Source organism: Phragmites australis, chromosome 16 (genome assembly GCF_958298935.1).
Source record: "Phragmites australis chromosome 16, lpPhrAust1.1, whole genome shotgun sequence".
Lineage (NCBI taxonomy): Eukaryota > Viridiplantae > Streptophyta > Magnoliopsida > Poales > Poaceae > Phragmites > Phragmites australis.
The window spans coordinates 27,128,176-27,268,280 of NC_084936.1; the positions used below are offsets into that span (position 1 = coordinate 27,128,176).

General features: G+C 42.5%; 11 protein-coding genes and 1 pseudogene across 19 annotated transcripts in view; 6 read left to right on the forward strand and 6 right to left on the reverse strand.

Moving 5' to 3' along the window:
- The first annotated feature begins 5,958 nt into the window (after positions 1-5,958).
- LOC133894930 (auxin response factor 21-like) lies at positions 5,959-14,327 on the forward strand. 2 transcript variants are annotated; one of them, XM_062335126.1, is made up of 13 exons: positions 5,959-6,405; positions 7,341-7,439; positions 7,546-7,602; positions 7,699-7,854; positions 7,939-8,023; positions 8,216-8,306; positions 8,445-8,609; positions 8,689-8,811; positions 9,044-9,119; positions 9,204-9,342; positions 9,455-11,241; positions 13,211-13,401; positions 13,801-14,327. In XM_062335126.1, exons 1-13 carry the CDS (start codon positions 6,238-6,240, stop codon positions 13,952-13,954), a joined length of 3,291 nt encoding a protein of 1,096 aa, XP_062191110.1. In that variant the 5' UTR covers positions 5,959-6,237; the 3' UTR covers positions 13,955-14,327. The 2 variants fall into 2 exon arrangements, with proteins under 2 accessions (XP_062191110.1, XP_062191109.1); XM_062335125.1 differs by having other exon boundaries at positions 5,961-6,405; positions 7,690-7,854.
- Positions 14,328-26,368: 12,041 nt separating this feature from the next.
- LOC133896304 (RNA-binding protein 208-like) lies at positions 26,369-32,577 on the forward strand. 2 transcript variants are annotated; one of them, XM_062336882.1, is made up of 12 exons: positions 26,369-26,767; positions 28,760-28,821; positions 29,117-29,219; positions 29,678-29,754; positions 29,840-29,901; positions 29,990-30,077; positions 30,334-30,409; positions 30,994-31,024; positions 31,138-31,260; positions 31,451-31,542; positions 31,724-31,897; positions 31,988-32,577. In XM_062336882.1, exons 1-12 carry the CDS (start codon positions 26,612-26,614, stop codon positions 32,267-32,269), a joined length of 1,326 nt encoding a protein of 441 aa, XP_062192866.1. In that variant the 5' UTR covers positions 26,369-26,611; the 3' UTR covers positions 32,270-32,577. The 2 variants fall into 2 exon arrangements, with proteins under 2 accessions (XP_062192866.1, XP_062192867.1); XM_062336883.1 differs by having other exon boundaries at positions 26,370-26,767; positions 31,138-31,251.
- Positions 32,578-33,449: 872 nt separating this feature from the next.
- Positions 33,450-34,506, reverse strand: LOC133896522 (uncharacterized). The gene is made up of 2 exons (XM_062337152.1): positions 34,273-34,506; positions 33,450-34,157 (listed from the first exon to the last, which is right to left on the reverse strand). Exons 1-2 carry the CDS (start codon positions 34,383-34,385, stop codon positions 33,545-33,547), a joined length of 726 nt encoding a protein of 241 aa, XP_062193136.1. The 5' UTR covers positions 34,386-34,506; the 3' UTR covers positions 33,450-33,544.
- Positions 34,507-40,494: 5,988 nt separating this feature from the next.
- LOC133896501 (RNA pseudouridine synthase 3, mitochondrial) lies at positions 40,495-43,759 on the reverse strand. Its single transcript, XM_062337130.1, has 8 exons — positions 43,406-43,759; positions 42,970-43,041; positions 42,720-42,878; positions 42,337-42,465; positions 42,119-42,235; positions 41,890-41,991; positions 41,550-41,708; positions 40,495-40,992 (listed from the first exon to the last, which is right to left on the reverse strand). Exons 1-8 carry the CDS (start codon positions 43,727-43,729, stop codon positions 40,618-40,620), a joined length of 1,437 nt encoding a protein of 478 aa, XP_062193114.1. The 5' UTR covers positions 43,730-43,759; the 3' UTR covers positions 40,495-40,617.
- Positions 43,760-45,713: 1,954 nt separating this feature from the next.
- Positions 45,714-50,663, forward strand: LOC133896306 (probable mitochondrial adenine nucleotide transporter BTL1). The gene is made up of 5 exons (XM_062336888.1): positions 45,714-46,167; positions 48,113-48,207; positions 49,083-49,416; positions 49,641-49,878; positions 50,034-50,663. The coding sequence occupies exons 1-5, from the start codon at positions 45,952-45,954 to the stop codon at positions 50,282-50,284; spliced, it is 1,134 nt and encodes a 377-aa protein (XP_062192872.1). The 5' UTR covers positions 45,714-45,951; the 3' UTR covers positions 50,285-50,663.
- Positions 50,664-51,224: 561 nt separating this feature from the next.
- LOC133895190 (exocyst complex component EXO70I-like) lies at positions 51,225-53,603 on the forward strand (annotated as a pseudogene).
- Positions 53,283-61,409, reverse strand: LOC133896305 (pumilio homolog 5-like). Of its 3 annotated transcripts, none has more exons than XM_062336887.1 (10): positions 61,152-61,409; positions 59,301-59,922; positions 56,434-57,842; positions 56,189-56,330; positions 55,932-56,039; positions 54,931-55,143; positions 54,743-54,853; positions 54,185-54,379; positions 53,712-53,883; positions 53,283-53,614 (listed from the first exon to the last, which is right to left on the reverse strand). In XM_062336887.1, exons 2-10 carry the CDS (start codon positions 59,916-59,918, stop codon positions 53,592-53,594), a joined length of 2,991 nt encoding a protein of 996 aa, XP_062192871.1. In that variant the 5' UTR covers positions 59,919-59,922; positions 61,152-61,409; the 3' UTR covers positions 53,283-53,591. The 3 variants fall into 3 exon arrangements, with proteins under 3 accessions (XP_062192871.1, XP_062192870.1, XP_062192868.1); XM_062336886.1 differs by having other exon boundaries at positions 60,856-61,409; XM_062336884.1 differs by lacking the exon at positions 61,152-61,409 and adding an exon at positions 60,608-60,779.
- A 17,992-nt stretch (positions 61,410-79,401) lies between these two features.
- Positions 79,402-84,802, reverse strand: LOC133895967 (protein ROLLING AND ERECT LEAF 2-like). Of its 4 annotated transcripts, none has more exons than XM_062336488.1 (6): positions 84,627-84,802; positions 82,942-82,968; positions 81,527-82,856; positions 81,221-81,438; positions 80,923-81,146; positions 79,402-80,151 (listed from the first exon to the last, which is right to left on the reverse strand). In XM_062336488.1, the coding sequence occupies exons 3-6, from the start codon at positions 82,788-82,790 to the stop codon at positions 79,545-79,547; spliced, it is 2,313 nt and encodes a 770-aa protein (XP_062192472.1). In that variant the 5' UTR covers positions 82,791-82,856; positions 82,942-82,968; positions 84,627-84,802; the 3' UTR covers positions 79,402-79,544. The 4 variants fall into 4 exon arrangements, with proteins under 4 accessions (XP_062192472.1, XP_062192471.1, XP_062192473.1 ...); XM_062336487.1 differs by having other exon boundaries at positions 82,942-82,971; XM_062336489.1 differs by lacking the exon at positions 84,627-84,802 and adding an exon at positions 84,361-84,618 and having other exon boundaries at positions 82,942-82,971.
- A 6,843-nt stretch (positions 84,803-91,645) lies between these two features.
- On the reverse strand, positions 91,646-96,911 carry LOC133894928 (uncharacterized). 2 transcript variants are annotated; one of them, XM_062335122.1, is made up of 5 exons: positions 96,525-96,911; positions 95,799-96,385; positions 94,688-95,095; positions 92,360-92,550; positions 91,646-92,101 (listed from the first exon to the last, which is right to left on the reverse strand). In XM_062335122.1, the coding sequence occupies exons 2-5, from the start codon at positions 96,277-96,279 to the stop codon at positions 91,856-91,858; spliced, it is 1,326 nt and encodes a 441-aa protein (XP_062191106.1). In that variant the 5' UTR covers positions 96,280-96,385; positions 96,525-96,911; the 3' UTR covers positions 91,646-91,855. The 2 variants fall into 2 exon arrangements, with proteins under 2 accessions (XP_062191106.1, XP_062191107.1); XM_062335123.1 differs by having other exon boundaries at positions 96,470-96,911.
- Positions 96,912-104,394: 7,483 nt separating this feature from the next.
- On the forward strand, positions 104,395-109,487 carry LOC133894755 (uncharacterized). Its single transcript, XM_062334918.1, has 14 exons — positions 104,395-104,706; positions 105,676-105,803; positions 105,891-105,962; positions 106,043-106,156; positions 106,526-106,594; positions 106,696-106,752; positions 107,449-107,502; positions 107,592-107,654; positions 107,748-107,810; positions 107,899-108,060; positions 108,181-108,336; positions 108,708-108,788; positions 108,865-108,926; positions 109,037-109,487. The coding sequence occupies exons 1-14, from the start codon at positions 104,526-104,528 to the stop codon at positions 109,116-109,118; spliced, it is 1,344 nt and encodes a 447-aa protein (XP_062190902.1). The 5' UTR covers positions 104,395-104,525; the 3' UTR covers positions 109,119-109,487.
- Positions 109,488-109,619: 132 nt separating this feature from the next.
- Positions 109,620-112,909, forward strand: LOC133894753 (transcription termination factor MTEF18, mitochondrial-like). The gene is made up of 2 exons (XM_062334917.1): positions 109,620-110,708; positions 110,785-112,909. The coding sequence occupies exon 2, from the start codon at positions 110,934-110,936 to the stop codon at positions 112,866-112,868; it is 1,935 nt and encodes a 644-aa protein (XP_062190901.1). The 5' UTR covers positions 109,620-110,708; positions 110,785-110,933; the 3' UTR covers positions 112,869-112,909.
- Positions 112,910-137,136: 24,227 nt separating this feature from the next.
- The window catches only part of LOC133895290 (uncharacterized), a 4,852-nt gene continuing 1,883 nt past the window's right edge, over positions 137,137-140,105 (reverse strand). The window contains exons 3-5 of the mRNA XM_062335508.1: positions 140,014-140,105; positions 137,665-139,589; positions 137,137-137,541 (exon numbers count right to left, since the gene is read on the reverse strand). The exon at positions 140,014-140,105 is cut by the window's right edge and continues 85 nt beyond it. Coding sequence (XP_062191492.1) covers positions 137,392-137,541; positions 137,665-139,589; positions 140,014-140,105 — 2,167 coding nt within the window. The 3' untranslated portion in view covers positions 137,137-137,391. The remainder of the gene's footprint in view (positions 137,542-137,664; positions 139,590-140,013) is intronic.

A 140,105-nucleotide genomic window follows, 5' to 3' on the forward strand; every position in this document is an offset into this window, starting at 1 on the left:
TTAAAACATTATTCTAGATTTTCTAAATTTTTCTCATAATTAAAATATTTATTTTATCATTGAAAAACATATATATATATAAGATTAATAGAATTAAAAACATTTCATTTTATTTATTTCACCAAAGGAATCATTTTTAAAACCTTTATCTAAATTATTAAAGAATTTACATATTTTTTATATTAAAGAAAACCTATTTTCTGGATTAAACAATTGCTGGGGGGGTTTTTGCAAATCTAAATTACTGTTGGGGGGGTTTTTGCAACAAAATGACTTATGGGGGTGAATCTCAAAAATGGAGTGACTTATGGGGGGGTTTGTGCATTTTTCCCATGATTCATTGGTGAGTGATGGGCAGCAGGAGGAGGAGCAGTGTCTGTCTGTTAGCTTGGCAAATAATTGAGCTGGCCTGGGACGCCATGTCCAAGAACTCTAGGTGCAGCGTCACTCGCCGCAGACAGTTGAGCATGGCCAGCGATGGACAACTAATCCCTCCTCTGTTGCAATCGACGCGTCGTAGGGCATTGTTGTCGACTCGTGTGCGTATGTGAGTCCGTATCTGAATGTTCGTTTCATACTTTCATGCATGCACATGTGGATGTAGCTGTAGGTGACTCCGGTCTAAGATCTGCAGAAGCAAATTATATAGGATATTGTCTAGAAAAATTCTTATAAAATCATGTTACATCATATATTCTTATGATCTAATGAATAGACTGAAAAAAAAGATAAAATAAACATATGTCATCATAAATAAAAGAGTCTTTCATAGAACAGTGTCTTATAAAACTTACTTCCAAGATCTACTAATCACTGATGGCATTCCTTATTACCTTACATGCATGGTCATTCTACTTATACCAACTCACAAATTAGCCGAGGAACCCACTGCATTCCACGTAGATTATCCACCATCTCCTCGATTTTACACACCTTTTAGTTTTTCTTCTTCTCAACAACATGGACCTTCATGTGGCTTATATCCAGGTCCTCCAAAAAGGATATGATTGGACAAATGAGATAAACTGTCAACTTTTGGACCTCCCAAACACCACTCCTGACGCGATTGTTCCCCTCCAATCTATCTCTGTGTGCCTGTTCTTCCGGCTCATCTGATGAGCATATGCGTTTTTTGGCCTCTAATTGTCCATCGCCGGAAATGACTGAACATGACTGATCCTCGTGTTGCTCCACAGGGGCGACTGAGGGAGGGGGAGTGACCGTGCCGCGACGTTCGAGCCTGAGCCACCGCACCTCGATGGGCCGCCACCGGCGCCATAGTGGTAGGTTTTCTCCGCACCGTTTGAGCTTCTCTCCCTCTCCCCCTGGTTTTGGATGTGCTCAGTTGGATCCGTCAACGGCTCATCGGATCGGTGCTTGTCCCAACCGGATCTATTGGCTTTGAGCCCAGATCTAATGGAGGAGGGTCGCTGCGGGCCACCCTCCTCATAACGGTGTTCTACGCGTGGCTGCCCGCGCTGCCCTAGCCCCAGTGGTGGTCTGGCGTGGTCGGCCACCCCATCTACTGCACCCAGTATGCGTCATCCATGTCGGCCTCCCACCGCACGGCTGCGAGCCCTCGGGTCTTTGTCGGCGATGTGTCGAGTTGTTCTTGGTTGCGATCTGTGTGAACGGTTCGTTCTGGCGTCAATGTTGGTAGGGGTGGGCGTCAGCTTGTTGCATGAGGCGGGGTACGCATGTGTGGCATCTTCGACGGTGTCCATCGCTCCTTCCTCTACTCTAACTAACGTTCGGTGGAGGTGGCACCGTGCCGGTCCCGGCTCCTGGAGTTTGCGTTGCTCCTCCCCTTGCCTGGCCTCCTCCTCTTCTACAGGTTGGACCCGTGGGGAGCTTCGTGATGCTAGGTGGGCCATGGGACAGTGCGTCTGTGAGGTGGTGGTGTTGCATCCGATGACGGTGGCACCGTGCCGGTCCTATCTCCTGGGTGGCACCGTGCCGGTCCCGGCTCCTGGAGTTTGCGTTGCTCCTCCCCTTGCCTGGACTCCTCCTCTTCTACAGGTTGGACCCGTGGGGAGCTTCGTGATGCTAGGTGGGCCATGGGACAGTGCGTCTGTGAGGTGGTGGTGTTGCATCCGATGACGGTGGCACCGTGCCGGTCCTAGCTCCTGGCGTTTATGTTGCTCCTCCCCTTACCCACATCTCTATTTTCTGCAAGTTGGACTCGTGTGGAGTTTCGTGACATTGGGATGGTCGTGAGATGGCACAACTATGAGGTGGCGACGTTGCTGTTGCTTGGGTCATGGCCCTTGTGCGGGCTGGCCGTGCACGAGGGGCAGGGAGTGAGAGCCGCTGGTGAAATCTTTGCCTTGTTTTTGGCCAGCTTTGATGATGGTGATGCCATCGGACGCCGTTCTCCTCATTTTTGTCTCTCCATCCCCTCCCCTAGAGCTCCTGGGTGAAAATCTGGTTTGTGCAATCGGATAGGCGATAATGGTGACTAAACTTCGTGTCCTCCTTAGAGGCGTTGCTCTGGAGGTTCAGTTCTCGCGCCACAGTGGTCGTTGGCTTAGTGGCGGCTTGTTCGGGTTCGGTTTGAACCACCAAATTCTTCTATAGGTTTACCCCTACATCCTCAATTCGCAATGACTCTTCATTGTTTTTGACACTTCTCGACAGTGATTTGTCCCAATGCACACTCTTTCGAAGCGACGCGCTACCGGCTTGTATGACAGAGAGGTGTCGTGTGCGAGCAAGGCTGCACCGACCAAGTTGAGTTGTGATGGCGTGGTAGCAGGGCCCCGCCGTCCGAGTTGTGAGGGAGTCAGTCATTTGGTTGGTTAGCGCGCGAGTTAAGTTGAGTTGAACTTATATGTTTGTCTAGTTGTGATTTTTGGTGTGAGCGTTTGTTTCGAGTTGAGGTTGCATTATCATATCGGAGTTGTCTGTCAGTTTCCTTTTAAATAGCGCAGCTATAAAATTTTCAGACCTAATTTCTCTTATGAACTAGATAAATTCTCTTCTTTGCGATGCTCCTACCATCCTTTTCGAAAAATTGTTTGTCGCCGACTACTGTAGACAAAGAAAGCTACAAAACTAGGGTTAAAAAAAAACCAACGGTAACCGAGCAAAAATCGCGATAACCGACCATCTCAGTTCGGTTCGGTTTCAGAAACAGAATGGTAACCGAATTTGAATTCAAAAAATTCAAAAAAATAAAAAAAATCCAAAAAATCTTTAAAAAAACTAGAGACAATTCTAAGACCTTCTATGAAAATATTTTTCAAAAATAATATCGTTTGCATCATATTCTATACGGAGAAAGTTTGAAAAAAAATGAAAAAAATTTAAGCGTGTGGTTCAATTATTAACTCATGTTAAGGAAAAGTTTAACATGTAAACACATATTTTTCTTGTGTAAAACGTATCTTAAGAGGATCTTTAAAATTGATTTCATTTTATTTAGAGTTTTATTGATTTCTCTATGATTTTTACAAAATTCACAAGCATAAAGTGAATATGTTAAGAAACAACACTGTAATTAACTTTTTCATGTCTACTATTATTTTTCTTACGTAAATCATAGTATAAATAAACTAATAAAAGTGGTTTCACTAATTTTTGAGGTGTGATGGGTCAGTTATGAATTAATCTAGTCGCAAACATTTACACAATCCTGCATGTTACAATAGCTAATTCATGAGTTCATGTATTTTTAAAAGACATAAGATCATGTAAGAAGACTAACAAAATTAGTTTCATGATTTTTGATTACCAAAGAGTAAACTGTGCATTTAACTTGGTTTAACAAATACATTTTCTCACAGAAAATTTTAAACTTTTTTATGAGTATAAATACTTTTATCATGTAGATCATATTACAAGAAAACCAACGAAATTTGTTGCACTTGATTTGAAACTCATATGAATTAGTTATTGATTTTACAAAATTGAGATAATTTTTGGATTTTTTTGTTGAACTTCACTCAAAATCGAGAAAACCGAGTGGTTACCAACAATGCGGAAAATCTGAGAAAACTGCTCGATAAATCACAAAAACCGCTCAGTAACTGGTCCAAACCGATCGGTTACCGAACGGCTCAAATCACGATTTTTTTCTCCAAATTTCAAATTTTGCCAAATAAATTTTGTCCGAATTTTTTTTTAATTTTCGATTGGTTACCGCGATAACCATAAATTTTCGATAACCGAGCTCCAATCGATAAGCCGAACCCTGTACAAAACACCAGCTGCATTTCGCTTCGCAGTTCCCACACATTCACGCATAATACCGAAGCAACACTGTCGTAGGTGAGTAGACTTACTATTTGTATCCATTGGATTCTTTGGACTGAAAGTTGTGCAGTCTTTGGTCTCGCCTTAACAAGTTTAACCGTAAACAACACCAGTTTCCCAAAATTTTCTAGCTTTGCCTGCGTTTCCCATACCCGGCCCCTACCAGTAGAATATAAAAAGGAGTAATACTGTATATGAACTATAGTATAATCACCTCTAGATATAGTCATCAATTAATACTCATCATCTTCAGGCGCTAAAAAGTTAAAGTTAGCATAACTAAGAAGTCATCCTTTTACCGTTTATATATATGTGCTATTTTTCAGATTAACCAGGAGCTTTGGATATCACTCATCAATAGGGTTAAAAATGGTTGTTGATAGAGATAATACTTCATTAGTTCAAAAATACAAAGCATGTTTTATTTTAGGAAAGCCAAACTTTGTATATTTTATTCGACCCTTAGTCAAATATAAGTATATTTAGTGTAGAAAATTATACGATAAGATTTATATTTTAAAATACTTTTACACTATAATAGTTTTTGTTAGAATATATGGTAAGGATCAAAAGCATTCAACTGTTATGGAAGAATTAGATTAGAGTATGACGATTAAACAAGATTCGATAGGATTTGTTAGATTACACTTCATGTTTCCACCTTATTTCTAAGACATTTTTCTCTCCGAATCTTGTAACTCTATATAATTCATCATCATAACTCAAGCAATATATTGACCATATTAAACCAAATTCCCCACTCTTTCAGTTTTAACTATAAATGATATATTTTTAAGAAAATAATAACCCAAAATATAATTTTAAATATTATAGCATAATAAAATGGATCTTATATTATTGAACGGATGGAGGATATCTTTTACGGGTACGAGTGGTTGATCTTCGCGGTGTTTGCCTCTCAACCCTTCTGTATCCCAGTGCTTAAATTCTACAGGGATAGTAGTTAAAGGCATTGCTTCGCAGCCTTTGGTCTCGCCTAACAGTTGGTAAGCTCTATCCTGTAGTTAACTTGGTTCCATCGACAACTCCAAACTAGCTAAAGAACATGCATATATAATTAACGACTAAGATAATAAATAAGTATCTTACATTTACATAATTATATATCATATTAGTATATTATTATATAGTTTATACATACAACATATTATTTCATAATTCAATAATATTTAATGTAACATAAACAAATATTGTTTAACATGATAATAAGTGTGAAGTGAGTACATAGACAAAACGGGTACAAATAAACTATTTTATACCCATCTTTCTATACTTGTTAGGTTTAACTTCAAACCAGCACTCATACCCACACCCGTTAGGATTTTATTCACCTCCATTATGATTTTTACAGTGAATGCACGAGTAATCTGTGCGCATTGCATCTATATAAAGGAAATACTATACAGTACCAGCCAACTCCTCCCTCCTCTTAATTAAAACGACAAAACTGCAAAAAGAATTAGAACCGAATACTACAATTATTTGGAGCGAATATTTTTCCAAACCACATGTAAGCAGTTTTCTGTATAATTTCTTTCAGACAAGCCTGGCTACTTGTTGAAGAAAGGGGATAAAAAAACACAGAAAGGTCACACGCTTGTGCGCGCGAGTCCTGACTCCTGCTCATAAAATTCTCGTGCGCCCGTGCTGCGTCCAGATGTGCCGATTAATCAATGAGCTAATGAACGAGGCCAGCAAGTAACCGTCAGTTAACAAGTGCATTAGCAGTACGGTAGCCAGTCGCCAGTAGGCTCGGCCGCAGCATGAGCAAAGCGACACTGCTCTAGTACTATCATATTGCTATTCTCTCCGCTGCTACCGGGTCTTTGCTTTCTTGGGAGCTGATCCTCAGAGCCGCCCTCCTCGCCAGTCACCCGGCGATGACTCGCGGGCAGCGGCGGCGGCGGTGGCGGAGGCGGAGGCAGGTCTAGGCTGTGTGACTGGCCGCGGGGGAGAGCAGGGATGGCGGCACCGGGAACGAGCTCCGGCGGGGCCGGAGGCGAGGGGGGCGGGGAGGGGAGGGGGGCGAAGGTGAACCAGGAGCTGTGGTACGCGTGCGCGGGGCCGCTCGTGGCGCTGCCGCCGGCGGGGAGCCTCGTCGTCTACTTCCCCCAGGGCCACAGCGAGCAGGTGCTGAGTGAGACGATTCTTGATCAAAGCTGCTGTTTTCCCTCCTCCGATGAGCAAAACTGCTCCTTTTTTTATTCTTTTGTTCTGTTCTTGCGTTTTTTCTTTTTGTGGCGTTCTTCCGCATGTCTCTTTCTTGTCGCCTCGCGTTCGCCGGCAAGAGAGAACTCAAACAAGTGGTGTATCGTTTCATGGTTGGTTGATTGGTTCAGCGCCCGGCGGCAATTGGTTCTTGAGCTTCGCCGGCAAATGCTTTGGTTTCCATTTGTCTCCTGAGAGAAAAAAAAAACCGTTTTTTCCCGGTGGCCTTTTGCGCAGCAGCCCAAGAAAAATTGGGAGTTGGAATTTCCCATCCAGTCATAATTAAGACTTGTTTTTATGATTGTTAATTTTGTTGCATTTTCACTAACTTCGAGTTCTTTTCGGGGTAGGTTTTTTGGGCGACGTATCAGCGCACAAATATAATGCTTTTTTTATGCCCCTTTATCAGATAAACCAAGTGTGGCCTTAATTTGTTTCAACTTTCTAATAAGAAGGAATAAATTTCTTTATTTTTTCACTAGTTGCGATTGTCTACTTGATGCTTAATGATTTGTTTTGCGAAGGTTGGTACTTCAATCCAGAGGATAATTCTATTGTCTGTGATGTTGAACTCTCGTTTGTCATCTGTACATCTTGCGTTCTCCTGTCTATTTTATCAAAGCTTAAGAAGCATCTTTTAAAGATTAGACAACAACTAGTGAACTTTTTCTCGTCTGCATAGCCTGTGTTCTCTTGTCTATTTTATCATGTTCTAGTGCAAACAAAATAATTAGGCGTTATATTGAAGTCACATAAAAGAGCGGCCAGTAAAAACCACTTGTATATTTCCTAATAATTGTGAAAGTTGTCTGGAGTTCCATGGTGAACAATTCTTATTCCTTGATACCCAATTTCAGGTAGCAGCATCATTGCGAAAGGATGCAGATGCCAAAATTCCGAGCTATCCAAATCTTCCATCTAGACTTATATGCATCCTCCACAGTGTCACTATGCATGTAAGCAATGCTTCTTTTAACACAAAATGGAAAATAACTGCGATTAAACTAGTGCTCTCTTATGCGGACGATTTTCAGTAATGTATCTCTCAACAATATTTGACAGGCTGATCCTGACACGGATGAGGTTTATGCTCGAATGACTCTCCAGCCGGTTAGCAATGTAGGTCATACTTCCCTATCGTCAATTATATCATATGTATTATAGGATGTACCCGAACCACCTTGATTTTGGAATTGGGACTGTTAGGTGACACAGTGTGACAAGGAGACATTGTTGGCATCAGAGCTTGCACTAAAACAAACCAGACCACAAACAGAATTCTTTTGTAAAACACTGACTGCAAGCGATACAAGCACTCATGGAGGTTTCTCTGTGCCACGGCGTGCTGCAGAGCGGATTTTCCCCCATCTTGTAAGAACACTTTACATCTTATGATGAAGATGAAGTGTTGATTGGTTAGTCCGTTCTAATTGGTTCACACTGCACTGTTTGTAGGACTTCTCAATGCAGCCTCCTGCTCAGGAACTGCAGGCCAGGGATTTGCATGATGCAATTTGGACATTCCGTCATATATATCGAGGTAAGTCAGAAAAACTATGAAATCAAAGTTCCCTTCTAGGCATGAAAGGAAGCTAATGAAAGTTCGTCTAGTCCATATTTAAATATCACTTATCTTGTTTGGTTTTATAATTTTAGGAACATGTTATCTTCCTTCATAATTAACCCATCCTGCTATTTGATAAGCACATCAAAGTTCCCTTCCTCTTCACAGGCCAGCCTAAAAGGCATTTGCTGACTACCGGCTGGAGCCTATTTATTAGTGGAAAGAGACTTCTTGCTGGTGATTCAGTCTTATTTATTAGGTAAAATGAGGGTGAAGGCCTTTTTTTCTGTGGATGGTCAGCTGATTCCTGTTTTGGTATTCCTTGAGAGTCAATATAGCAAATCAATCTACAGAGAGCATAACTAATGCCACTGACTTCCTGCCTTTGTGATTGTAGGAATGCAAGACAGCAACTCCTCTTGGGGATAAGGCGAGCAAATAGGCAACCTGTTAACCTCTCATCATCTGTTTTGTCCAGTGATAGTATGCATATTGGAATTCTTGCTGCTGCAGCCCATGCAGCAGCGAATAACAGCCAGTTCACAGTATTCTATAACCCAAGGTAAACAGAATCTTCTGCAAGGCTTAATATATAAAGAAGTGATGTATTAAAAGTTTCAATTGGACTTTTTTTCCTTCAGGGCTAGTCCTTCAGAATTTGTGATTCCTTTTGCCAAGCACCAGAAGGCTGTCTATACCAACCAAATATCTCTTGGCATGCGGTTTAGAATGATGTTTGAAACAGAAGAATCTGGAACAAGAAGGTATAAATTTCCAGCTTTATGCTAATATGTGGAATGCCTAGCGTCCTTATTACTTTGAAATCACTTTAGAAAAATATCCCTGGATTTTCTTGTGCACAATCGGCTCTCTAGAGCTTACCATTTTGTTGCATCTGGACTACTTGGTGTATCATGTTTTGAGCTGCATGCGGTTTTCTCTACCCAGCTTTACAATTCTTTCTGAAATGTAGGAACTTCTGACAACTGCCTGCAGGTACATGGGAACAATAACTGGTACAAGTGATCTGGATCCTGTAAGGTGGAAAAACTCCCAGTGGCGCAATATTCAGGTTCAGTCTGATCAATCAAACTAAATATGCAAACGTTGCCACATTTCCCTTTGTTTTTGATGAAAGAAGTATATTTGTATGCAGGTTGCATGGGATGAAGCAGCACCAACTGAGAGGCGCACCAGGGTTTCCCTCTGGGAGATTGAGCCTGTCATTGCTCCGTTCTTCATCTATCCCTCACCATTGTTCACTGCAAAACGTCCGAGACAACCTGGGATAACAGGTAAATAGAGAACTGCATGTATCATTGAAGATCTTAACGGATAACAATGTTTTCCTTGCCTGTATACAGTATACTTGATTATTTCTTGTAATAGTTAAAATCATATCTGTAGATGATGAGACCTCCGAAATGGAGAATCCTTTTAAGCGGACCATGCCATGGCTTGGTGAGGAGATTTACAAGAAAGATCTGAATACTCACAACAGTCTAGTTCCTGGATTAAGTTTAGTTCATTGGATGAACATGCAACAGAACCCCTCTCTCGCTAGCACAATTACGCAACCAGAATTGCTAAACACATTAGCTGGCAAACCTGTACAAAGTCTGGCTGCAGCTGATCTATCAAGGCAGATCAGCTTCCAGCCCCAGTTCCTGCAACAAAATGACATCCAGTTCAACACTTCTCTGCTTCCCCCACAAAACCAGCAGACCAAACAGTTAGCAAAAGTGACAGCTACACCAAACCAATTGGGAAATGTTATAGTACCACAGAAGGTAGTTCAAGATTGCAATTCCGATCAGAAGCAGCATGCGATTATTCAACCAGTGCAAGGAAGCCAACCAAAGATAAATATCGCACAACCTCAACTTGTTGTTCCAACTCAACTCCAGCAACCTCAAGTCATTCTCCAGGCTCAGCCTCAGCAACCTCAAGTCATTGCCCAGGCTCAACTCCAGCAACAGCAACCTCTGGTTCAAAATCACACCATTGTACAAGGAGGTCTTCAACAAATCCAGCTTCTGCAGCAACAGCAACCACATCTGCAGCAGCAGCCGCAGCAGGTTCAGCAGTTAGTGCAGGAACAGCAGCAAATAAAGATACAACCTGTTCACGTACCCAATGATACAAACATGACCACACAGCTATCTGATCATCAAATGAAAATACAAATATTGAAGGCTCTACAGCCACAGCAGCCTCTGATCATGGAGCAGCAGAAAATGATCTTGGATTTGCAGCAACAAATGGTAAACTCCCAGTCTACTGCTCAGCAGTGTGCACAGGTATCTAACCAAGTGGTTGGCATGCATAATAGTAGCACTATTCAATACCCGACGCAGCAAAAGACTCAACCTCACCAACCAATTCAATATTTTCCTGGGAATGACGTTTCTGTTGCAAAATCAGAAATTGTTACCTCCATGGGTGCTCGCTCTTTGCATGTGCCTAGTGGAGTGCAGTCATTGAAGAGAGATGATGTCCCCCCTTCTTCAACATCAGCATCCCCACAGAGTAATCCTGTTCTTTTGCAATCAATCCCAAGTAGCTCCAAGAACCAAAGTTTACTTACTGCAGCAAAGACACCTCAATCATCTGTTGTATTGGGCCCTACAATTGAACAGGAAACTAAGCCTTATCAGAGCACAAAGCAAACAGTGACGATTCCCAAGATGACTGAACAAAGACAAACTACCAGGCAAGACTACATGAACAACACTCCTCAGATGGATTATTTGGACACGTCCTCTTCAGCTACTTCAGTTTGCCTTTCTCAGGCTGATGGATCATTGCAACAGCCACCTTCATCCTTCAATCAGCATCAGCTGTTGAGAGACACAGTTCCAGATAGCGAGTTTGAGGTTTCAGATCCAGGAAATAACCTTCTATTTGGGGTAAACACTGATGGCCAACTGGAGTCTCTTAATGCAGATGCTTTGCTTGCAAATAACATTGAAACCGAGAAATACATGAATCATATGCCAGGAAATGGCATCTCTAACTATATTTCATCGAAGGATTCTCAACAAGAGTTATCATCTTCAATGCTTTCACATTCATTTGGTGTTGCTGATATGGCATTCAATTCTATAGATTCTTCAACCAATGATGCCCCATTCTTAAACAGAAATTCCTGGGCTCCAGCTCCTGCACATCAAAGAATGCGAACCTACACCAAGGTCTGCTATTTGGCTTAGCTCCAGTTTGTCATTTCACAACAATATGGAATATCTATCAAGTTGCTTTGTACTTTACAGTATCCCAAGGGAATACGTTAGTATGTAGTTCAAGTAAACTATTTAACCAACTAGAACATTACCGCTTCAGGATGGCCCAAAAATATACTTTAGTATGGAGTTCAAGTAAGTTATTTCTTCTTACCTGTGAAGGGGTTGCTAAAGCTAACTTCAACCGTGGTTGTTACGGCAGCGTGACGAGGCGTGGCGACCCACCACCTTTACAACTTGACAGCGCCATGGCGTGTGGCATGGCGACGCTATACACACGTGGCGAATACATACATTATAGTCTAGGATATTAGCAAATACAATGTAAATGTAGCTCAACAGTTGTAGTCTAAGATATTAGGAAATGTAAATATAGCACAAAAGACAAATAGCAATGTAAATGTAGCATAAAAGCATATAACTCAATGTCACTGTTGACACAATACACAATAAAGATACCTCAATGTCATAGATACGTAATAGATGTAAATGTAGAAACACACAATAGTTTTTACAATTATTAATACTCTAAGGGGTGTAAATACAAAAAATTGTAATATAATTGAGGCTATATTGAATCAGCCTCTAATATATTAGAAAACTAGGGGGCTTCTGCAAAATTTGCACCTCCCACCAGGTCTTTCAGCCCATGCCAACCTGCCAGCCCATCCCGGCCCACCCATCCGATGCATAAAGGCTAGGGAGGTTAGGGTTAGGGATTTCATCCCAACGCTCCGCCCTAGCGCGCGTCGCTCCTCTTGACACAGCACGTTGCCCCGCCCCGCGCGCCCCAGCGCATGTTGCTCCTCCCGTCCTAGCGCGCCACCCTTCGCCGCCCCACATCGCCGCGTCCCTCGCGCCGCTCCAGGCGGGCACCATACACTCTGGCATCGTGGTGACGCCGTAGCGAGGAGCAAAACACTGCCACGTCGCCATATCGTCGATACGGCGACGCCAAATGATGGCCCAAAAATATGTTTGATATCTCTTTGTTAATTAAATGAGTTCATGAAGGTAGACGTGGGTCATAGAAAATTTAAATTTTGTGTTGTTTTATTCTAGCTAGATGGATGAAATTTTGTGTTTAAAATTTAACTTCAACACCATATTGTTGTTTTAAATTTTATGTTAGTCATAGAATCAAAGCCGAATGGATGAAATAGCGCTAAGCTGCTGGCATCCTCTGTGACAAGAGGGTATCACAAAAGCTGAAAGTTGAGTTCTATAGGACAACGATTCGACCCGTGATGTTGTATGACGCCAAATGTTGGTCAACTAAAAGGTGACATGTTCAACAGTTATTTGTAGCAGAGATGCGTCTATTACGATTGGTTTGAGTCATACAAGAAAGGATTGGATCCGACATGATGATATATGTGATAGGGTAGGGGTAATGTCAATTGAAGAAAATCTTGTCCAACATCAGTTGAGATAGTTTGGACATATCTAGCAGAGACCTACAAAGTCACCTGTACACAGCGGGATACTAAGGCGCGCTGATAATGTGAAGAGAGGTAAGAGTCGATCAAACCTAATATGATAGGAGTCTGTAAAGAGAGATTTAAAGGAATAGAATATTCTAAAAAAACTATCCACGGATAGAAGCACGTGGAAGTTAGCAATCAGCATGCCAAAATAATAACTTATACTTCAGTCTCCTTATACTGTTATTACTTTATTTTTTACTATTACTAGTACCTTTATTATTATTATTTTTTATCATCTTTTTAGTTGGATCTTGTGTGTTTCATCTCTAGCTTACCCTAACTTGCTTGGGAAAAGCTTTGTTGTTGTTGTTGTTTTATTCTAGCATTGTTTAGAAGATTGGTGCAATACATTGTAAATAATGTTCGTGAAATAATTAGAGTGCACAGGCTCACTCTCGCATAAGTACTGTGCTGACAAAAGGATTTATATACAGGTGCACAAGCGTGGTGCTGTAGGAAGATCTATCGACATCAACCGATATTCTGGATATGACGAACTGAAACATGACATTGCCCGGATGTTTGGTATTGAGGGGCAACTCAGTGACCAAAATAGAGTTGGCTGGAAGCTAGTATACGAAGATCACGAGAAGGATGTTCTATTAGTTGGCGATGACCCATGGGAGTAAGTCATCTAAGCTTGTTTTTTCATTTCCCATACAAAAGTAACTGGCATGCAAAAAAGAACCCTAACTATCATGGATTTCTGCAATGGAAAGGCTAAATGCGACACCTTTAACGATTTTGGCATTTTGATTGATGCTTCAATCTTTACTTGTGAAATTCATTGGATGCTGTGAATAGATGATTTTTCTAATTTCAACTAAATACTTACTGATACAAAACAAATGTGGAGGAACCCTACAATCAACTGTTTTAACTCTGTAACTGCAAATTCTGCTTCTGTTGTTTCATCAGATTGAGACCAATTTGTCTTCACTTATTCATCCTTATTCATTTAGTTTCCAAATCTAACTGTTTGTGCCACTTAGGTAACTAAAGGTTGGTGGCTTTGCATTTGTAGGGACTTTGTGAACTGCGTGCGGTGCATCAGGATTCTTTCTCCACAAGAAGAAATGAAAATGAGATTGGTTGGTAACTTTGGAGACAGCTTTCTACACAACCAAGCATGCAGCAGTTCGGGTGGGGGTCAGCCCTGGAGGTTCACCGGTGACTAGAAAGTAGAAACTCATCAGCTTAGATTTACTTAAATGGCCAATATATCTACTGGTGCCACAAGATCGTCATTCTTATCTGTCAGTCTGACCATAATGTGAAGGATGAATGGCGATGATATTTTAGGCTCCGGAATTCTGAACCTTGAGTCCTTGAGTAAACTTATACACTATGAAGTTCATGCAAACAGTGAACATCAGATGAAGAACGAGTTGCAATGCAGCGGAAAAAGTTCCTCCAGAAAATGTACTTCTGTCTGTAACACTCTATGTTTTAGCATTTAGAGGATAACCCAAAATTCACTCTAATTTTATTTTTTTTATAAATTAATGTCAAACTAAAACCAATGTGTGCATATATACACACACATAGGTACATATATATGGGTACATATATATATAAGTAGGCAACATATCTTGTGAAACCGGTTACATCCCTGCATCCACTCACTGTGTCTGTTTTGATCAAAGTCCAACGATACATCAGCGCTTCATTGTTTCTCACTTGTGTGCATGCTCGAGCCTCACGCCGTCAGTGTCAAACGGAGCAGCGTTCCCAACTGACCCATCACGCGCTCAACTCTCTCGTGCTGTCCATCCCTTCCCTTCCTGACTGGCAATCGGCGCCGTGCTACTATTCCCTTCCCTTCTCTCCAGTGCCTAAGTACCTGCTCAAAACGACGAGATGCGGCGGCTGTTCGGGGATCCGACGGTAGCAGCGGCACTGCTGATCCTGCCTGCTCCGGTCACGAAGGCCCGAGGATCTGGCGGCGCCGCCTAGAGATCCGCCACCTCCTCCTCGAGCGTCGTGCTATTGACATCGCCTCTCGTGCCCTCGCCGCCTGGGCCGATATTGACGCCGCTCGCGCCCGCCGCCATGCCATGACCCACGAACTCACGCAAGCAACCTGTCTCCCTCTCTCTCTCCTCCCATCAAGAACTCGTATCCTCTCATTTTAGGTGAATTTCCACATATGCATGTTTGAATTGGGCGTGCAGTTGGATGAGGGTCGAGATCGAGGAGGTGGAGCGGAGGGAGGAGGACTGGGACCGCTTGTACGAGGCCAAGAGGAAGGAGATGGAGGAGTTCCAAGCGGTGTCACGACAGTTCGAGGCGGAGGCTCGTGAGGAAGTGAAGAGGCTAAGGGATATGGTATCTCAAGTATGGTCCCAATCCTTTGCATCCATAAACTATGAGCTTATTGCAGTTCATAGCTTGTTTAGGCTAATTGCAAGTGGTAGCATTAGCATCTGGGTGAACTGGTGAATTGTTCATTCAGTTCACTTCGTATCTACAGATTCCTTTGGACAACAGTGAAGCCCGGATGCAATTGAGCAGCTGAATGAGGATGTTCCACTTCTCCGCCTGAATCTGTTCTAGAGCTTCAGTAGTTTAGTTTGACTAGTTGGAAATACAAATTGCGTTGCTTGCTATGCTTCATGTCTGTAGATGAGTTTATTATCTATTTGTGTGCTGTCAAGAACCGCTTCTACGTTCAAGTTCCCTACAAATTCCTCTTGAAGCCTTGCCATTACCATTGCCTGTTGGGATTGCTACTAGTGGAATGTCAAAGTGGTGTGAAAGCTTGAGTGAACCAATACTACAGATTCTCTAATGCAATGAGTGGAGAAAAGTAATTATATAATGCAATGTAAGATTTTAAAATTAGGCTTCAAATTATCAAAACTAATGTATCAGTTTGTACAGATCCGACATTCATGTTTGTGAATAAAAGAGATGGGAATTTTCAGAAATACTCATTTAGCCTGATACATTGAGCTTTTGTAAATAAATTTCTCTATTTTGATGAAGATGAACATATTGATGTAAGAGTATCTCGGACAGACTCCCAAAAAGTCACTTCCAAAACCCCATATAAAGAGCCTTCCCAATAAGATTTCCTCCTAATATCGCTGTACTCTACAACAGACTCTCAGTATCTAACTCCCTATATCCCAACGACTATATTTTTAAATGGCTATAATTCAAATTGTGATATTTTTAACAATTATTTTTAAATATATAAATATCAACGACAATTACCATTCAAATCATGGTAACAATAGTTACAACTCGGGCATGAACAACGTAACTCTATTTACAACACTAGCAGGTGCACTGTGACTATAGTTACCATTTAAGTCATGATAACAATAGTTATAACTCGGGCATGAGCAACGTAACTCTAGTTACAACACTGGCATGTGCATCGTAACCGTAGTTACCATTCAAGTCATAGTAACAATAGTTACAACTAGGGCATATGCGGCGTAACTAGAGTAAATGGAATTACAACATCCGCAAGCTATAGTGAAAATATTTATGACCTATAGCAATCTATAGTATTTGCACCGAGGTATCATTCCAAAACCATCCAGATCTTACATATTAGAACTTTAGAAGATGATTCTTATAATATTTACACCATATCTATTACACAATCCACTTTAATTTTGCGAGATCGATATGATCTCTATGAGAAAGATCAAGCTGCTGTACATCCAGCATATCATGAAATTAATCAATTTTGAGGCTTAAAGTCTAATGCAGTCAGCTTAGGACTTCACTTGCCACAGCTTAGGCGGGTTGTTGAACTCAAGTTGCGGATTTACGGTCGCCCAGCTCTTGCCACCGCTACTTACTTAAAGAAGGTCATAAAAAAATCTATTAAACTATGGACAATGGAGACTTGTATGATTAGTTTTCTGTAGATCATGCGATGGCAAAGCTTTCCTCCAGCCACTCAAAATAGGAACAACCATCCACATCCTAGTCATGCAACAGCGAAAAGAAATGGACCTAGCTTCTAGTCATAATCATATGTATAAAGAGCCTGAAAGATATCATTATTTCATACAAAATCTTTCAAACACACTAGCAAAGACACTTCCACCACATCAAAATCAACCTAGCCAAAAGCGCAAAATGGTAGCACCCATATCAGAGCTGAATTGAAAAAGATTTGACTCTTCGTAGCCACATCTATCATTCTTGCTTTTCTTTGCTTGAACAGATGCGGCTATCATGAAACCCCACTTCCTTGCATATGTTGCATTGGTGTGCCACTTTTTTGTTAGCTTCTTTCTTCTTATTTCTTTGAACATCTTGATTCATCTCATTCATCCTCTTAATTCTCTTGCTCCCCCCCCCCCCTCGAATTAATATCATTTGGTGGTATATGTTGTATTCGGTTGGAATGTTGCATCCAATAAAAGCCTCATATTCCTCTTGCCTAGTCTGCTTAACAGTCGGAACCATATGTAGTAGTGATGACTTAAGGTTGAACACAGTCGAGGCTAAGAACTCAATTCCTTCAATTGAGTGTTTAGCCATTTGAATGAAATTTTTGAACTTATTGCGTACAGTCAAAATCTTCTTTCTCATTGATGCATCTGATGGATCAGTGGACTTCTCTTCTAGTGGATTGCCTGTCATCATAAATACTCTCTATACAAAGAAAATAAGTGCCATTGGTCATATTAATTTTAGATGTCTATGAAATAATTTGTAAAGCGTATTTCTACCTTTTACACCTTTTCCCCTATCTTTTCATAATGTAGTATGCGGGAAGCTCGTTTTGATTTTCACCTCTTAGTACTAGAATAATATGGCGATATGGGATACCTTTTGATTGGAATAACTTACGCGGACAATTAGCTATCATGGTTTTCGTTCGTAACGGACCTCCCTAACCTGTAGGGCTATCTCTAAGGGACACAACTTTTACATTGCCATCATGTGTAATGCCTTGAACACAACAGCTGTCTCTTGAGACACTAACTTCATACTGAAATTGCTCAAACACTGCATATGTGAATACTGCACTTTTTTGTTTCTCCATTGCCCACGGTGTCATAAGTTGAGGTGTCATGTGAATGCTAGTGTTGTTCGCCATAAGCTCCTCCTGTCACTGGCATTCTAAAGTTGTATCAAATCTAAGCCAGAACTCAACAAAAGCTAGCTTGCGATGAATGAAACAGTTAAAAAATGAATTTGCACTTTTCGACCTTGACGTGGTTCGGAGAATGCCTACCAAAGATATATCCATAAAATAAGCTAGTATCCATGACTCTCGAATGTCAAATTTGTTAGCAAACCACTCGTTCCCCTCCAGGCCAAATTCTGAAATGATAGAAGTTCATTGTGCCTCAAACTCAGCTGGGTTTCTGATCCCCAAACACACAAGTTTATCCTATTCCAAAACTTAGGGTCTTTTCTAATTATCGGACCAACCTTTTCGAGCACTTTTTCTATTATATGCCACATGCATAACCTATAAATTATGCTTGGAAGAACTACAACAATAGCATTTGTTATGCTCTTAGCTTCATCGATGATTATGAGTCTAGGTGCTACCCATCACATTGCTCTAAGGAATGTCTCAAATAACCAAATGTATGAATCAGTCTACTCATTTGCTAAGAATGCAGCACCAAAAAATACACTTTGCAAGTGGTGGTTGACTCCCGTAAATGGTGTAAAAATCATATCGTACTTATTAGTGGTGTATGTAGAATCAAAGAAAAATATATTACCGAAGTGACTGTAGTTTTTCCTCATGTAGCATCTGCCTAGAACACATGCACCAACTTACCCTGATCGTCCACAACAAAGTCATAGAAAAAATATGGATTGACTTCTTGCTTTCTAGCTAGCTGGGCCACAAACATTTGAGCGTTTGCGTTCCTAATTTTATACCTAAGTCATGGTAATAATTCTGTAAGTCTCTCTTTGTGCATTCGACATTCTCGAACCCACCCTCGCTGACTTGAAGGAGCATGTATGCCTGGGAGGTGCCTATGCTTGCTTTGTGGCATGTGTATAGTGTATTCTTAGCCCTCTCACTGACTTGACAATTTGATTTAATCAAATGAAGTTTATCGGGAGACACAAGACCATGGTTGTGTTGTTCAACCCATGAGTCTATCTTGTAGGTGTTATCACTGCATAGCCTGACGAAGATATGCACTTGACAACAACATCTACTGGACTTCATCTTATGTCTTTTCTTCGAGGGATCAACATTCTCATTGCCCATTTCTTTGAATCCTTCCCTGTTGCACAAGAAGCATTTGTTTCATACCACTGCATTATGTAACTTCTTTTGCTGCCCAACACGGACTCCAAAAGCCCACGCGGTGTGCATAGGACTTGTAGAATTCCTCCACAGCCTCGATACCTTCAAATGTCATACCTACTTTGGGCTTAAATTTCTCATCACATTCGGGTACATAAGATGAACACTGCAACATAACAAAAGAATCGCAATAAGCAAATCTTGCATAAATCACTAAATCAAACAACATATGAAAAATCATAACACTTACAGAAAGAGGAATGCTCAGTTTCTTTTCAGGCGTACTTAATCCATCCTCATTCATTAGATGCATTTGCAAGGGCTCGACTGATTCCATCACTGCACATTTAGGCACACGATAAGCGACTTAAAACGGCAACCACGGAATTGGATACGTGCAAATACCCTTTTTGAAAAATTGGATACGTAGAAACTATCATTGAATTAGGGCATGCCCTGAATTAGAATTACCTTCAATGGTTCACTGGATTAGAAACTTGGATGGGTAGAGACAAATAGCCTCCCTGTTGCCATCTAATCGCCAGCACTGTGAGGCGTCGCTGCTGTAGGGTTTCCTGCTTCGGGCTGCTAGCCGCCTTACCGCTGTGCTCCAAGGCCGCCTGCCAATCGCTACCTTGCCGCTGTGCTCCAAGGCTGCTAGGCACGTTCCAATCGTCATCTGCCAGTTACGTGCCAATCGCCACCGAACGACCAGCTCGAGGCCGGGTCTCCGTTTGGCGCACGTGACAGGGTCGCTTGGGGGCGCTGCTCCGTTTGACGCTAACGGTGTGAGGCTCGGGCGTGCGCATAGGCGAGAAACAACAATGTGTTGTTGTATCGTTGGATTTTGATCAAAGCAGCCACGAAGAGCGGATGCAGGGATGCAACAGCGTAATCGGTTTCACAGGATACATTGCCATATAAGTATATATAGGTATATATATATGTGTGTGTATACATATATAATATACACTTATATATACAAATATATGCATGTGTGTGTTTTTTTGGTAACTCGAACTCACCTTGAATTCAAACCATATATTTAAATTGATCATATGCATTTTAGTTTTTTTGGGGTTTTGGGCCTTTATGTATTGATTTGAATTTGAATCTAATCGAAATTCAAATCAAATCCCTATTGTGAAACCCCAACCAAAATCCCCATCTAAATTCCTATCTCTATTCCTCTTTGGGATGAAATACTCTCCCTAACCTAGTTAGGCCCATCATCTCTATCTCCATCTTCCTCTTCTTGCGCTACTGGTGGCCTAACCCACCAAGGCCTTAGACCTCTCCGCGCCAGCATTGGCTTGGCCTAGCCATCCTGATACAATCATCACTAGCTTGCCCTCGCGTCTCCTGCTCTGGCCTAAGGTCCATCTCCCGTGATGTCGCACCAACAGGAAGGCATCATCGCCATGTCCGCTTTCCCTCTCAGTCACTCTGAAACACGGGACCCGGCATCACACCCTCATCTTCAACCTTGCGACACCCCCAGATTAGCCATAGAGCCTTATCTAGCAAGCTGGTCATGGTCGTTGACGCGAGCGCACACACTTATGACCTCGTGACCACCTCAGGTTCCCTTCCTCTTTCATCATTGCACTTTGTTTGCCTCGGTATGGTACGATTCAAATCATGCTCGCCCTTGAGCCGCTGCTGAGTGCTCAAGTCAATCTTGCCCAAACCCTAGCTCACTCCTTCCTCTATAAATAGAACGCTTGCTCCTTTCCCTCCTCTTCCCCTCTCTTCCTCACCTCAGATACCTTGGATCCGCACCAGAGTGCCCTCTCCTTCTCCTTCACCTCAGTGAGTGCCGTTGTAGCGGTCCTCGCCAAGGGAAGCAAAGTGAGGGAGAGAAAGTCATTAGGGAGATCACCAGCCCAGTTCCTATCTGCCTTCCTCCATCTCTCTGCTTAGGGACAACCGTGGCATCTCGAGGCCAAAGCTCGAGGATAAGTCATCATCATTGCTCATCTTTTTCGTTTCCAACCACCTTCCTTTCCCCGTTGAGTACCAGTACAACTCCCCATCTTCCCTTCTACCCCATTCATGCGCCAGCTAGCTTCCTTTTCCTTTGATTCGCACTGAGCACTGTGTGGTTGCCTGCTCTATGTTGCTGATGGCCGTCCTCATTGGCTGTGTGCAGTCATAGAAGGCATGGTAGATTGCTTATGCGTGTCAACATCGATGGCTCATCGCAACACTACCAGATTAGTGGCGAAGGAGTCGGCGGCGGTGAAGATGGCTTAAAGCATAAGCAACACCAACCTAGCTCAATTTCAACATGAGATCTATTAGGAATACTCCTTTTCCTTTCTTTATTTGATTTCCCAATCAATATTTTAGAAGTCGTAACTTCATTGATTCAACTATGATTTTGGTGATTCTTTTGCCTAAATTCATCTCAAATCATGATCTATCTCCATGTACTAGTTTAGTAGTTAGTAGGGTTCATTTGGTTTTCCATTTGATGCAATTTTGGTTCTTCTTTAGTTTAGGTCCACTTATCGCTGTAAATTGTGCTTTGCATAAGAAGAAGAGTTTGTGGAGGAGCCCAATGACCTAGACTATGAGGAAGGACATGAGGACCTTGAGGAAGGAAAATCATAATTCCTTGACCATGTTGGACCTATATTTCATAATTTAAAACGTCGAATTTAAAATATGATATACTCATGCATGCTTTATACTAGCTTTACTTCAAATGTTTGTGATAGTTATGACCTATTTTGCTAAGCCATGCCTTGCATCCTTGTTCACTATATTCCATGATAACCCTAGCTTACTTCCATCATTAACTATAATGATGTTGGATGATGGATTGCCAACTAGTATGCTTTGGATGATTACTTCTACCTTTGAAGATGAACACACTTGATCAATATCTATTATATTTCATGAAATTGCAAATGCATGGAGTGAGGTGTGATGCTTGTTGGTGTGTGTTTGAGAAAGGTGGGATGGTGTGGTGAAAATTATGAAAAACCTGTTTTGGCAGGGGTAAGTAAGGTAGTCCTCAGGGGAGGGTGCATTTTGGGAGCAAGTCTGCCTTTGTGGTATTGGTGCTATTGAAGATGCTTGCTTTGACCATATAAGGAATAAATCATTACGCCGTCATGCTAAGCCATCATTGTGCAACTGCATGTCATGTCTCTGATTATGGTAAAAGGCTTGGATCATGCCTTCCTAACCTAACCAAAGAACCACCTGGAAAGCTGGGAGTAATGGGAGATCAAGAGAAGACTTGAGTGACCTATGTTATGCTTGAGGTTCGGCTGGAGAATACTATGAGATGAAACGAAAGTCATGAGCCCCTAAGGTGTTCTATAGGTGGGAATCTAGTGAAGAAGGTTAGGTGTTGGGACTCCACCCCACCACTTGCAATGGTTGGAGGCTGAGCATATCGTGTGAGTAAATTTATACATCTCTATAGAGCATTAATATATTTGAACAACGTCCGCGGTCATGCAGAGCTTTGTCACACTTCAGTTAAACTTGGGGTGTGAGTAATCCTTGATGGGTCAATGTGTGGGCCACGAGCCTGTGTTTTGGCGAAGGGCAGTTGTGAGCCGTAGTCTGGTTGGTAATGTGTGTCCACCATCCTAAAAGATGGTAACGTAGAGACTGAAATAGGTTCTTCTAGGACATAAAATCCTTAATTATGACTTAAAAGTTTAGGTTGATAGTCACATGCTTTTAACTAGATATCATACTTAGAGCATGCTTGGCAGGACTCCACTCCCAGCATCACTCAGATCTAGTGTTTGTATGTTAATATAGATGGTTTAAATATCTATTTTTAGTCTAAAATATAAATAAGATGACTCACTCAAACACTTCCTATATACCCTCAACTCTAGCTCCACAAATTTCTAGAGATATAGATACTTTGCTTCAAAAATTCTTGAACCTAGAGCTCTGCAAAACATGCCTTTAATAAACTACATCAAACCTACTTTATACTCAAAACTACACCTTATAGCTTTAACTCTTGTTAATTCCTTAAGCATTTATCAACCTTTTTAGTAATATTAGAGCTTGCTAAGTATCTTCCGTACTCATTATTACTTGTTTAGATGAGAAGCTAGAGTACTACTTCGTTAAAGATGGAGATGATGAGTAGTTGAGTCCGCATCTGTACTCAAGTTGCATGTGGCATTGAGCCATTATTTTAGTTTCTGTTGTTGTTCGCTTGGTCAATTGGCCACTGATGTAATGAATCATATGAATTAATATCTATGTATTGTAGATTTTTATGGTGTAATTTTTATTAAAGTATGATTATGATATTATTCTTTTGTAATCTATATATATCAACTATTGATTTAAAACTGATACATGAAGCATAAGGAACCCAAGATCAGAGTCCGACACCATCACTGTTGTAGTCTTGTAGAGTTGTAGAAGTAGTTATTCTGTTATGTTTTGACAGACTTACAATCCATATAGTATAGTTGTCCGCACCTATATATATCTTCCTTGTATATGCTTTTGTTGTAAGCTGTAACACGGAGGCTGTAAGGCATCATCATTTATTAAGTTGCTAAAGAATACAGATCCAAGCACATGTTTCATTGTTCACGAACTCTCTGCCTGCCCTGATGCCCTTTGTTCTCCCTCCCCAAACCCTTGGTGGAAGCACAAATCCCCAGACACAAGTTTGAATTTGAGCTGAAACTTCGAGCTGAAACTTTTTTATTCTTTAAGATGGAATTCGAAAATTTTGATTTGGATGTGTTTTAGTTGCAAGTAGTATATACATCAGAGCATTCCCAACGCATAGTGTCTATCTTTATTTCTTAGAGATGAGAGAGTATATAAATTAATGTATAGAAAGAATATCCCAATGTATTGTGTTTATGTCTGATGTTTATGCGACTTCTTATGACCCATTGTTAAATAGAAAAATACAATTCGACAAACACTAATTTTTACTGTTCATATTTGTTGGTCTCTAGCTCGTTCTCCCTCTTTCTTAGCTAACCTGCCAAATCATCTTTTGTCATGCGCGTCTAATTAATACTACATTCGTTTTTAAATAGATGTCTTCCTAAAATACGTGCAGTTAAACTTTAGAAACTTTAACCACTAATATACACAAAATTATTAGGATTTAACACATGAAAATGATAATAATGAATTTATTATAAAAATACTTTAATATTTTTTTAATTTTTATCAACTTTTATCAAGAGTTAGTTATCAAAAGTAATAGTTAAACATGTTTATTAGAGACTGTATTGATGTACTAAATGATAATTAAAAGAGAACAGAGGTAGTGCGAATCCAACTAGTGTTGTGGGAGAGTACTCACCGAGTGGTGGGTCCCATGACGCATCGATGAAGAAGGCATCGAAATTTAAGCATGTGGATGGGAGCAATTTGGTCGCTCCGCCGTGAACGCCAACCACTCGGCACCAGCAGCTTTGTTGCAGCCCCAGTCGTGTGCCCTTCCGCCGTCCCGATTCCTCCCCACCTCCTCCCTTGCCAACTCCTCCATCTACAGCCCCTCTCCCCACTTGCCCATCTCTCTCCCCCTCCGCCTCAAGGTCTATGTGAGCCGCACGCGCAAAAACCACCGGCCCCTCTCCCTTATCCTTTTGCCCCTCCTACTCTCATCGCCAGGTGGGCCCCACATCGGTCCACAAGCCTTTGAGTTGATCTTATGAGTATTTTTTACAAAACAACACTCACTTAGTCAAAACTATCACAAAAATAACACATTCAAATATTGGGTTTAAAAGAACCCTGCTTCTGTAAGTATATTTTTTTCACAAACTCACATATTAGAGTTAGAGAAGAGCAACTGCACATGATAGATGTCATATGGTCATGCGGCGCCGTAATGGCTGAAGATAGCGTTTGGTGCTACAGTTTAGTTCTTTCGAGTTTGAATTATCGATTCCTGATCAATACCGGCATGTTTCCATCCTAATAATACCGTTTCTGATTTTCTCGTATTATCGATATCTTATTCTTTTCTGGTATTATCGTTATCGAATTGATTTTCAAGCGAAAATGTAAAATTGAAAGTGATTTAGGCTTTTTTCGATCATTTTCGAACTCTTTTCATCCCTAATGAAATGCATTTGATCGGACCGTCGAATGTTGAGAAAATGAATGGTTGTGATTAAGGAAGGATGTGTTGCCACTATTTTTTTAAGTGAAATGTTGCCGCTACTGGCGATGGAACAATTACATTGCAATGAAGAAGGGAAGTGTTGTCAGTTTGTCACTGCTGTAAACGAAGAAGGGCAGAGTTGATGGCGATGATGGATTGCAAACAATTGCAACGAACGAAAGTAATGTTCGTAGAAGTAGCTGTTCAAGTGTTCAATATCTAGGAGTGACTACTGACATATGCGCTCCTTCAAAACTTCCATATCTGAAACCCATAATGTGCTAGGACAACCTACGTGACAATGAATAGACATATTACTCACTCCAATCATAAATACGACATTTTAGATAATATCCGGATAAACTTTTAAAAATTAACCATCAATAATTTGTTTGGTTTGGAAACATAGAAATTATATATATATATTATCTTGAAAAATATTTTCACAAGCTTATAAATTTATTGAGTTCTATAAATATATTCTAAAATAAAATAGTGTTCAAATATACGTATTGAAGATCCTGTCATGTCTAAAATATCATGTATTTTTTATTGGAGGGAGGAGTTGCTAAGCCAATGGATACAACTATTAGGAACGACATATCGTCTCACGAGTAAAAACCAATGTTAGTAGAAAACAACTGAAAATAGTAATACCATTTACTGAGAGAAATAAACTGATTGGATGGAACAGTTTTCAATCTTCATTCTCATTCATGAGACCATACGATTCAAATTTACAAATATTTATTAGTCGTGAGTTGTGATTGACAAGTTGAGTCATTGAAAAATGTTTATATTGATCGCTACCCGGCTCACACCGTTGCTCCTCGAATAACATAGCTTGTGGGTATACAATTGCCCACTCTAGTTGATAAAAGAAAATTTCTATTGTAACTAAGAAAGTAACTAACAAAATGAACTGAAGTAGAAATTAGATGAAGTAAAAATTTTAGTTCAAAAGAGTGGGTTTTGGATCGATAAAAAAATTAAACTGCATCCCTACTAACGTATGATCAAAGAGCCCAAAACATGCATAATATTTGGGCAAAACAGGCACACGCTCAGCAAAATCCTTATCCAAATTTGAAGCGGGTGCAGGCAAGAACACCCCGGGCCCACCTGCCATTGAGCCACGGCAGCCATACAGAAAGCTCCACGTCACCTCGTCCCGGGGTGCAAAATCCCCAACCTGCCCCTCCCTCTCTAATCTCGATAGGGAGCACGACGACGAAGAGAAAAACAGAGAGGGAAAAAATAGGGGGAAAACCAAGAAAAATATCACCTCCTCTTCCTCCGTTCCCCTTCTCGATCCCCACGAGAAATTATCCCCCAAATCTTTCGATCTGTTCTACCCAATCCACCGATCCGTCGATCGATCCGTTCGTGGATTCGGTTTGCTGGGGTTCCGATCTGGTCTTCGCCTCGCCAGAGGAGCCGGAGGAGGGGGAGGAAATGAACGGCGCCGGGGGCACCCACCAGCAGCAGCAGCAACGGCTCCGGCTGCAGCAGCAGCAGCAGGCGCTCCTGATGCAGCAGGCGCTGCAGCAGCAACAGCAGCAGTACCAGTCCGGCGTCCTTGCCGCCGCAGCAGCGGCGGCCATGACTCAGGTCGCCCCCCGGATCCTCGTTTCTTGATCTGTTGCTTTGCGTACACATTGGGCGGCGGTAATGCACGTTGATCTGCTTGTGAAGCTGGGAGAACGTTTCTTGCTTTGCGCATTTTTCGTAGGTTGCCTCGTTGGTTTACTGTACATTCTTACTGTCCCTTCTTGATGGGATAGCGTTAGAGGAAGCTTGATATGTAGATTTTCTTCAAGTTCTTTTTTCGGAGGAATTGGAGCGAGCGCTGTTGCATTGATGTTGCTGATTGCATGCTATTGCTCGTGATACATGTCTTGTGCACAAGGTGGTTGGATGCTATTTCCTCCATTGTTATTGCGGCTCCAAAGGAAGTTCGTTTTCACATAGGAATGTTTTTGGGCTAACGGGTGAAAACATGGCTAGGAAGGGTTGGGTTCTCACTCCCTTCACATTTTTAGCTAAAGGGATTCTTTTAGTTGTTGTTCCGTTTCTTGTCTTTGCTCCGTACCTCTACATCTTGTTTTCCCATTTATTATTGTACATACGGCTATGTGCATTGGGCATTGGGCAGCGGTAACGCACACGATCTTGTTATGAACCCAAAAGATTGCTGTTTGCTTTGAGTTTGAGCATTCTGTTTAGGTTGCCTCCTTGTCCTTGGTTATGCATATGCTTTTAGCGTACTGTTTCTTTTTTTTTTCTTTTATAGCAGTGCATTGCTCCTATTTTGTCTCTAAACAACTAGTTCGCTCCATATTCCGTAGTTGAAAAACCAAAAAAGGTGAAAAAGTCTCTAGAGCTTGTGTTGTTTCAGTCTCCAGTTGCATAAAAGCTTGATAATTGCATTCTATTACTCTTGATACATTATTGTTGCTCAGAAGTCTGTTAAACAAAGGAATGAAAGCTACTTGCTGCATATGCAAAGCACATAGTTCTAGCTGAGGGAAGATGTTTGGCTGTAATTGCACACAATCACAGCTTCTAATCATTGTTAATGATCAATGGGATAAAACATTGTTAGAAGCATATTCACCAGAAGCGGGGTCAATGCCGCGATCCACGACTCCAGATCACGGGCCCGGTTTGCCGTCGGGACACCGCCGGGAGAGGAGAGAAGACCTGAGATGTGTGATGAGTCAACGCCCTTCTTCCTGGTGAGCTTGGACGGCGCTGGCGCTAAGCACGCGTAGGAGGAGCTTGCTGGGCAGTCTGGGCCGGGCTGGGTGGGCGCCTAGCATCGGAAATCGCCGACTAGACTTGGGAGGGATGAATGGACTTTGCCTTCCGCACCAGCTACAACTCGATTTTGCCACCACTGCTACTCGTTTCACTCGTTGCTGGTCAATTTCGCTGGCGCTGCTACTCGATTCAGCCATGGATCTGTGATAGGATGAGGGAGAGGAGGCATTGGAAGACCATAGCTTGATGGAGAGGTGGAGGATTGAGGAAGAAATGGTAGATCAAGGGGGAATGTCGTGTGGCTGCCTCCTTTGATGGGTTTATCGATGGATGCTGTATATATTGATGGGATTAGGGCATGGATTGGCAAGGTGTAGTGTTTATATGGTCTACTAGGCTTTGGCTTGGATAGTGGGCCGAATGAGTTAGTAGCCCATTTCTCTTTGCTTTTCTTTTTTTCTTTGATGTATATGCCATATATGTCTTGATCGCCTAGAAAAAGCAAAAACCCGGATGGGGCATCGACCCGGGTCATCGACTTGGATGAATCGAGGTCGCGTTCCTCGCCATTAATTTGTCGTCCTGAAGAGGTATACCCCCTTCATACCACATTTTTGTTAAATGTCGACCCATGTCCCGCAACCCTGTTCCTCGACCCGATCGACTCGAATTTCTGGTGACTATGGTTAGAAGAACTTGGTTTCTATTCCCTTTACATTTTGGGTCATTATTTTCTTTCCCTACACGTTTTCTACTTTGCTTTGCTTCGCTTTGCACCTCATTAGCTTGTTTTGCGAGTATCTTCTTTTTTATTTTTTCCCAACATTTTATATTTTGCAGATGGAGCCTATTTCTAATGGCAATCTTCCACCTGGGTTTGATCCATCCACATGTCGCAGTGTGTGAGTGCTTTCGATGTTCTTTTCCGTTTTCACCTTCATATGTGTTTTACAGCGCGTACCTTTCCTTTCCCTTTTTATCAGCGCAACTGTGGTTATTTTTTTAAAATCAATGTGCAGTGTTACAAGTCACAAAACAGCAAACTTAGGTAATGCACAACTTCACAGTTACGTCGGTGCTAAGTTATAATTGATAGTAATTGCATCGCCTGAATACGGTTGTTTGATATTCTGAAGTTTTATTTAATAATATTCTTTTCCGAAATTTGATTCTAAGTCATGATTCTTTGCCAACTAGGTATGTGGGAAATGTAAACCCTAATGTCACTGAGAGCCTTCTGATTGAAGTTTTCCAGAGTGCCGGCCTTGTGGAAAGATGCAAGCTCATCCGAAAAGAGAAGGTGCACTTCTGCAGCCTATATTTGAGTTTTAGAATGCAATCCATATTACATCAGAAATGAATTTGTTTAAATACTTAAGCTTTATACTTGATTGAAGGCTCATGTACTTCAATGCTGAACCCAAGGTTTGATTTAAGTTAAAGAACATTAATATTCCAAAAATTCTTATTTCATAGTGATTTAGTACATAGCTGCCCTGAGCCCCAAAATACCACTAGTCACAAACATTTAGTTGGAACTTGATGATATTTTTGTTTTTTTGGGTATGCTCTTCACTACTGGCTAAATTTGTGAGAAGCTTGGATCATCTACCTTTATGTGTTTGTTCTCTGTATTATTTCAATATGATTGTATGATTTGGAAATCTCGTTATCTTTCCTCTGGGTGATAATTTGATGACACCTCTACTGTTTTCAGTCAATTTTCGTTTATCTGATGAGAACTCACTCTTTTCTTAGTCCTCCTTTGGGTTTGTTGACTACTATGATCGGAGATCTGCAGCTCTAGCAATCATGACCCTTCATGGCCGTCACATGTAAGTTCCACTGCTACACTAACTTTGAACACAAGTTTCATAGTCTTAATTTCTAGTGTTCTTCATTGTGGAACTTTTTACACAGATATGGACAAGCAATCAAGGTGAACTGGGCTTATGCAAGTACGCAGAGAGAGGATACATCCGGTAAGATATTCTTCAAAATCATTCCTGTCTCTTTCTTTTCATATTATAATCCTTGTTTGGTTAACCGTGCCCATTGAATTATTTCCAGGGCATTTCCATATTTTTGTTGGTGATTTAAGTTCTGAAGTGAATGATGCTACTCTTTATGCCTGTTTCTCAGCATATCCTTCTTGTTCGTAAGTCTTTAGTTCTTTGTAACATGATAGCATCTATGATGAGTTTGTATCTGCAGCCTATGCTTTGTGATGCTGACTTGTTGTGATGCTGACTTGTTATTCAAGTTTTTGTAATTTGTTATATCAAATCTATCTCTTATGCTATTAGAATTCAGAATGAGAGATTTTGGATATTATGCCTTCTCTCTTAGCTTCTACCATTTTTTGGTTGGCTGTAGCCTTTCATTTTTTTTCATTTTTTATCGTTTATGATCAGTGATGCTCGAGTCATGTGGGACAACAAAACCGGACGCTCCAGAGGTTATGGTTTTGTCTCCTTCCGTAATCAACAGGCATGAACAACTCAGACTTTGACTCATTGCATTTTGCAGAACTGTTACCATTTTCATTGTGTGGATCCAACACCACAGTTCATTTTTATTATCTATTATTCTGATGATTGAACTGTTTGATACTGGTGAATTTTGCAATGACCGAGTTCTGTTAGAGGCAGTGTTATAGTCTAAATTAGTGAATTGTTTGCAGAATACTGCTAGTTTAAGACAAGATGCAATGTTAATTTCTCATGATTGAATATTTAGTTTTTCTGTAGTCAAAATTCAAAGTGTAATGTGTATCAGCAGTTTGCTGTTGTACCAAGGCTACAGAAAAATTTGAAGTGTCAAATTTGTATTTAGTATCAGCCCTTTGCTGTTGTACCAATGCTACAGAAAATTTTTGTACCTTTATTATCACTATTGTTTTCTCATCATCTTTTTAGATTGATCTTGTGGGTTTGATCTCTAGCCTACCCCAACTTGCTTGGGACTTGTTGTATACCATGAACATGAAGTTTGGTCTCCCAATGAAGTTTGAGAATGAACTGGAATTTTCATCAATCCCACACTTGCTCACTTGAACTATTTTCTTGTTGCAGGAAGCTGAAAATGCTATAACTGAAATGACTGGTAAACATGCCATCAGAGCCTGTGATAATATTTAGTACATTTTTTCTGCCTGTAGTCTGCTGTCATTTTATTGCTGCAACTTCTGACTTTTGCAAGCTAATGTATTGCGATAGGAAAATGGCTTGGAAGCAGACAAATAAGGTGCAACTGGGCGACAAAGAACAATTCAGAAGAGAAACAAGAAACTGACAATCAGAATGCAGTTATACTAACAAATGGTAGCTCCGGTAATGCAGGTTATCTTTTTGAATGATTTCATGATCATAAACAGCAGTGATTTCCTTTAAGGCTGTCATTCATATCATGTTTAGCTGAATAAATGGCATTACATGAAGAACATGGCCATAATTAGTAATAATTGTTTGAGCCATTATTGTATCAATTCCTCAGTACTGATCTTGCCAATTTGTCTACTATATTCTGCAGCAACAGACTCAAGCCAGGATGCGGGAAGTAAAGAGAACCCAGAGAACAACCCTGATTGTACTACGGTATATGTTGGCAACCTCGGACATGAGGTAGAAACAAGTTGCTGCTTAGCCAGTTTTGTCTCCCCATTTCCTCATTGTTTTCCCAGGCCTTTTTCCCCTGTTACTAGTGTCAAGTGAAAATGAGAGTGAATTCATTTCTCATTCCTTTTTCCTAGCTCCTGTAGAAAGTTCGGGGCACCTATGATTCATCTTTCACTTAACTGGCCAGGTTAACCGAGATGAGCTTCACCGCCACTTCTATAACTTAGGGGTTGGGGCAATTGAGGAAATTCGTGTTCAACAGGATAAAGGGTTTGGATTTGTGAGATACAGCACCCACGGTGAAGCAGCATTAGCTATTCAGATGGCCGGTGGATTGGTAGTCCGTGGGAAACCAATTAAGGTAAGTTCCAAAGCATACAAATGTTCTGCTTCTGTTTACGTTATCCTTTACGGAATTGTTTTCATGGTTGTCTGCTTTGTTCTCTTCCAGTGCTCATGGGGTAATAAACCAACTCCACCTGGGACTACTTCCAAGCCACTGCCCCCTCCAGTTGCTCCATATCAGCCTGCTGTAGCGATGCCAGGTGTCCCGCAAGGCTTCACAGCAGCTGAGCTTCTGGCTTATCAGAGGCAGCTTGCAGCTGGGCAGATCGCTGGCCAACAAGGTCTCGCAGGTCAGGTATCTGCAGGGCTTCTTGCTGCTGGTTCTCAGGCCCTCTACGACGGCTACCCGAATCAGTCATCCGCCCAGCAGCTTATGTACTACAACTAGGGTTCCTTAAAGAGGAAGGCAATCTGTAGTGGTCAGCTTGTTTGATGCAAGCCTGGCCTTCCTCTTCATGTTACAAATTTCTGGTTCCTGTACTATGTGCTTGAGAGTTTTTCTTGTTCTCTGCTTGCCGCGGGATTGTGTTATTATCCTCTTACTGTACCATTGACCATTTTTCTTGTCAAATTTCGTTGAGTAGTTCACTTTAACAGAGTAAGAGATGTATTCGATGTGAATTTGCGATTAATTAATGTAATGCTCTTCTGATGCCCCCTGAGGATGGGCTTCGGTTGCTAGGCTGGTTCATGATCTGTTCTGGTCCAATTAGACATTGCAAGGTTTGTTTGAATCACGTGTAGTTTTCCGTTTATGGTCACTATCCTCTGTTCATCTGTGCTCTGTGGTCATTGTTCGAGTCGATGCAACATGCTAGAATTTGTTTTCTTCTCTGAGATGCCATGAGCAACAGGGAACTATGGAAGCTGAGAGCCTTTCCGGAGCGTAGGATTGCCAAATTGCATCGGAGTTGTGGAAGAAAGCAAGTGCGTACTTATCACTAGAATTTTCTTTCTCTAAACTTCAGAGTTCCAGATATGACTGAAATTTTAATGTTGGAACTAGTGGTGGATCCAGAATCGAAGTATTTTCTCTTCCAGCAGTACTGTTCACAGAGGTTGACAGTGGGTTTGGAGGGAGGAAAATAGTAGTAGAAGATAGGAAATAGGGTAGCTGTTGGAGATGAAAAAATAAGGGATATTGTAATAATGATAGGGGATGCTGTAATACTATTTTTGAGATAAAAATTTAAAGTAACTGCTGGAAATGACCATACTCTTTTATGAAAAAAAAAAAAATGAAGGAAGGCTCAAGCCTCCTCTATACCGGGCGCACTTGAAAGCCCCCAAGCTGGTTGCAACATGATTGTTATTACTTCACCGGCAGAATTAATAGGTAAGAATGTTTGATGCTGAAGCAGGTTTATGGTCTTATTCCTCGGTAGGTTTTTTTATGCGCGCGCGTAGGACTGGGATTATAAACCTTTTGTGACATGAGACTGAGATTGTATCTGGGATCATGGTCGATTGCATCTCTCAAAATCGCGATGGATTATATATGGGATCATGGTTGACTGCATCTCTCAAAATCGCGATGGATTATATATGGGATCATGGTTGACTGCATCTCTCAAAACCGGGGTGGTCTTATTTATCGTGATTGCATCATGGTATTCATTAAAGAGGGAGATGAGCACTGGAGCTGATCTTGAAATCCAAGTTCTCAAGATGGGTGGACAGCGAGGTCACCACCAAGGCAGGCCCTTTGCCTATTCCGATGAGATGCGTTCGCTCCTGCTTCCACCATGGCGGCCGCTGCCTCGGACCGCCTCTCCCGCTCTCCCCTCCGCTCGCCGTCGTCTTCCAAGGCTCCACCCCGCGCCGCTCGCCTTGCCATCCTCCTCGGTTCTTCAGGTCTGCCTGCTCCCTCGCTTCCTCGTATCTGTGCAGCGACCTTCGTTTCGTGGACTGACCTCAGCCTTGTCTCGACGCACGCGCAGACGCCTCGGCGGTGCGCCGCTGCCGTGCCCCGTCTATGAGCCACCGCACCGGATGCCGACGCCGCGGCCCTCACGGTCGCGCGCGCCGAGGCCGGGGACTTCGCGGAGGCGCAGTCCATTTGGGCGCAGCTCGTGCACAGTTCCACCGCGCCGTGCCTCCCCGCGCTGCGCCGCGCCTCCTCCCGGCGTACGCACGCCTCGGCCGCTTCAACGAGATCCTCCTCGCCGCGCGGGAGCTCTCTGCGCGCGACCAGCTGGACGGCATCGCCGAGCCAGTCGTGGCCACGGACGGCATCATGTTCGAGGCATTCGGTAAGGGCAGCTTCCACGCTAGCTCTGATATACAGATATCGGATCACAAAGATTAGCAAGTGGAGATCAATCAGATTCATTTAGCAAGAACAAATTAATCTATGCCAAATGCCAAAGACGTTATCGTAGAACACTGAACGCGTCCATAAGTATCTCGACGAGATTGTCACACGTCATGATCACGACAGCGCCGTCACGAGACGCCTTCGGCCCGAGTCCGTACTGCCTCGGCCCGAGCTCGCCCTGGAACATCCGACTGTACTCCTCATCATCCAGATGCGCCCCCGCCGTGCTCGCTCCCCACAGCGGCGCGTTGAGAGAGGTTGGGAGAGAGAGCTCCAATGAGAAGAGATATTATGTCTTGTGTGGTGCGAATAGCACCGGTGGGGAAATGTTGAGAAGAGATAAGAATAGCTAGACGCGAGAATTGATCGAGAAAAAAAATTGTATTGAATGGTGGTTTCGAATCCGGCTACGCTTTAATACCGGTTAGAGGTTACAACCAGTACTAATGATCAGTATTAATATCAGTTCGTGGTCAGAACTAACATTGATATGAGTCGCTAAGAACCGACGCTCTCTCCCAACATCAATGTCGGTTCCAACGGCTCACTCATTGTTCGCGCGTGGGAGATTAAGAATCAGCATTGATATATTTTCTGTGACGTTTATTGTTCAACCGACACTAATAAGACACTACTTTTGACCTGTTCTATAGTAGAGTTATCAAAAAATGTGTCACTGCTAAACTTAGAAAAAATAACAATGTTAATTATGAACTAAACATACTAGTACTTTATTTAGTACAACTGATCGTGTCAGAATTTTTTATATTGCATTTTTCTGTTACTAGTACTTATTTGTTTTAACGATCTATCAATGATGGTATTAGATAATGGTAGAGCTTAGAATTTTGTATGTTACATTTTTTGATACTAGTACTTATATGTTTTGACAATCTACCAGTAATGGTATTAGCTGCACTATATACTTATCTACCTCAGCACCAAGCACATGCGTTGCGGCGGACCTCTTCATGCACAACTGCTTCGTCGACGTGTACATGGAGCACCGACTTGCGCAGAACCTCACGTAGCCCGTCGTGGCCGCAGACGACAACATCTTCAAGGCGTTAGGCAGTAGTGGCTTCTATGTGAGCCAACGGTGGATCCGGAATAAAAATAATTAAATATCCTATTTATTAAACTAAAGATATATGACTTATTTATTAGACTAAGATGTATCATATAAGTCTGATACATATAATATGTAATTAAAAAATGAAAAATTATCCGATATTTTGTGCACCTCTAGTCTCAACATGAGTCCACTCGTGACTTGAGTTATGAGACGTTGCTGGAAGCGCGTCATAGGTGGGAAGCGACGGTAGATATACCACGAGCTGCTAGATGTGTCTACTTCAAGAACTAATATAGGAGAAACCATGTCTTCTGGAACTACTGATACTAATCAGTTCAATAGCACTAGTGGACTAGCAATAATCGTAGTCTAGTGTGAAATATACGTTGTAAAGTGATTAAAATGTGCATGCAAGCTTATGTAAGATCAACTATGTCCAATAAGGGGGAGGCTTGTGAATTGGGTTATAATTTTTTTCTCTTTGAACTAAAATAAAGAGTAAATAAAACAACCTTAGCCTAAATATGCTCTAGGTTTCTCGTTTGCACAAAGTTTTGTGACCTTGTTCCAATCGAGTCTAGCATGGCAATTCTAAGAAAGTAGATGCATAAGCTTAAATTGTGGAGATTATATACTAGAAAGGAAATGCTCAAATATACAGAGAGGGATTAGGAAAGCTTATTTCTTCCAAGGTATCAGAGAGTTGGTGCTCCTCATTAGTCCTCATTGGAGCACTGCACTGTGGCCTAGCTCCCTCTTGATCCTCACAAGAATCAAGTGCTCTTTAGGTGATAGTCTTTCTTCACTCTGGATCGGTGGACTCCAAACCGGTACATCTTCATCTTGTGGTCTCTGACAAGCAATCTCCATAAAGACTCATCAAGAACACACCGCCAACCTGTCTAGTTGACGCCAATCACCAAGATTAATAGGTCAAGAACCTCACTACTAATCAAAGCTAATGAGGCGGTAGTGATACACACTAGCTACTCTCGCACTAATGATGTTCTTAATATTTAATTAAGGATCTTGAAAATCACTTAAGTATTTCATCTTCCTCTTTTACTCTTCAATGAAGTGTATGAGCTCACCAACCAACCAAGAGAGACATAATGGAGCATTGTATAGGGTATTTATAGCCCCAAGGAAAACTAGCCATTACTGCTCAGCTATTGCAGTAATCTAGATCACCATATGATACAATAATTACAACTTCCAATGTCCAGTTACTGTTCTGCACCACTTACCGTAACATACGATGACCTACCACATCAAACGGTGATTGTGTTGATTGTATCATATGGTGACTTAAATTTTCCCGACTCCAATCTACAGACTCCCTATTCGACACTATAAGAAGCCACCATATTTTCCGGTGGCCATCGTAACATACAGTGACCGTGGGACCGTATCGTATGGTGACCAATTCTTCAGCTGCCCAAACTTGCAACCTTTCTATTTGACACCATAAGATACCACCATATCATATGGGCACTTTGGGACCGCATTTGTCATGTCTCAAATCAATAATCACGTAAGTAAGTTTAACCATGCATTATTAGTGTCATGATTAATTTCAGGGCAATTTATTTAGGCACACTAGAGCTCTTTGTTTTGAGTCAATCAGATGAGAGAAGGAAATTCAGGAGAGAAAGGAATATAATTCACAGCTAAAATGGATTGTTTTTCCCAACATGTGGGCCCCACCTGGTGGGCCAACCACCCAATCTCTCAAGGGGCAGCAACCCACCTTTTCGCTCTCTCTCTCTCTCTCTCTCTCACTCACTCAGCTCACTCTCTCCCTCACTCGTGCTCCAACCGGCCAAGGAGCAGGAGCTCCCCTTCTCTCAAGCTCCCTCTCTCTTTCTCCCTCAAATACGCACTCTAGAAGCCAAATCGAGGTACGTATGTGGTACTCACGCGATCACTAGCTCCTGAGCTTCCCATCCATCCAATTCATTTTCATTTTCCCAGAAGATTCGAGCTGGTTTTGACTTGTTTTGGTGTTCTTGGTTGAAGAACGACGAGCACCGATGTTCTTCCTCTTCCCAAGCGTTTCCTCCATCTTCCAACAATCACCCACCTCCACAAGCACTGTGAGTAAGTCCCTTAGGCTTCCCCCAGCGTGAATGCGTGATTTGGTTGGTCGATTTCGAGTTGGAGCGGAGTTCTTGAGCTTTGGAGCTAAAATGAGGATTTGGATGAGATTTGAGTTAGAAATCATGTTGCTAGGTTGGTGAGTGAGTTCTAGATGCTATGAACTATCTCAAATATATCCCTATTTTGGTTTGGAGAGGCTCGCAAATCAAATCGGCCGAGATTTCCCCCTTGAAGCAGTCTCCCTGGACAACCCGGATAATCCAGATTGACCCGGATAGTCCGGGTAAACTTGGAGAAACCCCATTGAATTGTCTTTATAAATTATTAGGGTTTAGGGTGTAATTTAAGTCTAGAACCCTTTGGATAGGACATATACATGTTGATGTAGCATAGATTTAGTATGTGAGTTGAATCGGCTAGGAAAAATACTTTAGAACTTAACTCAGCCAGAACCCGGATAGTCCGAATTAACCCGGAGGGTCCGGGTAAATTCAATCTAGATTTAGCCGAGAGCCCCACTCGAAGCCTCGTCCGGAGTGTCCGGCCTAATCCGGAGTATCTAGACTCGACCCGAAAGTTCCGAGTTATTTCAAAAATAGCTAACCAAGAGCCCTCACCCGGAGGTTCACCCGGAAGTTCCAGAACCCAGATACTCTGAGTTCAACCTGAAGTCTCCAGCCTCCTGTTACTTTTTCGGCATTGTTTAGATCGTAAGTTTCATTATTCCTCCGCATGTCTTACACATTTAGCTTGTTGGTATGCATATTGTAGCATATATTGTGCACTTTATTTATGCTCATCATTGCACAAGTTCTTCTTTAGTGAACGAAGAAACGAAGCGTGTTGCAATCGTGGTTGAAAGCGACGCCAATCTACCTGAGTTTTGCGAGTGTTACACGGGTAGCATAAGGCAAACCCCAGAGCAGTAAGGTAAGCATCTAAGCATACTTCTCATATTAATTTAGATTATATGTGTCTAATATGATAAATATGCTTTATGTATGTTATGCATGTGTTCGAGTCGATGTCGGATTTATGATGGGTAGAACATATGTTAATGCACAAATTCTCCTATCATGAATAATTATTGATTCGTATCCTTGTAGCCTAGGTTTAATATGATGCTATCTAACTTAAAATATTATTCGTGATGCTTAGAAAGTGCTCAGATCCTCGGTAGAAGTCGAGCGGTGAAATATTTCATCGTTCACGAGTATAGGTTGTAATTACTTGTACAATAATCACAATGATGGGTTGATGATGTTGGTTGGATGAGTGGTGGGGATGAGACGAGATGTGGGTGGTGTTAGTGGTGTTTCTCCTACCCGGATGTGGAGTTTCCCTAGGTAGGTTGGGAGAGGCACCCCGACACTATAGACGGTCTGCTTCACTTAAGCACCGACCATTGTTGTAATTGGCTCTAGCACTTACCGTACTTACCACATGTCGATCTAATGGTAAGACAAGTTGGATACCTCTGTAGCTATGATTATTTGGGCTTGAATATTGACGGTGTGAGCGGGCAGACTTGTAGAAACACTTGTGGTTGCTCTGGGAGTTAACCAAAGTGGGCTCCACACCGAGCGATGCACGATTCAAAAGGTTAGGGTTTATTGGAAAAGGTTGACATGAGTATCCCCTTTGTATGGACCTGTGTGGTCGTGCAAGCCATATGGTCATCAAGTTTTATGGGTAAAGTTGTACTCCTACAGGGTATAAAAATATTTCGAAATGTCACGCTCTTGATCATGAGCATGCTTCTGTCCATTTGCAGCAGTCATAGAGTTACGAATGTGGATTGAGGTGGTTGATGGGTTGAGATGGTGCTTTACAGATATTATTCATATGATTCCTTTTACATTATGTTCAGTTGATGTTTATGAGCTAGTTTGTTACTTTGGTCAAGTATAGATGCTCACACATGTTTATGTCAAATTTGCTTTCGTATATAAATTTACTTAACCATGTGGCCGTATTCTTGCTAACATCCTAATGCATAATCCTTGGAGTCGGACTATTTATAAGTGTCCATTATGGATTAAGTCTTGCGAGTACCTTCGTACTCACGCTGCTATTTTAGGTGCTACCCGCGAGGAGGAGTTGGTCTTTAGCTACTTCACGTCCGCCGAGGGTGGTGGCGAGCATGAGTACGCAACTACTCAGAGGTCGTGCTTTTGTGATGGAGTCTAAGGGTATATGGCTCCATCCTTCTTTTGTTGTATAGTCTTTAACCTTCTGCTACATAGTTTCTTTTGTTGTTTAGGAGTTGAATCGGTTTTTATCTCCTCCTAGCTCTCTTTTGCTGTAAATTGTAATAACTTGTTAAATGCTTAAGAACTTATAATATAACTTTAACTACTTGTTCTTTCTTAAACTGCGTTGTGATGTTATATGTTAGATAGGCATATGTTTCGATCTTGAACACAAAACACGTACCGAGACTACCGGAATGATATTTTGGTTAATCATTTTAGTCGTGATTATACAGATGATTGATTAATGATTAATTAGAATACTATCTGGTTACAGTATCATACCAACTTTCAAGCTCTCTGTTTAGCACTGTACCATGCCACTGTATTATATGGTAACTTGAAAAAAAAAATAGGAACTTATCCAATTCAATGCAAACTTGCTCCTGGCTTCAGTTCTTCCATTTCTTAGGTTTCAACTGAGCTACTTGGTACTAGATCCCTGAGTGTGCATAACAACTACCAGTCTAGCTCCAATTAGGTAAAGCTACTATTGTCAACCCCTTAATAATACATCCAGAGAAATAAAAAACTATATAGTCCTAAATGTCACTCCCAACTTTTTTTTGACACTTAAAACTAAATAGTCCTTAATCTTTGCACATATCCTTTCGCTAATAACCATGAAAACCAATACGAGAGAACAAGAATACCCAATATCCATCATCGTGACCTAACTTCGATTTTCTTTGATAAAACAAGTTAGTCACAATAAGTATGTTACCATTAATTGCCAAAATTTGAACTAAGGGTCTAAGATGCTTGCGGCTTTTATCCGGCAAAATATGTCCTTGTAAGCAAATTCAAGTGTGCGAGAGTTTGCTAGGATCATATAACAAGACTGATTCTCATTCTCTCAAGAAATTTATTTATATTCACATGAACGATTCTGATATGGTGGCTACAATCTCACGATACCGAAGAAACAGCAGCCCAAGTAACTTAGAATTGACATGAGGAAGCTAAAGAAGCTGGAAAGCAAGGGTACACGATTACACCAAGTATGAAGACATGATATTCCAACTAATTTTCATGTGTGGAGGCATTGGTGCGATGAATCTTAGAAGGCTGGGCTTCTCCTTGGCCCATGGGGTGCCACCTTCGTGCCACTCTCCAGTGCTACTCAGGAACTTAGCCATGTTGGGGACGACCATCTCCCGGCAATGCAGGTGGAGCAAAGGGACTTTTGAGAGAACACTGCCCTTCTGAACCTCCAATCCTTCTGGCCTTCTCAGCTTGTATGGCTCTCCAGTGAACGGTTCAAAGTCTGGCTGGGGATTCTGCTTCCACCTTTGGTGCACAAACCACCCATATTTGTAATCTCCGACGATGGGAGTGCCTAGGGCTTCAGCACAATGCACTCGAAGCTGCAGCGCAGAGGGAGCAGAATAAACTGATGCTAACGATTGAAAATGACAATTTCATATGCAAGACACGTGAGCGTGTTGTCTGTATCTATCAAATAACACGGCCATGTAAGAACAAATGAAAGGACCAATAGGATGTGACCCAAATTCGAAGTAAGAAACATCTTCATACATCTAGCAGAAATATTTTGAGATAACTCCTTGTATGCCATCGATATTTTTTGGAATCCTCGATTTGCTACCAAAAAATTCTTGTCCCTCATGTGCCACTACTTGAAATTTTCCTTCCCCTGTGTGCCACTGTCATCAGCTCCGTTATGATAGCACCGCCATCAAGAGGGAAATTTAGTTTTTTCATCCCTTGTGTGCCTTAGAATTAACACCGTTATGACAGCAGTAGCATACAGGGTAAGGACAATTTCAAGTAGTGGCACATGAGGGACTAGAACTTTTATGGTGGTAGATCGAGGATTTTGATAATTTTCAATGCATACAGAGAATTATCTCAAATATTTTAAGCAATAAGTGTGAACAAAGTCCTATTATCATGAGGGTACCTGGTGCTTCCGCCCTGTCAATGGATGTAGTTCGATCCATGAACACCCGTTAATGGTTGGTCCCATTACCCGATACTCTGTTACCGCCTCTTGCGCACCATCTATGCCAGAAGGATGTGCCAGAATGACCCTCTCAGCTTTCCCGTCATCAAGAAGTACCTAAATCAGAAAATCCAATTTGATTTAAGTTTTTTTTGAAGCAGAAGGTAGAGAGCAATTTGATTTAAGCTAAGAGATTGGAACTTAAGATGTTAAGCTACAGGGAACCATTTATTGTTTTATGTTACATACTTGGTTTATTTCTGAAAGTAATACTAGCTACATATGAATCAGAAAATACCTTTGAAATAGGAGCAGATATAACTCCTTCCCTTTCTTTAGGAGTCCCAATGACTAGTGCCCAGTACTTCTGCATGTATGCTTCACAGGCCTTATTCCATGTCTGCAAGATATGCCAATAATGCAAGGCATTAGTATGCAGCTATTAAAAAGGTAAAATTATCATGATCATTTAGATGGAACATGGCATGCTAAGTCAAAGGCTCAGTAATCAATGAATTGATGACTACCTGAGAAGTTGTTCTCGCTAAATTTACACTGGTGAAAAGCCAGTGCAGTCTAGTAAAGCTTTCTTTTGTTCTACCCATCAAAATCAAACCGCTACTTTCTCTGTCCAGTCGATGGACCTGTGCTCACAAGTCACAAAAGCCATAGGGAAAAGTTATCCTCAAAGAGGTAAATATTACATGGTGACTGAAATTCAAAGAGAAACAACTCGTATGCTCACCAATTTTGGACCCTCTTCATTTCCATATGATAGTGCTGCTGCTGCAAGCACATCCATGCTGTTATGCACTGGCAAATGTCCTTTCATGGGCACTTTGGGGGGCTTGTTAAGCACCAGTATAGCAGAGTCCTGTAATTCCAAAGCTTTAGCTTACCGTGTTGAATCTGAATAATGTAAAATAAAAGTCGTCAAATCTGAAACAATGAAATGATGCCAAGGTGAGACCTTCATCAAGAGACATGCTTCAAGTTGAAGAATACTGAGTACAGACTACAGATGTCAATTATCCACAGAAAAAAAAAACTTTCTTTGTTAACGCAGGAATCCTGTAGGCTACTGACTATGGATCAACAATGGCAATACAACCGACAATGAAAAATTACCTTGTAGATGACAAGCCTCTTGAGGTACTCAATCTCGTCTTTATTAGGATGCAATGTGGCTGTTGGAATGGTCTCATAACGCTTCTTTATCTCGCCCTCAACAACTGACACGGGAAGGTGAATTTTCATGCCAGGCTCCATAATGTCATTATGCTTAACCTGCAACAAACTGCTGAGCATATTTACTTTTTTCACATGGTACAACAACATCATACAAAAACAATTACAGGACAAAGCCTTCATTGTACACCTTTTTCAGATGATGCTTCTGAGTCTGAATACTTTCAGCTGAAACCTCATGATCTGAGCACTCAGAGAAAACCTGATCAATGGATAGAAGCTAGATTTATCTCAGATAGCCAAAGAAAAAAAAGTGCCTACAAGTAGTGCAAACTGCTATGACATCAGATTAGGAAAGTTATGTGTGATCATCTGATCATATGCTACTGCACGCCAGAATACCAAGCATGAAGAAGCTCCGTTGCAAACAATGCCACACTACAGAAATAGCTTTTGAGCACTAGAGTCCACACTCCAAACAAGCAACTCACATGGTAATATCAGAAACCTGTCCCTTCTTGCAATTTTCTTAATGAATACTAACTACACAAAAAAAAATTGCCACCTTTGCATCAAAGTTGCAACCAATAAGAATGGCAGTAAAAAGAAAATGGGGGCGCAAATACCATCCTCCTGTTGAAGTGTGCCTGCACGACCTCCTGCGGCACGTCGGCGAAGTAGTGCTTCAACCAGCTGACTGCCGTCACGCGCTGCGGCGCCACCTTCCTCCCTGGGAGCGGGTCGGCCCCCGCGGGGAACGGCGGCAGCGAGAGCAGCTGCCGCGGCCTCGGCCCAGGCTTGGGCGCACCGAGTCGCGCCACGTTGTTGCTGTCCACGCGAACCACCGGATCGGCGGCCGCGGGCGTCGGCGGCGCCAGCCGTGACAGCCGCCGCAGCGCCGCCGGCCGCCGCCACAGCACGAGACGTCGGCGGCCTCCGCGGCACAGCATTCTCCTCGAGTCGTCAGCTTTTTTCTTTCTTCTTTTTTCTTTTTCGGGCCACTCTCGTGTACTAATAGTAAAGACGTGCAAACGGGTCGGAATGGGCCTTGGCCCAAATATCTGAAGCCCAAATAAAGCACAGAACAAACTGAGTTTGCTCGTACTGGTGGGCCCACATGACCTAACTATGGGCTGAGCTGGCCCGTCCGTGATCAGCCTACATGACCAGACTATGAGCTGGCCATATGTTTCACTCTCTATTTTTTTTATTTTTTTATTTCGAAAATAAAAAAATATATAAAAATAGACGTATATTTGAAAAAATTGAAAAACTAAGATACTGTTGCCCATAGAAACGAGACAATCATAGGTTGCCCTTCCAACAGATGACAAGTTTAAAAAATATATATTGCCTTTCCAACAGGTGGCATGTTAAAATAAATAAAAAACACAACATTTCAATGCTCAAAATTCAAAAACTATTTAAATAGTCATGAATTTTTTAAAAAAAATATACAGTGTAGAGAATGCTATAATCTAGCTTAAAAAATTCAACTCAAATAATTATTTGTACAGTGAGAAAAAAAGATAAGTTTTATTGTATGAGTATGACAAACTGTGTATAATAAAATTTAATTTTTTTCTCATTGTATATATCATTTTTGTCTTTTTTTTTTGGATCAGATCATAGCATCCTCTACACAACTAATATTTTCAGAATTTTTTATAACTATTTTGATAGTATTTTGAATTTTAAAGTAATAGAATGCATAATTTTTTATTTTTAAATCTGTCGTCTATTGGAATGGTCTTTACCGTCCTTTCAACAGGCGATAATAGTCTAGTTATCCAATTTTTACAATTTTTTATTTTAAGATATAAAAATAGAAAAGGTCTTTCACTCTCTATTCATATGGGGCTGCGTATTTGGGCTAGCCTAAATGTTGGATCTGTTCTAGGTCACATATTCGATGTGGGTCATATCTCATTTAACACTAGATCCTACTATATGGTAGAGATGTTTGAATAGGCTACTCAGATCTGACTCGGTACGGTTCGGCTACTGTAATGAGTTATATTGTGCTGGCCCGCGTGCCTCTCTATCGGTCTACAGTACTGCCTGTCGGTCACTGTGCCATGTCAAGTCGATCAGGATACGATTGCGGCACGATGGGCATGACAGGTGCAGCGAGCATGACAGGCACGGGTGACCTAACGGCACATAGACGGCCTATCGGCACAGCCACCTAATAAAATAAAAAAATAGCTATAAAATTAAAAAATATATAGAAAATAGATAAAATTATGATAAAAATATAGAAAATAGATAAAAATAGCTACAAAATTAAAAAATATAGAAACTAGAAAATAACCAGGCCCACGTGTGCCGGACCGAATCGTGCCTGGTTGGGTCGTGCCTGCGCCGGCCCGTCATGCCACGCGCTCGGCCCAGGTATGACCCGTGGCCTCGTGCCGTGTCGGTCTGGTCCGTCTTGGCTCGGCTCATACCGTGCCTATAATATCATACCTCAGATCGGTCAAGTAGACACCCATTTAGATATCTTTACTCCATGGTATAATTTGTGGGCCCAAAAGGTCATCACCTCGGAAAAAGGTCATGCGTATTTTGTACACTAGCCTATTACCTACTTTTGCATTTTTCTTGCCTATTCCTCATGTCTCTATAGCCAAAAGCCAATGTGAGAAACCACGCCAGTCTCTTTCGAGAAAAAGGCCAGAAAGAATCCTAGTGAAAAAAATACACGACAATACGATTTCACAAACGTGCAAAACACACACAGAAGCTCCCAAAATCCAGGAAAATATCAGACATCGGTACCTATCCCGCAAGAACAGGCACACCAAAAGCATGCGAAAATCCAAGAGAAAAACCCAAAAACTGACGCGTAAATCTTGCGCGTGTTTGAAAAGGCCAGAAAAATGCAAAATGAGATAAGGAAAGGAGAAAATACCGAATAAATACACGATTCCCTCTACATGTATACACGGCGTACATCGGTGAAGGCGTACTGAAGCCGTAGACGTCTCGCACTTCACGCAAATTCCTTCTCCTTCCGCGCCACCACCCTTTCTTTCTTTCTTTCTTCCTCCCCTCCTCTTCCTCCCTGCGAAAGCCGCGAGAAGCGGCGGACACGAGGACAGGGAGCCCTTTTGCGCCCAGGCCCCTCCCGTTCCGCTGCATTCGAGTTCCCCGCCCTCGAGGAGGAGCCATGGGCGTGCACGCGGGGCGCGCCGGCGGCGGCAAGAAGCTCGCGCTCGCCAGCATCGGCTTCGCGGACGTCCGCGTGGGCGCCGCCGGGGGTGGTGTCTACAAGGAGGACCTGCTCGTGGTGGGGCTGCCAGTGCCCAAAGACGACGGCCTGGACGCCGCCGGCTCCCTCGGGGACTTGGCCGTCAGGCTGCCGGACGTCGGCGCCGCCGTCAGGGTGAGAAGCTGCAGATCCCGATGTCTCGTTTAGCTTTTTTTTTCCTTATGCTCTGGATGCGTGTGCTCCTGGTGTGAGATGGTAACTCTGTTCTGACTTCTGAGCATATGGTTGAGATTGGGACGCTTGGGGACTTGTTTGGGCGGCAAAGGCGCGAGCTTGCTTTTTTTTTCGAAGTGTTCATATCAGAATAGGATTTGTATGTAATCAAATCTTTTGACGAGTCTTGGGTAGAGGCCACTCCTTTTTCTGATTCATGGTGGGTTTTGTTATGTCTATTCTGCGACCGATTCAACTAGCAAACAGCTTCTTTTTCGGTTTATGCTTTTCTCTTCTCGGCTTCAGACTGTTACTCCAGTTTCTTGCTGGATGTTTCTAATTGTGATAAGCTTTTACGCCTTCCGTTTTGCTGTGCTTTGAACTGTTTTATGTAGAAGATCCCAACTACTTGTTTGATTTGTTCAAAATATTGTGACAATGCTGTTGGTAGCTTACTTTGAATCTTGATCCAGGAATCTTCTGATAAAGATATAAAGTTTCGTCGTTACCCATTCCAATAGTTGATTAGTTAATGCTTAAAATTGGTGATTTGTTGGTAAGTTTTTTCCTTGGTTGTGATCTAGGCGGGCATCCCAAATTCTTGCTGGTGGCTCACTGTAATGAGGCGTAATTGTTAATTCGGGTCGGTACTTTATTTCTATTTTATATTAGGATTACATTTCCTACATTTTTGTCCACGGAAGTGATGAAGTTGAGGCACCTGTTAGTATACGTCTTCTAATTTTAGGGTTAATTTGACGTATGCATTGGGTCTCATTGCCATGTGCCCATGTCCCATGCTTGCTGAATGTTTTCTGTACTTATCTTAGGTAGATATTTTTCAGAAGATGACCTGGAGCTGATCAGTTGAAAGGTATACATGTACATATCGCCTGTTTTTTTAGTAGAATTGTGCCTTCCATTTGGAATTTCGTTGTAGTTATCTTTGTCTTTGAACACGAGAATTTGTGGAAAGATAGATAAGCTTCCAACAGGCGCTGCCATTTATATCATTAGCTAAATTTTTAATATGTATAGAGCAAGTAGTGACAGAATATCTGTTTGTATGCCTCGGTGAATAAATTTGATTGCTTCCATAATATTCTTCCTGGTTTGTGTGACGTGTTCCTTTCAAAAGTGACCAATTTTGTCGTCTGGAACCCAAGAATTTTCTTGATCTTTATGCATATACCGCATGTAGAATATAACTGTCTTTTAGTTGTGTTCCGTTGTTTTTCTTTTCCCTGTCCACTTCCAACATCCAAGTTGAACCGAGTCCTGTTGAACAACTACAATCCAACTTTCCCAGCTATTTGTGATGTCACTTCTGCCTAGGAACTTTCACGCCAATCACTAGGCAAACACAACCCATTGAGCTGCAGTGTAGAGATTCACAGCTTTGGTCAGAGTTCCAGACTGATGGTGTTTCCTAAAGAAATGGAAATGCTGCAATGGGTTAGTTTTTTGACAAAATGCATGAAGTAACAGGCTAATAATAGCTATAAACAGCACATGTCCAGTTACCTGAATAGTTGATACACATGATACCTTTCTTAGCAAAGATTCCCCTCTTTTTACACAGATTCATTGGCTTGCATATCAACAAATGCAGCAGATAATGCTGTAGTGAATATGCAAAGTATATTTATCACTACCTTATCTGCTGTCATTCAAAAGGAAAAGGAAGTAATAATAGCTTTAAATTATATGAGAAATTTTTTTGCAGCATCTCCATTGCAATTTCTACCACATTAAACACTTGCAGGCGCTTTAGGATTGTTGCAGAGTGGGAACTTCCTGAAAGAGTGTTTGCAGTGATCTGTTCAAAGTTGGACATGAGTTTTTAAATCTTGCTAAATGCTGATGGAGTTATGAATCATTAAACTTAGAATTGTATCTAATGCAGATTTTTCTGAGGAACAGAGAAGTCGCAGAATTCGTGAGTGGAGCATTGGCTGGTGCTATGACTAAGGCTGTTCTTGCTCCTCTAGAAACTATCAGGTATTCATTATACTTTCCTCGCTACATTCATTTGTTCACTATACTAAGATTGGCTTCTTGCTAGTTATGACAAGTTATTCACATGTTTGTTTGGTGGGATGAGTAAATTTGGCTCTTAACACACTAGGGATGCTGATTTTTCTTTCTTGCTTTTCTTAGTCTGTTTGATGCAGTTCAGGGAATCAAGAGTGTTTTCAAAATTTAATGGTTTCGTGACTATAGTATGACACTAATATATTTTTGGGTGATACGACACCACTCATTAGTCTTTTGAAAGTAATTTACAATGCCAAACCCTATCATATTCCTGTAAAGCGTGCTCTTGCGTGATAGCAGGATTTATTATCCCAAGAAGCTGAAGAATCAGCCTTTTTGTTAGATTTTCTGCCTTTTAAGAACAGAAGCTTGGTTTGATGGAAACAATGCCTGCACTTGTCTTTAGAATCATATTTTGCCATATTAGATTATGTCACAGGAGTGAACTTACAGTTTGTACTTTCTTGAAAGCACTAGATTTTTCTAAACCACAGCTGTAGCTTGGTTCTTTATCATTTTTTCCTCCTAGCTTTGTTAAAGAGTAGTGGTGAACTGGTGATGTGTTCTTATTGACATATTGTGCATAAATCCAGATGAAGGTTGTAATCTTTACTTTAAACTATTACATTGTTTAAATTTATGAAAAATTATTTCCAAGGTGCTTCAGTTGATGTATGTTGTTCTGATTCAACTAGCTCATACCCTGGCTATATACTGAACATTCCCCCGATTAATTAATTGGTTTCCAGTTGTCATTGATTTAGAGAAATATTCAAAGTGCTCTTTCTAGCTGGAAACAAAGTAGTGTACTAATAATATGAGTGTTTGATCAATTTCAGGACAAGAATGGTTGTTGGGGTAGGATCAAAACAGATTTTTGGTAGTTTTGTGGAGATCATCGAACGGAATGGTTGGCAAGGACTTTGGGCAGGTAATACGATAAATATGCTCCGGATTATTCCAACTCAAGCGATTGAGCTCGGCACATTTGAGTGTGTCAAAAGAAGTATGACATCAGCCCAAGAGAAATGGAAAGAGGATGGGTGCCCAAAGATACAACTTGGTAATTTGAAAATCGAGCTGCCATTGCACTTATTATCACCAATTGCCATTGGAGGTGCAGCTGCTGGAATAGTTAGCACTTTAGTGTGCCATCCTCTAGAGGTTCTTAAGGTACTTCAGAGCTGAATCTGCATTTTGAATTTCTGTGGATGCTATTCATGATTTTATTTATTTTTTGTTTTCTAGAATTGACTGGTTTGTACTTGTACCATCTATTCAAATCAATTGCAAACACTGACTCTTCATATAGCTTCGTTATCCTCTTAGTATAATTTGATGATTTTAGATCCTTATGCTAACAAATTATTTGTACTTTTACTAATTTTCTGTCACAGGATCGCTTGACTGTCAATCGTGAGGCTTATCCTACTATCGCCATTGCCTTCAACAAGATCTATCAGACTGATGGCATTGGTGGTCTTTATGCTGGCCTCTGCCCAACATTAGTTGGCATGCTTCCTTATAGTACATGCTACTATTTCATGTACGAGACGATCAAGACTTCTTACTGCTGTGCACATAAAAAGAAATCTTTGAGCCGCCCTGAGCTACTAGTTATTGGAGCTATTTCAGGTCAGGATTCAGTGCCACCTAAAGTGTTATCGTGTTGCCTGTTGTTTTATCCCCAAATTTTTTTGAAAAAGAAATGGGAAATGTGATATTCCAGATTTTCATAAAAATTGGCATTTGCCGATCTTTTCATATGTGCTGTTGAATCTTCTATATAGGTCTAACTGCAAGCACAATCAGCTTCCCTCTGGAAGTGGCAAGAAAGCGGCTCATGGTGGGAGCCCTACAAGGGAAGTGTCCGCCCCACATGATCGCGGCATTAGCTGAGGTGTTCCAAGAGGAGGGCTTCAAGGGGCTTTACCGAGGATGGGTGGCGAACTCCCTGAGGGTCATGCCGACGTCCGGCATTACCTGGATGTTTTATGAGGCATGGAAGGATCTCCTTTTGGCTCCCCGGCTTCATACCTAGCAAGAGCAATACCATGCCTGAGATTGTTCAACAACGCAGGCGTTACCGTTGCTGCAGAATAAGGCCTCTTTTGAATTGCGGGATTTTTTCTCGAATCTTGTGTTTTTCCTGTGAAATTTCTGTACCATTCTTGTGAAATTTGTGCGTTCGAAAGAAGCCCTAAATTTGCTTGCTGTGTGGGATTTCTAATCCTTTTTTCTTGCAAATCCCACACATGCTAGTTATCTATATAAGAGAGGCCATCTTGTGCCATTGTGCCGATGATTAGAAGCATTAGTTAATTGGCCCGGCTAACCTGGATTGTCTAATTACCAGCAACTGTTAACAGACAGGCTCTGGGCTGGGTATGCATTAGCCCCCAAGCAATGTTGTTGTGAAATTGTCTCACTAATGAAAGAAAAAAAAAGTTATTCATTACTTCTGAGATGAGCCTTGTAATTATCACAGAATTGTTGCATGTTTTTTGTTGTGGATCAATGCATCCAATGCTTAATAAAGTAAGGAGTAACCGAACTAACTGTCCGTGACGTCACTCAGGCGAGGTACAGGAGAGCTGCAAAGGCGATGATGCGGCTCAGGCCAACTTCAGCTGATCCTCAAAATCGATCGGTATTCCTGTTTGTGTACTGTACTGACACCAGCAGCTACCGTATCTAGTGATACAGTGATGCTAGTACTTTATATTTGAGGGCCAGTACTCTATATTTAAGTACCCTCTCTTCTCCCCTCATCACTGTGCAAAAGACTATGTGGACATAGAGGGAATAAAAAAGTAACAGAAGTTAAAAAATAAAGTAGCTGTTAGAAATGTAAAAAAAAGAAGATATTGTAATAGTGTCAAATGATGCTGTAATAGTGTTATAGGGAATAATTTTTTAGAGTGTCTACTGGAGAGGGCTTGACGTACCTCAAGTCGTACACGTCGGAGGCCATCGATGCCATGGAGTGGGAGTCGCTGGAGTCTGCCATGGCCCTGTGGAGCCCACATTTCCATGTAGCCATCGCCTCCGTGCTCACGGCAGAGTGCCGACTCTGCACACGCGTGCTGAAGCCCCTGTCGTCGGCAGTCTAGCCCGAGTGCTTCGTCAATATCGCCACCCACATTGTCACGACTAGGGATGGCAACGGGGTTGATCCCCGCCAGCGAGTACTTCTCCATCCCGTCCTTATTTAGTTATCACGAGAAAGTTTTCTCCTATCTCTATCCTCATGAGAAATTTTGTAGAGATCAAATTTCTAATAAGGATGTGAAATTGAATTATACTTGATTATTTCTATATATTAACAATATATTTGTAATATAAATAATTAATTTATTGATATATATGAGTAATTAATACAAGATAAGTTAAATATTGTAGGTTAGATTAAAAAAAAATATGATTAATTTATTATTTCCGTTACCTAAAGTAATATTTGTACGTTTATAGACTAAGACATGTATATGTGTAATATCGAGGATATAGCGGGGAGCAAAACATCTTACTGTTTCTATCCTCGTATAAATTCGCAAGGATTAAATTTTTTCATATTTATTTCCTAATAGAGAAATTTTAAGCAACAGAGCCCTATTGTCATCCCTCGTCGCGGCGTGGCCACCGCGGCGCGAGAGCCGCAGAGGCTGTTCAAGCTGCTGGGCATGCTGGACGCCTTGGTCCGGGAGAGGGAGCGCCTCAAAGAGCTCTTCTCCAGCGAGTCGGCCACGCTGGCCACCATCCGCGAGTGCACGCGCGAGGTGGAGCGTGCCCTGGAGCGCCCCGCGGCCGGCGTGTTCTTTGAGTTCGGCCTCCGCATCGGGACGCAGTACGTCACCGGCGTCGGCGCCGACATCGAGCACGTGCCCAAGATCGTGCGGTACGCCGTGAACTACTTGAAATGCCTCGCGTCCCACGACTACCGTGCCCTCATGGACACAGCGTTGTGCTCCGAGCGGGAGCGCGGCGACGAAGACGACGGGAGCGAGAGCGGTGACCAGGCACCGCTCGCCGAGAAGGCGTTGAACGTGCTGGAGGCGCTGCACCGGCACGTCGAGGCGGCGCGCCGGATGTGCGCGGACGCGGTGGCGTCGCACGTCATGGCCACGAACGCGTACTGGTACATATACATGCGCGCCCGGGGCTCGGAGCTGGCGAAGCTGGTCGGCGAGGACACCATGCGGCGCCGGTACAAGGCGGCGGCCGAGGAGGCGGCGTGGGAGTACCAGGACGCGGCGTGGAACCCGCTCGTCCGGCTCGTCGGCGGCAGCAGCTCCGGGGCGCCGAAGACCTGGCCACCAGACGAGGCGCGGGAGAAGGCAGCGGCGTTCGCCGACATGCTCGAGGGGCTAGTGAGGAGGCACGGAGCCCAGTACAAGATACCGGACGGCGACCTCCAGGAGCAGATCAAGGCCGCAACGGCCAAGGCGGTGCGCGGCGCGTACGCCGACTTCTTGAAGGCTAACGACAAGGCGGTGGTCAGCGGGCGGAGGGAGCTCCTGCCGGTGGACGTCATCGAGGGGATGGTTTAGCTAGTGTTCGACAAGATGGGCGATGGCGTCACCGGCGGCATGGCCCGGGCGAGGAGCAGCCGGAGCCGGCGGGAGTCGAGAGAGAGCGGCAATCTGGAGGGGTTTGACGGCTAGACGAGCACCACAGGCGCTAATGCTGTATCAAGCCTCCAAAGAGTGTTATGTAATCTGTCAATGGCTACTTTAATATGTACCTGAAAACTAATAAAATCAGAATATTTTGTAACAAAAGTTTTAGTACGTGTACCACTGCTTCAAGTAAATATACTTACGAGGAGAAATCTACTTATACTATTTTCAAGAGAGATTGTTAAAACTTCTCAATTCCAGCGAAAATCTGATAAAATTCTACCGTTCCATGCAGGGCTAGTAAGATGGTGGACAGTTTATTCATCACAACCCATACAAGAACTGAAGGCTCGAACTGAACAAGAGATCATCTCACGAACACGGCGATCAAGATATGAACACGACTTTATCCCACAACTGCGATGCAAGCAAGGAAATACATTACCAGGCATTCGATATGTATATCACGTACAAACCATAAGACTAAACTCCTTTTGCACACAGCTACCAACTACTATTATTCTATAAATAAGCACACCCTAACATAGATACACTATTCTTGTGTCTAGAACCTCAACACTACCCTGAAGAAAGTCACACCTATACACTATTTGGCGACGGTTTTGTTAGGCCTTCGGAAAGTACTGAAGTTTTGACTTGTTTTGCTTTCTTCCCCACTGATGGATAGCAAACAGCAAGTCACCCCTCCAGTGAAGAATTTGCAGGTTGGATTTAAGAATCCAACTCGGCAGCTCCTGAAACATCACAGAATCAAACATATTATCCATGATACTGCATCCGAAACAATCTTGGAGAAGCTTAGTGTTAGTACTAGTGGACAATGAAACTTACCGTCACCACAGAGCTGCTCAACTCGGCTGGCGATATGCTTGCCATAGGTGTACTTCCTCAATGCTTGCAGATGACCCTTTACACGGCTGAGCAGGAGTTCCCGCTGACTCTCACTGCATATTTCAAGTATCTTCTGAACCACATAATTAGCATACTGATCCTTCATCATCGCCTAATTGACCATAATAAGTATTAGCAAATATAACTTAACATCAAGACAAAAGGGAAACAAAGTTACAGAAGAAAAGTTGGTTCCTCCATATGATTCACAGCTCTAAGAAGCTGGAAGCACGGAACTGAAAGGCAGACACTGATGGCATTATCCGATTTATGGGATGCTACCACATACAGGTTACCTTGCTACATGCTACCTCAGACTCGCTCCCCATGCCTTGTATTTCGTAACCTCTTTGGGTTCCGAAAAAAGGGAAGGGATAATGGAGGAAACATCAAGTTACAGCTATCATACATACCAGTAAATTGTCATTGCCCTCTGTCTGCTCTATGATCTGCCTGATCAGAAGATCCCTCTCCGCAATATCCCCATGCTGAAAACACTTCTCTATCACATTTGATGCAAATTTATTTTGGCTCATGGTAACAACCTGCCCAGCCAATTTATTGATAATTTGGCTCCTTTCATGAGTTTTTCCTCTTTCTAGAACATGCTGCAAAAGAACCAGAGAAAACATAAGCTGGCAAGCAAGACGACAAAATATCAAACATTGGTAGGAAGAAAACTGTCTAAGGATCTAAAGTTTCAAATTATTAGCATTTCATTCATGGCATCATCCGCTATCATAGTGCCGATTCATGCAGATACCTGACCCAACATATGAACTGCTCAGGTAATACCTGGCATGTGGTGTTTCTTACAAGCAGTTCACCAAGCAAAGCACAATTTGCAACTACAATATATTCAACTTTGCAAAACTGGAGTATATCAATGGATAATGTTGTAAAGCTAATTGCCCAGGGTAGAATTAGGCAATTGGCAACAAGCACTGTATCAAATTAGAAACAAAATTTACCTGTGTAACATAGTTACCGTACTGATCTTGCGCAAGGGTGCATGCCGACTGCAATATCTCATCTATTATGCACTGGCCTAGTGAATCACCACCACAATGCTCCAAAACTCTCTGTCAAGCATGATAAAGATTAAATAGCACACCAGACTCTAGCACCAAATTTGTATACAGCGTTACTGTAAAGTCACCTGAATTACACGGCAACCATATGGGTGCGTTGAAAGGCTAGCAACTTGTCCTTGAAAAGCAGATACCACGAAACCAATATGTTCCATGGGAACACATTCAATGCACTTCTGTATAACATGATTTCCATTCTGATCACGAACACATCGCATAACATGTCCATCAAGCTCACGAACTAGATCTATTTTCTGGTCAAGTTCCATAACTTCAAGAGCCTACATGTTTCCGGAGAGAAGTTACAGGAAGAATAAATGATGATATCAGGTCACAATCACATGAGAAGCTAAGCTGCAAGGTGCTTGCGTCCAAATACATAAGTGTCATGCTAATAAAGAGTCACATTAGCAGACTACACAGTAATTTCTAGGTATACAAAACATCCTGTCAATTTGCATATCCTAGATATCCCCCCCCCCCCTTCTTCTTCTCAGAATACCATAGTGATTACAAAAAGGTACCCCGCTATCAATGGCATACAATGGATGCTGTGATAGAACCCTGCTGCTTTTTGCAAAAAGAAAAGGAAAGAAAGAAAGAAAAAGAATTTATGTATAGATACAGGAATTAATAAGGAAACCCCTTATCGGTAGAACAAAAACTAAAAAGAATTGATCCCACAGATACTCGTAATAGTATATTAGACCCTACATTTTTCAGATGCTCACTCCACTTCTTCTATGCTCAACTAACACTTCATTCAGGATCAGAAGCATAGCTAACAAGGTCACACGGTTTTACCAAGACTGAAGCCTACCACTGATTCATGTAATCAGCATCATCCAAAATATCTAAACCCTAAAACTCACCAGCTAATATTAAAGGCAGACAGCTTTTGAAGTGGTTAGAGACTTAAGAGTATCACAAGTTGATAAAAAATGCTACATACAAGGAGAAAATTGAGACATCATAAGAAAGATTTGGACAACCACAGTCTGTATTTCTATAGTTACCACAAAATAAAGTCACATTTGATTTAAAATATTAAACAAATGTTAAAGAGCACCTTTTGAATTACTCGGCAGCCATACATCTGAAGACTCAAAGGCAAAACATGACCAACAAGCTTAGTGGCAAGATCCCTCCTTTGCTCACGGGTTCCATGTTCAAAGAACTGCAGAGATTGCATGTCATTTCTTCTCATACAAATTTTGTTTGGTGGTTACAAAAGGCATGGCCGTGTGAGATGAAGTGACTAGGCCACGGCAAGCAATTTAAAAACAATTTACGCAGGTAAGGAGATTGACTCTTACAACAGCATACCTTTTGGATCACATAATTCCCAAAAACGTCAGTCATTAATGATGGAGCATGAGGAAGAACTTCTGCAAACACAGATGCCTTCTCTTCAGCAGTGCAGTTTTCCAACTTCTGCTGGATGAATCGGCTACCATGTTGGTCAGCACTGAGAACACATTCGCGATTAAGTGTAAAAAAAAACCATTGTTTTTAGTATGCATGTCTAGACAAGATATTAACTAATCAATAATCAACACCAGACAACTAACCTGTATTCTACTATACGACCTGTGATATCAGATAGCTCGACCCTACGAGCTCTGTTGGACTTTAACTCGTCTAGGAAAGAGCAGGCCTTTGGTTCATCAAACTTCTGCCTTTCTCGCTGCCCTTGGATCCCAGGATTAGCAATCATGTTTCTTGAGGGGGATTGGAATCCAACAGAGTCGTTTCTCCTACCAGGAGGTAGTACTCCAGGCAAAGTTTGTCCCTGAAACACTGGACTTGTAGGATATGTCATTGGTACTCCAACGTAGGGTGAAATGCCTTGATAATTTGGAACAGCCCCTCCTCTTCTGGCTGTAGGAGAATTAGAAAATCCAGTTCTTGGAAGTTGAAGCCTCTGATCAGATGGATATGCAGCTTGAGGTATCATCTTTCGTGGATCAAAGCTTTCAGCGAGATTTCCAGCAACAGTAAACCTTGGTCCCATTGTATTGTAATGATTTCCACCAGCATACTGAAGCAAAGATGGATGCTGGAAGAAAGGAATGAAGTTTGGATCGGGAATGGGTGGCTGCATAGCAACCCCGAGTTGCCCGTACAATTTATATGACTGCATAAAATCTGCTCCCCCGGTAAGATTCCCTGCTACAGGAAAACCAGATGGCCTGCCACTAAAGCTTGGGGTCATAGGACTGTCAAGAGGTGTAGCAAGAGAGCCTTGGGGAGCATAACTAGCCATAACAGGTGGCAAAACTGAACCACTTAAAGCATACCCAGCAGTTCCAAATGAAGTTGGTAAAACACTAGTGGGGTGCAAATTCTGGTAATAAGGGCTTCCAAAAGAATTTGATGAATAAAAAGGTGTTGTCATACCAGGTTGCGGTAAAAATTGATGCATGTCACCAGCAGGTAACTTAAGCTGACTATGAGACAAGTTGTCAACAAAAGGAACATGGGAAAGATGTGTTCCTTGAGGAGTCATTTGAATAGGATCACCTTGGACTGGAAGCAAGGAGCCATACTGCTGTAAGGTATTGTCCTGCCACTTCTGGTTAACAGATGAGGATGTATGGACATCCAAGCTTAACTTCAAATTCTTCATATTGGAGTCCACGGTATCAAGTTCAGTAACAACCGCACCAGTGCCAGGCACAAAATTTCCAGGTTTGGTGTCTACGGTAGGCTTTTCTTGCTGAGAAGTTTGCACGCTAGTTTTGCTGCCAGAATATGATGAACTGGAAAGGGGTGGCAATGAAAGGTCATTTCTAACAGTACTTTCCAGTGGGCTTTTAGGTGTCCAAGAGTTGAAATCTGATTGCTTGAGAGCATCAACTGATAAACTCCTCGAAAAATTTATGTCAGAATGGACAGCCATAGCATTGCCGGTGTTGCTATTTGAAGGATGAGAAGATGAACTGTCAGGCAAAGAAGCAACACTTTGCTGAAAGCTCTCCTAAGGAAAAATAAATAAACAGATGAGGAAGATCATTTGTGACATAGTCAAGAGAAAATCAAAGCATTAATTCAAACTTCATTTGCAAGTGCAAAAACGAAAAAGAAAGCACTTCTATTTTACTGTTTCATATAGGCTAACTAATTAAGAACTGTTGTAGTAGAACATGAAACCAACCATCTAGTTCACTATATCACATTAGGAACGCACCCCACCCCCCACCCCCCAAAAAAGAAAAGAATAGAAAGAAAAGGAAAAGGAAAACCTCTTCAGGACTCTAGATGGTAGGTTTCATGTTGTACCCTTCTACTACAACAGTAGTACTGCAATGGAACTGGAAGGGTGCAAATGCACTAGCTTTTGGAAATTGTGCAAATTCACTATAAACCATACTTAGAAGTTCTGAATTACGAAAAACTCCTGAGTTGTTGGTGAGGTTATGTTCTACATCCATTGAAAATTTCTAGTTCAAATTCAATCCCATTTGTGAGATACAAAAAAGACAAATTTCAGCTGCAATAGCATACAAGACATAGTGCTATTGCAGCTGAAATTTGTCATATTTTAAGCTCACAAATGGGATCGAGTTTGCACCTTAAATTTTGAATGGATGTAGATCATAACCTCAACCGTGGATGATGAATTTTTCATAAATTTAAAGAACTTCCAAGTATGGTTTATAGTGATTTTTCATAATTTCCAAAAACTAGTGCATTTGCACCTGAGATGCACCCATGGAAGAAATATCAGCTTGTACTCTATGTTCATTTATGGAAATGACCATTCAAGAGCATATTCCCTGCAGTTTTGTTAACTTTATACAATTCCAAAGTGAACTAGTGATCTGGATAGACTTTTATTGTTGGTATTGTCTGTCACATCTACCTTGTCTTGGTAAGATATTGAGTAAGATTAGAGCAATCACTTTAATTGTTCAAAAGGAACCTTACTTTTTACCTATTGAAAAGAACGTTAAATATCAGCTAAAGTGATGCTGAAATATTGGTTGACTATGCCATATGAGCAATAAAGTTCATTAGCAGTTTTTTATTACAACAAACTTGGCGGCCTCATAACAAAGAAAACCATTGCATGAGTACTTTGATGCCACACTAATATCATATTCCTATTTCAAGCAAGTAAAAGGCCACAGCATCCCTGTTCAGTGCTCAATAATTAACCCTAAAGCAAATCATAAGTTGGAGACAATCAAAGCCGATTCCAGATTTTCATGTAACCATGGTGGGGTCACATGATCTGTATAGTAGTATCAAACATATCAAGTAACTAGCATATTTCATAGCAGTAATAGCATAATGACTTTTCTTCAGCACATTTAACTACAGACTGAATTCATGTGACAGCTCAAACCAAAAAGGGCACATAAAAGTATAAAGGCTAAACTCATGCAACAGCCCTAACAAAAAAAAGAGTATTTGATCCATGTCCAGCACTCACCAGTATATAATCCTGGCTCTCAAAATTGGATGCATTTTGACTGGAGACAATATGTGCGTCTTCCACTGAACTAGAATCCAATCTTGGAGATTTATCATCCTCAGGTTCTTCTCTGTGAGTTGATAGAGTAGATCGAGGGACAAATAAGGAGCCTTTGCTGCTGTTATCTTGGGAGACCACCCTCCATTCTTTAACCTTGCCAACCCGATTCATCATACGGCGGCTCTCCCTTGAAATAAGTGGTGGAGGAAGCCTTGGGTTCAGATTAACCTTGGAGCCATAATACTCAAAATATGCTGGATCAGCACAGAGTTGCTCCTCAGACTTGGAATTGTCAGTCACGTTATCCAAGTTCGCCAAACTAGCTTCGAAGCTCCCACTCTGCTGACCTATGAGATGACCAAGAGCAACAAGAGATCCTTCCATACTAGGCGGTGCACTTCCACTGCGATTCGGGACAGATTCCCTCCAGCCCCCATAAGCCCCAGTGCCATTATCCACAAATCCCAGATCTTCTCCTGAAAGATTACCCACTGGAGAGTCAAATGCACCAAAGTCCTTACTCCAGCCCCTAGCCCCTGTCCCACCAATTAAACGGACGGCACTCTCAGTAGCCATTAGACTGCAGAGAAAGAAAATGGTCAATTAGTGCTCATCCAGACTATATATTCGAGTGACATACCCTTTATTACTTTGCCAGGTTCTTGAAAACTAAATGTTTGGTAGTGTAACAAGTAACAAGATAAGTTTGTCAAGGAAATGCATTCTGGATTTAATTCATAGTGGATTATATTGGATAAAGAAATATGCATACAGAAAAAAAAAATCATACAAGAAGGGCAACTAAGCATGGTACTCAGGCCAGGTGAAAAGTTTTTATGGCTCGGGGCCTCAGAACAATTCAAAGAAGGAACACAGCAGTAGAACCTCACTTGGCATAAGTGATAAATCAACAAGTTGCCAAAGTGAACCGGGCATTTGGTTACACGTTTGCTAGCATCTAGCGTCCTATTTCAGTTGCATCATCAAGGGGTGGATAAGGCACCAAAAGACGAGACCTTTGGGGTGTAAATCATGCACGTATCCATTGAATTGCACACCAATCAAGGTCCCTCCCAGCCACACCAATTCGACACCTCCAATTCACAACAACATCGAGAAAAGAACAAATTTTCATACGGGGTCAAACTCGAGCCAGCTAATCGACTAATTCCCCGAGAGAAAGCACACCTTTTTTTTCACACCTAAGCCTACAGAGCACTTCAAAAACCAGATGAAACACCGGAAGAGTGGCCGAATTTAGGTACCCCAACAAACCCTCGTAGATAGCCGGAACACATTTTAGCGATTCCATCAAAGGAAGCACTTCACCACCGCCAGAATCACACAGAAGCACGCATTTCCCCCCGCGCAAAACCGATCTCACCAACACCCAAGCACCGTCCACAACACAAAACATCCCCCCGAAAACTCAACAACGACAAGCAAGCTACCGTCACGCCACCGCACCAGCCAACAAGAGAGATAAAGAAACATGGAGAGGGAAAGGCCCGACCTTTGCCTCCTGTAGGCCGGCCGGACAGCAGCCCGAAACCCTAGGCGACCAAGCACCACCACCACCAACTTCCCCTCCTCCGCCTCGCCTCGCGACAAGCCTCCCCGCTCTCCGGAGACACCAACCACCTAGACTTTATCCGTTCCTTTCAACTTTCTCTCACTCTCTCTCGAGCCTCGAAGCTCCTCCTCCTCCTCCTACTGACCCCCTCCGCTTTTCTCTTTTTCTTTTGCGATTCGGTGGAGAAGACGATGGACGGAGGGGTTGGATTCAATGGGTGAAGCAAGCAGCCGTACCGCTCGGTCCGGTCGCTTCTAAAACCCTCGAACCGATTGCGCCCTGACTGCGCGGCTGCGGCCGAGGCGGTCGCGGGGGAGGGGGGGGGGGGTGCGTGCCGGTGGTGATGTGCGGCGAGGATGAGGTGGCGGAAACGGCCGGGGGGGCGGTATGGTGCCGTGCCGTGCCGTGCCGTGCCGTGCGTCGTTAGCGTACGGGGGACCTAGGACGGCAAGGCAAGGATTCTGCGAGAGGACATCGCTACGCGCGTCCACGGAAACTGGGGATTCGGCTGTGCAGTGCTTTGAACTTTGGTTTCTACTCCCTTAAGTACGAAATGAGGGTTGTTTTGAATATTGGAAATGCTCCTTTCACATATCCAATGTATCGGACGGAGGATCTGTTTAGTCTACAGTATTATTGGATCGGTTAAAAATATTTTTGTATCTCTAATATTTTAGACGTTTAAATTTAATGTTTCAGACGTTATGAAAAATTGTTGCTGTATTTATTTCCGTATGTTGCATCCTAGGAATATCTCGTGTATAGATCTGGATTCAAAATATTATCCATTCGAGTTAATTTCTATATATCTTTAATATTTCAGACGTTTAAATTTAATGTTTCAGATGTTATGAAAATTTGTTGCATAAGTTCTTCGAGAATGTTGCATCATGTAATCTTTTGTGTACAGATCTGGACCCGAAAAATTATCCATTCGAGTTAATTCCTATATTTTCACATCTCTAATATTTCAGATGTTATGGAATTTTATTGCAGAAGTTATTTTCGTATGTTACATCTCGAAATATAGGAATTAACTTAAATTTTTTGGTCAATATCTGTGTGCTTTTTTGGTGCATTTTTTTATATTGCGAACTTTGATTTCAAATGTTACAGACGTTAGTCTTCGATATTGCGACGAGCAGTTGCAACATCCGATATATCGGACGTCCGGCGCTAGCTTTTCTGTTTGAATATTGACATGATTTTTTAAAATATAACTTCCATTACTATTTTTATTATAATATATTGATAAAATATGCAAAAGTATTTTATTACGAAAGTATTTTTCGAGATAAATCTATTCGTGTCATTTTAAAGCTCAATACATAAAAAACAAATTGTAGCCCAAATTTAAAATAGTTAAATGCACGTAACAAAAATGACATTTATTTTGGATCAGAGGGAGTACTCACTTTGTCATAAATACATGTCAGTTTTGAAAATAAAGGTTTTGTCAAATTTTTAAAATTTTGGCTAACAATAGCTTTTAAAATATTTTATTTAGAAAACTTAAAATCATATATATATATATATATATTTGTCTTGAAAAATATTTTCATAATATCACAAATTGAAAGTGCATCTAGGCCTCCTAAGTGGGTTTTGGCTTATTGATGACAAAACGATTAAAGAACTAACGTGCTTTGTAAGTATTGAACAGGTATGAGCATTAGTTGTGAAGGCAAGTAACGTTTGTCGCCCGTCGAAACAATTAAAGAATCATCGAAGGATATTAAATAGGACTTAAATTCTTTTTACTTTTGCAATTGAGTCTAGGATAGATTTTTTCCTAGATGGATGAATTTATTTTGCTTGATTAGTGTCTCAATGCTCAAGAGATCCTTTAGAATCACCAAATTGAGAGACACATTCACTCACGCACACGAAACTCTTTCTGAAAATTCTCTGAGTCCGGAGTCTCCGGTGTTCACCGGATACTCCGGTACTCAGCGCTCAGCCGGAGTCTCCGTGCTAGCCTCCGGCAGAGAGTCTCGGCTTCGGGTTAATCTTTCCAAGAAAAAGACCGGAGTCTCCGGTGTTCACCGGATACTCCGGTAAAATGTTTTGTTTGCAGTCGGAGTCTCCGAGGTAGACTCCGGCAGAGGCTCTCGGTTAGCTTTTAATCTTTTTGATTTTTAATAGAAAAGACCGGAGTCTCCGGTGTTCACCGGATACTCCGGTACCTGAAGTTGCCGGAGGGTCCGGCTAGTCTCCGGACTTAATCTTTTTGGAAAGACTGTCAGGACCGGAGACTCCGGTGTTCACCGGAGACTCCGGCAATTAAACAGAACCGTAACGGCTAGTTCTGACACGTTCGGTGACCGTTCTGACGCCGTTTTTGGATTTAGGACCGGAGACTCCGGTGTACACCGGATACTCCGGTAAGCTCTGACAAAAACAGTAACGGCTAGTCTGTGAGAGAGTGCTATAAATGCCCCCTCTCTCCATAGCATTTAGAGCTTGCTGTGGCTGGTTTCCTTGAGACCTCTTGAGCACTTTAAGAGCATTCAAAGCCTCTCCAATCATCTCTAGAGCCAAATTTGCAAAAAATTTGAGAGTGTGGTTTTGGAGAGAGTTCAAGCCACTTGAGCATTGAGTTCTTCATCGAGCAATTTTCTGCGATCATTTCCTTTGAAGCTTTGGGTTTCTAAAAGGAAAGGAGTTGCCTGAAGAGCACCCAAAACTTGTGGTGTGCCTCGAGAAGTTTGTAAGCACCTTCATATTGAGTAAGAATTTCTAGCTTGATCTTTGTGGTCGCTAGAAGAGGATAGGGTTGGAGAAGACCCGGCTCTTTGTGAGCTCCTCAACGGAGACGTAGGCACTTCTTTGTGAGGTGGCCGAACTCCGGGATATATTCTCGTGTTCTATTTTGTGAAACTCACTTGATCGTGCACATTTAATCATTTGTCATTTAAATTGCTATAGTATCAATCTTGCTAGTTTTATTTGTTGTTCTAGCTCAGTAACATCTTCTTGACCTAGTGCATCTCATAGAATCTAGCTGTGATCCTCAGTGCAAATTTATTCTAAGTTTTCCTGTCAGGCCGGAGACTCCGGACTAGACTGGATACTCCGGACCATACCGGAGTATCCGGACTTCACCGGAGTATCCGGCAGTTTAATCCACTGTTTTTAGTTTTAAATTTCAGAAAAGCCTATTCACCCCCCCCCCCTCTAGGCACTTTCAATTGGTATCAGAGCCTAACCTCCTACAAGGCTTCACCGCTTGGAGGGAATTATCATGTCGACATCCGGAAGTCCGAGGGGTCCGAAAGATGATCCATCAAGAAGTGATGATGGTAATGGTAAAGGAAAGGGAAGTGAAGTTCCTTTCAATTATGATCTTTTGAATTCTTCTAGCAATTACATTTCCGTGCCTTCCGGACGTGCACCATTCTTCGATGGTACACATTATGCCGCTTGGAGGCACAAAATGAAAATGCACTTAATTTCTCTTCATCCAAGTATTTGGAAGATTGTTTGCACAGGTTTTGAGCTGCCGGAGGAAGACCAAGAGCTCACCTCAAGTGAAGAACAAAATATGCATCGCAATGCTCAAGCTACAAGTGTGTTGCTTAGTGCCTTGAGTCCGGAGGAATTCAACAAAGTAGATGGACTTAAGGAAGCTAAGCAAATTTGGGACACACTTCAAGTTGCTCATGAAGGGACTACAAGTGTGAGAGAATCTAAAATAGAATTGCTTGAGGGAAAGCTAGGAAGATTTGTGATGGAGGATCATGAAACTCCTCAAGCAATGTATGATCGGATGATGGTGCTTGTGAATAAGCTAAGAGGACTTGGAAGCGAGGACATTGATGATCACAAAGTGGTCAAGAGACTTCTTAGGGCATTCGCTCCTAGAAATCCCACTTTGGTGACTCTCCTCCGCGAGAGAAGAGATTACAAGAGACTCACACCAAGTGATGTGCTTGGAAGGATTCTTGCTCATGAGCTTATGGAGGAAGAAGCAAATGAAGTGAAGATTCATGCTAGACAAAGCTCAACCTCAAGGCATAAAGAAATTGCACTCAAGGCAAGCAAGAGCAAGCAAGTTCAAGAATCAAGCACAAGTGATGATGAAAGCTCCGAAGATGAAGAAATGGCATTCTTTGTGAAGAGGTTCAAGAAATTCATGAGAAAAGGAGGCTATTCAAAGTACAAGAGAGACATGCCCAAGAAAAGAACATCAAGAAGGGCATGCTATGAATGTGGCGAAATTGGTCACTTTATAGCCGATTGTCCAAACAAGAAGAAGGGAAAGGACAAAGAAGACAATAAAGTCAAGTCATACAAGAAAGACAAGAACAAGATGTACAAGAAGAAATATTCGGGTCAAGCATATATTGGAGAAGAGTGGGATTCCAACTCCGACTCGGACTCCGATAATGAAGGAGTCGCCACCATTGCTATTCATGAGCTTACACCAAGAAAATCACTCTTAATGAGTGATGATGATGATGATGACGATGATGGAGACTCCCCAAAATGCTTCATGGCCAAGAACCGTAAGGTAAAATCTCAATCCAAACTCCTAGATAGTGATAGTGAGTATGATAGTGATTGTGACAATTTGTTCAAAGGTTTGAATAAAAATGTCATGGCTAAAATAAAGGAGCTAATGGATACAATAGATAGTCATGAAGAGACCCTTGAGAGGCAAGAAGACTTGCTCATCCTTGAAAAGGAGAGAAACCTTGAACTCGAGGAGCTCTTTGCTAAAGAGAAAGAAAAAGTTGAGAAATTGTCTAAAGATTGTGATTTAGCCAATTCTTCAATTGCCGATCTTAAGAGTAACAATTTCGTGCTTCTAGAGAAATTATCTTGTTTAGATGAAAATTATAGAACTCTTGAAACACAAATTGATATTCTTAAGAAAGGCTCTTCTAACTCTAGTGAAGCAATTTTACTATCTAATGCATCTACTAGCAATGGATGTTCTCGTTGTTCTAACCTTGAAATAAATGCTTGTACAACTAATATTGAATCCTTGCAAGCATTACAAAAGGAAAATGAGAGGCTAAATGCTTTGGTCAAATATGGGTGCATCAAAACTTATAAGTAAAAGGATGCACTTTACAAGACTATCCAAGCCAAAGACAATAAGCAAAAGAGAGGTCTTGGTTTTGACCAATATACAAGCAAGCCAAATGATCGTGTGGTATTGAATGGAGTGGAATGCCTCAAGTTTGTCAAAGGAGGCAAACAAGTTGATCAACCTACTCAAACAAGGCAACCGAAGGCTTATGCCCCCCAATGTTCTTTTTATGCTTCATACATGCTAAAGAGAGACCACCATGGTAAAGTGGTTGCTCTCTATGTTGGTCCCCGCACAAGAGATAGAATTGTAAAAAGGAATGTGTGGGTGCCAAAAGTGCTTGTGACTAACGCTAAAGGACCCAAACAAATTTGGGTACCTAAAATAAAGGCATAACTTTGTTTTGTAGGCATACTCCTCCGGCGGATCAAGTTGGGTCATTGATAGCGGTTGTACCAATCATATGACCGGAGAAAAGAGTATGTTCTTCTCCTTTGAAGAAAATGGAGGACCTCATGAAAACATCATTTTTGGTGATAATGGAAAAGGAGAGGTAATGGGACTAGGTAAAATTGCTATCTCAAATGATACTTCCATTTCAAATGTCTTGCTAGTAAAATCACTCAATTACAACTTATTATCCGTATCTCAATTATGTGAAATTGGTTACAATTGTCTTTTTACAAATGAGGGTGTGGTCGTCTCTAGAAGGGAGGACGCCTCTATAGTCTTCACGGGCAAGTTGAAGGGTAAACTCTATCTTGTTGATTTTTCAACGGATGGAGTGATGCCTAAAACTTGCTTGATGGCTAAGTCTAGCATGGGTTGGCTTTGGCATCGCCGACTTGCTCATGTTGGCATGAGGAATTTGTCCAAACTTCAAAGGGGTGAACACATTCTAGGACTAACAAATGTGACCTTTGAGAAAAATAGAGTTTGTAGTGCATGCCAAGCGGGAAAGCAAGTTGGAGCATCTCATCCCTTGAAAAATGTGATGACCACTTCAAGACCATTGGAACTTCTTCACATGGACTTATTTGGGCCAATCACTTATATAAGCATCGAAGGTAACAAATATGGCTTAGTTATTGTTGATGATTTTTCACGTTTCACTTGGGTATTCTTCTTGCATGATAAAAGCGAAACTCAAGCCATTCTCAAGAAGTTTGTGAGAAGAGCACAAAATGAATTCGAAGTAAAGATCAAGAGAGTTAGAAGCGACAATGGAAGCGAATTCAAGAACATACAAGTTGAAGAGTTTCTTGATGAAGAAGGAATCAAGCATGAGTTCTCGGCTCCATACTCCCCTCAACAAAATGGAGTGGTCGAAAGGAAGAATAGGACTCTAATTGAATCCGCAAGAACAATGCTTGATGAATACAAAGTATCGGATCAATTTTGGGCGGAAGCAATCAACACCGCATGCCATGCCATCAACCGGTTATATTTACACAAGTTGTTGAACAAAACCTCATACGAGCTTCTAACCGGTAACAAGCCAAATGTTTCCTATTTTAAAGTCTTTGGTAGCAAATGCTTTATTCTAAACAAGAAATCTAGAAGTTCTAAATTTGCTCCAAAAGTAGATGAAGGGTTTATGCTTGGTTATGGTTCAAATGCTTACGCCTACCGCATTTTCAACAAAACCACCGGATGTGTTGAAATTGTGAGAGACGTAACATTTGATGAATCTAATGGCTCCCAAGTGGAGCAAGTCGATACAAATGTCTTAGGTGATGAAGAAATACCAAGCGAAGCAATCAAGAAGATGGCAATTGGCGAAATCAAGCCCCTAGAACAAGAAAAGACTCAAGAAGCTCAAATAGATAGGGATCAACCATCTTCTTCAATGCAAGTTGAACCATCAATGTCAACCCAAGATCAAGACGACAAGAGATCACAAGATCAACATCAAGACCATGAAGATCCGAACAATTTCTTGAATAATGAAGTGGAAGACATCCAACATCAATCTCAAGTGCCACATCCACGTGTTCATCAAAGTATCCAAAGAGATCACCCCGTGGACAACATCCTTGGTGACATACAAAAGGGGGTAACTACTCGTTCAAGAATTGCAAACTTTTGTGAATTTTACTCTTTTGTTTCCTCTTTGGAACCTTTGAAGGTAGAAGAAGCGCTTGAAGATCCGGATTGGATAATGGCTATGCAAGAAGAATTGAACAACTTTAAAAGAAATGAAGTTTGGTCTTTGGTGGAAAGGCCAAAACAAAATGTGATTGGGACAAAATGGGTCTTCCGCAACAAACAAGATGAAAATGGGATAGTAACAAGGAACAAAGCTCGTTTGGTTGCTCAAGGATTCACTCAAATCGAAGGTTTGGATTTTGGTGAGACATACGCTCCCGTAGCTAGGCTAGAGTCAATTCGTATTTTATTAGCCTATGCTACTCACCATGATTTCAAGTTATATCAAATGGACGTGAAGAGTGCATTTCTAAATGGACCAATCTCCGAATTGGTATATGTGGAGCAACCGCCCGGCTTTGAAGATCCCAAACATCCCGAGTATGTCTTTAAACTCCATAAGGCGCTTTATGGGCTAAAACAAGCCCCTAGAGCATGGTATGAATGCCTTAGGGATTTTCTTGTCAAAAAGGGCTTTGAAATAGGCAAAGCCGACTCCACTCTCTTTACTAAGAATATTGATAATGATTTATTTGTTTGTCAAATATATGTCGATGACATTATATTTGGTTCTACTAATCAACAATTTTGTGAAGACTTTAGTAGGATCATGACAAGAAGGTTTGAGATGTCCATGATGGGAGAATTGAAGTTCTTTCTCGGTTTTCAAATCAAGCAACTCAAGGAAGGAACCTTCATTTGCCAAACCAAGTACATCAAAGATATGCTCAAGAAATTTGACATGGAGAATGCCAAACCAATCAAAACGCCCATGCAAGCTAATGGACATCTTGACCTCAATGGAGAAGGCAAAAGTGTGGATCAAAAGGTATATCGTTCCATGATTGAATCTTTGCTTTATTTATGTGCATCTAGGCCCGATATTATGCTTAGTGTGTGCATGTGTGCAAGATTTCAAGCCGCTCCCAAAGAGTGCCATTTGATGGCCGTTAAGAGGATTCTTCGATATTTAGTTCATACTCCATACCTTGGGCTTTGGTATCCAAAAGGGTCATCCTTTGACCTTATCGGCTATTCGGACTCCGATTATGCCGGTTGTAAGGTGGATAGGAAGAGTACTTCGGGTACTTGCCAATTCTTGGGTAGGTCCTTAGTGTCATGGTCATCCAAGAAACAAAACTCCGTAGCTCTATCCACTGCCGAAGCTGAATATGTTGCCGCGGGAGCATGTTGTGCTCAACTCCTATGGATGAAGCAAACTCTAAGAGACTATGGCCACAAAACTCCCAAAATTCCACTTTTATGTGATAATGAGAGTGCCATCAAAATAGCTAACAATCCCGTACAACACTCAAGAACCAAGCACATAGATATTAGACATCATTTCTTGAGAGATCATGCAACAAAAGGGGATATTGACATTCGCCATGTGAGAACCGAAAAACAATTAGCCGATATCCTCACTAAACCACTTGATGAGCAAAGGTTTTGTGAGTTGAGAAGTGAATTAAATGTCCTAGATTCTCGGAACGTGGCTTGAACTGTTGCATACACTTGCTTGTTGTAGATTTATAGCTTTTCTAGTTAAGAGTTTGCGAAAACTGCATTTTGAGTGTTTTTCTCAAAACTATTTGGATTTTTTGATCTTCCGGTCATAATTTGTAACTTGTGATCATAGTTATGTAATGATGCTTGATTGGCTGATCACATTTGACAAATTAATCCTCTTGTCCAACTTTTTTTTCCTTCCAGTAAATCCCTTTAAATGTTATTCAGCTCTAAAATCTGCTGTGACAGTTCCAGGTCCCGGAATGTCCAGTGTTCACCGGAGTATCCGGACCTGACACTGTTCACAGACTCAGCGTTATTTCGTTCTGTTTCCAGTTACCGGACAGTCCGGTGTTCACCGGAGTCTCCGGTACTTGTGTCAGGACCGGAGTCTCCGGTCTACACCGGAGTCTCCGGTGTCTCCAGAATTCTATATATTTCCCCAGCCCGAACAGTTACCTCTTCTCATCTATTCTCTTGTCCTCTCTCCAAACGACCTTCTCTCCGGCGATTTTGAGAGGAACTCAAGGATCTTCAAGTCCTGCTACGATTCTCTCTTGGATTCAAGGTCGGAATCTCCGGAAATCTCTATTTCTCAAAAATCCCCGGAGGATTTGAGCTCAAAGGTACCGTTTTCATCAATCTTCCCGATCTCTCAATGCTCTTGTCTAGAGTTATTTTCCTTTGGTAGAATAGTTTCTAGTTCCCTATAGAACCCATTCCCAAACTTGTTTCATCTCTAGTTGGCCATATCTTCAAAACCCTAGCCTGTTAGGACTTCTGTCGGGGCAGACCGGAGTCTCCGGTGTACACCGGATACTCCGGTGTCCGCCCGAAAGTTCAGCTTTTCCTGTCCAATCTTTTATTCCTCAAATTGTTTATTCATTCCATTGCTTCTAGGTGCTCTTGCAATGGCCGGAGACCGTTTTGAGAAGGGTCGCACTTTTGAGAGGAAGAAGAAACAAAGAAGTGATCCCCGCGCTCAAGAATCAACTGCTCCTGCCCAATCAGAAGATAGTGGAAGCGGCCATGCTAGTGGTGAAAGAGTTCGCAAAATAGCCGCAAGTGGTGGTATTCACATCGAGGAAGGCATAGCTGCTGGAAGTGGTGACAGGGACGATGTGACCATCTGCCGAACCAAATCTCAAGCTATGCGAGGCCGAGAGTCTGCAAGGGGAAAGGGGCTAGCCAAAGTAACTGCAGGAAGAGGTCGAGGAACGATGCCTTCTACTGAAGAAAGAGGCAAAGGTGTTGCACAAGATAGCCCATCTGAATCCGAGGATAATGAAGAAGAACAAGCTGATGAAGTCATTGGTCCCTTAAAGCTTCACAGACCTCGGAGAACAGCTTCTGTTGTTGATGCTCCAAAAAGGACAGTAAACTACATGAAGAATGTATCAAGGGTTGTTAGTGAAAGGTTAAACAACCCATATGATTTTGAGAAGAATGTTGCCGATTATCGTTTCTGGAATGACTTTCAGGCAGACTTTTATGAAACGGTAATTTTGGCCAAGAAGAAGCCTATTACTCCCATGCAATGGATTGACTGGGATTATATGGCCAGGAAGCACAACCCAGTGTTCACTGAAGTGATTGCAGCCTGTGAGAGCAAAAGGGTGAAAGATATCATGGCTTTCAGATATGATTGGTGCGAGGAGGTTATTGCACAATTCTATGCCACAGTGTGGTTTGAGGGATGTGAAAATCCCATTATGCACTGGATGACAGAGGGAGTCAAATACAGGATCAGTTTCAGAGGCTTCGCTCACTGCTTCCATCTAGATGTCAGAGATACTTCCAGGGATCAGATTCACAATGAGAATCAACTGACACTCGAAGAAATTGGGTTCATGTATCTAAATCATGGACGAGTTGAGTTTGGGAAACTCACAGGGATGAGGCCTTTCTATCGATGTTTGAACTCCCTATTCCGGCTCACCTTGGCACCCAAGAGTGGGGATGCAACTTCAGTTCAAAGTATCTCCAGAAATCTCCTTGCAGCCATGTCAAATGATCATGCTCCGTTCAGCGTGGCTCACTTTCTATGGGAGGAAATTGTTTTTACATCCAAGTCGCCTATAAAAAGTTGTGGATATGCCCCTTATCTCATGTTTATCATTGAAAGGATATCCAAAAAGACTTTTGTCAAAGAGATCAAGCATGAACCATACAGAATGAGGCCTTTGAACATTCAAGCTCCATCTCCTTCTCCATCTCCTCCTCATGCTCCTCCTAGCTCAAGACCGTTTGCCTCGAGACGTGCTCCTCCTCGAGGGTCTTCCTTCATCAAGAGTGCTCTCAAAGCAATTTTCAAGATTTGCACTCACAATGCCACTGAAATCAAGAATCAAGCTTCTCGCTTAAAGAAAATGGAGAATCGTCAGAAACAAATGTACACATCCATGAATCTCCAACCCCCTTGCTCTCCTATTGAGTCAGATGAAGCGGAGAGTGCACCTTTTGAGGTTGAGAACCCTTGGGCATGGTATGATGAAGCTCAAGCAGCAGCCGAAAGTTCTCAACAACAAGCTCAAGACGTTTCCTCTGACGGCAACGCAGGAAGTGAAGACGAGGAAGACGATGATGAGGAAGATGGTAGCAGCGAGTAGGCTCTTTCTCTCTCCTTTTGGTGCTTGATGCCAAAGGGGGAGAGATAGTTATCCTTTATCTTAGTTTCTTTAGTTTTGGTCTCCTTTAAATCTCTTTCGCTGTTGGACAATTGGATTCTGGTTTGTGATGAACCTTGTGCTATTTAATTTCATAAGACCTTTATGTTAGTATGATGATTGTTGCTCTTTCATTAGTTTTGTGTGCTCTATGTCTTTTCATAACCTTTTGCTTCCCACGGATTCTAGGATATAGGGGGAGCTCTTGTGTTCCACTTCCTAAATAAATGCATTGTTGCTTAACTTTGCTTAGAACAATGCATACATTTAGGGGGAGCTTACCATATCTTCTAGAATTTAAAACCTTTTCATATATCCTTGTGTATCCTTTAATAGGGTTGTCATCAATCACCAAAAAGGGGGAGATTGAAAGTGCATCTAGGCCTCCTAAGTGGGTTTTGGCTTATTGATGACAAAACGATTAAAGAACTAACGTGCTTTGTAAGTATTGAACAGGTATGAGCATTAGTTGTGAAGGCAAGTAACGTTTGTCACCCGTCGAAACAATTGAAGAATCATCGAAGGATATTAAATAGGGCTTAAATTCTTTTTACTTTTGCAATTGAGTCTAGGATAGATTTTTTCCTAGATGGATGAATTTATTTTGCTTGATTAGTGTCTCAATGCTCAAGAGATCCTTTAGAATCACCAAATTGAGAGACACATTCACTCACGCACACGAAACTCTTTCTGAAAATTCTCTGAGTCCGGAGTCTCCGGTGTTCACCGGATACTCCGGTACTCAGCGCTCAGCCGGAGTCTCCGTGCTAGCCTCCGGCAGAGAGTCTCGGCTTCGGGTTAATCTTTCCAAGAAAAAGACCGGAGTCTCCGGTGTTCACCGGATACTCCGGTAAAATGTTTTGTTTGCAGTCGGAGTCTCCGAGGTAGACTCCGGCAGAGGCTCTCGGTTAGCTTTTAATCTTTTTGATTTTTAATAGAAAAGACCGGAGTCTCCGGTGTTCACCGGATACTCCGGTACCTGAAGTTGCCGGAGGGTCCGGCTAGTCTCCGGACTTAATCTTTTTGGAAAGACTGTCAGGACCGGAGACTCCGGTGTTCACCGGAGACTCCGGCAATTAAACAGAACCGTAACGGCTAGTTCTGACACGTTCGGTGACCGTTCTGACGCCGTTTTTGGATTTAGGACCGGAGACTCCGGTGTACACCGGATACTCCGGTAAGCTCTGACAAAAACAGTAACGGCTAGTCTGTGAGAGAGTGCTATAAATGCCCCCTCTCTCCATAGCATTTAGAGCTTGCTGTGGCTGGTTTCCTTGAGACCTCTTGAGCACTTTAAGAGCATTCAAAGCCTCTCCAATCATCTCTAGAGCCAAATTTGCAAAAAATTTGAGAGTGTGGTTTTGGAGAGAGTTCAAGCCACTTGAGCATTGAGTTCTTCATCGAGCAATTTTCTGCGATCATTTCCTTTGAAGCTTTGGGTTTCTAAAAGGAAAGGAGTTGCCCGAAGAGCACCCAAAACTTGTGGTGTGCCTCGGGAAGTTTGTAAGCACCTTCATATTGAGTAAGAATTTCTAGCTTGATCTTTGTGGTCGCTAGAAGAGGATAGGGTTGGAGAAGACCCGGCTCTTTGTGAGCTCCTCAACGGAGACGTAGGCACTTCTTTGTGAGGTGGCCGAACTCCGGGATATATTCTCGTGTTCTATTTTGTGAAACTCACTTGATCGTGCACATTTAATCATTTGTCATTTAAATTGCTATAGTATCAATCTTGCTAGTTTTATTTGTTGTTCTAGCTCAGTAACATCTTCTTGACCTAGTGCATCTCATAGAATCTAGCTGTGATCCTCAGTGCAAATTTATTCTAAGTTTTCCTGTCAGGCCGGAGACTCCGGACTAGACCGGATACTCCGGACCATACCGGAGTATCCGGACTTCACCGGAGTATCCGGCAGTTTAATCCACTGTTTTTAGTTTTAAATTTCAGAAAAGCCTATTCACCCCCCCTCTAGGCACTTTCACAAATTCGATGACTTTTATAAAAAATATTTTAATAGAAAATAGTGGTCAAAGTTATGTATTAGAGATTGTGTATTATTAAAAATAATATGTATTTATGACCGGATGGGAAAACCAATCATTGACTTGGATGGTTAGTAGATGCGGTTATACCTCTTACACACCATGGATCAAATCCTAGATTTGTTTCTTGTTAGTCTCAACAAGGCGGAATTTTTAAGCTTTACATCTTCGGCCTTCAATAAATATTATGTGTGTCTATAAGTTGTACTGGTTTTTCTAAGAAGATAAAAGGGAGTAAAGGTAATCATAGATCATATATTGATATATTAAGAGGTGTGTTTATATATATATATATATATATATATATATATATATATATATATATATATATATATATATATGTATGAAGTGAATTAATACTATCTTTATCCTTTCATCTAGACGTGTTCTTTAAGTGTTGTGGATAATTATGTTCGTTACGAGAAAATTAGTGTTTCTCCTCATTTTTGGTAGAGACGAGTATGTTTACTCTACGTATGGCTTTGTTTGTTTCACGCGACAGGTCATATCCTTCCAATAGTGGTTTAATTATTTTATGAATTTTCATTAAAGAATGCATTTCGTTTGGAAACGTAGGGTAATCAATACATTTTCCACCGGGAGTTCATAGAACCGTCTCTTTTTCTTTCTTTCTTTTTCTTTTTTGAGGTAATGACAAATTTCCAGTTGCTTGCTTATCATTGTTCCCTCTGCTTGTTCTTTCAACAAAATATAACCACAAGTTGATCCAACAAAACTGTTGTTCATTATGCATGGTTAGGGATGATAATTTAACCTGATTACTTATTTACCCACAGGTAAATATCCTAATAGAGTATGATATGGACCATATTTGATACTCACAGGTGCATTTATGGGTGAAGAATACTACACAACAGGTATATAGATACGAGTATAGGTAAAACATATCCGTACACGTGGCACCCATTTACCTATCTATTCTCCGTAACTTGTGGGCCTAGTCCAAGACTCCAAATGCTCTAATCCCCACCTCTAGCAGTCCAATCCCTCCCAATCCTCTTCTCCCCACCTCTAGCGCCCTCCTAATCCCCTTCTCCCCACTACCACCCCAGCATCCCAACTTATATCCGGCACCATCACCCACCTCTATGGCTCCTTGTTGCCCGCCCAGCTCCCGGCCACCTGCCACCCAACCCCAAAACTCATGGGCTCCCTCGCCCTCAGACCTCGATGTGAGTCGACCATTGTGCGCAGGAACAAATCTGCAACGGAGAGAGGTGATCACTGATGCGTAGCTGGCGGAGGCACTCGCAGAACTAGAGAGGGTGCGGTCCCATGCCGTAGAACTGTAACGCCACCTCGAGCACATCTATGGCAAGTGGCATTGGGAGCCGACTCATGAAAGAGGAGCATGACCGGATCCATGAGATCCACTCGTGCCTCCACAAGGGAGGAGAGCAGGAGCACAAGGGTACCGGTTCCATTGTTTCATGTACAATTTGTGCATCTGTATGATGGGTAAACGGGTATATCCACAGGCGACAGGTATCCATGTTGATAGATTTGGTATCTGTTCTTCACCCGTGAGTGTTCGCGAGTAAACCTGTGGGCAGATAAAATTAACAGGTATAAGCATGGGTGGCACTACCGCGTACTTACCACACCCGATTATCATCCCTATACATAGTATGTTAAGACCATGTGTAGATGTAAGGCGGAATCAGCCATGGGCCAACTCCTCCAAACTAACTCATTCAAGTTTGGACTTAATCTTAAAAATCTATCATTTATATACTAAAAATTTAATAAAAATTTGAGTTCAAACCCAGGCTAAAAATCCAGGCTACCATGGGCCTGGCTTCCGCCCCTGGATGTAGCTCAGCAGGTCAGTAGTACATGCTTGTTTTAAGATGATGCTTGCCTAAGTTGTATTCTTGTGGTACATTGTGTGTCTCCTTGTAGCAAATGTTTCTTTTAGTTTTGTTGACTTCGTCTAGTCCTGCTGGTAGACGCTAGAGTCTTGAAAGAAACGTAGTCCACTCTTGGATAGAAATTGCTTGACTATATCCTACTGCTTCTATCAAAAGCACAGCGTGCTTCAAGATTCTAACAATTTTATGAGCAGCGAGTGAGTGATTAGTAACATAGACTTCTGATTTTCTCACATATGTACAGGCAACCAGAATAGCACAACATACAAGTACTTGTTACATCTTTTGCAGAAGAGAGGGGAAACAGGGAGAGTGCACTGGTTCTCTGAACAATTCTGGTGAGTACTGAACTTATTATATCTCAAACCAGCTAAAGTCATCAATTCCTAACAAAACTACTAAGAACTAGCAACTCCCTAAAGAAAATACTTAATTACCTCATGAAAAAGGTTCTTCATATCAAGTTCATGATCAAACATTGCCGTTTGAAAGCCAAATTTCTGCAAGAAAGGAAACATAGGAGGTGACATTGTGCTATTGATAAATCCAGAAAGACAAAATCCATCCCGTCCAAGACTTCAAATGCACCTTAACACACCGATCCTCATGCAGTATCTTCCCATTGGTGTCAGACAAGAAAGTGCTCTGCAAGAAAATGCATATTAGATCACTTACTAATTTTACTGGGACATTAAGAAAATCGATAAAATCAGGATAAACTTCATTTGGAGAGGGGTGGACACGGTAAATATCAGTGTGGACATTGTTTGGTAAACCTGCGAACGGTTTGCCGCCCAAAAGAACGGCCTCCATGGTGATGCACCTAGCAAACGGCCAAGAGGCACCGCTCTCGGGTCCGATCATGAGATTTTAGTGACGTAAGACGAAACTAAAAACAAGACCTTATTATATGAAAACATCAAAAAATCAATTAATATATAGATTGTAAAAATAATATTTGGTGCATTAAAAATTATTTTTGATAAGCATTTAAAATATGAGGACGGAATCTGTCACGTAGCACCCGAAGGAGGTGAGGGTCGCGGCCGAGGGCTCTTTGAGGAAGTCGAGCAGATGCTCTAGCATGACACCGCACTGCGCGCAGCCACCAGCGCCAGTGCCGTGTACACGAACATTGGCGATAACGTGATGTTGTCAGCAGGGGTGGAGGAGGTGGTAGCGGTAACCATCAGGGAAGGCGCGAGGTGCTTGGCAAGGTGGAGCGCAGGGCCATCTGCTTGTCCAGGGAGGCGGCATAGGAGGCAGATCAGGATTGTACGAGCGGAAGCGATCTCATCGACTATTCGACTTCTCTGCGCATAAGAGAATTGCTAATTTGGGCCATTGCTAACCTGCTGCAAAAGGAACCAAAACAGCAAATCTGTTTCTTTTGGGCTGACCAAAGGTTAAAACCCATGCATTATCATGTAACTATGCCCATCAATCAATTAGAATTTAGATTTTGTGTTTTGTTAGGTCACAAGTAATATATATAGGAGAAGGCCTCTGGGTTCTAGAGGCCTGGGGTGGCCGCCCGCTCCCCCTCCCCCCCTCAGGGCCAACCCTGACATTTCTGGCATGATAGATGGTTACATGACATAGCAACACAGGAACTGTCTATTTGGAGTTGCCAAGTTCAAAACAGAACTATGAGCAAACAGAACTATAGTTTATGTCATTCATATTTTGGTTGTTGTCTTCCGGATCCTGATTCTTCATTAGGGTCCAGATTCGTATCTCGTTTTTTCCTTCTAATTGAAAGTCCGCACTCCTACCATGCTCTGAAAAGAGTATCGGAGAAACTACTAAAACCCTAATGCAATTTGGGGGGTTTATAAAAAATCTCCTGAAATGGAGCAAAACAACCAGATCAATCAGCCCCAAGTTGACCAAATCAACCCAATCATAGTTGGCTCTGCAGTGATGGTGGACGTTGGGACGACGAGCTGGCGAGGAAGTCACCGAGCATGGGTGACTTTGGATCACTGGATACAAAGGGATGGGGCGGACGACGGTGATGCCGAGTTAGCACGGCATGGGTGGAGGGTAGAAAACGGTTGTGTCATTAATGAAAAACAAGTCGACAGTAAATATGTAATGGCAAACTTATTTCCATCATGTACTCATCATATATGAATATGATATGCCACAAGCTTAGGAATTTTTTAGTCACTCTATGTCATTTGGGGTCCACATGTCATTCACTACTGATACACGGGAGGAATAGCTTGAGGAGTTCCTAACGTTGTGGTTGTCCCAGGTTCTCCTCCTTCCACGCTCCAGCGCGCGCAGTGGCTATCACGGATGCGATTGCCGCGTCATAGCTGTCCGCTGATGCCGCAGCGAACTTGGCCATGGCGCGCGGTAACAGCGGCCATGCTAGCGTAGAGCATGTGCCCCGCCATGCACTCCATGCCGGTGGCCGCGCCGGAGCACACCGACCCGACACTGGCCACGAAGAAGTCCAGCTCGTCCATCACGCGCGCCTCGGACGCTGTGTCAACCGCGCGCACCCACTCCATGCACACCAGGAATGCCGATGGAAGCGTAGCGGCGTGGGTGGGGCGCGCCCCGCCTCCGATGCCAAGGCACTTGCACACCCACACGGCTAGTGCGTGCGCGTAGGCGCGCTGCGCCGATAGCCAGGTCTCCAGGGCTCCCCGCCAGGCCCGGATCTCGCACTCAAGCGCGACGGCGGCCGGTGGGGGCATCGCTGCCTCCGTGGGGCCAAGGGAGATGGCAGTGGCGGCCGAAGGGTGGTGTTGGTGGAAGAGAGGGAGGTGGTGCAGGTGAGGGAGAGGGGTGGTACGATGCAGATGAGGGAGAAGGAAATAGCACTATGCATATTTATAGGAGGGGCGACGACGGCTGCGCGGGGCATGAGGAGGCAGCGCGGGGCACGAGGTCTGCCTGCAACGCGCGATGACAGGACGGCACAACGTAGAGCAAGAGTGGCGCCAGGTCACGGGGGAGAGAAGGAGAGTGAGAGGGATATTATTTTCTGAGTTTTTTTTTAAATCCTTCTGAGAGAACACGGGCGTGACAGACGACGAGCTGGTGGGGAAGTCACCAAGCATGGATGACTTAGGATCACTGGATACAAAGGGATAGAGTGAGAGACGGTGAGCCGAGTTAGCACGGCGTGGGTCGAGGATAGAAAACGGTTGGATCACAGCCGTCGACAGTAAACATGTAATGGCAAACTTAATCACATCATGTATTCATCATATATGAATATGATATGCCACAAGCTGAGGAATTTTTTAGTCACTCTATGTATTTGGGGTCCACATGTCATTCACTGTGGATACATGGGAGAAACAGCTTGAGGAGTTTCTAACGTTGTGGTTGTCCCAGGTTCTCCTCCTTCCACGCTCCGGCGCGCGCGGCGGTTATCAAGGATGCGACTGCCGCGTCGTAGCTGTCCGCCAATGCCGCGGCGAACTCGGCCATGGCGCCGGTAACCGCGGCCATGCCGGCGCAGAGCACGCGCCCCGCCATGCACTCCATGCCGGTGGCTGCGCCCGAGCACACCGATCCGACGCCGGCCACGAAGAAGTCCAGCCCGTCCATCACGCGCGCCTCGGACGCCGCGTCCACCGCGCGCGCCCACTCCATGCACACCAGGAACGCCGGCGGCAGTGCAGCGGCGTGGGCGGGGTGCGCCCCGCCTCCGATGCCGAGGCACCTGCACGCCCACGCGGCTAGTGCGCGCGTGTAGGCGCGCTGCGCCGATAGCCAGGTCTCCAGGGCTCCCCGCCAGGCCCGGATCTCGTACTCGAGCGCGACGGCGGCTGGTGGGGGTGTCGTTGCCTCCATGGGGCCAAGGGAGATGGCGGTGGCGGCCGAAGGATGGTGTTGGTGGAAGAGAAGCTTGGCATCTTCGATGGTGCGCTTCTGAGCCTTGTGACGTTCAGCCATGGCGCGCCACATTCGCGAAAGCCTGCACAATACAAGGACAGATCCATCACTCATGATATCAATCTTGAAGAATTCTTGGTCATTTTCAGTTCTTGATGCTGCATTATTCTATAAGCTGAAATCTCGATGGTTATTACACAATTTGCATATGGTATACCACGCCAAGATCATATGTATACTGCCTGATCAACAGCTAATCAGTTATGACGGTTTCATACCAATGTAAAGTCGATATGATCAAAATATCAGCAGCTAATCAGTTAAAATATGCTTGTTGTATGATTGAAGTATGCTGGTGGAAAGCATATGTTCTGTATTCTGCTACTGTTGTGTTTCATTAATGAGGAATATGATGATGTTGCAACGCAAACCTGTTGGGAATGAGTATGTGATATTTCCTCCTTTCTATGCTTTACGCTCATTGTTCATTTCTGCTTCAGTTTATCCTCTTAGCAAAGATCTTAAAGCTTCTGTCGAATAGTTAGTTCTTGTCAAATATCAATCATTCATTGAAGATTGTTAGATGTTCTTGTCATATAGTTAGTTCTTGTCAAATATCGAATAGTTTGTTCTTGTCAAATAAACCCTGAAGTTGGATGCTCTTAGCTCGTCTTTGTTTACTCATATTTGATTTGTGACTCCTTTCAATAATCAACATTTATTTCCTAACCTTGCAGGTTTATTGTGTGACTCACTGACTCCAAGAAAAACGGATGGAGTAATTCACAAGTGGTAAATATATAGAAAGTTCTCACTACACAAGACAGACTCCATATAATGAACAGAAGCATACCCGTGGATCAACTCCATAAGCTGAGGGTGCAGCTCCTCATCTCTTAGAATTTCGATCCTCCTTGATATTGACTGAACTGTGTGTATTGACACCTTCAACCGAGTATGCAGGCTTCTCAATGCCGCACGAGTCTTATCAACAGAGGAGGGTTCCTCACCTTTCACATCCTGGTTCCTCAAATGTGTCAATCTCTTCTCATACTCGATTCTTAACCGCTCACCCGCCTACAAGTGAAAAAAAACAATCATGAATTTCCCTTGCATTCATCTACTGGTGTAAGTTCCTGACAAAGATATACCTTTACTTCCTTGAATAACTTCTTCTCCCATGTATACAGTCTATCTAAGGTAGAGTGATGACTTCCAGACATCGAACTACAAGATTCTTCAGAGTAACAGCTGCCTGTGTCATTGTCATAGAGATCCTCTATTGAGCTAGAGGGAGCAAGAAGGAATCGGGAAGATGATGACCGGGATGATGCCGAGCGCAAAAGTGCAACTGGGTTTAGCATCTTTACTGCATCATGTAATTCATGAGTAAGTTCAGTGAGTCTTAAAATCTGAAATCTTTAAGTAACTTCAGTATTGGTTTGTAAAAGAGGTACCGGAAAGATCATTTGGGGTTGAGTATTGAGCTCTACTTGCCTCCAACATCACTGAGACTTCCCGAGCAGCATCGCATATCCCCAAGAACTGACTATCGATATCCTTCATGGCCTCGACTAGACTCGCTGGCCTTCGGTTCAGATATACTGTGAAACCAGGAGTTTCTTCTGCATGTGCAACTTTGTTCCTCATCAGTTCTTTCTTATGTGCCTTGATTTCAAGTTCTACAGTTTTACGAGTTTCTGGTGCTTCAGCACACTGAACACCTTTGGATTCAAATCCTTTTGTTTCTTGTTTGGCATTGACCTCAAAATTCACAGGGCAGGCACCCTCATTAGAAGCCATACATCTCTCATCTGAATGCTCACATTCCTCATCCTCACCCTCATCTTCATCTTCATCCTCACCATCATGTTCTTCAGTTTCCTCTTTGTTGTGCATTTGTACATGTTCTTGACACTCGTCGTCTTCCTCTTCGAGTTCTGGGATTCCTTCCTCCTCTCTTACTCGTTGCAACCGTGCCAATTCATCATCAGTGACAACGTTGTCATAGCTACTCCGAGGGCGCGGATATGCATAGCTGTCCAGCGACAAGAATGGGTTCCAGAAGAAGTCCCATGGTGATGATTCCTGGTCCTGGGGTGATGGAGGTGGGTAGCTTGGCCTGTCATACGACGTGTAATAAGATGTCCTCACTGGCTCCTCCTGGGGTGATGGAGGTTCATAGCTTGGCCTGTCATAAGGCATGTGATAGGAAGAGTTCCTCACTGGTTCCTGGGCTGATGGAGGTGGATAGCTTGGCCTGCTATAAGGTGGTTGGTAGTAAGAAGACGACCTCATCGGCGAGGAATGCGTCCGACCATCCATGCCGCTGTAGTTGTCCATGGGGTAATGTGACTCGACACGGACTGTTTCCACCGGTCGTGGGCGCTCCTCAACTGACACTGATGGGTTTGGTCCTGACCTCAAGTACTTTGCAACATGAACAGTCCTCTTCTCATATGAGCCATAAGGAAGGCCAAGCATCTCTGGCTTCTGTTGCTTGACAGGGGAGATGAATGGATCGAATATGAGCTCATGGTGATCATCTCCAGCAACAAACCGCTGGAGAGCCATCGAAACATGCTTCAAGGACTCAATGTAGGCAATGTGAGACGACGCAAAGCGGTTGCGCTGCTCCAGTGCCTGCTTGATGAAGTCCCTTCTGTCCCGGCACATCTTGACAGCCTCCTCATCTTCTAACCTGGAAGCAGCACATCCCATCTCTCCAGAGCCTTGTGATGTTCAAGAATCCGTCATGCTTGGATCATAACTTCTGAGTTTTGTCATCTGAAAATAAACAAACAAAATGTTGCGGATAAGTTTCGGCTTCAGAAAACCAGGTACATTGCTTCATCCATCACTGCAAAATTACCTGACAAATGGGAAGATGACCTGAAGCCTGCTACAATTTGGCAAGTTTCAGAGAGTTCAGAAACGAGAGTGATGATGTGCAATGATAATATGCAATAGATTTACTACATGTATCAACACGGAACTCAAGCATAGGTTATCCAGCTGCAAGCTGAAAACCATGATAACATGAAGTTCATCTACTTAACTACTTACCAAGCTCTGAAATTGTCTTTCCCAAAAGTGGAATGAAAGCTACAAGACATCTGAAAGATGCTCCTTTGCAAATGAAATACCCCACTGCACTACACATTTGTTCGGTGGCAACAACATTCTGTCTCCTATAAGAGGACTAAGGGAGAACAAAAGTAAAGAATATCATCCTTGCCCCAGCAAGAAATGAAGGGTCCTACCTTCTGCAACTTGCATAATGATGGTTACAGTAAACGGACTCGACAACCAAACTAAATTCAGTTCAGAGTATTATGAAGGTAGAGAGTGAGTACAGTGTCTCGAAAATCAGAGGTGCTAGTACATTGTATTTCCAAAAAAATTCTCTAAAAAATATTTTTTTTCAGGGAGATCAGTACAGATAAGAGCATTCTTAATGTCTTCAAATTATAACCGGACACATAAGCATTAGGCAATAAAAAATCATAGAGGTGAAATGAGGGATCAGCTGCTGGAGATTTAACAGTAAAAGGAGCGCACGATTGTAAGTCTTGGGCATTGCAAAACTGATGGAATTGGATGAACTAATCATTTCCATGTGTTTTAGCAGTTAGGCAAAAGTAAAAAAACATACAAATATACAAAATTGCAGGTAAAGCCAAAAGTTTTGGTGATAATTATAGATAATAATAACTTTATCTCTCTGTACATTCGAGAGAAAAACAGGTCTTGGCAGGACAGAAATGCAGAGAAGTGAAACTGCTACATATGAGGGGGATCCAATGTTCAGTTTTTCTTGCTAGCCTGAGAAGAAGATGAAGTGAAATGGGCATATCTATAAAACTGCTGCTACCACTTAAAATTGATCTTTAACAAATTAAGTAAGTGCTCATGGTATGCCAAGATGTGAAATAAACGGTGAAATCATGAACCCAGATAAAAAAAATAGAAGGCCACACATGTTCTCAGGCTGAACATAATCCATGCTGAAACAAGGAAAATCGAAATCTTGGACCAAACACTGAAAACAGGGGTGCCTTGCTTCAAAATAACTCCACCATCTTCTGAGAAACTAAAGAACAATCCTGACTCCTGGGGGTACGAGGATTGAGGAACCAGGCAAAGGAAAGGGAGAAAATCTTAGACGAGACGCCAACAGGAAAAAAGAAAAATGAAGACAGGGTGAACAGGAACACATCATTCTGAAGTGCGAAGGAAGCAAAGGCGAAGAACGGAACATATAGAGAGGCAGGAGGTCTCGGGGGCATACCAAGGAACCAGGGACATGGATGTTCTTGAAGCGCTCAAAAGGAAGCACGAAATTCTAAACATCGAGAACAGGTAGGTCTGCAAGAAGCCTCCATTTCTTTCACCTCATACCCACACACTCTCTTTCTCTCTCTACTTTGGCCCCACAAACTTCTCATCCAACCGCATCGATTCCGAACATTAAACAAAACGAAAGCACAGGCGAGAACGAAAGGAGGAGCGATGCAACCTATATGCATTCGTATTAGAATAAGATCAGAGCTATACCTGAGACCACCACCTCTTTTTTGGGTGGCTGCGTGTGTGTGAGAACTAGAACAAGGAGTGGTAGAAGAACAGGGCTTTGTGCAATCTGCGGAGAAAGACAGAGAGAGAAGAAGGGGAGAGTGCGGGTGGCAGAGAAAGGGGGAGGGAGAGAGGCTACAACGGTAAGGCTTCAAAGGAGGAAAAATCAGCCGGGGGAATGGGAGGAGAGAGAAAAATAGGAAATATTTAACTTTTGCTATTTTATTAGAGTGATAATTACCGGTTAAGACTGATATATAGGATCCTCTTATTCTATAAACTGTGAACCGGATAGTAAATCTATCACTCTATCAAATAACAAAGTGGTAAAAAATTAAATGTCCCGAAAAGCAAAGTAAGAGTAATCCGTCATATGCTCGACTGAATTGAGGTGTGATCCTACATTTACTTGTTATTTCCCAATAATACCCCACTCATCTAATTCCTTGCCATTTTGCTGAAATGGATCTCTGGCTCTGCATATTTGTTCGTGCATTTCAGGCAACTTCTGCCTTGGGATCCGGAATTCCTTTGCATCGTAATTTATCTTTTCTTTTCTTTTTGCGAATCCGAATTTCGAGATACTGCAAATTGCAATGGAGAGGAACAAGAAACTGTACACGGTCTTTGGTATTTACTGTGAACTGTTTGATAGGATTAAGTTTCTTTTTTTGTCGGCATGCAATACGACAACACTTCTTACGCTACATGATAAGAAGATGAGGTGTGGCCATAACAGTGAAGCTTGGACCGTTCGGAGAAAGTCACAAAAGTTTTTGGAAAATTGACATTTTAATCACCAAATCGGGTTTACAATTTGTTAAAAAAAATTGGCCCATGCCATTCCATCCTACTGGATGGAGAAGGACAAATCCCTCATGACATGAAGCTCGCTCCATCTTTCTCATCTAAAAAATGTCCTTTTTTTGTTCATTTCTTGCTCACTTTTTGCACAAACTTCTGAATTCTGTTTAGCCAGTTAGTTAAGCATGCCTTCATGCATGCCGCTCTGGGCGCTTCACACTTCTCTCATTTCCTCTAGGGGACAAATCAGTTGCACCAAGAAACGCTTTTAAACAAGCCAAAAGCTTTTCCTACCCAAAAAAACATTTTTTTTCTGATCAGATTCAGACAGGGCTTTGGATCTGGAGAAGAATGTGATCGACAATCATATGAACGCACTAACTGCATGCTGCACCTGGTTGCCTGCCATGCACAAGGTGTGGGCTGTCCCACTAGTTTTTTTTTTTTTTTTCTCTTTTAGCTGATATGCAAGGGTTACTACGGCTTGTGTACGCTCGAGTGGCCAGCCAGTTTTTTACCCGATTTGAATGACAATTTAGATCGTGGATCTAAGCGTAAGTGTAATAAGCTCATATGAGGAGTTCTACTACTAGCTTGTTTGGCTATTTTCTTTAGTTGTAATGTCTCAATTTTGTTTTGTTTTTTCATTTGGTTTGTGTGCATCTTATATATAAAAGTCGAGAGTACGGTTGTATCATCTTAATATAATGATGAGAGTTAATAAAGATTTTTTTAAAAAAAAGAAGAATACAAGGGTCCCAAAAAGATTAGGAGAATAGATGCCCCTCATTCTTTTAAGGTGTTGCTCAATTCAGATGAAGGTTCGTCAGATGCCTTCTTGCATTATAAGTGGTGGCTAGGATCAATTTTGGCGAGGGGAATTCATGTAGCATTTCGTTTCATATACGAAGTTCTTTTATCTTCTCTTTTTCTTTCTAGACGCAATGCAACGTGTCTGGATTAGGTTTATATGTTTATCTACAACGCAAATCTTATGATATGATGAGTTAATCTGGTGCAGATATATTGCATGACATATCGGTACTGGTCCTATCTGTAACACAATTCTTTTTTAGATAAAGGAAGAAACATCCGGCCACTGCATCGTGAGTAAATGTGTAACATTACTGTGGATGTTAGTTCTAAGCTGGGCAACGACTTGAATTAGACGCTGAAATGAATGCAACTTATTGTGTTCCCTAACTTGTTATGAACTTTAATTTTTGCAATCTCCAAAAGGGTGTATGCCTTGCGGTAATCATTCCTCTGCCATTACCATATTTACCATAATGGTGCTGTTAACCGAGGATCTGGTCGTCGGCTTTCCGGTCATTTTGGATTTGTATGAACTACTAAGTAGTACGTGCATTTGGTAATTTCAGGGGCGAAACCAGCAGCCAAACCAGAGGTTCACGGATCTTACTGTTCATTATGTGAACAGTAAATTACTGTGCGCCCACACTTTATAATGGGTAATTCTACAAATTTTGACAAAAAAGAGAGGAAGTCACTCCAAAGCAGTCTGAAAGGGGCCTCTTGTATGGACGGAGAGGAGCGTGTCTGGGAATTTTCGAAAGGATAAAGCACGATTTGTTAACCTGCCTTCCTCTCGGTCTCAAGAGATGAAAAAAGCAAAAGAGACTGAAAGATTCGTCCCAGTGTCCATGCTCCTGATTTTTTTTAGACACCTTTTTTTTTCTCACGCCTTTAGCTGCTTGGTACTCTGATAGCACGCCTATGTACGGCAAATGCCCTAGCCCCTTGGTTGAAAAACTTTCAAGTCTTTAGGTCCTCTTTGGATAGACAATGATTCGACAGAAAAAATAGTTTATTTTCACTTCCACTTCATTGTAACTGAACTTAATCTTCTTCTATCAAACAAGGCGATCATACAACAATTGAGAATTTGCGAATGATATATTTTCCAAACACAGATTGACCAGGGAAGATATCAAATTTTTAACCAAAAAATTGTCAGCAGAGGTTCTGTTAACAACCAAAACTTTTGACTGAAGTTCTGAAACTGAAGATTGTAAGATCGTAGAAGGGACGAATTGCACATGTTACAACAAGGCAAACAAGGTCTTTCCACAGGTCAAGCACTAACAACAATTTTTATCCTTGTGCCCATCTCCTGCCAGAAAGAAAACAAATTCAGACGATTTCTACTTCCTTCTCATCGGATGCCACACAAACCTAGATCCTCCAGTTGCTGCCTGCAAAGGTTTTTTTTATACAAAAAAGACTCTGCAAACGGTTTGACGCTGTCAAAACCTGACAAATGACTAGCACAACAAACACTGTTTTTCAATGTCCCATCAGTCAGAAGAAGACATGCATGATTGGCAAGCATGGTCATTTTTGTCTTAGTTTGCTGCTGCTAGTGCTAGATCCACAGTACAGGGCTAACCTTAAATCAACTGCCCAGCTCTTAGGACACAGCAAGAATCTTAACTTGCTCTTTCCATCAATACCATGTGGACCACCACCAAGAAAAAAAGACAAGGAAAAATGACACTAGTATATGTGAGAATGAAGCAGCTGCACTGAGCAGTGACCAATGAAAGGCATGCATGCATTCAGTCCGGTCAATTGCTTATCCATTCAGCTCCTCTTTTCTAACAGCACTTTTCTTGTAAATATGAATACTACTATAGTAGTACAGTGTTAAACACGTTTTTTTCTCTCTGGATCAGTTAATTCAATTGAACTGCAAACTCTGCAAGAAAAGCTGACATCAAAATTTCTTTTAGGGAGAGCTAGCTTCATTTGGATGTTACAACTGCATGGGTTTATAATAGTGCATCTCCTGTGTCTGCAACTTGCAAGAGCAAAATGCATGGAACCAGTAAATGGATGGATGTGCTCATCGGTTGTACATTGATATAGTAGACTGCAAGTGCCAAGTGCGAGATTGGGGGTGACACACACAGCTCACCCACTGCATAAGAGTCCAAAGCTTCTAGTACGGCTGCAAGAATCAAGATCCCAACGCTAGGTATTTATTTGTGTTGCTGTTGCAGGATCTGCATCTGTATGCTCATTTTCTGTCCATGTTTGGTTGATAGTTTTCCATGCATGTAAAGTACATGACCCACCTAAACCACCATCTTAAATCAAATGACCTGTTCTTTCTTCAACATTACAAACTGTATATATACTTTTGTTTAAAGGAACTAAGCAAGAACTTCAATATGGATTTCTGCTATTTCAGACTCATTGAAGCATGCAGCTGTATATGGCAAGGCTTCTGCACCAAAGAGAGGCCACATCAGTTACTCTGCACCCGCTTTGCTGGCGATGACGGATGCTGGATACACCTAGGAATTCCAGTAGGGTTGTTGGCAGACGCTATCGCCATCAGCATCTCGTGGATCTCGAGACGTGAGAAGATGAGGAAAGTCTACACGAAGTTTCCAAATCGTCAGGGAAGCAGTAGTCTTGTATATCCAGCGACTGTCATCCTAAAAGGTGTGCGGTTTAACATTCAAAACTTGAACGTTGTTATAGGTGAAAGAATGTAACTTGTTGTATGAAAAAATCGTTCCTAATCAAAAGTGCTTCAATGTCACGATAATTTATTTACTACTTTTGATCCCTCCAGTCACAAATACTTAAAATTTTAATAAGATCTAGTTAAACTTAGGAAACTTTAATTGTCATAGAGTAAATTTAAAAACATATAGCTATTTTAATACATATTGCAAAAAATTACAACTTCTAATACTCATTTAAAAACTCGACAACTATCTTGACATATGTTTTAAAAAAACTACAACTTTCTTATCGTGAACCCACCTATTATCCTCTAGCAATATGTGGATCCACACTTAACTGAGCCATTGCGTTGCTGCCTCGCCGTGCCCCACCAGACCGCCACCTCGCCGTGCCGCAATTGTGCCCGAGTCGACCCATCACGGCACAATTAGCCATGGGCTGTGCCATAGGCCGCACCTCCATCCACTACTACAAAACCGGTCTTATATGTCGGCTTATCACTGCCGTTTACTAATGGATCGACAGTGATGGGGCATCCCTGCCGATTCATAAGCCGTGCGTAAAAATCAGTCATCGCAGCCTGTGAACAAGCAGTGATGATAGTATCGGACTTGAGTTTTTACTTCGATCCATTAACTCTCGCGTCCGCTCGTCCAACCAACCAAAAAAATCTATGTTATCTCTCCCACCCCGTACTCTCTCTCCCCCTTATCTTTTCTCCGGTCTCTCCATGCTCAACCTTATCTCTCAGCTCGCTCTCTCATCTCTCTCCACGTAGAAGCTGCTACACCAAGCAGCCACCACAGGGCACCACCACCACAAGCCCCAGCTAGCGCTTCCGCAGCACCACCCGCAACCAACGTCAGCGAGGTGGACCCACGGGCACGTGTGCGGACAATCTAAACCAGCTCGTCGCCTGCTTCGACGGTGCCCTCGGCTCCCTCCTTGCCGGACTCGCCCCCAAGCTACCAGGTCTTGCATACTCCCTCACTGACTCCCTGGCCCTCATGCAGGCCACCTTTACCAATCCACCGCACTCAGTAAGAGCTGGAGCTATAGCTAGAGAGGAGCTCAGATTCGATGATGGTGAGATCGATCAATGAGGTGACATGATTTGGTGGTGTCATTTGTGTTGTAGGGTTTGTGAGGTGAAATTTATCTATGTGGTTTGGTGAAATCTGAATCGTTGATACATATAGCTGTAGCTCGTGATTTGGTGAAATCTATCTATTTTGGAGGTGAAGTTTTATGTGAATCAGAATTTTGATTTCTTTATGTGGATGTGGATCAGGTTATTGATTTCTTTATGTGGATGTGAATATTTCTCTGTGGATGTGAATATGAATGTTTGATGCGCGCTGAGCTCGATGATATGAATGTTTGATCTTGCTACACTCATGGATGAAACCGGCAGCGGTGGTGGCGCAGTGGTGGTTGCCGAACGCGCGGTGGCGGAGCGGGCGTGGGGCCAGCGAGCAGGATTTGTTATTTTATTTTTCTAAAAAATGACAATACTGTCGGTGGACAACATCTAACAGTGATAATAATCAAACTATCAATGTCTGTTACATACTGCTGATTCTAAAATTGATAGTGAAAGTCAGTTTAGAACCAGCAGTGAAGATCTATTTTGTAATAGTGATCACGGCTCGTTAACTTAACAGGTCTGATGGCTGTCATATACTGTGCTCATGGGCTTTGGTTCACGCTAGTGGACGCGGCACATCATCGGACCTCACTTGCGAACAAATTGGCCAGGCCCACCGGTCAGAGACTGGGACTGAGAAGCTGCCTTGCAGAGACTAGAGAGGCACACCACAGCACTAACAGGAGCAACCAAGCCAGGCAAAGCCTTGTTCACCATCAATCTCTGTAAGCTAGCGTGAGCTACTGCATTTCTCTCATGCTCACTGTAAACAATAGGTAAATTGCCGATCTTACGAATACATGATAAATATAAAAATAGTATATAAGTTTAAATCTCCCTAAGAATAATAATTTTACATAATGTGTTCTTGTCATTTCCATAAAGAATGTGGTGACAATACGTGACACGAAGTCACTGCAATTTTCGCCGTCAGAAAAAAAAAATCACTGAAATTTTATTGTTTGTAAAGCTTCCGGATAAGGCACTTGTACACTCTGCAAGAAGCTTTGGCGGACTCTGCGTGTTCTGAAAGGAAGACTCGACATGGCAGCAGCTTCTTCTAAAGCCGCATCATGATCTTTCAGCAGAGCTGCTTGCATGCTCGTACGAGCTGCATGACTACGTCTAACCCATCCTTGACGGAAGCACAGTGCCCCGGGTTTGCATGCATTGCAATCATCGGAGGAACAGGATGGTACAGCAGCTGCCTAAAGATTCAGAGATTGCAGCAGTGAAGTGGGAGTGAAGCTGCTTGCAAGTCGCAACCAACGCAGTACAACTCCTCACATGGCAAGATCGATGAGTAGTAGATGTCAGAGCTGCCCCACAGGTTAAGGGGGAGGAAGCGACGGGCACCGCTGACCGACGGTGATGGCAACCGGAGTCGACGGCTGAAGCAAGCGGCGGCACAGCAAGGCGTGGGCACGGGTGGCAGGCAGAGGAAGGGGGCTGCCGAGTGCCGACCCGGAGGAAGAAAGGGATGAGCAATACATCACTGTTCGTCGCCCAGTGCGATGGGCAATAGTTTATCGCCATGCTACCTACATCAACTCTCAGCTGAACGCACAACAAACATGAACTCGGAGCTGCAACAAGAATCTCTTTTCAAGTTCTACTTTTAGTATAGACATCTCAGCCTAAAGCCTAAAGGCATGTACATATCATAAGCTAGGCAAATGGTGTGAGCTTCATAGAGCAGCTATTTTCGACAAGTAGCAGATGCCACACATGGCAAGGCATGCCACAAAACGGAGGCCCTGCGTCAACAGGGGAAAAGGATGGGGGATCCATCACGGCGCAGCCGGTTGTCGGAGAGGTCCAGCTTGCTCATCTTCTCCTCGCACCACAGCAACTGCTCCTTGCTGAGATTCGCCATCCTCAGGACCCGTGACACGACCTTGATATCGATCAGGGTGAACAGCAGCTGGACTTCCTCCATTGTGGCTGGCCAGGTCTTGTTCTTCCACCCTTTCTTCTTCTTGAACAGCTCCTTCACCTTTGTCTCCTTCTACAGGTTTTGGATACTTTTGCATTAACAAGATTCAAGAAAGAGTATCACACAACACAAAACTGAATCTAAACATAAATATATTTGGAAGGCACGCAGACTCAACAACCAAGCGATCAACATCAGATGTTAGGAGAAATGAATTCTATTATTAGCTGTTTTTAGAGTGACAAATAACACGGGAACAAAGGAAATGAAAGATCATATACATTATCAAGGAGATAATTATTATCAGGTTTGTGTCAGAACAAAAACTACCTTGTCGATAGAGGATTGAACTTGCTGAATCGAGCTTCCTGTATGACCATGAACACTGGCACTACTCTTTTTCTTGTCCTTCTTCAGAAAAAGACGGAAAGTTAAGATAGATTCCTCTAATAATTTGATGAGATCAGATGCGAAAATCGATGGTTCCATTTGTTCTTCAGTCTTTTCTTTCCTATCTGCAACTGAATTGAGAGAACAGAGATGAAAAACAAGATAACATATCAAGCACAAGTATGGCATGAATCATTTAAGTACACCAAAAAGCATGCAATACAAACAGCAGTTTACGTTCAATAACTTATCAAAGTTTATCCTCCCCCCACCCCAAAAAAAGACATTAACATGATACCAATTTAGAAAACTAGTAAAAGAAAGGTAGCTTGTTCTATGCAATGCCTTATTGTAGATCATAGTACAATCTGATGCAAGGAGTAACTAGAAAGAATTCATCAGTAATGTAGCCAAGCATTGTGGGAGCACAAAGCTAAGGTTCAACAAACCAGTTAGCTGTATGCCGTTTCTAGAACTTCAAAATCTATAGCCTTACCGAGTCTTACTGACAATACAGGACTGACAAAAAAAATATTGGCAAATGCCCATGCCCTACAGAAATAATTGAGAAAGTTCCTGTGCATGGCATACTTATCCGTGTAAAATTTGCAAATAAAAAGCTCTACAACCACTTTGATTGTAGCTTGGGTACATATTATGGAACTTAATTGTAGAACAATGAAGCATGCAGCTCTTAATTCTAAACATATATTGGGTTCAGATATTATTTTACCATCTCCTTGAAAACACTTGAGTTATGCACTTATGCTACAAAACTAACCACTGCTAATATTTTTCATAGTGCTAGATTGAGAATGGAATAGACAAGAACCCAGATTCAACATAGTACATCACTGCCCATTAATACTGCCAGTGTACAGCAGATTGAATTGGATTGTACCATGTGAAATATTAGACTATACAGCATTGTTCTTAAGGCGGTAAGGCGAGGCGCGGCGACCCACCCCCTTCCTATAGCCTAGGCGCTCAAGGCGAGGCAAGGCGATGCCATACACAGAGCCATACATGCAGCAGAGTGTATTTTTTAGAGGAAAAATAGAAATGAAAAGGGGAAAAGAAGATAGATGGACCAGCTCAAGGCACAGCCCACTCAACCAAGTCAGCCCAATTCATTCCCAATCCACCCCAACAGGCAACTAAACCTAATTCCACCCCTTCTCTCTGTCCTCCTCACCACTTTCCCTCTCCAGCCGCCGCCGTCTCTCTTCCTCTTCTCCCTCCCGTCCTGCCCCTCCCACTTCCTCAGCCTCCAAGGTCCAAGCTTCTCGTCACTGCCCGACTGTACCTCGTTGCTGCCCCATCCATCTCTATCTCCCAGGGATCCACCCCACGATCTAGACGAGGATATGGCGGTTGGAGAGGGACGGATGGCGCTGGAATCAGGACAGAGAGGGGCGGGTGAGGCCAAAATCGAGCCGGAGGGGTGTGGGCGACAGTGGAATCGACTGGGTAAGGATGGGCGATGGCGAGCATCAGTGAAATCAAGGCATGCACATAAGGTGGAGGCGACGCCTTGCCACTGCACCTCACCTGGACGCCTAGGCGACGCCTTAAAAGCATGCTATACAGTAGCTACTATTTGCTGTAGTACTAGCCTCGTACAGGCCATAAAGCATACTGCACTTGAATAACCTAAGAAGGCGTAATCTGCATTACATTTAATACGACAAAAAATGTCCCACGTGTACAAGCAATATTTAACTCCTATTTTTCGCCAGCATAATGATCCTCAACCGTTTCCACAATGATTGGGAATGTACAAGATTTGAATCCAATATTAAGCCATTATCAAACAGGTTGAACCTCTGGGAGCACCTTTTTCATGTATAGAAACAGCGTTAACTTAAGTGCCAAGCAAATAGCAATTATCAAAATACCTAGGAGACCAACAATAAGCATGCAAGAGTCACAATCCATGACATCTCACAATAGCATAATCTATTCCATCATTCCTTCTATGACATTGCTAAGAGAAAAAATTCTAAACAATTATAAGTGGCATTTGAACTGGGAAGTATTAAGTATTTGCTGAACCACATAAACTGTAACTGAAATCTCAAGAGTACAAATGAATCACGGACGGACATTATAGATGTAAGCGTTGTTTGAATTGTTAAGGATGCAATAATTATAACCCAAAGGAGAATTCGGAAAAAAGTCTACAACCCACATGAACACATTTCAATGGTCACATGGTAGGTTTCATTTGTGTTAAAAATGCAATAACTATAACCCAAATAATCTTACCTTGAAAAGTGGGCACCTGAAGCAACTTAGAAAACGAGCTCCGAGACCGTGCATATATCTCGACCCGGGAACCATGCTCAAATGGCTCATTCTCAATAAATCTCTGCAACAGAACCTGGAATTGCTGGAATGCTTGAGCAGCGCAGCTATAGGTTGTAGGATTATCAGGTTGTGCTGCAACTATAAGGCTCAGGTGCACGTATGTACAATGCAGAGCCTCCCAGCTTAATGAAACCTGAGCAACATATGCAGTCTCAAGTGTTTGATAAGGATCATCCTCGCTTTGCTGTTGCTGAAGTTGCTCACAATCCTCTTGGAGCTCATCTCTTCTTTTGAATGAGAGGCTGCGCAGGGTGGATGCCAATTTGGATGCTGATCTTGGAGACTTTTTTGAGATGTTCAATGATCCTAGCAAGGTTTTTCCCAACCATTAGAATGGTGAAAGAGTCAAAAGGATTATTCAGATATTTCAAAATAATTGGCACTCTAGAGAACGGCAGGTGAAACGAATTCATTAAATCTATTAAGTAATTGCACATGCAGAAGAAGCAGTCCATCTAAAGTGAAGATGGAATCGTCAAGCCAAAAGAGAACATTAAACATAAAATATTGGGCTGTTTTGGTCTTTCGAAGAAGAGATTCAGTGAAACAAGAGAAGTTCCATGGATTTCAGCAGCAAAAAGTGAAATTCGTAAATTGTCCATACAACAGAAGACAACAACAGTAGCGGACATTGTGTTTGTCCTGCCCTTGAATGATGCTACAGTTTCATTTTAAATAAAAATGGGACTAGGATTTTACCCTATGTTTTGAAAGAAAATAGAAGAGGTAACTATTGTCCTACGGTCATACCAGATGTCAGTATTCATTAAGCATCTATATAATAGTGGTGCTGTATATTTTACCATGCTAGCAACACAAGAAGATGGTCATAATTTAGGTCACTAGAATAGCACAAACAAGTGAGCAACTGAACAATGGTAACTAGGAAGTTATTAAGAGAAATATTATAGCATCAGATGAGCAAAATGAATCATGTTACAGTCGACTCCATGTTTAGAAATTATAGGCAAGCATATGAGAAAGATCCACAATTGGCTATATCTTTTACCTGGATCCTTCAAGAGCTGCATCATCATCTTATCAAACACCAGCATCCTCTCGCAGTATTTATCATACAGCGAATCAAACCTGCACAACGGGAACCCGTCGCCGGCGTCCAACTCCATCCACTCCCTAGAGCTACTCCCTTCCTCCTCCCCCCCATCCTCCTCAACCTCGGCGCATTCCTCCTCGGGGATGAGCACCATGAAGCTGTTCTTCCTCAACTCCCTGAGCCTCCGCTTCACTTCATTCGTGATGAAATCATCGTCATCGTCATCGTCCTCCTCCTCCTCCCCTTCCTTGTCCACCCCATTGCCCTCACCCGCACTCTTTGCCGCTCCGGCATTCCCCTCCAAGATGCCAGCTTTCTGATCCTCCTCTGGGGCTACATTCCCGGCGTTCGCATCATCGTCGGATTCTACTATCTCTCCCCGACACCCGGCGCTCTTCTTGCCCTTCCCAAGCTTCTTGATCTTGAAGAAATCCATCGGGCAGAAGTTTCTAAACCCCAAAACCGAAGCAGCGACAAAACGATTCCTCTTTCCTTACCCCCCTATCCTTGATCCAAAAGTTGCTCGCTCCCTTTCGCTTTCCCTGCAAAGATCACACGAATCACCGAATGAATAAAAGATCGAGCGGGACCAGAAGGGGAGAAAATAGTAGACACGAAAAGGAGACCCTAACAAATCGGCAACTTGGCTGCCTCGCTCCACGCTACACGGCCAAAAAATACCTCGAGGGACGATCCCCAAGCCTGCCACGGCTCGAATGCAGGACCAGTCCGCCACGAGACCAGCGAGAAGCCTTCAAGATCCGCCGAATCCGAGCCCCCGGTTGCTCGCCGGGCTCACGGGCGCGGCGACGGCCGGGAGGCGGCGGCGAGGAGCAGCTCCATGGATCGCGAGGCTTAGCGTTTCGAGAACGGTTTTGCGCTGATGGGGCTCGTCGCCTCGGGGCGGCGGGGGTTTAGGGAGTCGGGCGAGGTCCTGAGGCTCGCGGTGCGGCGGCGGCTCGCCGTGTCTCGTTTGGTTTGGCTCGTCGGGGTGGGTGCTCGAAATTTTACCCGCGGGTTTGAGGTTTAAGCTGGGAGCGCCCAGTGCTTAAGCTGCGATTAGGAGAAGTAAAGTGTGGTCAAAGCCAGGGCGCAGGGAGAAGGGACGAGGGAGTGGAGTGGAGACTGGAGTGCATGGGAGACCGCGCGGGGCGTACGACGCCTGTCGCAGTCGAATTGGGCCCAGTTGAGGCCCAATGAACCTCTTGCAAAATCAAGCTTCGGAAGTCCCTCCTCGCCCACCAAGCTGATCGACCCGACCCAGTGGCCCGGCCCGTGGCGATGGAGTTGCCAGGTTCAGGGTGGAAGTCTTAGATTTTGGGCTTTTTTAAAACACAATTCCTACATTTCGGCGGCCGACGGCGGGTTAGGTTTAGCAGTTTTGGAATTTGGGTTCTTCTATGGCTATCCTACTTAGAGAAGGTTGGGGGAATTAGGTTGGTCTAGCGGAGGAGACGGGAGCAGGGTGAGGGTGAGCAGAGACGAGAGGTTAGCGAGGGAGGAGCGGTGACGGAGGAGTGAACTGGGTCAGGCACGGATAGCACGAGGTTGAAGACTGCTATGAGCGGTTGGATAAAAAAAAATTAGGTATTTGAAAAAAAACATCTCCTTTTTTAAAAAACTTTTTTTAATGTATGAACCTATAAGAAAATAAAGTCAAAAATAGATCATTTTCACGGCGCAGTGATTATCGATAAAGATGTCTAAATAGGCCGTACCTACTGGGCTGGCCTGAGGCACGACACTGTAAGCACGGTTCAGGCACGACACGCCCTGACACGATCCGGTCTGGTACGCATGTAACCGATTATTTTCTATTTTCTATATATTTTTTAATTTTGTAGCTATTTTTTATTTTTTTGGCTGGCTGTGCCGACAGGCCGACCGTGGTATTATGCCCGTCGGGTCGAAATTGTGTCCAAATCGGTCCGGCCCGGCACGATGACCAACGGACCATATCGTGGATCGAGAGGGAGACACACGGGCCGGCACGACACGGCCCGTTACAGTAGTCGGGCCGGTCCGAATGGCCCATTTAGCCATCTCTAATTATTGGCGTCGTTGTTAGACAGTATAGCACCATGATAATTGACATTAGCTACCACAGTGCTTGCTATTCAACCACGACGCTACATATTATGACACCATGCAAAATGGTTTGTTTTTTAAAAATATTTTTGCAGAGATCTATTGTCAAAATATGTTTTAAAAAGATAAAAATATAAAAAAAATCCACCAGGTTCAGGTGAGGTCAGGTCGTTGATCACTTGTTCCCTGGCAGTGTGATATTTCAAGGGGGGAAAAAAAACAATGCGCGGCGATTTATATAGCCAACACGGTTATACTTGACTGAACGCGTCCGTCGACGTCCGGTGTGTGAACCCGGTTCCGCGACGGTGTGAGTGCTCAGTTTCTGAATTCCGGTAGCCATGGACACCATCCTGACCAAGACGAGAAGAACTGAAATTTCCGATAGCTTCTCTGATTATGCATTATCCTTTTTCTGCGCTTCGATCGTAACATTGAGGTTGTGTTTGGTTGTGTTTAGGTTTTTGTTTTTTAGCTGAAAAGTTGATTTCTGACTGATGGTTTTTTACTATTAATTTTTTAATAAATATTTAGCTTCTCAACACGTCAAAAGGCAAAAAAAACTTTTTCGACCAGCTTATTAGCTTTTAATTTATTTTCTCATAAACTAGTTTTTTAGTTTTTTAAAAGACAGCTTTTCAACAGGCTTGTTTAGTTGGGTCTAAGTTCAATTCAATATGTAACAAAGCATGCGTGTACATAGCGCACCAAACGCAGATATGGTCGCATGTATTTACGGACATTGCTGGTACCTAGGCTGGGAGTTATATTTTCATTATTAAAATATGTGTATATATATATAGTATAATAGACGTATTAAACATACTTTGCATAGGTTAATTGTACATGTAGGTAAGTCAAAAGGCGCGCGTGCCCTGTACCACAAACACGGCTGGCTCGAGCATGGAAGGATCCAAAACCAAAAGGCAGTGCAGTGCAGTGCATGCACTAGGTAGGCATGCCGCATGCAAGATTTACTGCCTAGCTAGCTGCTGCATCACTCGAGAATATAGAGAACTAGGATTTGTCCCATTACAAAATCAGAAATTAAAAAGGAAATGACGGCCCTAAATCAAAAAAAGACAATGTGCTCACCTTTTAGACCTTATATATATATTCTCCACCATAAAACGAGCGTGTTTAGGAAACAATGTCAAACCTCTACTCGCAGCGTAAAGTACTGCTGGTAGAAAATTACAGAAGAAAATTAAAGGCAGGAGAAGTCGGTGCCTGGCCTGTCTGAAAGTCCAAAAGTTAGTAGACACATTTGAGGTGGTTGAGGGCATCGGCTGGCTAGTGCTCTTAATGGCATGTACGCCACCTTTCCCGTCGTCCTTTCCGCAAATTCTTGCATGCAGAATACTTTAGATACTTTTATCTTGCATGTAAAAGCTCGACTCTACCTATTAGGCTACTTTGAATGTCTTATTTCTTAGATAAGATCTACGAGTATTCGAGTAGCGAACGTGAAATTACCGTTAAAATACAAACTTTTAATATATACATATGTGCTACTAGTTTTTTAAAGTCTCTTAAATAATTAATTGTCTCATAAAGATACATCTTCCATCTAATATTGCTCAAAATATTAGTGCCTTATATAGAAAATAAGCTTGTTCCCTTTCCTCTTTAAATTGCTTATCACGTTTTTTTCTAGGTGTATAACTAATTAATACTTAAAAAATCAGCCATATTGGAGCAAAAAAAACCTTATAGGTCCCATCACCATCATAGTCATGGAATTATATCGAGCCTTTCTTAGGAAATTTCTCCAAAGCGTTATCATCAACATCACATATTTTCTCGCCTATATGACGAAATTCATGTGAATGGAGCAGCTTCATGTGCTGTACGCGGGCAGTACTTTTTTTTTTAGCCAGTACTGTTCGTCCTCATAGAGAATCTGCCCGGTGGTCCCATCAGATCCTAGATTCCTAAATGACCATCACGTCTCGCCAGCCGCCTGCCAACCCCTCTTTGTACGGCCACAACGACCCCGATCCTGCCTTTACTACCTTCTGCGCGCCCCCACCACTGTCCGATTTCCATCAAATGGTAGAGACGCCATTTATGAGGTGGGGGTTGGTAAGTTCTCAGTTGTTTGGTGATGCGCATGCCTGTTTTGCAATTGTTTTTCTCATCTCCACTACTTACAACGTTTGTAAAACTTCTTTCGTTGTGGGTTGTCAGCATTCTGACTCCCTCATACTACCAAGCACCGACATGTGGGCCCAACATCACCCCATCGCAGTCTGTATTCTTGTAGTGAAAATGTTCCTATTAAATTATAATTATAGTTTTAGTGATTAATAATAATATAATTAATAGGACTAATATTTTATAAAGTATATATTTTAGTATGTCTCATGTATATAAAAAAAAAAGTCACCAAAACCAAAATAAAGAGAGAAGTGAATTAGACTTGTTTCATGAATTTTGATGTCATCAAATGTGATGGATTTATATATAATCTTGTAGAGCTCTTAACAAGTTTTATATAAAGCTCAAGATCATCAAAATCAGAGTTTGGAGCGAAAAGTTATGTCCAAAATACATAATATTGTTCTACTAAAATTTGCCTAACTGGATAATCCGGTGCTCACGTCAAAATTAGTCTGGTGCTACACCGGATAATCCGGTGAGAACAATGAAAAACAGTTGGTGTCCACAGAAAGTTTGAAGTAGAGTCTTTTGCTTCATCGGATGATCCGGTGTTCACAAAATGAACACACCAGACTATTATTTTCAGATAACTCCAAAATGAATATATACACATAGGATAATTCGGTATTCGCAGAGGCTTGAGTGGGGTTCCAACGGCTAGTTTGTGAGAGTGTACTCACCGGATGATCCGGTGTTAGCACTACTGTTTTCATGGATCATCTGGTGTTAACAGCTTTTAGAGTCATTAGATTAACGGCTAGTGCACGAGTTTGATGCTATAAATACCTCTCCACTCAGTCATTTGAGTGTGCTGGAGTTCAGAAAAGTTCATATACACCCGAGAAGACATCCAAGCGACTAAAGTGCCTAAAGTGATCATCCAAGACAATTAAGCACAAAATTAGTGAGTGATTAGTGCTTATAGGTCTAGAGAATGAGTTGCTAGGTGATTGCTGCCTAGAGAGTGGATCAAGGAGTGATCCAACAGTATACATCTTGGTACTCCGGTACCTTGAAGTCTTGGTGACTCGTCGGCAAGCTTGTTGACCCTCCGACTTGGTGTGAAGCGACGGTAAGGCGATTATGCGAGGACGCGGAGATCCTTGCCTTTGTGGATCAAGCTCTGAAGTGATCACGACGGTGAGGAACTGGAAGAGAAGCTAGTGGTGAGACCTTGACTTGGTGGCTCATCCGGGTGGAAGCATTGTTTTTGTGACTCAGTGGCTCAAAGGTCGTGACTGGGTGCCGACCGGAAGCATATCCTTTGTGGAGCTCTAACGTATATTAGGGGTGGCATTCATGTCATCGATACCACGGGAAAAAAATCCTTTTGTCGAGTTTGCTCTCTCTACCTTATTTACATTTTTGAATTTACTTACTTACAATTTACCTTCTTAGATAGGTTACAAGTGCTTTGATCGGTAGAGTAGACACACTAGATAAACCTAGAGCACATTTATATAGAAATTGATATAGATTTATCTTGTGTCATTTTTTGAGCCGAAATAATTTTAATTGTCCTAATTCACCTCCCTCTTAGGACGTCACCGATCCCTACAATTCCCTTCCCCATTGCCCCTCTCCTCCCCCTCGCGCGATTGGGTCGCCCTCAACCTCCCGCGCTACCTCTGTCTCGCTCCAACTCGCCGATGCGCTGATCTTCCATCGACCTCGCCGCACACGCGGATGAGTTGCCCCACCCTGATTCACCGTTGCAGCCCTTCTCTTGACCCACTGCAACACGCGATTCCCTAAGCCCAAGGTGGAAGTAGAAGCAGCAGTAGCATCCTCGCCGCCACTGATGGTGTCACTGTCACCGGCGCGGCCGTACCGCATACCTGATGAGGTGGAGGACATCATCCTCCGCAAGATCCTCCTTCTCTCCATCACGCCCCCGACCAACCCTAGCCCTACCGTCGCCTACCTCAATCTCATCACCCACCGTGTCCCCGTCCCCCTTCGTTTTTCGCACCTACCTCCTCCACCGGCCGCCGCTGTCATCACCACCGCAAGAGCAGCGCCTCCGTCTCCCAACCTCGTCGATGCACGAGGGCCACCATTGCGGAAGACCCCTTCCTCAAGGACGCGCTCCCCATCGATCCGGCGACCAATCGCCTTATCCAATGACGAAGGATGTCGTGCTCCTATGGTGCGTTCCTGAATCCTGATTGAGATTTTGCTTTAGATCAAGTGGTTTTACTACAGCCTGATCTGGTTGGTTTTTTATTGTTTTGTTCAGCAAGCTCATCAACTTGGTCGTGTCAGCACCATCAACGAGTGTGCCATCAACACCAAGAGGGTGCTCAATCTGTGGGAGAAGAACGAGAACTACACGCTCTGCCTCAACTCCGCCAAGGCGATCGGCTGCATCGTCGTCAACATCGGAACATAAGACCTCGCTGAGGGGAGGGTAAGAATCTCCCCTTTAGTTCTACATTACGTTCTTCATCCGCTTTTTTTTTACTATAGTTTGTTGCTGATAAATTTGGAGAGGATAGGCAGACTTTCTATCTACGGTATAACGGTAAACGTGGTTAGCAATCACTCATATTCGGTGCTATGAATCATCTTAGGTAAGAAATGTACGTTGTTGTTTCTTGTTTTTTTTTTTGCAAGGTTCCAATTGAACGTCTGGTACGGAGTAATTTATTTAATCGTTTGCTTAATTTAAGTGTTGAACCGTTCGCTCATTAAAGTCGCGGACGCGTATCTCCTATGCGCGCTTAGAATGAATCTTTCTAGGTTGGCTTTCTCGAAAGCTACTGAAGCTACAGTCGCAGGAAGCATTGTTTCTAGCCGGTTTTCTGTTCTAAAGTGGTGTAGTTTATTACTACATCTGTTCCTTTTTATTTGTCTTTATTGACTTTTCACAGTTTTTAAAATATAATTTTAACTATTAGTTTTTATTACTTAATATTAATATATACTAATAAATTTGTACTTTTGTTAAAACATTTTTAAAGACAAATCCAATAATACAATTTTCATATAACCAATCTTAATAGTTTTAAAATATCATTGGTCAAATTTTTGAGAGTTTGACCAAATATATTCTAAAAGGATAGATAGAAAAGAACGGAGGAAGTAATTTTGTTTTTGGCAAAATTGCAAACCCCACATGTAAGTATGTGAGTCATGTATCACTTAGATCATGCCCAAGGGAATCTCTTCACGGGCAGATTCCCGTCGTGAAGGGATTCCCGTTTCCTTCAGCGCTCCTAACGGTTTCCCTTCACGGTTCCCTTCACGACGGGATTCCCAGGGTCATTCCCTTCAGGACGGGATTCTCTCTCCGTTCCCTTCGCGATTCCCCTCGAAGGGAAGCTGTTGGAGATGAGAGAAAATAAAGGGAATATGAACGGGGAAGGGAATCGGGAAGGGAACGAAATGAAGGGAATATGGTTAGAGATAGTCTTATAGTTTGATTTCCTCCTATAAGCCATTGTTGACTATAAACCTACTGCAAATTTCACCGTGGTTTGATATCCTCCAAACATTGAGCGATGATAGTGTACATGATGAGATGTGCAAGCACAATGACCGAGCATGAAATGGTGAGTTGCGCCCCGGGAGTGGAGGTGGGGGAACAAACTAGGGAAAAATCATGGTGAGTTTCTCTCTCTCAAAATTAGCTTACATAAAAAATCAAATTAGAGTGACTTTCATATACGTTTTTGCACATTTGCTTTAAAAGCTATCATCATCAATCTGAAAAAGGTTGAGCATTGAGATAAAATCTACAAATAAACCCATTTAAGTCTACAAACCCATATAAATCTGAGAGTCCTATAATACTTTATTAACTAAAAGATTATCATAAATTTCACCGTGGTTTGATGTCACCGAACACCGCATGAATATAATATGTAACTAGAGTAATTTTATTTGATGTGATACAATCGGAAGACAAAAAATATATAATAATTTTATAAATATAAGTACTCATATGAAGTCTAAAACTCAAACTTGAATAAATAAATTACACATGAGACCATAACCAATTGAGCTGTAGAAAAAAAGAAAACAACAACCACAAATCGGATCGCCTTTCCCAACCCATCTTGGAATGGAAAACCACGTCGATGAGTAGTCGCGGCCGACACTGGCACGCCATCTGTCCTGGACAGCAGCCATGTCTGACAGCGACGCCTCGCGGCCCCACCGCGCAGCGAACGGAGCACATCACGAGCCTCACGTGTCGGACCCAACCGCTGGCCGCCACGTGTGTCCTTCCCCTGCCACGTGCCAGGTCACGTGCCCGGCGCGTCATCAAAAAGATCTGCGCCGCGCAGCGCCCGAGCCCTAACGACACGCACGAGTTCGCTGTCGCGGCGGCGTCAGAACCAAGGGCGCGGCCGCGCGGGCTGGGGTTGGGATTGGATTGGACTCCGAGGAGGTGGAGGAGGAGGAGGAGGCGAGAGGCTTGTGGGGATGGGGGTCTCGAGGCTCTTCGCGGTGGCGCTGGCGCTGCTGGTCGCCGCCGCGGCCGTTGCTGGGGCGGCCGCCGAGGAGCCGGTGGTTGTGGACTCCGTGGCCGGCGCGGTGGAGGTCGCGGCGGCGGCGGCGCTCAAGGCGGAGCTGGAGCAGCTCAGGGCGAAGATCTCCACCTTAGGTCAGTGGCGACGGTTTGATTCAGTTTTGGGGGGTTTGGTTGGGGATGGGGTTGATTGAGACGTCAAATCTGTGCTCTGGAGCTAGGTTAGTCTGTACTGTTTCACTGGATTGATGGCGCTCTGGCGAGCTGCGGGGTTTAGGGGGCCGATTCGAGGTGGCGAAGTGGGATTTCGCGATGTTTGAAGGAGCTTCGGGATCTGCCTGTCAGGGGTTTAGCGACTACGTGTTGAATTGGTATTTGCTTTTGAGTGGTCTGCGCCATGGTTATTAATTGATCAAGTAGCTCGGCGCTGCAAAATTTTATCTGTTGCTTTGGTGCTGATTTCGATCATCGTAAAATTGGGAGATGAATGCAAACTGTTATGATTCTCTCCTTTTTTGTTGCAAAATCCAATTATCTTTAAGCAGAAAAAGAAACCCAAATGTGTTGCTTTTGTCTCTGAATGCTGTTTTACTTTACAGAAGTTGCCTTTTTTGACGACTCTTTTTATTTACTATAGTGGGCCAGTGTGTAATATTGATTCTGTTGCTCTTTTGCTATCGATAGTGAACCCTGAAGTTATTCTTTTAAGATTTGCCATAATTTCCCGGGCCCTAGTTGTGTACTGAATTCCAGCCAAATAGACCTCACCCAAACCATTTAGACCCTTAGTCTAACTTGAATTTAGTACATTGGGGAAAGCGAGCAATTTGGGTTGGAGTAAAACTGTAAACTTATATAGGTCTGAAGAAGCTCGTACTACTAAAGAATAACAACTTAAATTTTGCCCCAACTCGGAAGTAACATCTTTGGTTGTGTTGCTGCTTCTGTCGCAAGCAAAGCAAATTGCATAACTTTGGCTTGCTATATTAGCTTATTCGACTAAATTTGTGCCTATTTCTGGTTATACAAATTGAATTTGCATGTCACGATCCTTCCAGAAACCCTTGCCTAAGTAGTTGCGAGTCTGATTGTTTCGTCCTACAGAGTCAGGCATAGCAGAGCGATCCCAGGAACTGAAGAGCAAGGATGATGGCATCGCAAAGCTGGAGAAGGCAATTGAGGAGAAGTCAAAAAAGATTGCTTCTCTGCAGGGCGAGATTGCTTCCCTCCAGGTATGCAATCTAATATGCAGAGGTTACTCCTAAACATTATTTTGTGTCCTTAGAAGTAATTATGCTCTTTTGCTTATCCTTGTGCAGGCAAAGGGGTCTGTTGCTGCCGAGGAGCAGAGAGGCAAGGCCAATGCCCGGGCTGTTGAGCTTGAGAAGCAGGTATGGAAGATAAAAGTTCATGAACAGTTAGAACGTGTCTACCATGAGCTTGTGGTTTCTCATGTTTTCTTCTATTCTAGATTGACAAGCTCGAGAAGGATATTGAAGCACAAAGTAGCCAGAGAACAACATTTGAATCTAGGGCTAACGTTGCTGAGAAGAAGGTGGAAGAGCTGAATGCAAAGCTTAAGGCAGTAAGTGCATAATCCTTGTCTATTGTACAGTTGAGTGAAGATTTTGTTTGTTTTATTTTTTGTAACTGTGGAGTATGTGGACAACTTGATTGTTTTTTTTTTGTGACTAACTATATCTGATTCTCAAAAAAAAAAAAAAACTATATCTGTTAAATGGTTATGAGCTATGACATCTGTTTTCCCCCTGTTCATGAACAGTAGTTACAGATTTATCAAGTGATTCATAGATCCTATTTATATACCACAGAGTCTAAAGTCTACCTAAAATTTCAAACCATATTGAAGGCCTCTGTGATGAAAAATGATTCAACAGAATAGACACTTTATATGTTGGTCTAAGTTCTTATTTATCAATTTTATCCTTGCTAGGTCCAAAAGGAAAGTGATGAGCAAAAGCGCAGAATCCAGAAGACAGAACGTGCTCTTAAAGTTGCTGAGGTTTGCAATGTGTTTGTTCACTATTAAAGCAATTCTCGCCTAGTGGTTGTGTAATACATGTTGTATACATGTTGTTCTGTATTTGTTCTTTCACATTATAGGAGGAATTGATGAGGCTGCAGTTAGAAGCAACAACTAAGTCAAAACAGCTGACAGAGGTAAATATATATCATGTCGCTATCATCTCATCCGTTGTACTTAATGCACATTTAGAAATTTCATCAATGTAATAACATCCTCTGAGTATAGTCACAAACTAATAAGACAAAAACTTAGTAATGTTACTGCAAAGCACATTTGCTTTATTTTCTGGGGTGGGGGATGGGGGTCAGTGTCTCAGTGTAGGATTCCTGGTGCAGAAATGTCTATTTATGTTAAACAGTTCACTAGATCAAGCACAATGAAGCCTGCATGATTACTGATCTATTCCATCTTTTCTACTCTTTATTGCTGTTCAAAGGTAATCACGAAGTAGTGCAGGAACAACTGAGTTTAACCCGCAGATATTCTTATGGTTCCCTAAATGGTATTTTCTGTTCATCTATAAAGACATTGCTTTCTGACTGTTGGGTGGTTCTGTTGTTGTGCTATCAATTTTAGAGATAAGTTTGAACAGATGTTTTGTTCCACAATAGATACATGCCTTGAAATGCACTTTGGGTGTTATTTGTTATGTGGCACTTCACTAGTGTGTTGAAACTTCTTATGGTTACCTGAAACTAGGCTAAGTAGAGTGTACCTATTGTGATTTAAATGCCCTGAAAAGCATATGCTTGTCTTTGATCATGTCTTTTTCTTTATTGTGCACATCGACAACAAACTTATGATTCCTTGTTCACTCTTTTTTTTTTAAGGTTCATGGAGCATGGTTGCCACCTTGGTTAGCGGCGCAATATGCTCACTATGTGGTAAGAGTGGAACCACAAAATATGTATCTCTGCCATTTATTTGCTTATGTTCTCTCACCACTATCGTTCATCATCATCATTGTGTGTAGGAGGTGGTCTCAGGTCACTGGAATGAACATGGAAAACCTGCCATGCAGAGTTTTCTGAAGAAGGTGCCTCTTCATAGTACCGCTCTTGATTTCAGTTTCAAAATGCATTCCACAAATAAAACCATCATTTATATGTCTGCATATCAAATGTTTCAGGCATCAGAAAAATCAGCACATGCAAAGAAATGGGCTGAACCTCATATTGAGACTGCTAAGACGGTAGTATCTCATTGCCCATGAACTTCAGTTCCTTTTGGTTTATCTTGCACTGACAGTATGCTAACCATATCATTTTTCATGGTTGAAGAAATGGATTCCTGTTAAAGAAAAAATGGTTGTCCTCAAGAAAAACGCAGAACCTTACGTACAAAAGGTGTCAACAAGATCAGTGGAGTTTTACGAGTCATTAAAGGATGCTGTTACACCTCATGTTGTCAAAGTTAAAGAGTTTGCTCATCCCTACTTCCAGGTACTTTTAGCAGTTTCTGTTTTACTTTGAAGGCGGCAGTTGGTTGATTATGGTAATCTTGTGCTTTATGATAGCTGTATGAAGTTATTGATGTGCATTCATTTGACTATGTTGATCCAGGAAGCCAAGAAGTTCTCCAAACCTTACATTGATCAAGTTGCTGAGGTCACGAAGCCACATGTTGAGAAAGTTAGAACTACTCTTAAGCCGTATACTAAAAGAGCAGTTCATGCATATGGGTCATTTCTTGAGTCAGCAACCACATACCACCGGCAGGTTTGTGGCTCTTTTCCAGTTATACAACAATTCCTGTTACACAGCTTTCAATCAGTGCTACTGCCCTAGATAGTAGCTCCCAGTCACACTTGGATCTGGTAGGCCCTACTGCTACTCCCCACAGCCTTCCCTCTAGCTGTATCATGCTGAGCTGTGCTGGGGGATTAGTTCTGCCTTGTATAAATGTTTCTGCATAATGGTCTAGAGATGGTGACCCACTGGTTTGGTTAATTTGTGTTCTCTTCTATTTTTAGCTACTTCATTAAGTTCATTCTACTTTTAGCTTATTGTTATATATGCTTAGTTTTTTCCATCATGTGAACTCTTTTTTTCCCCCCTGTACTGATGTTAGATTTTCTTCCCCTTTCTAGGCTCAAGCAACCATCTTGGATTATCTTCACCAGCATGAGATAACAAAATCACTTGCGACGAAGGAGTTGGTTTGGTTCCTGGTAAGCATTCATGAAAAATCCACTAAGAAACTGTAGCTTAGTGGCCATCTAATTAACATAAAATCTTTGTGCACAGGCTTCTGCGTTGCTGGCTCTGCCTGTTTTCATCATATACAAGCTTCTACTAGAAACTTTCTGGTTAGTTTCTTGTATTTTAACAGCTAATTTTAATTCTAATCATCGGTAGCGTGACCTGAAGTGAACTGACATTATCTGTCATTGCTTCAAAAACTTCCTGGTTCACGCAGCACCAAAAAGCAGAAAAGATCTCGTGGTGGTAATGGTAATCATGGCCACAGGAGACACAAGCGCCGGCACGCTGATAAGTAGATCGGTATTGGGCACTTTGGGGTTTATTTGCAATGTAGGGTTGCGGATCTTCAAGCAGGATCACTTTGCTCTCCTTCCAGAGGCTGTCCTACTGAGCCATCGAGGAAGGAGACCTGTGTCATGGGTAACCCTAACCGCGAAAGCGCCGTACACCAAAATTTCTCTTTTTTTTCCACCCCAGGTGTATTATGGACATCTGTTGCAGCAGCCTTTTTTATCTGCACATTTGCTGAGGTTCAGGGGTTAAGCCTCAGCCCTTGTTTTATTTGTTGTTGTTTATTGTAACTTGATAATGCGATTGAGTCTGCGTGCTTGTTTTTGTTGGTGACCTACACCCTGACTATCATGTATACAGTGGTTGTTTAGCAACCCTCTCGTTGCTCGTCTCATGTTCAGTTCATTGATCTATGCTTGGTCGACACCATGGTTTGGTAGGGTGATTGTTGACTTTCAGCTGGTGAAGTATTATGGAAAGGTAAACAAATATCTATAAAATAGCTTAAAAGTCATTTGGTACGAAAATTAGATCAAATATGTATGGTTAATTCTAAGGAAAATTTGGTTTTGTCAACAAAATTTGACCAATTTGGTTTACGAAAGTTTGGCTTAGCCACGGTCCAAACATGATTCTTTCTGCCTCCGCCTCGATCTTCTGTCCCAGTTCCATCTCCGGCGCCAAACTCCGCCGTCTCCCGCCGCGGTAGCAATCAGTGATACGTTTGCCATGTGACCTTTTTTATTTTTAATTTACAAAATTACACGGCTGTTTTAAAATATTGCACATCAAATATCACATATCTAACAAGCAAAACCTTTAAAAATTATTTTTTAAAAACACTACATTCTATTGCTCTTAAAATTTAAAATAATATTAAAAAGTTATAAAAAATTCTGAAAAATATAGGTTGGAGAGAATACTATGATATAGCTCTTTAAAAAAAATTTAGACAAAAATCACCTGTTGAATAGATAACATATTTATTTTTTAAAAGATGTTACTCGTTGGAAGGACCACATCTTACTGTTGCCCACCCGACCTCAGGGCTGACGGTAGACTAGATATACAATATTTTGAAACAGGTGTGTAATTTTACAAATATTAAAAAATAAAAAAAATCTTCGCCATGCCATGCTGTATCCTGGGCCGGTGAACGCTGGTTCGGGCGGCCAGCGTGCTTACGGGCTCGTGACGTGTCTAAACCCACCTTGCGAGCCCGCTCCCCGGCCCAGAAATGGTGCTCACCAATCCATCGACCTCTCTGGGCTTTGACCGCTCGCGGCGACCGAGTTGAGCTGAGCTTCCATTCCCCGCCGCCGCAGCGCACCAAAACCCCCGGTCCCGGTCCCCACACCACAACTCCTCAGCCGCCGCGCGCAGCCTCGACGCCGGCCGCTCTCCGTTCGCCCTCCCCCCCCACACCTGCCTCCTCCCCTTCGCGCAGGATCCACCCCCCTTCACCGCCGCTCCACCTGCCGCGCCCCGGCCCTTCGAGTAGCTCCGGCACCGTCTGCTTCTGCTGCGCGACCCTACCCCTTCGGACCGTTCGCCGCCGGTACTCTGCACCGTCATGTTGATACGCGCCCTTTGTGGTATGAAACATTTTTCCCTCGCCGGAAATAACGATCTTGCGGTTTGGCTTATTCCGCGTTTGGTTTCTGCGTGCAGATTGGGCACCGAGGAGGAGAAGCTAAAGGCGAAGGGTGCAGCCGTCTATGGCCGCCGTGGTGTAGCATCCCGCAGCTGGCGCCTTGTCTGTGCTGCCCGCTCCTTGCCGTTCCTTGCTCCCTTGTCTGTGCTGCCCGCTCGGTTTCCTCATGAACAACTACCTCAGCAGCGCATTGAGGGCCGCCCGCCTCAGGTGGGTTGCTCGGATTCAACTCGTAGTGGAGCTCAGTGAGCCGTGCAGAGCACCACATTGGTGTGCTGCCCGTTCTTGGCTTGTTCAAGAATCGTCATCCACGTCGAGTTGGGGGGTCACTCCAATTGGTCATAGGTATCATCTGCGTCCTTATTCCGCTGCTCCTGCACGTTGTGTGTATAAACCCTTGGAGGAGGAGGAAGAGGAGGAGGAGGAGGTGGTGGATAAGAGGCTCAGACAAATGGAGAAGAGACGGGTGTTTCGTGCCGCGCAGCAGACTTTCCTGGAGTACCTCCATGTCACGCGTGGGTTGTGCTTCAGCGACGCCGAGCATATAAGCAAGCACTCACCCATCTTCGTGAGCAAGCTGCTGGAGATGGTGAAGGATGCTATTAAGGATCCTGTGGAGGGGGGTGAGGAGATAGTGTTCAGGTCAAAGGAGAAGAAGAAGGAGATGAGGGATCAGAGGGTCAGTAAGGCATTGGTGCGTCTATTCCATTACCACCCTATCAATGAATTTGAGCCGTTCATGGAGAGCATTGGCCTCAAGCCGAGCAAGTATGATTCCTTGTTGCCTCGGGATCTCATGTTTCTTGCGGATGACGAGACGTTGCTGGAGAACTATCGTGTTCTTTGCAATTATGGGGTTATGCGAACTAAGATAGGGAGGATATACAGGGATGCTGCAGACGTTTTTAGTTTTGGTGAGAATGTGCTTGTATCTAAGCTGCGGGCTCTTGAGGATCTAGGGTTCAGTAAAACCAGTGTGATAAAACTTGTGATCTCTAGCCCTGTCATATTGGTGCGTGACCTAAGTGCTGAATTCAAGATTCTGCAGTGGCTAGATGACGTTGGCATTGAGCGAGACTGGATAGGTCAATTTGTATCTGTAAGGAAGTCATACAATTGGAGAAAGACAGTCGATGTTCCTCAATTCTTCAGTGAATTGGGATTCAATAAGGAAGGCATTGGTAAATTGATCAGGGAAAACCCAGATTTCTTGCTGGATGGTTCTGGAAAGGGACTGTTTAAAGCAGTTAGCATCATGCTAAAAGCAGGGTCTGGAAAACAAGATTTATTTAATCTTTTCCTGGACTTCCCAAATGTACGAGCCAGGAATTTCGCACGGAACATACTGAGGGGTATACAATTGTTAGCTGAGATTGGTGTAAGTGAGATGGACATTATGAAATTTGTAGTTTCAAATGCATCAATGCTTGGTTCTGCCCCAGTGAAGAAGGCAAACAGCATTCTTACAAATCTCAGTGTGGGGAAGAAGCGCTTGTGCAAGATTATAATGGAGGAGCCACATCAATTGATGAAATACACATTTGGGTCAAAGCTCAGCCGCCTACCGCATTGTAACCGGAGTAATGAGACATCCCTTAAGGAGAAGGTGAAATTTTTGAAAAGCATAGGATTTGTTGAAGGCTCTGAAGATATGGAGAAGGCACTCAAAGTTTTCCGAGGTAAAGGTGATGAACTACAAGATCGGTTTGACTTTTTAGTGAAGACTGGACTTGATCCGAAGGATGTAGCAAGCATGATGAAGGTAGCTCCACATGTTTTGAATCAGAAGATACATGTCCTTGAGTCCAAGATATCATTCTTTGTAAATGAGACAGGATATCCCCTAAGTGCTCTGGTTGGGTTCCCCTCATTCTTGTCGTTCACTGTGGAGAGAACCAAAGTTAGGTTTTTAATGTACAATTGGTTGCGAGAAAGGGGGCTGTCTACTCCTAATCTTGCTCTAAGCAGTTTCCTAGCTTGTTCAGACAAAAATTTTATCAAGTACTTTGTAGAAAAGCATCACACGGGTCATGAAGTTTGGGAAAACTTCAAGAGGGAGGTAGCTGCAACAAAAATCGTGCATTGTACTTCAGATGATTAGCAGGATATTCTTTGTTAAGTGATATTAACATATTTCCCTGATTATATTTCTCCGCATACCCGGCCGTCTCTTGCGCTTCCTATGTCATTTTGATTACTTTGTGCTGCTCACGAGCATTGGATGGCCGTAATCTATATCTCTGTTGTCATCAAGAAAAAAATATCGTGCAAGGGTCTCCTCAAGGGTTTGAATTAAATATTTCATTGAACTATCCTGCCATCAAACATTTTGTCATCTCTTTTCCAAGAACAAGGATACTGATGTAGGAGAGGTTCGTAGACTTGAATGATGTGTCGGAATAGTAGGTATGTTACAAAGATGAACAAACCGTGCTGAAACTTCTATTGGATAAGAAGCATCAGAATCCAGATCCTTAGATTTCATTTCAAATCTCAGTTGAACTCAATAAATTCTTAAGTCCAAATAAATGTAAAGGTACTGTGTTGCTTAAACAACTAATTTTCATGGGACAAACATACTACAGATAGTCCAATGATCAAAAGGTATTGCTGATAACAAAACCAAACTCAGCACAAAAGGTACTCCTACATGCTAGTGATCACAACCTACATCCGTGTCCCATGACATCATGAACAACAGCTCCTTGGCATAAGCTGAAGTGGCTAGAAATGTAATCCTGCTCATACATAGACATTAATGATCTCATTTAGATTAACTAGAAAACTATAATATGTATCATGTGTATCGTACCTGAGGGTCAAGGTCCTATACAAAGAGGAAGTCGTAGTGCATCAATAGCTACTTGGTCTTCTTAGGGTCACCAACTTGCTCACCGAAGGAGAGCACCTTGTAGAAGTCCAAGAGTCTCGTAAAGGTGTGCTAGTGCCATGGCGTTATTACCTCTTGAAGCAAGCGAGATTGATGTTGGTGGAGAACTTTGCGACCGACTCTACAAGCTGAAGAATGGGAAAATGATTAGTAACTAGTATTCAAAGTTCGATACAGAAGACATATAGTTTTGTTTTGATTATGTTGAGAAATAGGGGGCACATGTCATACAAAGGATGACCTCTCACCATGGCTCGTCAATAATCGTTGTGCATGCAATCAATAAAGACAATTCAAATACCCTGTTTGGTGTAACAATTTGCACAATGTGAAGAGTATTGAACAAGATGTATCGTAAATGTTGTGATGCTGATAATGATCGCCAAGTCAGTTTGGATTATCCACTCAAATCCGTCCTCCTTATCCTTGGGTATCGCAACGATGACTTCCTGGTACAAATCTCCTCTAGAACCCCTCTGAGATGATTATGACAACGATTAATCACCCAATGATACATAGGAACTGTAAGGTCGATAACACCAATCTCCTCCACCTCCAGAAGCAACCTATGCTTGTGAACTGGCGATAAGAGGCCCTCAACAAACCATTTTATTCCATTTAACTACTGGTTCAATAAAGGTTAGTAACCTAATCAAATGAGAGGTAGATTAACTTCTCCCCAGGTATCCCCTGCTCAATCACATGAAGATGGTCCTCGAATGGCATATACACCACAAAATTAGCCTACCTAGCCTAATTCTAGGGCTCAACCATGCCTTTCAACTCGAACATAATCTAGAAAGCAAAAAAAAAAAAGTGTCGCTTCTTCACATTGACTCTAGTTCAAAACAAAATTCTAATGATAGATAACTTCCCCATTAGGGGATGGCCATACCACTTGCAATGCTTGTTACACCACTCGTCAGGGGATATGATGCCTCACCTATGTCTCGAATGCCCTTTCTCCTACTCGATTAAATCACAGGTGCTATCAGCCTTGCATGTAAGCCTCCCTCAGATCGTCGTAGCCCTCACAAGAATGTGGCAAAGTGGTGGCACGTGGTTTCGACGGCCACGACAAAGGAACAACGTCATGTGACAAACGACGTCCTCATCTACATATGTTGGAATATATGGAAGGAAAGGAACCGTCGCACATTTCAGAATTTAACGAGAACACCAGCCCCAGTTGCGAACAAAATGGTAGAAGACATCCTCCAGAGAAGTCATGTGGTGTTCATACAAGGTTGATAACTTAGTTTCTGGGGCTGAGTATTTTTGCCTCTTGTATAGCTGCATAAAGTTGTGTATCGTGCATGTTATCTCCTTTTTTTGTGGTCTAGGGTGTGTTTGAAACTCTTGTAAATATTCTATGTTATCTATCTTAATTGATTTTGGAAGAGCTCCTGTCGTTCTCGTAAAAAAAGATCATCTACAAGACTATGATCTTATGAAAAGAAATGTTTGGCAAACGGGATGTTAAAGTAGCTATGCATACTTGGAATTCTATATAATAGTTTGGAGATGACAAAAGTTGCCATGCTTTATGGTAAAGTAAAGAAATGTGTAGAACATAGATATTTTTGCATGGTAGAAAATATCTTAATCTTTAGATAAGGATGATGAAATTTCTAGAGTTTGGAGATTCTATAAGAAGTGTGTGGAATGTGCCGCATAGCAACATTCCAATAATCATGAGCATCTATAAATAGGGGTGCCATACCTTGGCATAAGGAGTTCTAAATAGAAGCTACCATATGTCATAGTAGTAGTAGCCACCAAAAGTATGGCAAAGTTATCATGGTATGTTGTAGAGTGTTGTGTTGTATCAAGGCATTAGTAATAAAGTGTTGAGTTTAATTGTGTAAGATGCTATCTTTTGAAGGTTAGCTCTGCCACGGGAGATCACAAGTGTTTGAGATTCATCTAAAGTTTGGCTCTGTATAGTACAAAGTCTCTAACCAGAGTTCATTAGGCCATTCCAGCCGGGGCCAGGCTAAAGCAAAAAAGTAGAAAAACAGAGCAAACAATGCATTCATGAAACTAAGCACTCTAGTAATTAGCATGGTGGTCACACGACTACACCACAAGTGTACAAGTGTTAAAACATGTTTATCTATATAGAGCCAATAGCCCAACACAACTAAACGAGCTAAGAGTAGTGATGTGAGAGTAAGTGATTTCATCTTTCTTATTAGCTAGTTGTGTCTAGCTAAATGTTTTACCTGTATTTACTACACTTCTTTAAAACTAACTAGATACTGCATTTGAGCCTTCTTTACTGTAGTATCTGGACCCTACAACACGCAGTACATGACTTGTTCCGATTCAAAATGGTTGGTTATCTTTGCTTCTAACTAGTTTCTGCTAGCAAAGTACAGAGAGGTTATCTCTCTACTTTTGCCCAAGATAAGGAAATCGTGCGCAGCGCAACTGTCGATCGAGATGATGCAACAGTTGCATGCAGCTGGTGCCTGGTGTGTCGTGCATAGCACCGCACGTCTCACTCTCTCGGCATCACATGACCAAGACATACATATGTCGTATGTGGCAGCAACGAAAGCATCTGAAAAGGTAACAAGATCAATAATATCTTCAACATTGCTTCACTCCATATACAGAGAGAGACATGCACCATAATCATATTGGCATTCTCTTTGCTGGCAATTATGACATACTTATAGCTATTATTGCCTGAGGAAATGCACTAAATCAACCCATCCGCAAAATTTCTAGCACATTGTTGAAAAGCCTTCAGGCATTGCTTACGCTGATTTGCTTTTTGTTCTCTTTAACTGTAAATATTATGAACAAACTCAGGTTAGCTTACTACTCTAATGAAACAATTTGTAAAAAGTTGGTAGATCTAAGGAGTATTAGTTAGATCCGAGAGTTCCAATTTCTAGGAGAGTCATAAACCTTGTTGACACATTCCACACACTAATTTCTAGGAGAGTATTAGTCAGATCTAAGGAGTTTTAGTTATGTATGGGAGTTGGACTCTGAAAATTAGAGACATGTTAGACTCTAAAAATTGGGGTACCTTTGCTTCTGCTTCTTTTCATTTCTACCATTAGAGACTGTATTAGACTTTGAAACTTTTTACTTCTTTTCATTTCTACCATATGTTGCGGTATGTTAGCTGTCTCCATGAATTTCTGTGGAATTTATTCACGTGTTTTGCATGGGAAAATAGGGATCTCCAATGTCATCATTTGGTTCTCGGACTCCTGCGCCATGGACTGAATTGAAGACTGAAGAGAAGTGGAGAACAATTGCTTGTCAGGCTACTGTCCGTTTCTTTCTCCTGGTACTGCATGCCATCCGATCTTATCCACCGGCGTTTCCAATTTTTGCTCCAACAAGAAAGTTGCCTTCTTATTATCCTGATTGGCTTGTTTTATTGGAATTTCATCTCTTTTCAATGAGGGGCTCCTTGATCGCCTCTTCACCTAGTCTTGGTCCAACTATCACGATGTGCCAATCCTCGTCAAGCTCGACCAGTAGTTAATTCTTTTTTTTGAGGAAACATGAGGGGGTGCCCCTACTGATTAGAATATGTTAAAAACAAAGGAAAAGACTATGTCTGAAATTTACAACAAGGGAGAGAGGAGGATCAAAAGGAAAATAAAAGCATGAAAATGGCATAAGCCAACATTGCATTGGGACTTTTAATCTTTCTTTTGTTTTATGGATAACCATGGCAAATTCATGAATGAAGTAGTCTTGCATTTCTGAACATTCGGGGTCAATATTATTGAATATCCAGTCGTCCTCTTTCCAAATACTCCAGGACATCAAGATAATAATCTCCATAAAAAAAGGAACATCCAATCTTCGTCTAAAGAGTTTAAAATTTTGGAGAGGTTGGAGACTTCTGGGGTAATGTAAACGAAGCAACACCCAACAAGCTTTAGCAAAATTATAATGAAGAAAGAGATGGGCTAGAGATTCCTCTCTCTGAAGAATACATAACTCACAGGAATATGACTCAAGAATAACCCTTTTCCTACGAAGAAGCCTCTTGTGTTTAGCCTATCTTTTAAGAGTAACTAGAAGAACACTTTGTGTTTAGGCTGGAAAACATAATTCCAAAGCCATTTGAAAGCTTGATGCACAGTTGAGCGACCCATGATAGCTTTGTAAGCTTTGGAGGACGAGAAATGATGATTACCTCAAATATAGTGCCAATGATCATTGTTCTTAGTCAAAGTCCTATTAGAAAGAGTGTGCTCCAAATTAGAGAGTTGGATAAAGGCTTGAGTGGACAAAGGAAGATTGAAGAGGGCCAAAAGGTTAAGATTTCCCACACTTTGGAGAGTGATGCTATTATTTTTAGAAATGGAATAAAACTCAGGATTGCTATGTTCAAGAATCTGCCCATTCCAAATATCTTGCCAGAAGAGAATGGTGGAACCATTTCCAACTTGAGCAGAGACAATTCCTTTGTAAATTTGAATAAGCTTAACAATATCGCGCCACTAGAAAGACCCTTTCTTTTGAAGACCAGGTAGCTTACCATTGATGTAGTAAACATTCCAGAGGAGATGAACCCAAAGGAGATCAAAATTGTTAAAAAAATTATGGAGGTTTTTGAGAAGAAGAGCTTCATTGTGTGCTCTCAACTTAAGAACACCAAGACCACCTTCTTATTTTGGTTTACAAACCATCTTCCAGGCTGCCAAAGGAGGCTTCTTAGCATTGATATCCGAGCCTCTCCAGAGGTAATGCCTTCTATAAGCATCAATTTGTTTTACCACTGTTGAGGGAAGCTTTAAGGTGCTCATGTAGAAGGTGGGCAAAGGAGATATCACTGAATTGACCAATTCAATTTCCCAGCCTGAGATGGAAAGATAGAGGAAGTCACCAATCTTCTTTCAATTCTCTGAAAAAAGGTAAGAAGTCTTCAATTTTTGGCTTAGTGACTCCCAGATGAAAGCCAAGATAGGTAAAAGGTAGAGATCCACTCTGACATCCAAAGGTTTTGCAGAGATGATCCATTTTAGCCGAGGGAACATTGATATGCACCATAAGGGACTTGTTATAGTTAACTTTAAGCCCAGTAGAGTCAGCAAATGTATTGAGAAGAGCTTTGAGGATAAAAGGTTATTGAGAACAAGCTTCCATTATAAAAGGGTATCATCAACATATTGTATTATATAGAAGTTAAAGTCCATTGTTGTAGCCAGAGGTAAATGAAGGAGATCGAGATCCTTGGCTTTGTTAACAATTGATTCAATAAGATAAGTGGCCAAAACAAAAAGAAGAGGGGAGTAGGTATGTCAACGGGGACCCGATCCCCGGTGGTGAATTCACTTATTAGAGGATGGGGATGGGGGGATGTTTTTCCCCCCACAGGGATGTAAATGGGGAGTAATCACCCCCCGTCGGGTCTAGCGGGGCAGGGGATGGTAACCCGTCCCTGTCCCTGTTTCCCCGTAAGGCCTAGTTTATATCATATATAGGCTAATATGCATGCATCAAATATACTTAAGGTCCATCCATTCGCTGTCCGACCCATCCAGGGTCTAACTAGCACCAAACCCTAGTGCCATTGTACCAGGAACGGGGACCCCATCGGGTATAATTCCCCGCGCGGGGATGGGGATGGGGAAAATTGTTCTCCGCGTGCGGAGACATGGAATTATCCTCCAAACATGGACGAAAATGGTTTCTTGTTCCCCCCTGCCATCTCTATAGGGGAGAGAGGATCGCCTTGCCTGACTCCTCTTCTGTAGTGAAAGGTTTTGCCTGGAACACCATTAAGAAGAATGGAAGATGTGGCAGATTTGAGTATGCAACTAATCCAGTTCACCCATCTATTACCAAAGCCTTTTTGTTTAAGAATATCAATAATGGCTTGATGTTCATTTTTTTCTAAATATTTCTCAAAGTTAATCTTAAGAATAACCAATCCTTTATTTCTTTTGTGGCACAAGTAAAGATATTCAAAGGACCAAGTTAGACAATCTTGAATGGATCTAGATTTGATGAAACCATATTGATTCTTATGAAGAAGATCAAGAATTGAAACTTGCAGCAAGGAGTTTAGTAATGAACTTGATGGAAGAGTTTGGAAGAGAAATAGGTATGTAGTTAGAAACTACCAAAGGGTGATCCTTTTGGGGGATGAGAGTGATAAAGGATCCATTGATACTTTGAACTGCAAGGTTACCATCAAAGAAAGCATTACAAAGAGCATACAAGTCCTGAGAAATGATTGTCCAATAATTTTTTATGAAATCCCCATTGAAACCATTTGGCCCAGGAGATTTTTTTTTAGGGAAGGTTAGCCACAACTTTATCAATCTCCTCATTGGAGAAAGGGAGCTCCAACCAATCCAAATTATCTACTCGGTTTAAAAGAGTTGAAAGGTCAAAATACATTTGATGGAATTCAAAAGTGCCTAGACTCTCTTTATAAGCCTCTCAAAGCATATTGGCCTTCTCATTACGATCAGAAATGGGATTGCCTTGCAGATCATTGAGATAGGTAATGTAATTTCTATTGTATCTCACAGTGGCATTTGCATGGAAAATTTTGGTACAAGCATCTCCAAACTTAACCTGTTTAAGAGTTCCTCGTTTCCAGATTTTTTTTAGCTGCTTGAGAAGGGATTCTAAGTGTTCCTACATAATCTTCTTAAAATTCCATTCCTTACGGGTGAGATCTCTATATTCCTCAATAGTATCCAGAAAAAGAATGACAAATTTCACATTGTCTATAGTGGTAGCCAAACTTGAAAGTTGCCCTTGCAAAGGTATTATAACCCGTCTCAAATTTTTGAATTTCGTCATTAGATTTTTGGCTTTGTCAGGTTGAGAGGAAGGAATTGACCAACCATGATGAATAATACTTGAGAAGTCCGAATGTTCCATTAAATAGTTTTCAAACCTAAAAACTTATGCTCTGGGTATATCAGTTTTGACAATGATGAGACAGGAAATATGGTCACAGGTGTCTTTAGAGAGAGCATATGCTAAAATTCTAGGATAATTCAAATTCCAAGAATTCAAAGTGAAAAACCAATCCAATCTTTGAAGATTTTGTTGCATGTTTGACCATGTATAAGCTCTGCCTTTGAGTGGGATCTCAACAAGTCCAAGGTTGCTAAGAGCTCTATTAAAGGCCATAATTTCTGATGTATCAACACTTGGGTTATTCCTGCCAGAAGGTGATCTCATCATGTTAAAATCCCCTAGCATGATCCAATCTTCATTAGAAGGAATGTCAATGCTGTTAAACCAATCAAGAAATAAGAATTTCTCATTATGAGTGGAAGGGGCATAAACATTAGTTAAGAACTAGAGAGTGTCCAAAATAGTGGATCTGAATTCAATGATTTGAGCATAGCTATTTTGAAAGGAAAGATGCCAACTGAATTTAGCACTTTTCAAATGACAATAGATCCGCCCGAAGCACGACAATAAGGCAAGTACTCAAAACTGTCAAAAGGGGATGGACATAAATTCTTAATATAAGCAAGGTCAAAATTTTCACGTTTAGTTTCCTGAAGACAGATAATATCACATTGAGACTAAGTGATTTTACTTCTGATGGCATTCTGTTTATGATCAGAGTTGATCCTTCTAATATTCCAACAGAGGATCTTCCAGGTTCTGCCACTTGAATAGTTTATTGGATCCATAAAGATAAAAACATAGGGAAAAATAAACCACATACATAGTATGCAGTTGATCCAATGAGATAGTGAGGTAGATGATAAAGAGAGCCAGAAGAGAAGGCCCAGCAAAATAAAAAGTCTTAGGATTCAGAAGAATATTACAGAACCAGAAGACTGTTGAAACATTACAAATCCTAGTAAACAAAGGTCATTATCATTCCAAAAGAAAATATATAAAAGCCCTAGAGTCTGAACTAGAAGAGCATCACTTTCTACTTTTCTTGTTATCATCATCTGCATCCTTTGAGTGTGCCTAAAGTTTGCAATTAATCATGGTCCCCTTCTTAGAAGAGCTTTTCCCTTTAGAGATGACTTGAACTTGCTGACCTTTTGGGATATTGGAGGAAGAAGAACTCGATGAACCAGCAAGGGAGGAAGAGCTAGGGCCTATGTGTGCTTTTAGGGCATCCTTTTTGGCTAGCTTCATTTTTGACAGTTGTTCTGGCTTCAGCTTACAGAAGAAAGTACCCAGATTCCGAATAACCTTGGAAGAAATAGTTGGAGGTTTAGCATAGCATGCAAAACAATTTTTATCAAGATAGTTGCCTTGCTTAAAGCCATTATTCATATTTCTGATTCTAGAACTGCGTCTCACTTCTGTTTCAACAATAGGGCCTTGTTTTAGTCTCTTTCTTTTGAGGAGAAAAGAGGGAGAGCTTGAAGGGTCAACTGACAGCATATCTTCAGAGATAATTGGTGTTGCTGGTGGAGTGCAAGTTTAAGGTTGTGTAGGATCTGAGACCTTAGAGCAGCAGGGAATTGGAGTAGCTTGAGGACAAGAATTAGGAAAGAGAAACTTCATTGGAGGTCCACTCTTAGCCAGGGATGCAGTAATTGTCCAAGCCTTTGAGGCAACAAAGTTCTTGGCCCAAACAAAATATGTTGGGGATAGAAGTATATGTATAAAGAAAGCATCCCACTCTGAAGGAATGCCCATAATAGAGCCCACATGGTCTGAAGGGGAGAAATACCTGGCCCAAATATTTAAACAATCAATCTTTTGCTTTGGCGCCCAAGGAGATAAGTCAGAGTATAAAGATTCAAACACTGGATCTGAGTCATGAACATTCAAAATCTGGACAGCTCCCAACTATATATTGTCTTGAAAATGACCCAAATCATGCACATCTTCAAGGAGCAAATCTTCAGTATTTTCAAGCAGGTGACCATCTTGGTTTTGATCAGGTTAAAGGATGTTGTTCATGACTAGTTGACCAACTATGTTTACCTAAGGTAATTGAGCCTCATCCACATAGTCCTCTTGATGAACCTCAAGAGGCAGGAAAACATTGGGCTCTGGCTGAGCTGCAAGGAGAGCCAAGATCAGAGGGACTTCTGGAGCAAAGTTTAGGTTAAGAAGTTGACCACCATTCACTGAATCTGTAGAAGAAGCAGCGTGATAAGATAAAGACAAACTGCTTGGTCCACCTTGGTATGGTTGAGGAAGTATAGGCTCAGGCCAGTTAGCATCATCCTCCATAGATTATCAAAATCAGCCTTCTCCTCAATGATATGTTCATCATCATCTCAAATTGGATTATCCATCTCCATGTTTGCAAAAGATTAATCAAGATCAACATCTAAGCCATGTCCAGCATTGATATTCCATTGACCCTATAGCATATTATTTTTTATTGCTGTGATCATTAGGATTTTCTTGCTACCCTTCTTCCAAGAGAGTCTGATTACCATGTTGCAAAAACCCGGGCTGACCAAAGCCAAAAAAAATCAAAAGGCCCATTTAGGAAATCATCAGGATTATCTGCAAGGGGGTCTTCATCAGGTGGAAGAACTACAAGTTGTTGCTTAATCACTTGACATTGTATGGTCCAGCTTTAACCTTGAAAATCATCCCCATCTGACAAAACAATGAATTGGGGAATGGACTCCAGATCAACCACTTTAGCTTTAACAATGACCCTAGCAGAGTATTGTTCCTCTTGTTCCTACACAATGAGACGACCAAATAAACTAATGGCTGCTTCAATGAACTGCTTACTCATGTAATCTGCTGGAAAGCCCAGCAACATAACCCAGCATTCACGGTTGAAAAGGAGAGATGTCCAATTTGGGCCTTGATTGTGCCGCTTAACATTGAAAACCAAGTTGCTGAAATGGTGGGGGGAAGTGTCAGCTAGGTTATCACGATCATAAATAGCCGAAAACTTCACATAAGCTTGAGCAAACGGATGGAGTTGCACAAAATCTACTCTTTTACGATTTATGGAATTCCTCTACCACTTCTCTAATGTTCTGGAATAAAACCAAACCTTGCGGCATAGGGTGGATGAGGACAATAGCCATGTCTTCATGCCTTGGCACTGCTTGACCAACCATGAGCCACGCCATTAGAGTGCAACCCAGATGACCTTTGAGACGAAGCCATAGGGAAGATGCGGTGTTGGATCAACCCTCCTGAAAGCCATGGGCAGGGGAGCTTCCAATTGTGCACAATCAACTCTAGAAGAGATTTGGGGATGGTTCACTGTAACAGATGAATGATGCCCCAAACTGAGCTTGAGAGAAGGAGGAATACCAATGTCTGCAGGAGATATCCCTAGAATGTCACAGCTGAATTCACGGAAATTAGTAAAGACTGGAGGCCCACAAGGGGAGGCCCCATCAATTAGTTGGATAGGGGTTTTGAATCAAGTACCGTAGGACCGAGAAAGCTGACTAAAGAGGGTGAATAGAAGCCTCACCAAATTCTTGGATGGTCTATCCTAATCTTTCACCCAACGCGTCTCAAATAAAAATGGAAGCAAGAAACCGAGAGAAACAAGAATAAATCACACCGGACATCTCTAAAAAGATTATTTTGATCATAGCTCCAATGAATGGATCTGAACCCTAGGTTTCATAAAAAACCATTCTAAGTGTCATAGCTGATAGCTCACAAAAACTTGCAACTCGATGAGGAAACACTCAAATTCAAAGAGGCATCGGGTGAAGTAACTCTCCAAATTGATAAATCTAGAGTTAATGGATGGTTCATGACCAACTTATAGACGATTCTTATCCTTCTAACAATAAGGAAAATAACTTCAACACAATGCAAAAATTCAGCTCTCCGGCAAAAACGAAAAACACAACAAAACCAAAAAACTTACATTATGCAAGGGAGCCAAGAGAGGGAAACTAGAAGGAGATGAACATAAGGGTAAGAGGAAACACAATATTCATTACTTGCAGAGGAATGTTCTACTTTTGGCTGATTACAAAGTGGTTTTGGATATACAGCTCTCACCTAAACCATATGCTAAGCATTCCTCTCTTTCTTTTCTAAAACCCTAGAACTCAACTCTCAAATGGATGGTTCAAGAAGGCTCTCACAGTCCTTACCTCATATTTATAGGCATTGAGAGCTTTCTTGCATCCTAAAAAATATAGATTTCTTGCATATCAAGTAACCTTCCTGATGATGACACGTGTACTCTATCTTGCGATTTCGACCACCGGCAAGTCTCTCTCACTCCTGATCCCTCAAGCCACCTTGTCACTTGTACCGGCATCCCTTTCGCTTGACTTTATCAATACGCTGTCTTCATACACCTTCTCATTCTTTGCTTGCTCTCTACATGTATAACTAGGATCACCATTGACTCCGCTTGACCTCCTTGGTCGTCCTACACCAAGCACCCTACTTAGCTCCAATCATCCCACCGTCGATCGCAAAGTTGCATCCATCACCTACACATCATAAGACAAGCACACAAGTTTCTCCAACTCCATTTCTCTCTATCTCCGGTTAGTTATAATCATAATCATGCAAACCAAATTCAACTCACTCAATCTTTGTCAATGACTCATCACATATAAACCAAGATACACATCCACTTGGTTTCTCAATATCTCTCCTGATGAGTCCATTGATAACATAGATGAAAAACATAGAATGAATTGAAGCACAATAACCAATTGTCATTAAGTAATCAAAAGCCAAATAAAAGCAAGAAAAAGATCACTTAGCATAAAATGGATTGCAAAAGCACAAAGCTAAAGCACAAAAACTTCCCCCTTGTTGACAATGAACACATCAAGAGCAACCTTCAAAAGATGAGCCATGAAGTCTAGAATTGAATGCGCACAAGCTCTCAAAGGCCGCTAAAGAGTCTAAGCGTATATTTAAAATAATTTACAACTCTCTACAGGAGGATGAAATGACTCACATAGAAGCATATAAGCAAAACCTGATCGATGCTCGACGTATGGCAAAGCATGATTGATGCAAAACATTACAAGTTTAAGGATCCTCATGCTAGGTAAACCAAGACATTCAGTTAATCCATGAAATCTAGCATGCATCAATCTCAAATCAAGCAACAATAGATCAGAAATGGAATCTTCATAAGTGCTCACATATGAACCAATGACTCAAGTGATACCATCTAATCACATTTTTTGTCTCATTTTTCTTTTCGTTTTCTCATCCTCAAGCTTCATCTTTATCTCGATGGAGGGTCACACGACTGGTTACGACAAACACCCCTCCGGCATCAAAGTCACTATGTTTTGATGTTTTTTTTTTCTCCCTATTTTCTTTTTCTTTTGTATTTTTCTGATGGTGCACAAACTGAATCACTCAAGCCACAACTTATTTTGAGCATGCCTTTGCGGCAAAAGGAATTATGATTCCCACAAAGGTCCATCATGAGCTAAACACTTGCAAATGTTGCCGCAACTAATCAAAAGGTGTCGAACTCAAGACATCTACCAAAACTATCCTAAAAGCTTGGTTTGATAAGCATGATGGCCATTAAACAAGAATGAATTGACAAGACATATCAGATTACTTGTTGCACAAAATTGCCAATTTTAGTCTTTTGTTGTAGCATGCTAGCAAGATGAATATGTGATAAAACATCAAGAGATTCCTAAGATAGGCATGATTGCTCTTCATGACTACACATATGGCTCAACATTTGAGGAAGCAGAAAATGCAAAGAACAAATAACAAAAAGATGTATAAAACAAAATGAAGAAAAGTAAGATAGTGCATATATAAGATGTTGCAAACTCCCCTTTACACAATGCTATATCTTTGAGAGTAAAACTCTCATTTACCTTTACTGTAACTTTGACCTTCACTCTCTCTTCTATCATCCCCGAATGTGATGTACTCATGCCGCTTCGTCGGGGTGATGGAGAACCATGATACATCCCCGGTCATAGGATGCGAACAATCAGAGTTAATGAGTCACTTGTTCCCCAGGCTAGAATCGACAGAATTGAGGAAGTCCGGCCAACCGCGCACATGGAATTCACTCTGTGGGCCCTTATTCGCCAAACTACTATGACCACTACCTATTGGCAGCAATGAGGGAAGGTTAAGACCTACTGGTTTGGGGATGAAAACAGTGCATATTACCACATGCGCGCCATAATTCAATTGCGGAGAAACTAGATCAAGAAGTTTTTTAAGAAAAGTGAAGGTTTATTAACTTTCATCGTTACATCAATATGATATAACCACACAATAGTCTACCTCCGGCTTCTGCATAACAAAGATGCACATAACTAGATCAAGAAGTTCACGATTACCTCCCACAAATTCATATGCGGAGAAACATCTTGTAGGGCTAGGTGTTAAAGATCTCAAGCATCAGATGATTGCCTTCTCTCAAGTTCATGTACAAGCTTCACTGTCCGGCGACTACTCCATGCCAGCGGTGGTTTCAGACGCGATATGGCTGGATGGCGTATAGGGACCTTGGTGGCCATCACTATTTGGACACCCCAACTTGGAATTCACTCCTTCCTGAATTGCGTCGCCACACCGCGGTTAGACTTGGTAGATTTTTTTAGAAAAAAGGAATGTGTTTATTCCAGCATCTACATAAGTTATGTGCTCAACCATACATATTAGAAAGTCCAGCCATGGTTGTGGATAAGGGACCAACAAATTGCCCAAACTTTTAAAAGTAAACTTGGTGACAATCAAACTTAAGCACAAAGCCTATTAGTAGATATCCACCTATGCTTGGCGAATATCTACATAACAGTCATTTTCAAGGTGCGGCATGCCATTTTCATCGCTTCCCTCGCTTGTTCCTTCTGAAGGAGGGACCAGTATCATGCCCAGTGAGTGCTCCTAAATATAACCTGCATATATGAGTTATGTTTTGTCTTACCAAATACAATATCATTTCTACTCAACCATATGGCCCAACAAAGCGCACTTGCCCCAAATAAGATTTTTAATCTCATAGTTAAGTTGAAGTTCTATTGTAAGCTCCTGAACAAGTGTGCTAAAGACTTTGGTGGTGCCAAATCAAAAGCAATGTGTATTGTCCTCCATACGAATTTATCGAATTGGCAATAAAAAATTAGGTGATGGATCATCTCATTATTACTACAAAAGCAAAATTGTTGATTACCTTTCCAGCTACGTTTAGCTAAATTATGTCGGCTCTCCACTCACATTTTGACAGTCGAGATGGCTCATGACGGTGGAGCCTGGGCAACCGTGGTTAATGGCGGCCACCGCTTCAGAGCTCTCGGCGTTGGGATTAGCCCTACAAGATGTTTACTTGCTACCTGGGGTGCATAATGAGCGAGGGTTGTCCACGGAAATCCTTCCCTTCTCTGATAGCCTTAAGGTCTAACCTAATCACATGAACATGTTGATGAGATGCGAAATTAGGTGTGTTTGAGCTTGATTAGGATATGCCATTGACAATGTCTTCATGGGTCGAAGTAGAGCTGCGATAGGGATCGGTACTTCGGGGAAGACGAGCCGTAGATGTAGTCGATGCAGGAAGATGAGCGTCATGGCAGTCGCCGGCAATTCACTAGCGTCGGTGTCAGCCTTCAAGTCACTGCAGCTGCCTCCTAGATCGGTTTTCTTAGGGTTTTTGAGGTGTTGGGGTGAGGATGACCACACGAGCGATCAATTGTGCATCGTTGGCAGTCGGTTCCCCTTTAATTGTGGTGTTGGTGACTTAGGACCGAAACCAATCTCTGGTTTCCACCCCCCGATCAGGGTGCGTGTGGGTTCAATACCCCCTTAGGAATCAGTGGTTAGTTGGAGTCGACATCACAACTAACATTCTCCATTGCTGCTATGTATGCCTGCACCAGCTTGGTTGTGCCTCTGGACCCCTTGGCTCCTTGCATTTGGATCTGGGTGAATTATGCCCCGCCAAAATGCAAGCAATTGCTATGGCTGGTCCATCGGAATCGGTTGGCTCCTCCATCATTGCAACATTCGCTGAACTGCGCCTCCTGCGGGGAACTTGAGGATCAGCATAATCTTCTCTAGACTTGCACTCGAGCTACTGTTGTATGGGTTGCTGTGTGGGGAACTCGAGGATCAGCATCACCCCACCCCGCGTGCGTTACTACGACTATGGCTGAGGCCGAGGCTCTGGCTGTGCATGGGTAGTCACGGCTTCCTCACGATCCAATTTGGAGTTGGATTTTTTATATATATTTTAATTTTTCAAATTTAGCAATTTTATACGGCTGTTTGAAAAAATAGCAACTATAGGTGTCTGTCGCCCATTGAAAGAATTTTCATTTCTTATTGTATAAGTAACTTTTTTTAGCTAATATTTTTGTGAGATCTAGATGGTAGCATTCTCCACACCATAATTTTTTTTCATAATTTTTCATGACTATTTACATAGTGTTTTGAATTTTGAGACCAATGAAATGCTCTATTTTTATTTTTTTTATCCTATCGCTTGTTGGAGGGGCGACAAGTTTATTTTTTTTAACATGTTGCCCTTCCAACGGGTGACAGACGTCTATTCGTGTTATTTATTCAAACGGGCATCTAAATTTGAAAATATAAAAATAAAAAATTATTTGGAGTTGGGTCGTGCGAGAGGGACTGGAGGCCTAATCCGCTGGATGTGTGTAGCACAAATGGGTCGAACCGCCCAACCCATCCGAGGCATTTTGGCCCATCTGCACCAGTTTCAGCCTATATAGCCTGTTCACATCTGCCCAGCCCATCCGAGACGAATCCGAGGCCACACACTTGCGGATTTTTGCGGACTACAGCAAGTCTCCACTCCGCATGCTGTGCACCACTCCCTCCCATCCACATTGTGGCCGCTGTCGCGAGAAAAATGCGACGTGCATGACGAGACCCGTCGTGCGCGTGCAGGCCTGAGCCAAGAAAAAGAAGATCCCGACGCCCGCGTCACTCTCGTGGGCGACTCGAGTGGCTCCACGCCTCTGAAAGTGCATCTAGCCCATATGTGTGGTTTTGGTAATTAATGACAATACCTATGGACTAACAATATTATTGAGATTGTTAGTAGGTTGTTCAATAGGTGATGCATGGAGAAGAGACATGCATGAACTCTAGGTGAATGGGAAGATTGAAAGTACATCAAGATGAATGAGCTCTAGGTGATGCTCGGGTGTGATGCATGGAGGAGAAATATGCATCTAGATAAATGAGCTCTTGGTGATGCTCATAAAAAGAAGAAGAAGCTTGAGGAATGACAATAAGTATGAAGGCTAAGTCACTTGTGGAGACTAAGTGACTAAAGGTATAAATTGTTAATTTAGTTTTATAGACTAACACATGTGCTTTATGATTGAGAGTGAGTTGGGGTTAGGATCCATAAAAAGGCATAAGTTGAATTGAAATCACATATGCCAAGAGTGAAGAACAAAAGTGGACTCCATATATGAAAAAGTGAATTATCTAAAGATGTCGAATACAAAATGGTTTTCTATGGCAAGACGGTGAAGGGCAAGCAAGACTCGGCTGCGATGGACCATCCGGTGGTGAAGGGCAAGCAAATGGCTTGACGCCGAAGAACCAAGGCAATGGTGAAGAGTGAGTGAAGCTATGCGCCAATGGACCATGCAAGGCCATGAGAATCTATGAGTGATTCGCATCAATCACATGAGAAATCAAGAATCGATGGAGTGAAGATTTTATGAAAGTTGGCAACCCTCAAAGGTTTGAAAGTAAAAAGTGGTACTTCAAAGTATTCAAAAGGCTCAAATTGGTTCAAATGTGTTTTATTTTTGAAATTGAGTCTAGGTATACCGCACTATTAAGAGGGATGCAACGTAAGCTAATTGTCGTGTCTCAGTGCTCAAGAGTTCCCAACCAAACATAAAGTGAGAGTTTGCTGTTAAGAGTCCGGAGCGGAAAGTGTGGAAGTGTCCAAAATGGGTTTTGGAGTGTTTCTAATTTGATATCATGTGTTTTAGGTCATGAATTCAGTTGGGATGTGTAGCCCTCTAAATAAGCTTTCCATAGAGTTCAAAATCGTCGAAATCGGACTCCGGGACCAAAAGTTATCGCCGTTTTTCGGAGGTCAGCTGTGCTGTACTCGGAGACTCCGGTGAAGACCGGATTCTCCGGTACGTGGAGTGGCCAGAGACTCCGGTGAAGTCCGGGTACTCTAGTACCTGGAGTGGCCGGAGACTCCGGGAAGTCTCCGGGGCTGTTTTCTGTGTTAAGTGCCGACCAGAGACTACGGTGTAGGCCGGATACTCCGGTAAAGTCCAGAAAAGAGCTTAACGGCTAGTTCTAACACGTTATGTGACCGTTCTAACGCCGTTTTTGGAATTGAGACCGGATACTCCGGTGTTCACCGGATACTCTGGGGTAAGTGTGTCAGAACAGTAACGACTAGTTCTTTGGAGTGGGCTAATGATACCCTACTCACCCCATCCTTTGAGGCTGCTGCAAGGGGCACGAAAGAACACATTTTTAGAGCCAAAAGAACCTCTCCCACTCCATTCTAGTGTGTGATTTGAGAAGAAAAGTGAGTTGGGTTGAGAGATTGGAAGATTAAGTGCAAGTGAGCTAAAATCCAATCTTGAGCACTTGAGTTCTCGGCAAGAAGTTCGTCGTCGTGTTTGTTACTCTTGGAGGTGAAGCCTCCTAGGCGGCTAGGCGTCGCCGACGAGCACCCAAGGTTGTGGGTTGCCGCGGAAGTTTGTGAAGGGCTCGATTTCGCCTCTGCAAGGGAAGAAATCAAGAGTGGACCAAGGAAAGCGGTTGAAAGAGACCCAGCTCGTTGAAGCTTCCTCAACGGAGACGTAGGATTCACGGTGGTGAATCCGAACTTCGGGAAACAAATCTTGTGTCTCCTCTCTTGTTTCTTTACTTTTGAGTTCTTGTGCAAATCTTTGTGTATATTGCTCGATCTACTTGTTTGTGTGTATTTGAGTGTAGGTTCTCCGTGAATCTACTTGGAATTATCTTCGGGGACACATGACATCACTTGGTTTGAGCTAGAACTCTCTAGCCATCCTTTATATTCAGTTTCGGGCTCAATTCTGTATAGAATCCAGAGAATCCGAACTTTACCGGAGATTCTGGACCTGTACAACCCGGAGAGTCCGGTCTTCACCAGAGTATCCGAATAAACAGTAATTTCAGGCATATAAATAATGTTTTCAGCCTTTTTCAATTTAAGTTTTATTGCATATCTCTCGCTAGATTAGAGTAATTTTTGTCATCTTAGGATTGTAATTTCCACACTTATTTACGGTGATTGTGCACTAATTGAGCCTAGCATATTTAGGTTTTTCACTTGTGAAAAATCCGTTAGTTTATATTCCGCTGCAAGTTTAGGCCAACGGTAAAAAGGGATGAATTTTTGTAAAATCGCCTATTCACTCCCCCTCTAGGCGACATCATTGTCCTTTCAGCCTCTCGGTGCCATCACCCCCTTTCACCTCCTCCCCACGTCTTGCCGCCGCCTGAGCTAGTTGCGGGAAGCCCACACAGCGGCAAGGACGATGGCAACATGGCTTCCCCCGATGGGTTCTCCTCGCTCCGTGGTGGTGGGCCCATGAGGTTGCCGGCTGTCGATGGCTTCTCAGCGCCTCGTGACGTGGGCGCTCACTGCCTCTAGATCTGCGATGGGGGCGACATGGGTGTGATGCGAGCGCAACCAGGCGGTGGGCGTGGCTTCACGATGACGGCCACGACGCTAACATTGGCATGGCTAGGAGGCGGCCGCATGAAATTGCATCTAGGCCCCCTAGTGGGTTTTGGTGGTTGAATGACAAAACAGTTAAAGGACTAATAAGTTTGTTGAGCTTGAATAGGCTTTTACTTACAAATGATAAAGTCAAGCTCATGTCATATGAAGTATGCAAAAGTAAAGAAATGACAAGCAGAGATTAAAAAAGGAAAAAGAGACAAGGATGCAAGTGCAATTGTATGGTCCCATTGGTTGTTTGCTTGTATAATCAAAGGAAAGTTGAAAGTGCATAAAAATTGATCAAGATTGCAACACTAAGAAGAAAGGTGATCAAGGGTTTACTATTTCAAGAGCTTTGCAAATCAAAGAAGATTTAGTTGAGAGCTTGCTTGGTCACAAAATTGATATCTTGATCAAGAAAGAAGACAAGTGATCAAAGATCTAGTTGTTCAAGAAGAGTTTATATGGAAGCTTGCTTGGTCACAACATCAATATGAAGAAAGATATTGAAATGAAGATTAAGTTGAAGAAATAGAATACATGAGTGCATATCAATGATGAAGAGATATGTTGATCAAGAGCAATGGTAAATCAAAGGAAATTGTAATGATAGGTTGCTTGGTCATATGGATGGTATTCTTAATCAAGAAAGAAGAAAGTTGATCAAGGACTTAGCAATTCAGGGAAAGTCATCATGGAAGCTTGTTTGATCACAAGATTGATATAAAAACAAATATTCTAGCAAGGATCATGTTATTGAAGAAATAGAATTCATTGAATACATATTGTTGATGTGAATATATGTGTGACTCAAGATGGCAAGATGGTGAAGAGGTGGCAATGGCTTGGCTACGAAGGACCATGCGAGTGGAGAAGGGCAAGCAAAGGGCTTGGCTTGGAGGAACCCGTGCGATGGAGAAGGAGCAAGTATTGGCCTAACGTCGAGGGACCGATCAAGGCCATAAGCAATCATATGTTGTCAAGCATCAAATCATTGTTGAATCATAAGGTTTAAAGTGGCTTGAGGATGTCAAGTTGATTCTTGACCATATGTGTTTGAGAATTCCAAGTCAAAAGCTCAAGGAGGATGTGCTCAAGAAGAAGGAGATAAGAAAAGGTTGCACCCTCATGAAGTGAAATTGAAAAGAAGTGGCAAGTTGAAGTTGACCAAGCTCAAGAGGTTGACATAGAGTTCATATTTGACCTTGAGTATAAGTATGCCGCTCTATCAAGAGGGATGCAACATAGAATGGTTTGACAAGTCTTGATGCTCAAACTAACCAAACCCAAGTACTAACTTGAGAGAAACATATGTCACAACACTTTCACCTGGTGGTCTTAGAGCTTGTTTTTAGTTAGGATGGATAACCCTCCGAATAAGCTTTCTGTAGAATCCAAGATCATTGAAATCGAAGTTCGTAGCAAAAAGTTATGGTGTTTTCACTACGGTGACCTAGGTTGTTTTGTTAAGCTACGGAGTGTCCACACTTTTTTTCAGATAGTCTATATTTTTGTGGAGTGTCCGCACCTTTTTGCGGATAGTCCGTATTTTTGCGAAGGGTATGCAAATTTCAGGTCTAGCAGCTAGTTTTTTTTTTACAACGGCTAGTTATGTTAAAGTCTGGAGTGCCTACAAATTTTTGCGGAGACTCCACACCTTTCTAACTGTAACGGCTAGTTCTTATATGTGGGGTATTTATACCCCCTCCTCTTCATTTGGAGGTGGTGCTGATGCTAGTGCTGGTGTTCCTCATGTCCACAACTAAGGCAAAGGCTTGTAGAGCTCTTCCCAACCTCTCTTTGTGAGGTGTGTACGTGATTTGTGAGAAATCCTAAGAGTTGGGTTGAGAGATTGGTGTTTGAGAGCACAAAAGAGAGCAATCCATCCTCGAGCACTTGTAGGCTTCGTCAAGTAATTCGTGAAGCATTTGTTACTCTTGGAAGTGAAACCTGCTAGACGGCTAGGCATCACCCAGCGAGCTCCCGTGCTTGTGGTGAGCCGTGGGAAAGTTTGTGAATGTCTATCTCGCCTCTGCAAGAGAAGAGATCAAGCTAGTGGATCGAGGAAAGCGGTTGAAAGAGACCCGGCTCTTGGAGCTTCCTTAACAGAGACGTAGGATTCACGGTGGTGAATTCAAATTTCGGGAAACAAATCTTTGTGCCTCCACTTCGGTTTGTTTACTTTAGATTTCTTACTTTGATTTGTGCTTTCCACTAGATCTACTTGGTTGTGCGTACTTGTGAGTGCAAGTGCTTTGTGGATCTGCTAGCGGACACCTCCAGATGCATATCACCAAATTTGGTTTGAGCTAGAACTCATTAGATGTCGTTTATATTCGAGCTTCCTCTGTTTTTGCGGAAGGTCTGCAAAAGTGCGGAGAGTCCACAAAATTTGCGAAGACTCCACTTTTAACTAATCCGCTGCAAGTTTGTTTGAATTGCACGGAAACGCCTATTCACCCCTCCCCACTCTAGGTGACATCTCGATCCTTTCACCACAGAGCGGCATTTTGTGCGAAGGGGCGATCTGCAGGAGGGGCTTTTGGCTGTCGGTGGCCGAGACGCGTCAACGACTGCGTGGTGATCCTGTTTGTTGTGGATGGCGGCAGCGGCCATGTGCGGTTGGGCCACTCCGTCGCTGGAGGGGGTCGGCTAATGCGGCGTTTTGGCATTCTGTGCAAGGCCGGAGCGGCGGCTAGTCTTGCATAGCAACAATTAGTCTGGCGCAACCGTTGCGAAGGCGGAGCGGTCAAGGTCGGGCTACCTTCACAGTAGGTGGGTCGGGGGAGGTCGGCCGAAGGCCTTGCCCGGCTTCTGCCGGTGACGATGATGACGACACCCTCAGGCGCCATTCCCCTCCATGGAGGCGTTTGTCGTAGTGCCTCCCCTTCCCACCTGGTTGGATTTTTCGGGTGAGAACCCAGTCCAGTTCCTGGACTGGCGATGACGGCGCCATTAGTGTCATCCTTCACTGTGGTACAGTGGTTACCAGCTGGGGTGCAATGTAGTTCCAATCGGCGGTGACCATGTACACACCTGCCCCGTGTAGGGTCATGTTGCTTTGAGACGTGACGACATCGAGGCAGAGGTTGAGGTCGATCGTGGGAAGTCGGAGCTGCTGTGCCGCTAGTGCGGCGAGCTTGGCAACGATGACTCACGTCAGACTCCATTGTTTGTGTTTAGTCGTGGCGTTGGGGTCTTTTGCCAGTTTCCCCTAATTAACTTTATAGTTGTAAGGTTTTTAGACCGATTTGCCTTATAAACTGATTTAACTCTATTCTTCTATAGTGAATTGCAGGAACTTCCTACCCTTTCGAGATTTCTCGAAAAAGGAAAGGAAGATCGAGTCCGCAGCATTCCTAGTGCTCAATTGCATGCCTATGACTCTATTTGGTCTTGAATTATTCACTTCTAGAGACTAAAGGTGTGTTTAGTTATCTAAATCTCCCTTAATTTAGTTTGGTGGATGCGTATAATATCAGAGAAATATATTTGATTGCTCCTACTCACTGTTCTAGCTTGGTATGACGGATACAAATAGATCTTATGTTGGCCTGGGAGCTTCACTTCGCAGTCTAACTCGACGGATGTAGACTTTGCATCTGTTCATACAAACAGACACATTTGTCAATGTCACAAAATTATATGCATATGAGTAACCAGTCACAATTTCAACTCTTGCATCTACTCATACGGTCTCAAATTTAATTAACTAACAAAAAATTCAACTCAATCTATCTAAACAAATACAATCAACTAAATATTTTTTTCAGTAAATATAATACGACTCAGGCTAAAGACACCCCAGCTGACTAGCTGAGTGCCTTGGCCCCAGATTAGCGGACATCGGATAAGACTGGTGACTCCGGGTTGTGTGTGTGCCTCTGCTACCGCTTGGTCCTTGCCTAAATGGCCTGGCCCGGCCCGGTCAGGTCAGCTCACCGCCACAGCACTCGGGACCACCTCCGGCAGCCACACGGTAGAAATCAGCAGCAGCTACCCGACCAGTCCACACCCTCGCTGGGCGCTGGCATGCCCCGCTCTGCTCCCGGTGTCAGCAGCAGACGCGGGGAAGGGAGAGCCACTCAAACCTGTACCTGTACCTGTACGTATCTGCCACGAAACTGCATTCTTTTGAGCTCCGGCGAACCATCAAGATTTCCTCCCGCGGCATTCAGAGATCGACGAAATATGATCTTTAGGCTGATTGGCTGTCACACCACGGGGAACCCATTCTTGCCCTGTTTTTCTCCTTCCGAGCTTTATTTGCACCTGTCTGAGACTGAAACCAACCTAATAAATGGCGCCAGAGAGAGAGAGAGAGAGAGAGAGAGAGAGAGAGAGAGAGAGAGAGAGAGAGAGAGAGAGAGAGAGCTGCTGTCTGTAATCCGTGACATTACAACCAACGATTTCTACGAACTCGAAAGTTTCTATATCGAGTGTGCTTCACCTTCACAGGCTTACAGCGGCGGAGTCCATATCGTTGTGGTATATACCAACATGTCGCCGGTGACCGGCGTTGAGCTGCCGTGCCGTGGATTCCATGCTTCCCACGCGTGACACAAGCACATAATGAAACCGAAACCCTGTCCCGATCGATGCGGTCCCGTTCAGACAAACCCACGGAAATGACTGAGCAGCAGCTGGAGAGGCGTACAGGAAGTAGCCACCAGTCACTATTCATGCCAAATTCATTTCTCCTTGATTAGCTCGACGTCAACCCGTCATTTTCATCGCCTAATATAGCATACGGAAATTATGCGTCAAATGGCGCGCAGTGATGTACTATAAGAACACCTGTTGAACAGAGTATCAAGCTGAACCACAAGTCCACAGCCAGATCATGACCAGTTAAGCTCAACATGGGAGATATGCACTGGGACATAGCTCATTCAGTTATTCCATTTATTCTACCTCAGACATTTACGCTTACAAAATTGTTCCATCAAAAAGTTGCTTCCTAACGCCGAAGAGAGTTTAATCCCTCATCTCGCGCAACTAAATTGATAGGCGACCCTTAGGTACAGACCTTACATACTGGGCTCATGGAATCTATATATACAAGGGACCTAGGTGCCTGCCTTTTCTGAGCTAATGAATCGAGAAAGAATGGGCAATTTGCGTACACGCCGTGCATGGTTACATCTCACGGAGCAGATTGCTGATCTTGCGAAGCTCTGTCAGAGCAGCCATTGCAGTGACCTGCCCTTTGCCTCCAAGAATGTTGTTTGAGAAGTTTCCCATGGGGCTAGGTTGGCCACGATCTTGCTGAAACGCTGACTCGATCACCTGTACATTACATCCAGATACTGTTATTCTCATGTTTTACACAGCATTCTGAACTAAGTCACATCATATAGGGACTCCTAGCAAGCACTAACTGGCAAATAAAATTATCAAACAACAACGTACCTGGATATTTTCAAGCATGTTTTGTCCAATATTCTTGAGTGTGCCCATGACCTTCTTATCACCAGAAGCCAAATTTGTGCTACCACGAGAGTTATCTGAATTCACATCAGAAGGTGAAGAGCAGGGAGGAACAACATCATGTTTATCATCCGATGTCTCAGCATTACGCTTCTCCATGTTGCCTTCACCTGAAGGTCTTCCAAGCTTCAAGAGCCATTGCAGTTTACTAATTAATGGTTTTCTTTCATTAGAAACCACAGTTTTCTCAGAAGGTCCAACTGGATCTGATTTTTTATCAGATGCTACTGCTTCTAAGACAGTTTTGTCCTTGCAGTTACAGCTGGATGATTCGTCTTGCAGTATTTCATCCCTGTCATCGTGACCAGCACATGAATTTGAAGTGATGCTACTCCTCTCAGAATCGTTGTCATGGCTATTCTCAAGCTCATTACCACCACTAGCTGTATAGAACACTGGAGAGTTCTCACCACTGGAACAAGCTTCTGCTGCATGTGTTTCTGTCATTTGTGTCACACTCTCATCAGCAGGTTCAACTGGTGATTTTTCTAGTGGATTGACTTCTGACACACATGATGAGCTTACTGTTAAATCTTCACCAGCTGCCTTTAGCTGTGAGGGCCTTTCAGAAGTCACAAGAGACTCCTTGTGAATTGAGACAATAGTCAATTTGTCTTGCTGAATTTTCCCAGCAACTTCACTAGACCGTATCGTTTCATCTGATAAAGTGTTCAGAAGGCACCGCCTCACTGAATTCTTGGGGTCACTCTTCACACTGACTACCTTCACTGGACAAGGATCTGACTCTGTCCTAGATAAACCAAGCCTCTGGCGCAAAGATTTCTTTAGTGATCTGCTGAGAGAGTGGCCTTTTTCAATCTCCTTGGGAGCTGTTCCATCTTTGTGCAGATTTCTCCACTGCGCTTCCCAGTAACTCTCCGATAATGGATGCAATGGAGTTCTTGGAGGAGTTGAAGTAGCAATATTGCTGCGAACCTTATCATACTCACAGCTATCTTTCTTTGATAGGAAACATGGGGATGATGTGTTTGCATCAATGGCAACAAACTGTAGAGATTTAGCTTTCTCAATTAGCTTCTGCACATCAACATTGTTTGGAAAGTTCAATAATCTCTGAAGACAAGACGTGTTAATTTCAGTAGCCAACAGAGATGATCTAAGGTGAAGGAGCATAGAGACAGCCATGGCTGCAATAAATGCCCCTCTAGATGAGCACAAGATCTTAAAACTGTATTCTTCATCGTTTCTAAGCAGCATATCATTGGAACAAGCAAAGACTTCATCCCATACTACTAAAAGATCGTTGAGGCAGAACTCTCGTCCAAATAAGACCCGCAGCCAACGAAGTGCAAAATACTGAGGTTCCACATCCAGCTCAATGAAATGGCTATGAAGAGATGGCTCAACAATGTAAAGCAAATGAAATAAAGATGATGAGGCTTCAATAACAGGTGGTAGACTTGAACTAGATCCAACCTTGGATGCGGAGAAAAACTCCGCCATGCGAACCACTCCGCTACCTCCATCCATCAAACCATCAAACATCGAATAGGCATCATGTTCCATGAACCTTTCAGACAATACAATGCCTAGTTCACCCTCAGCTCCATATGCATCACTAAGTAAAATTATTTCTTTTGTATCCAGGTCAAGTTCATCAAGAGTGTTAACTTTAGAAACTCTTTCAGAATCATTCTCATTGTCAGCTCCCGAATTCCACTTTGAATCCTTTCTAGGTTTATAACTAAAAACCATATCGGTATCAGGGAAAGGCACTCCATCAAAATCATCATTAAAGCAGTCTTCATGGAGTTTCCGTACTTGAGAAAGTTTATCAATATCAACTTGAAGAACATACACAAGAGGAGCTAATAGTTCATGCATTCCTGTGAAATAATAGTCCATATGTCATTCCATATTCGGCAATCAAACAAATAACAAAAAAGGAAACACTAATTATAATCATGTGACCGAACTACTTAGTCAAATTTTAATGTTGACAAAACTTCAGATGCTATTTATCACAGCTTTAAAGATTTAAGATCATATAATAAAGCACGCTGTTATTTGTTTTCGTTTTTTTATAAGAGAATTTTAGAGCTTATTAATATGTCATAATAATTTCATCTAAAGTACAACTCTAGCTTATCAAATGGTAACTGTTACCAGTTTAATGAAATGCAAAGATAAATGGCTCCAGCAGATTTCAGCCCCACGGAAGCTTTTCAGAGAATGCAAAGCTAACCAGATACTTGTGAAGGCTAGATACTTAGAAGCATTGTCAATTACACATGTAAAAGTGTTGCTTACCTTGGCGATATCCACACTCTGGGTGCTGAAGGCACCACATTAATAGTATTCTCCTCAGCATGGCCTGGCATGTAGGTGTTTGAAAGTAACTA

What these genes read in the sequence shown, in the direction of transcription:
- LOC133894930 (XM_062335125.1), top strand. Translation starts at nt 6,238, where the DNA reads ATGGCGGCACCGGGAACGAGCTCCGGCGGGGCCGGAGGCGAGGGGGGC. An exon ending in GAGACAACCTGGGATAACAG is followed by an intron (nt 9,343 to 9,454) that starts GTAAATAGAGAA and finishes TCATATCTGTAG; the next exon opens with ATGATGAGACCTCCGAAATG. An exon ending in GTTGGCGATGACCCATGGGA is followed by an intron (nt 13,402 to 13,800) that starts GTAAGTCATCTA and finishes TTGCATTTGTAG; the next exon opens with GGACTTTGTGAACTGCGTGC.
- LOC133896304 (XM_062336882.1), top strand. Translation starts at nt 26,612, where the DNA reads ATGAACGGCGCCGGGGGCACCCACCAGCAGCAGCAGCAACGGCTCCGG. An exon ending in TCAGCATATCCTTCTTGTTC is followed by an intron (nt 30,078 to 30,333) that starts GTAAGTCTTTAG and finishes GTTTATGATCAG; the next exon opens with TGATGCTCGAGTCATGTGGG. An exon ending in TTGGCAACCTCGGACATGAG is followed by an intron (nt 31,543 to 31,723) that starts GTAGAAACAAGT and finishes TTAACTGGCCAG; the next exon opens with GTTAACCGAGATGAGCTTCA.
- LOC133896522 (XM_062337152.1), bottom strand. Translation starts at nt 34,385, where the DNA reads ATGTTCCAGGGCGAGCTCGGGCCGAGGCAGTACGGACTCGGGCCGAAG. An exon ending in GTCGAGATACTTATGGACGC is followed by an intron (nt 34,158 to 34,272) that starts GTTCAGTGTTCT and finishes TCTGTATATCAG; the next exon opens with AGCTAGCGTGGAAGCTGCCC.
- LOC133896501 (XM_062337130.1), bottom strand. Translation starts at nt 43,729, where the DNA reads ATGCTGTGCCGCGGAGGCCGCCGACGTCTCGTGCTGTGGCGGCGGCCG. An exon ending in ATGAAGAGGGTCCAAAATTG is followed by an intron (nt 42,236 to 42,336) that starts GTGAGCATACGA and finishes TTGTGAGCACAG; the next exon opens with GTCCATCGACTGGACAGAGA. An exon ending in TAGCGAGAACAACTTCTCAG is followed by an intron (nt 41,992 to 42,118) that starts GTAGTCATCAAT and finishes CATATCTTGCAG; the next exon opens with ACATGGAATAAGGCCTGTGA.
- LOC133896306 (XM_062336888.1), top strand. Translation starts at nt 45,952, where the DNA reads ATGGGCGTGCACGCGGGGCGCGCCGGCGGCGGCAAGAAGCTCGCGCTC. An exon ending in ACGTCGGCGCCGCCGTCAGG is followed by an intron (nt 46,168 to 48,112) that starts GTGAGAAGCTGC and finishes TATCTAATGCAG; the next exon opens with ATTTTTCTGAGGAACAGAGA. An exon ending in ATCCTCTAGAGGTTCTTAAG is followed by an intron (nt 49,417 to 49,640) that starts GTACTTCAGAGC and finishes TTTCTGTCACAG; the next exon opens with GATCGCTTGACTGTCAATCG.
- LOC133896305 (XM_062336884.1), bottom strand. Translation starts at nt 60,759, where the DNA reads ATGTTTTGTGTTGTGGACGGTGCTTGGGTGTTGGTGAGATCGGTTTTG. An exon ending in GCTGCCGAGTAATTCAAAAG is followed by an intron (nt 55,144 to 55,931) that starts GTGCTCTTTAAC and finishes GGAAACATGTAG; the next exon opens with GCTCTTGAAGTTATGGAACT. An exon ending in AGGGCAATGACAATTTACTG is followed by an intron (nt 53,884 to 54,184) that starts GTATGTATGATA and finishes ATGGTCAATTAG; the next exon opens with GCGATGATGAAGGATCAGTA.
- LOC133895967 (XM_062336490.1), bottom strand. Translation starts at nt 82,790, where the DNA reads ATGGGATGTGCTGCTTCCAGGTTAGAAGATGAGGAGGCTGTCAAGATG. An exon ending in AGTTATTCAAGGAAGTAAAG is followed by an intron (nt 81,147 to 81,220) that starts GTATATCTTTGT and finishes TTTCACTTGTAG; the next exon opens with GCGGGTGAGCGGTTAAGAAT. An exon ending in CTTATGGAGTTGATCCACGG is followed by an intron (nt 80,152 to 80,922) that starts GTATGCTTCTGT and finishes TGTATTGTGCAG; the next exon opens with GCTTTCGCGAATGTGGCGCG.
- LOC133894928 (XM_062335122.1), bottom strand. Translation starts at nt 96,279, where the DNA reads ATGGATTTCTTCAAGATCAAGAAGCTTGGGAAGGGCAAGAAGAGCGCC. An exon ending in TCAGGTGCCCACTTTTCAAG is followed by an intron (nt 92,551 to 94,687) that starts GTAAGATTATTT and finishes CTCTCAATTCAG; the next exon opens with TTGCAGATAGGAAAGAAAAG. An exon ending in TTCAATCCTCTATCGACAAG is followed by an intron (nt 92,102 to 92,359) that starts GTAGTTTTTGTT and finishes CAAAACCTGTAG; the next exon opens with AAGGAGACAAAGGTGAAGGA.
- LOC133894755 (XM_062334918.1), top strand. Translation starts at nt 104,526, where the DNA reads ATGGGGGTCTCGAGGCTCTTCGCGGTGGCGCTGGCGCTGCTGGTCGCC. An exon ending in TTGCTCATCCCTACTTCCAG is followed by an intron (nt 108,061 to 108,180) that starts GTACTTTTAGCA and finishes ATGTTGATCCAG; the next exon opens with GAAGCCAAGAAGTTCTCCAA. An exon ending in CTTCTACTAGAAACTTTCTG is followed by an intron (nt 108,927 to 109,036) that starts GTTAGTTTCTTG and finishes TGGTTCACGCAG; the next exon opens with CACCAAAAAGCAGAAAAGAT.
- LOC133894753 (XM_062334917.1), top strand. Translation starts at nt 110,934, where the DNA reads ATGAACAACTACCTCAGCAGCGCATTGAGGGCCGCCCGCCTCAGGTGG.